Source organism: Papaver somniferum, chromosome 8 (assembly GCF_003573695.1).
Source record: "Papaver somniferum cultivar HN1 chromosome 8, ASM357369v1, whole genome shotgun sequence".
Lineage (NCBI taxonomy): Eukaryota > Viridiplantae > Streptophyta > Magnoliopsida > Ranunculales > Papaveraceae > Papaver > Papaver somniferum.
Window position 1 is genome coordinate 170,184,421 of NC_039365.1, and position 144,179 is coordinate 170,328,599.

General features: G+C 37.9%; 6 protein-coding genes, 3 long non-coding RNA genes and 1 pseudogene across 11 annotated transcripts; 5 read left to right on the forward strand and 5 right to left on the reverse strand.

Moving 5' to 3' along the window:
- Positions 1 to 6,688: 6,688 nt before the first annotated feature.
- LOC113301311 lies at positions 6,689 to 8,444 on the forward strand. Of its 2 annotated transcripts, XR_003336215.1 has the most exons (5): positions 6,689 to 7,200; positions 7,314 to 7,438; positions 7,678 to 7,846; positions 7,973 to 8,083; positions 8,365 to 8,444. It is a non-coding gene; the product is annotated as an uncharacterized LOC113301311 (long non-coding RNA). The 2 variants fall into 2 exon arrangements; XR_003336214.1 differs by having other exon boundaries at positions 6,689 to 7,438.
- Positions 8,445 to 9,246: 802 nt separating this feature from the next.
- LOC113301312 lies at positions 9,247 to 9,949 on the forward strand. The gene is made up of 3 exons (XR_003336216.1): positions 9,247 to 9,291; positions 9,462 to 9,562; positions 9,815 to 9,949. It is a non-coding gene; the product is annotated as an uncharacterized LOC113301312 (long non-coding RNA).
- Positions 9,950 to 15,310: 5,361 nt separating this feature from the next.
- LOC113303947 (peroxisomal fatty acid beta-oxidation multifunctional protein AIM1-like) lies at positions 15,311 to 22,016 on the forward strand. The gene is made up of 17 exons (XM_026553030.1): positions 15,311 to 15,579; positions 15,666 to 15,800; positions 15,878 to 15,928; positions 16,031 to 16,098; positions 16,229 to 16,310; positions 16,417 to 16,472; positions 16,591 to 16,893; positions 17,404 to 17,487; positions 18,212 to 18,386; positions 18,920 to 19,041; positions 19,404 to 19,567; positions 19,973 to 20,227; positions 20,306 to 20,427; positions 20,570 to 20,691; positions 20,994 to 21,142; positions 21,492 to 21,630; positions 21,735 to 22,016. The coding sequence occupies exons 1-17, from the start codon at positions 15,471 to 15,473 to the stop codon at positions 21,780 to 21,782; spliced, it is 2,184 nt and encodes a 727-aa protein (XP_026408815.1). The 5' UTR covers positions 15,311 to 15,470; the 3' UTR covers positions 21,783 to 22,016.
- A 666-nt stretch (positions 22,017 to 22,682) lies between these two features.
- LOC113306451 (BTB/POZ domain-containing protein At3g56230-like) lies at positions 22,683 to 59,302 on the reverse strand. The gene is made up of 3 exons (XM_026555386.1): positions 59,050 to 59,302; positions 23,254 to 23,336; positions 22,683 to 23,120 (listed from the first exon to the last, which is right to left on the reverse strand). The coding sequence occupies exons 1-3, from the start codon at positions 59,300 to 59,302 to the stop codon at positions 22,683 to 22,685; spliced, it is 774 nt and encodes a 257-aa protein (XP_026411171.1).
- Positions 59,303 to 63,881: 4,579 nt separating this feature from the next.
- LOC113306452 (BTB/POZ domain-containing protein At3g56230-like) lies at positions 63,882 to 64,373 on the reverse strand. Its single transcript, XM_026555387.1, has 2 exons — positions 64,212 to 64,373; positions 63,882 to 64,076 (listed from the first exon to the last, which is right to left on the reverse strand). The coding sequence occupies exons 1-2, from the start codon at positions 64,371 to 64,373 to the stop codon at positions 63,882 to 63,884; spliced, it is 357 nt and encodes a 118-aa protein (XP_026411172.1).
- A 5,813-nt stretch (positions 64,374 to 70,186) lies between these two features.
- On the forward strand, positions 70,187 to 78,909 carry LOC113306453 (annotated as a pseudogene).
- Positions 78,910 to 84,924: 6,015 nt separating this feature from the next.
- LOC113306454 lies at positions 84,925 to 87,519 on the reverse strand. Its single transcript, XM_026555388.1, has 6 exons — positions 87,164 to 87,519; positions 86,853 to 87,059; positions 85,957 to 86,604; positions 85,709 to 85,826; positions 85,307 to 85,458; positions 84,925 to 85,252 (listed from the first exon to the last, which is right to left on the reverse strand). Exons 1-6 carry the CDS (start codon positions 87,517 to 87,519, stop codon positions 84,925 to 84,927), a joined length of 1,809 nt encoding a protein of 602 aa, XP_026411173.1.
- A 1,568-nt stretch (positions 87,520 to 89,087) lies between these two features.
- Positions 89,088 to 90,455, reverse strand: LOC113302560 (BTB/POZ domain-containing protein At1g01640-like). Its single transcript, XM_026551488.1, has 3 exons — positions 90,256 to 90,455; positions 89,864 to 90,085; positions 89,088 to 89,731 (listed from the first exon to the last, which is right to left on the reverse strand). Exons 1-3 carry the CDS (start codon positions 90,424 to 90,426, stop codon positions 89,291 to 89,293), a joined length of 834 nt encoding a protein of 277 aa, XP_026407273.1. The 5' UTR covers positions 90,427 to 90,455; the 3' UTR covers positions 89,088 to 89,290.
- A 37,141-nt stretch (positions 90,456 to 127,596) lies between these two features.
- LOC113306541 lies at positions 127,597 to 131,005 on the reverse strand. 2 transcript variants are annotated; one of them, XR_003338678.1, is made up of 11 exons: positions 130,900 to 131,005; positions 130,382 to 130,447; positions 129,791 to 129,957; positions 129,500 to 129,666; positions 129,319 to 129,383; positions 128,620 to 128,675; positions 128,427 to 128,495; positions 128,295 to 128,330; positions 128,096 to 128,173; positions 127,912 to 128,005; positions 127,597 to 127,798 (listed from the first exon to the last, which is right to left on the reverse strand). It is a non-coding gene; the product is annotated as an uncharacterized LOC113306541 (long non-coding RNA). The 2 variants fall into 2 exon arrangements; XR_003338677.1 differs by having other exon boundaries at positions 128,620 to 129,383.
- A 3,138-nt stretch (positions 131,006 to 134,143) lies between these two features.
- LOC113303948 (peroxisomal fatty acid beta-oxidation multifunctional protein AIM1-like) lies at positions 134,144 to 140,910 on the forward strand. Its single transcript, XM_026553031.1, has 18 exons — positions 134,144 to 134,414; positions 134,612 to 134,683; positions 135,313 to 135,375; positions 135,483 to 135,539; positions 135,643 to 135,710; positions 135,823 to 135,904; positions 136,016 to 136,071; positions 136,186 to 136,488; positions 136,942 to 137,028; positions 137,331 to 137,505; positions 138,218 to 138,339; positions 138,657 to 138,820; positions 139,094 to 139,348; positions 139,511 to 139,632; positions 139,758 to 139,879; positions 140,015 to 140,163; positions 140,300 to 140,438; positions 140,543 to 140,910. The coding sequence occupies exons 1-18, from the start codon at positions 134,315 to 134,317 to the stop codon at positions 140,585 to 140,587; spliced, it is 2,181 nt and encodes a 726-aa protein (XP_026408816.1). The 5' UTR covers positions 134,144 to 134,314; the 3' UTR covers positions 140,588 to 140,910.
- Positions 140,911 to 144,179: the final 3,269 nt, after the last annotated feature.

Consider the following 144,179-nt stretch of genomic DNA (forward strand, 5'->3'; position numbering starts at 1 on the left):
ATGCCATGGCTCTAGGTGGTTCCAAGGGCCAATATAGAAGGTTAGACAATCCATATTCGGAAGTTTGGGTAACTAAGTTTACTTCCGATTATTGCAAGTTCAAAATTTGAAAAGTATCAGTTTTTCCCAAATTCTGATTTTTGGGCCATCGTACATTCGGGACTTTACAAAAAAAAAAATTTATCCTACGAATATTACGAGTTCAAAACAAACCATGCCATGGCTCTAGGTGGTTCCAAGGGCCAATATAGAAGGTTAGACAACCCATATTCGGAAGTTTGGGTAACTAAGTTTACTTCCGATTATTGCAAGTTCAAAATTTGAAAAGTATCAGTTTTTCCCAAATTCTGATTTTTGGGCCATCGTACATTCGGGACTTTACAAAAAAAAATATCCTCCGAATATTACAAGTTCAAAAAAACCATGCCATGGCTCTAGGTGGTTCCAAGGGCCAATATAGAAGGTTAGACAACCCATATTCGGAAGTTTGGGTAACTAAGTTTACTTCCGATTATTGCAAGTTCAAAATTTGAAAAGTATCAGTTTTTCCCAAATTCTGATTTTTGGGCCATCGTACATTCGGGACTTTACAAAAAAAATTATCCTCCGAATATTACAAGTTCAAAACAAACCATGCCATGGCTCTAGGTGGTTCCAAGGGCCAATATAGAAGGTTAGACAACCCATATTCGGAAGTTTGGGTAACTAAGTTTACTTCCGATTATTGCAAGTTCAAAATTTGAAAAGTATCAGTTTTTCCCAAATTTGATTTTGGGCCATCGTACATTCGGGACTTTACAAAAAAAATTATCCTCCGAATATTACAAGTTCAAAACAAACCATGCCATGGCTCTAGGTGGTTCCAAGGGCCAATATAGAAGGTTAGACAACCCATATTCGGAAGTTTGGGTAACTAAGTTACTTCCGATTATTGCAAGTTCAAAATTTGAAAAGTATCAGTTTTTCCCAAATTCTGATTTTTGGGCCATCGTACATTCGGGACTTTACAAAAAAAATTATCCTCCGAATATTACAAGTTCAAAACAAACCATGCCATGGCTCTAGGTGGTTCCAAGGGCCAATATAGAAGGTTAGACAACCCATATTCGGAAGTTTGGGTAACTAAGTTTACTTCCGATTATTGCAAGTTCAAAATTTGAAAAGTATCAGTTTTTCCCAAATTCTGATTTTTGGGCCATCGTACATTCGGGACTTTACAAAAAAAAATTATCCTCCGAATATTACAAGTTCAAAACAAACCATGCCATGGCTCTAGGTGGTTCCAAGGGCCAATATAGAAGGTTAGACAACCCATATTCGGAAGTTTGGGTAACTAAGTTTACTTCCGATTATTGCAAGTTCAAAATTTGAAAAGTATCAGTTTTTCCCAAATTCTGATTTTTGGGCCATCGTACATTCGGGACTTTACAAAAAAAAATTATCCTCCGAATATTACAAGTTCAAAACAAACCATGCCATGGCTCTAGGTGGTTCCAAGGGCCAATATAGAAGGTTAGACAACCCATATTCGGAAGTTTGGGTAACTAAGTTTACTTCGATTATTGCAAGTTCAAAATTTGAAAAGTATCAGTTTTTCCCAAATTCTGATTTTTGGGCCATCGTACATTCGGGACTTTACAAAAAAAATTATCCTCCGAATATTACAAGTTCAAAACAAACCATGCCATGGCTCTAGGTGGTTCCAAGGCCAATATAGAAGGTTAGACAACCCATATTCGGAAGTTTGGGTAACTAAGTTTACTTCCGATTATTGCAAGTTCAAAATTTGAAAAGTATCAGTTTTTCCCAAATTATGATTTTTGGGCCATCGTACATTCGGGACTTTACAAAAAAAAATATCCTCCGAATATTACAAGGTCAAAACAAACCATGCCATGGCTCTAGGTGGTTCCAAGGGCCAATATAGAAGGTTAGACAACCCATATTAGGAAGTTTGGGTAACTAAGTTTACTTCCGATTATTGCAAGTTCAAAATTTGAAAAGTATCAGTTTTTTCCAAATTCTGATTTTTGGGCCATCGTACATTAAGGATTTTACAAAAAAAAAATATCCTCCGAATATTACAAGTTCAAAACAAACCATGCCATGGCTCTAGGTGGTTCCAAGGGCCAATATAGAAGGTTAGACAACCCATATTCGGAAGTTTGGGTAACTAAGTTTACTTCCGATTATTGCAAGTTCAAAATTTGAAAAGTATCAGTTTTTCCCAAATTCTGATTTTTGGGCCATCGTACATTCAGGACTTTACAAAAAAAAATTATCCTCCGAATATTACAAGTTCAAAAAAACCATGCCATGGCTATAGGTGGTTCCAAGGGCCAATATAGAATGTTAGACAACCCATATTCGGAAGTTTGGGTAACTAAGTTTACTTCCGATTATTGCAAGTTCAAAATTTGAAAAGTATCAGTTTTTCCCAAATTCTGATTTTTGGGCCATCGTACATTCGGGACTTTACAAAAAAAATATTCTCTGAATATTACAAGTTCAAAACAAACCATGCCATGGCTCTAGGTGGTTCCAAGGGCCAATATAGAAGGTTAGACAACCCATATTCGGAAGTTTGGGTAACTAAGTTTACTTCCGTTATTGCAAGTTCAAAATTTGAAAAGTATCAGTTTTTCCCAATTTCTGATTTTTGGGCCATCGTACATTAGGGACTTTACAAAAAAAAATTATCCTCCGAATATTACAAGTTCAAAACAAACCATGCCATGGCTCTAGGTGGTTCCAAGGGCCAATATAGAAGGTTAGACAACCCATATTCGTAAGTTTGGGTAATTAAGTTTACTTCCGATTATTGCAAGTTCAAAATTTGAAAAGTATCAGTTTTTCCCAAATTCTGATTTTTGGGCCATCGTACATTCGGGACTTTACAAAAAAAAAAAAAATCCTCCGAATATTACAAGTTCAAAACAAACCATGCCATGGCTCTAGGTGGTTCCAAGGGCCAATATAGAAGGTTAGACAACCCATATTCGGAAGTTTGGGTAACTAAGTTTATTTCCGATTATTGCAAGTTCAAAATTTGAAAAGTATCAGTTTTTCCCAAATTCTGATTTTTGGGCAATATTTTGGCTTCCGATTGAAATCGGAGGATAAAAATGTTATCATATCCTCCGAATATATAAGAGTAGTTTTGCCATTACGAATTATGCGAGATAAGAGCTGGCTACATTTTCCCTTTGGGTGACCTTTTTTGTTTTATTGTTGGCCCCAAATCCTTTTGAATGGTCCCTAAAAACGCGAAGATAATTAAATGATTTGAAGAAAGAAACCTACACAGTATGGCTAAATATCTAAGAAGATTATTGGAATGTTTTTTATTACTTTTCCCTGTCATCTCATATCTTCCTTCTATTTTTTTTTTCTTTCTAATCAATCTTAATCAATTTTCAACAGTATATTTGAAAATCTTAGAAGATTAATTACCATTTTATTATTTTTCCTTGTTATCCCATCTTGGTTCTTTTCGACTGAAATTCTTATAAGATTAATGGATCATTTATTACTTTTCCTTGTTATCCCATCTTGGTTCTTTTTTTCTTTGTAATCATTTCTTATCAATTTTAACAGTATGGCTGAAAATCTAAGAATATTGGTGAACTATTTTATAACTTTTCCTTGTAATCTCATCTTGCTTCTTTTTTTTCTTTCTTTTCTCTATAATTTTTTTTAATCAATTTTCAACAGTTAGGCTGAAAAGCTAAGAAGATTATTGGAAGTGTTGGATGTGGAGAATCAATATACTCTTGTGAGGAATATATATATATTAAATATTACAGATTCAATGAAACATTTTCATTGGTTAAAGGATCGGCTTAAAAATGTTGAAGTTGATTAACCACAACTATAACAAAAACAGAAAGAAAAAGAACCCAACCAACAAAATGAGGCTACCACAAAAATGCTTCATGTTACTTTGGATCCTTAAGAAGTTCATATGGTAAATGTCAATATAAATTATTATTTTCATACCGACGGGTATTGAGACTTACTAAAGAAGACTATTCCACATTTAAGAAAAAATAGTTACACGATTTCAAAAACCATAATCAATACTTACTACATGATTGTATTATACTTTAAGTCTTTAATGTGTAAATAAATTTTCAAAAGACGAGGATCCCCAAATACACCATTATCTTTTAAATATCAACCTATAAGTACGGTATCTCAAGTGATCGTCTATGGAAAAAGTCGAGACGATACAACTTAAGTCCTATACCTTGTGTGATTATTTATAGACGAGGTCGAAGCAATACGACAACAAGATATTTACTTGACAATAGTTACAGTATTCACTATTATGATCAATGTCAAGTAATTCGGATTAAACTACGTGAGAAGGAGAGGGTACCCAAATATACCTCAAGCTAAAACTTTTCCTTCCTATAAGTCCTTTCTCCGAAAGTGATTGTATATGGACTGAGTCGAGACAATGCAACTAATCGTTTCACACTTCATGTGATTGTCTATGGATACGAGATCGAGACAATACAACAACGAAGTATGTTTACTTGATAAAAAGGTTCGGACTTAACCAAACACAATAGGATTGCTTATCAAGTAAATAGGAATTAATGTTTGTGTAATTTACTTTAATATTATAATAAAAAAATTATAATGCGGAAATATAAAGTAAATGACACAACAAGATTTTGTTAACGAGGAAACCACAAATGCAGAAAAACCCCGGGACCTTGTCCGGAATTGAATACTCTCAGGATTAAGCCGCTATACCAAAATAAACCAACTTCGTACAATTGATACCAAGCAACTAAACCTATAGTTCACCTAGGTTCGTTTGTATTCCCACGCCTCCAACTTATAAATAAGTCACATACTTGGAACAATTCCTTTGGTTCGCATTCCAAACAGTAAAGGAACAACAAATCTGTTTGGTATCAACTCTCTTCAACCAAGTGATATGAGTGGGACAAAGACTCTTCTGTTTATCTCAAATAAACTCCTTCGTCAGGTCCTTAGATCTATCTTATATTCAACTACCCAAGGTAATTGTAAGATTTTGCAATCAATACTTTTAATCACAAAGAACTGTATTGATGCCGATCTACAAAACTAATCAATCTAATATACCACAAGGATAAACCGATTATAGTTGGATCCTATTTTCACCGAAACAAGTATTGTGCACACCAAAGATTTATATAACCAAGTCAGAAATCTTATATCTCTTCTTTATCTTCAAATCTTCTTAGATCTTCAATAAACACATGCACACAACTACTTGAATCTCTTGTGATCAATCACGCACAGAATATAGTATGTTAACAATGGATTATCACAAGATCGTCTTTAGCACTAACAACAGTCTAAAGATCCATGTCGAAACTTCGAACTAGTTTGAGTGAATCTTATATCATAACAGAAGATTCTCAAGCATAAACAAACTAGGTGCAACCAAAGTTCAACCACCGTTAGTCAATAAAATCAATCGAAAACAAAAGATAAACCGAAATTATCTAGTTTCCCACCAACGTTACTAATAGAACTTCTCAATCCCAAAGAAGACTTTAAACTGAGCGGCCGTAAGAGATTTCGCCTAATTAGGTTACTCTCCTCTCCGAAAAGGTGGCTTCACCAGTAACAACACAACCGAGAAAGTTTGCTGTCACGAAGGATTAGTTTGCCCGAAATGCAAACTTCAAGTATTTATAGACAATGAAGTTTGAACACCAAGGAATTTCCAAAACTGAAAATATTCTCAAAATATGCAATAATAATTTCCAAATTTGGTTTTCTTAATTCCTGGAAATGCTCTGTTCAAAAATTGATCGAAAATCTCCTTGGAAAATCTTTAACTAGTAATGCACATTACTAATTCTTATTTTCCATATATATAATTAAAAACCTTAATTAAAAGATTCTTAACTTATTTAATTTCGATCCTGGGATTTTCTTCCTTCTAGCTGTTAAGGAATATCTTTGAACAATAAAAGATACGCATTACTGCACGTGTGCAAAGTGTGTCGACATCCTTACTTTGTAATTTCTCTTTCATACTTAGTCACTTGAAACCAATTATCCACGCTTGCAAACTAGTTTATAATTGGTTCATCTGACTTTTAAGAACTATGTGATTGATCAAGAACACTCAATCACAAATCATGGGTTTAACGGTTCTACCAAAACAAGTTTCGGTTCTACCTCCATGTGAGTACTGTGTATAGTCGCACTAGCTTTCCAAAATTCGGTTGAATAGGTATTAGGATCGGTTCCCCGCATGTATATGGTATCTAACTTATATGTGTTGCACATGTCCATAGGATCGGTTCCCCTTTGCCTAAAAACGTCACTACACCAAATTCTAAGATTAGTAACACAAATTCGTAACGCCTTACTGGCCGTTATGGAATATCTGTAACAGCCTTTATCCGTTTTGAATTTTCCAAAAATGCGTAACAAAAAGAAGCCGTTACGATTGTTTTTTATAGGCGTGCCAGCCACACGCTTGGTCACACCTGGGTCGTAATACCTGAGTTCTTCTCGGGCCCGCACTTTCTAACAATTCATCTACACCGTATATACCTAAACTAATATCTTTACCCTTTATTTTTTTCTCGAGATGTAATTTCTAACCAAAAACCCTAGATTATATTCCCTTCACAAAATTCACTTCACATCTCTATCTCCATTTCTCCGCCTCTTCGTCTTTTAGCCTCTTTCTCTCTGTTTCTCTCTCAATCTCTCTACCCAAACACACAGATTCACTTTCCTCTTCTTTTCTCCAAATCGAAAGCAAAAGGGAATGATTGATGAATAATTGTTGGTGGTAATACTAATTCGAGTGGTGGATTCAGAATCAGCCGAAAAGGTAACCTGAAGATTTAATTAGGGTTTCTTTGATTTGATAATTGATTCATAGAAAATGGAATAAGGAATTCACCTATTAAGGATTGGTCAATACCTGCTGCTAGTCCCGTTTGCTAAGTAATAAAGTTGGAGAAAACATTTTCATCCGCGCCGCAGTATAAACCCTAGAAAGAGAGCGAGACATTGAGAGTAGTAAGAGATGAACCCAATGGAGAAGATGGAAGAAGAAGGTGGATTTGCTGAAAAGAAATAAAAGGCAAGCGATATCAGATGTTTTTATTATAAATCCAAGAGAGATCTAAGAAATCTCTCATCGCATCTCATCTTCAAACTCACCACAAGGTTGTAAAGAAACTTTAGATTTGTTACTTTTAAGTTTTGATTGTTAGAAAAAGGACTTGAAGAAGAAAAACTCCTGAGCTTGTATATTTGTAATTTGTATTTGATGCATGAAGAGATTGAAATGAATGGAATCGACGAAAAAGAAGAGGAAAAATCAGATACTACTCATCAGGAGTGTGGTGCTAGTTTTCAAAAGCCAGCTCATTTGAAACAACATATGCTGAGCCATTCTCTTGAGGTATTATATAAAGCTCGATCTTGATTTGGTTTTATATTCAGCAACTTAACCTAATTCAGTGATTCACCATATTGTTTGTTAATTCTACTAGTATATGCAGAATTCTTAAGAATCACTACATCAATGATTATTCCGTGGTGTTTTTGTGATGGGAACTTTGTGATATAAAGCTTGGTTGGTCAGTGTGTATCTGTTGATATTTATGGTCTACAAGTGTTTTAAAAGAACTGATTTTGCAGGGCATAAATTTTTTAATGGTGAACATACTTGTTGATGAATATACGGTGTGAAGAATTGTGAGAAACTCCCGAATGCAATGAGAAGTTGAGTGGACTAGTAGCGGGTTGGGAGACCACCTGTGAAGCTCCATCAAGTGAGGCTCGGTTTCATGCTGCTTAATCTTTTGAGGTTTGAGGTCTTATTTTTGTTTTTTCATCGTAAAACCAAATTAACAATTGAAGTATGACCAAGTAGCATGACAATATATTGCCGCTGTGTGAAAATGTTAATGAAGTTTCTATGTTGCTTTATCAGCTGAAGGAATCGTCTATGCTAAAGCTGGATAAAATCTGTAGGAAGCCTGATGTTATGTAGGTGGTTGCACGCTCTTATGGCCTAACTGGCCTTGTGAGGATTAGTTTGAAGGTAATTTCCCTAGAGAGTACACTGGAGTTCCATCCTGTAGTCTCCTGGCCTTGATGTCATTTACATATTGATCACAAGATGTATTGTTGTAATTGCTCCTCCCATTTTCCATGACCGTTGTCTACGTCTTCACTATGTATTTGACTGTCCTCTTTTATCTTATGTTCTTATTCCTGGTTTGGTCTGACCATAAAGACAAATTACGTTTAAGTCAGCAACTTAGTATGGCATGAAAAAAAAGAGGCAAATGCTAACTCCTTGTGCGTGTGTGTTTGTGGCAGGAACACACAGTGATTGAATCGAAGCCTGGTCATTTCTTGGATGATCTCCGATTAAATAATGCATGGCCTGAACTCAAGCGGTACAATATCTTCACGTCATCCCTATCTAATTGATCTCCGATTAAGTACCACAAATCCTGTTGTCCATAAGCATATTCCATGTGTTATTATTCTTATTAGGGTTTGTTTTGTTTGATCTATAGTGTTATCCATCATGGTTAATGATTCTTGTATAAAAAAACAACACTGACATGATTTTGGTCGGGGTACCAAAAAGATTTTTTATTTACAATTGAGATTTGAAGATATTCAATAAAATACTATGTTTGCAGATTAAATCAATTAATAGTGGTGGTACGATGACATCAAAGAGAATTCAAAAGGAATTGAAAGACCTCGAAAGAGATCTACCCACTTCCTGCAGTGATGGTGAGTTTTACCGTCATTGTTTAGCTTTTTGGTTATATTTTTTGTGAAAAAAGGTTATTTTATCATGGTTATGGGTTGCGCAGCTTGCAAAGGTTTATAAGTTGAGGGTATGCGTAAATTGGTTCATTATGTGAGCTTAGGAGTCAACACTTGTTGTAGAAATCCTGGTTTTGAAGGCAGTAACTTTATTACTGTGTGAATTTTTGTTTGATTAGGTCTTGTAGCTGAGGATATGTTTCATTGGCAAGCCACCATAATGGGACTATCAGACAGCCCTTTTGATGGTGGTGTTTTTCTCATCACCATTCACTTTCCACCAGATTACCCTTTCAAGCCACCAAAGGTAATGTCGTTGTGAAAATTATGCTATTAATGGGTTAACCAATTTGGTATTAACCTGCATAACTGTTTAATTCATGTATCAGGTTTACAGAAGAGTGGGAAAATGCACATAATGGTTCTCTGCCTTCAACCTGAGAGGAGAAAAGAGACTTTAAGGTTAACCCATTAAAACTCTGTTTCAATTTGTAAACCCTCTTAAATCAGTTCCGTTTTCTGAATTATATACTTTCAACTCCCCTTCTGTACAACAATTTCTTCTTTAGAAAGCATTATGGATTTCAAATTAAGGTAGCTATCATTAACTGCCTATAAACTTACACCTTCAGAGTACGAGTGGGGGCGTTCCAACAAGGACTCTAAAAGCAATCCAATTTTGTATGAGAAGGTTCAAATGATCCTCAGTGATCGCTTCCAAGGTTTTTACATGGTAAGATTGATACACTTCTTGATGTTAATATGTTAATGTATAGTCTATATGTTTCCTTCTCTAGAACTTTCTCGATCCCTATAGAAAATGTTAATGTTAATATGTTAAGCTTTCTATGGTTGAAGATCTCTACTCTTATGAAAATATGACCCAAATGAACCAAAACTTTAAACTTAACATATTTGAAAGAATTGTCCTTGTGGTGTTTTATATATGATGAACTAGAGGCTAACTGGTGCTTTATATTTTTAGGTTCCGGATAATTGGCATCTGATTGTTGCTTTTAAATGTTGTAAGTTTTGTAAGTTACAATGTAGGAAACTTTTATGAACTCGGTAAGTTTTTTAACTTAGAATTTGATACTTACAAGAATTTTGGTACTTGGAAGAATTTATGTTCTTCTTTAATTGAAAGTTAAATGAATTGACTGAATGTGATGCAACTGTGATGAAATGAAAAGGGTAGGAAGGTTATTGGGATTCCGACATATTTCCGGCTGAAAATGAACTGCCAGTTAATTATTGACCTGGTCAAAATTGATCGTATTGAATGATTTTGACCAGGTCAATATTGACTGGCAGTAATTTTTTTGTTTTTACAAAAAAGTTCGTAATGGCTTAAAGGTGTTACAACCGCCAGGTTACAAAAATTTCGTAACGGCTCTTGCCTATTACAACTCGACACGTAGTAACGGCTTAAGCCTGTTACAAACGCCGTTACAACTCAAAATTCGTAACGGCCCCATTGCCTTCACAATTTTTTTTGGAATACTCCTTTTTGTAACAGGCAAGAGCCTTTACAACCTTTTTTTAACGGCTCAGTTATGTTTCTAATCCCAGAATTAGGTGTAGCGCGTGTTGCACATGTCCATATGATCAGTTCCCCTTTCTGCTATAAACCTTGATGCACCTCATACAAGGATAGATTCCCCTTTGTGATGTATTGCACCTCTTACTAGGATCGGTTCCCCTTTACACAGAGTTGATCTTACAAACACATAAACTCGATCATACCATCAGGTGATTACTTAAGATCGGTTTCACTAATAAAAGTCATACCAATACATAAGTCAGGCCTTATGTGAATAGTTTTACCAAGAACACAAACAAGTCATGAGCGGTTATACTAATCACACATATTGGTCGTTCATAAGATATGCAATGAATAACAATCCCAATAACGCCTGGCGATTTTTTTTTCGATTCACAAACCAATTTCATGAACTTACTTTCTTAAAACACATGTAAAACATTGTTTCCTAGGATGAAATCCTCACCTCATACCCATACATAATCACAATAGCAATAACATTCAAACGATTATGTCGATGTCTTATCTACAAAGTTTAATGGTTAAGCAATAAACCTCGTATTGTATTCCTTAATACCATGTCTATCTAGAGTGTTCATGCTTCGCAGTTTTGTTTTCAATATGCACGACTTGAAAGATACGTTAGCGAATGAAATAGTTCAAGTCAAATATCACTAACCTCAGGTGGAAGGATGATGTTGTGGTTGTAGCTCCTTACTTCTTCACTTCTTCAAATCTTCGCAATATGTGTAATGTTTCGTATCCTAATACTTTCAAGCTAACCTATACGAAGTTGACTCTAGTACATTAATCATTGCGACTGTTAAATGAGTTTTGGTTCACTAAAATATGACAACCAAACTTGACATACCAATGCTTGGTGGGTTCAACCGAGCTATGCTCTAACAATCTCCCCATTTTTCAATTTTAGTGACAAAACTCTTACATCATATGGATAAACAAATTACAAGAATTCATTACACATACGCTTGATTCCCGAATTCAACAGCACATAACCTGCATACATTCAATCCTTAAAAATGACGATGTTGACATTATAATAACAAAGCTAATGCTCCCCCTAAAGGTGAGATAGGTAGATTTTCAATCTTCACGTCTTTGTTATACCAATTAATATGATATGTTACTCCCCCTTAGTCTATGCTTTTCCTCTTTCGTTAGATAAACGTTCAAGCACCAATGTCCTCTTCCCTAGTGATACCAATCAATATAAAATCGATACCAGTATCACCTGTTTACTCCATATATTTCTCCCCCTTTTTTGTCATAAAATGACTAAAAAACGAAAAAATAAAGGTCAACACGAAAATGATCTTACAAATCTCAAAATAGACTTGCAACTTATAGAGTCAAGCATGAGGGTTCCACACACCATTTTTGATAACCAATATCAAAACCGAAACTACAAAGTAGTTATGTTTTGATATGTTATCATGGAAATAATTGCCAAAAGCAATTTTCCCAAATAGTTTAGCAAACCAAAAATCGACTAAGCACATTAGTTCCTTTGCTAAACCGATTGTACAAATACAATCGCTTCATTCGATAAGACCAAAATAAAGATAACTCTATTTTTCTCATCAGGTTCTAATTATCCATATAACTTAGACCTTTAGGTTTTAAACAAGCCAAATACTAGGTTGGTTAACTAGTATTTCTTGTTAAGGCATTCGATTAGACTTGAATACCCGAAACCTCCACTTTGATAAGTCTAACTAAAATCAGAATTAACTTAGTTTCTCTTATCCAGAATCAAATTGGACTAAACAATTCATCCCGTAAACGTTTTCTTTTGTTAAACCATAAATAATTCATACAAACCAGAAAAATCAACTTGCATAATTATTCTCCTCAACCGGAAGCAATTGAAACAACATAAACATTAAAGCACCGCAATTGCACCGAAATTTTGTAAGCCTAAACAATTGATACCACAAAGAAAAATAACAATAGTTTTTCTTAACCGAAACCAATTGAATCACACACACATCCATACACATATAATGGAATAAAATATCAATTGTACCGAAATTTTGTTAAGCAAAAGCAAAGAGATATATGCAATAAAATCAGGCTTTTCTTAAATAGGAAAACAATTAACTAACAAGATTGTTACCTCAATGTCGCATCCACTCCTCCAATATGATTGCATCTTCTTCTTCCAAGGAGAATTGATATCGAAATACCATTATGTTGTCATCCTTATGCAAAACAAAAGAATAACAACAACCAACCTTTACCAGAGAAAGGTTGAAAACCAGTTTTTAACTATTGCAAACAAAAGTTGAAAACCCTCGAAACACATATTCTTTTATGCTAAACCAAAACCGATTCAACATATTGTGACTTTTTCACATATTGTTTCTATCAGAACCCCTCATGATCCTTTGACAAAGCCTACCAACATGGTCTAGAACTTAATACCGCTAAATAAAAAAGTCACCCAAACCATAAGGTTCACAATATTATGAGATATAATAACAAGGTAATAAAACCAAAGTCAAACATCTCATAAACACACATAGAAATAAATAAAGCATTCAAGCAAAGGATATGTAAATCAAAAAACTATCACCAGAAAAATTATAAATCAAACAACTTTATTCATAATAGACTTATCACAATCAATGAAAGAAATCAAAAATTGATGTCTATTTTTCCAATTAATTTTTCAAAGATCATCTTCAATTTCCTCAAATTTTTCAGGATCTTCATCAACAGCATCTCGACTGATATCTCGGATTCTGCACACAGTACCTTGATTATGTTCACAAGCTAAAGCATTAACTTTTCGATTAATATTTCGAGCGTACTCCCTGTTACCGATTTCAAGTTTAATCAGCTTTCTTTGGTTACGGATAACAGTTCTTAGTAGTGCTGCTTGTCTATGATGAGTCTCTATGGTACTGAGGAGGACTTAAAGAAGATTCATAATATCAATCTTAGTATCCAAACCATTTTGGATAAGGAGATTAGTGACATCATCCTTTTCATTTTCTGTATCTTCACAACCAGATTTCTTGAAGGTATCATCAAGATGAACTGTTTCCTTAGAAGTCATTCCACTCAAGGCTTTTAGAAGTTTTGCTTGAGATCTGGTTTGAGAATACATCCTTTTGTATAAGTTTTAAGACATGCTGAGTACATATACTTGAAATACCAAATATAGATATCATCCTTAAATAAATAATTCTGATCATATTTGAAAAGATTTTCGCATCTAATGTGTTACACAATTTTCTCCAAAAAGAAAGAGATTATCTTCAAGATCGGTATCAAGAGATACTTCAGATAACTACGCAAATCCTTTTTACACGAGTTGTTGTAAGACAAGTTTTATACACATAAGGATAATAAGCATACTTAAGGTAGATTGTGTATTCTCTCTATGTTGAATAAGAGATATTCGAAGGATTCTGATGGCCTAGGAATATGTGCTTCCTTATATCCGAAGATTGGGGAAGAAAAGGATGCATAATCTAATGCGATTAAGCATTAGGATGAGGATCTACCTCATCAAGTACCTTTTGAAGAGATACTTCCTCCTTTTCTTTAGGAGTATCACCATATTCATTTTCTTTGGTTTTGAACCCATCCTCTTGATTAGGAAAATTGCGAGAGGCAATATCTTCAATTATATCCTGAGCCCAGGATGGAATGTTCTCTGAACTTGAACCAGTGTGATCAAGATTCACCATTCGACAAATTTCTAATGTCTCTTGTTCAAGACATTCTATATGTCCTCTTAAGGTTTCCATTCCTTGTTGGAAATAATATTCTAAACATTTGTCTAGATATACCTTTCGACATGTCCTTGTAAGGAGATCTTCAATAAGGATCTTATTCCTTATTTGTGAATGCTCCAGCAAATGAGTAAGAATTTCACACTCTGTAGTCTGCTGATGAACTTTGTTGCATAATCCCAATTTAAATACTATTCTTGTCCCTTGTAATGGCCACCGGTCAAGATGCAAGTCTGCCGTTTATCCAGGATAGTCTCAAGTAGATGGATAATATCGACTAATGTAACTAATCCCTAGCACTATTTGTCTTCTCACAGCACAACTAATCACATATTAGCTTGATCTCTTAAGTATGAGTAAATTATAGGGATTTTAGTGATTTTCCGTCTTAGAACCAATGTAGTAAATCTCGACCGAGATGGCCGAGATACCACCGATGATATAGGTTTCGGTGTTTCACCGAGATGCCGATATTTCCGGTATTGGTCGATATTGGCCGATATTTCACCGGTATTCACCGAAATATCGTGTCTCGGTACTCTACCGATATTCACCGAAATCCGATATTGACTACATTGCTTAGGACTCATGTGTTGTTGGCCAAATTGGTTGTAGGCGCAGTGATACTGAGGAAACTAGGTAACTAGGGTTAGTTTACTTGGCCTCAACTATATGAAGTTGGTAGTAGTCTTTGTATAGCGGATTAATTTTGAGAGTATTCAAAACTGAATTAGGTCCCGAAATTTTTCTGCATTTGTAGTTTTCTCGTTAACAAGTAGTTTTCTCGTTAACAAAACCTTGTTATGTGCTTTTACTCTACTTTCCACATTGTAATTGGAGATATTTTGTAAAAGGGTCGTATGTTTTGGTTTAATTAGGATCTGGATCGTAGAAGATGCAGTTGTTGCGTTTGGGTTGTGCACATGTTAAATTATGCTCCAGTATTTGAGCTAAGCGGAAGATCATAATAGTTGTCTTAGGATGTAATCAAGCTGTAGTTAAGGATTTTCTTTCTCTACCTCGTATCATTACAATCATGCGCAAAGCACATTGAAATGCACTATGGTGCGGTTTGGTGGTGGTAGGGCGGAGCCAACGTTCTCGTTCCCCACTTTCCATGCCTGTGGGGAGTGAAATTTGAACAATAAAATAATACCAATATTCCAATAATTGTAGTTCTGAGTCTTCTTACTTCACTTTATTAAACTATAATTTCCCACTGATATTATTTTAATAAAGGGGTACATTAATTATGGTTTAATAATTATTTTTTCCGATGGAATATAATAATTTCTGAAACTCTTTTTTTTCAACTAATTCGGGAAAAAATTGCAATGGCGAAGAAGAACATGAGCAGTAGTAGTGTTAGTATGGAAGTTGGAAGTGATGGTGTCGCTGTAATCAAGTTTACGAATCCTCCCGTTAATGCATTATCATACAAGAGTAAGTAATTTTCCATTTTCTACTTAAATTTGTATTGGTCCCGGTGCCAGAATTTGATAAATGGGGGAAAACTTAAATGTGTACAGTTATAGAAGAATTGAAGGAGAGATATGTTGAGGCAATGAATAGAAATGATGTTAAAGCTGTAGTTCTGACCGGTGAAGGTGGGAAATTTTGCGGTGGTTTCGATATCAATGCGTTTGCGAAGGAGAAAAAGACTGGTATGTGATTATATTCCTAGGATTTAAACAAGATTTACAGGTCTAGAGTGTAATTAATGTTTTGATTGGCTTTGAAGAGGATGATTCTGATAAACCTGATGAACAATCTTTGGTCAACACAGTTGAAGGTATGTTGTTGTTGTTGTTGTTGTTGTTGTATTCTTTGTATATGATTATCTGTTGATGCAAAAGGGGAAATTGGTTAACAGTCTTCAGTATATGTTGAGCAGAGGCCAAAAAGCCATCAGTTGCTGCTATTGAAGGGCTTGCACTTGGAGGTGGTTTAGAATTGGCAATGGTTTGTGATTTCTACTAAGTTACATTGTTGTCTCATTTGATTATTTGCAAATTTTATGTATTGAACCTCTGGTGAACTTGTAAATGCGGTACTAAGACTGAATTTTCTTTGTCGTTGTTGATTGTAACAGGGATGTCATGCACGAATTGCTACACCTAGAGTTCAGCTTGGCTTGCCAGAGCTCACACTTGGAATTATTCCGGGGATGGGAGGTACTCTTTGATTTCATTCAAATTGTAGAGGATTTCAATGAAGCCGCTTTACATATGCTGTAAGTGTCATCTGGTATTTACTCAATGACTGATTGATATCTTTTAGGAACTCAACGTCTTCCGAGGTTGGTAGGGACATCCAAAGCTATTGAAATGATGTTGGTAAGCCTGTGTTCGTTTGATTATGCTTGGTTGTATTGGTAATTATTTCGAATCTGATTGCTTATTGAATGCGTTTTTATCTGTAATGCTTATTAAGTGGCGCTGAAATTATCTGTAGACATCAAAGGCAATAATGTCTGAAGAAGGAAAGAAACTTGGTCTTATTGATGCTGTTGTATCTAAAGAGGAGTTGCTGAAAGTAGCAAGGCGCTGGGCTTTAGACATTGCTGAGAGGCGTAAACCATGGATATCGTCTCTCCAGAGGACGGATAAACTTGGTTCTTTGGCTGAAGCGTGTCAAGTAATACAAGCTGCCAGAGAACAATCTAGGAGGACTGCTCCTAATACGCCTCAGCACCAAGCTTGCCTTGATGCTGTCGAGGAGGGCGTTCTGTTTGGAGGATATTCTGGTCTTTTGAAGGTACTCTATTTTCTTGCTTGATGCAATTGTGATACACCATGTGAGAGTAGTGCCCTTTCAGTACAAGTGACATTCCTTTATTTTTGATACTTGCAAATGAAAATTCTATTTTATTACTAGTACTAGTTATTAGAAAAGGTATCCAAGTGAGACCTGTTGGGCGAATCACTGTCAACAGAAATGGAGTTCAAATTTAGAAATGGAAATATCAAAACTGGAAGTGAAAGACAAAGGTTCTGTTGATACGCGGTAGGAAGTAAGAAGATACTAAGATAGTATAGTTAAGTTATCTAGGAGAAATTATTTAGGAGTTGTCTAACTTAAAGTAAAAGTAAGAGGTCTCCCTTTGAAGCAGTGCATCTTCTTCTTTCTAAAAGAGCTACAGCAATAAGGTCTGCTGCAGGCTTAGTCCACGAATGATCACCACATTGTTCCACAAGACTGCCTTGTGATCTATTTTACATGATGTTTCAACTTTTCTCTGATCACACTGGGAATTGCTATTTGCAGGAGAAGGAACTAACTAATCCAAATGTTTTATACACTTCGAAAAGTCTAGTCCATTTCTTTTTTGCCCAGCGTGCAATATCCAAGGTACACTTCTTGAATTCATATGATTTTAAGCATACTGAAACTAGCTTGACTGTGCCTTGCATTTCATTCTTTTCTTGTTTTCCTTTGAAATTTAAAATAAAACCACAAGTTGAAAGTAAATAATGTTACTTGGCTTCGCCATATCAAACAGATTTGGTCTGGGGCGTAACACAGTGGCCCTTGTCCCTAAGCTTAGGCACAGTGATAACCGCCGTTAATTTGCTGTAACAGCAAGCCAGTAACGGTTCTCTACGGCTCTACCATTACGAATTTATGAGACCATTTAAAGCATTAATGTTCTACTCCATATAGAAGTAAGGTACAATTATGATGCAGGGGAGAAATCCTTCAAATTGTGTACATGGGTTCAAAGATTCTGGTGTGTAAGGCCTAATATGTCTGTAATCTGTAATTCTATGTAACAAAAAACTGGTAATTAGGGTTTCTGGGTCTATCTTTATTGTCAATGTCTTAAGGCAACTGATCACCTATACAGGGTTGTATCCAGTTATCTTCTTTACCCTTAAATGTTCGAAGGAGGGATGTGTGACTATCGGGTTGGTTTAGTATTGCTTAATTCAAGTTAAATGAGTGTCAAGTAAAGGCAAGAGTTAAGAATATTATTATGCACAGTTTGCAATGAGCTCCCAGAAATGTTTCATTATAGCTTTGCGTCATCCTTTTGTTATCCGTTACTCAAAAAACCCTTAATATATTTCTGCAGGTCTCTAATGTGACTGATGTTGGGCTCAAACCAAGGCAGATAAAGAAAGTCGCTGTTATTGGTGGGGGGTTGATGGGTTCAGGAATTGCCACCGCTCTTATCTTAAGCAATATATTTGTTGTTCTCAAGGAAATCAATACCGAGTACCTTCAGAAGGGAATAAAAGCAATAGAAGGTTCTCATTGCATTTCATTTCACAATGGTTCGAGAAAATTATATACCTCTGTTAGTAATAGTTAGTTTCTAATTGCTAGGATCAAGATCATACGTAGAGAACAAGATGAAAGATAAATTGTCAGCAACAACTTACTTAGCTGTATATTGAGGTTTAGTTTGTTTGACACTTGCATTCGTTGAGATCAATAATGAGTCATTGTATGGTAAATCTGCTGACCCAAAGATATCAAACTTTAAAATTCCCAGGTATTGGAAAGTAGATAACATGAACATGGTTAAGCGGCTCAAAACAAAAATATAACTTTATCATCAATGGTTCTATCCTCCCCGAAAATTTTCATGTCAACTGAAGTGGCTCAAATGAAAAACCTGTTGGGTGAATTATCCGGGCTGTGTGATAAAAGTGTTTTGAAAGATCAGCTGTTTTGAAGCCTTGGTAGAAGGGGTTCCATTTGTTGTATTCGAGTTAGATGTGGTAATTGTAGCATTATGATATTCTCTTTAGATACTCATGGTTAATATGTGTGCCAGCAAATCTCAGAGGTCTGCTTGCCAGGGGAAAAATAACAGAAGATATGGTGATGAACGCTCTCTCAATTCTTACTGGCGTGCTGGACTACTCAGAATTTAAACATGTTGATCTGGTGATAGAGGTAAGTGTCTTACTTGTTTGATTCTCTTCCAAATCACAATGATTCTTTTATGGCTTCTTTTATAGTGCCAGGCATTCTTGCATTTCTTTTTGATGCATGGTGAAAAGCTATGAAAATGATTCATGTTTTATGTGATAAAGCTTGGTCAGGTGGTGGGGCTCACAATATCTGCTCATAGTTGTATTCTTCACATGGAGGATTTTTAGCATGCATTCATTAAACGCATTATGAACTACTTCCGTTACTTTTGTACTTGTTACCTTCTATCTTTAGGATATATATATCTTGGAGGCCCTTGTTTTAGGATACTCTATGGGCAAATAGTTAGCTTATCTGTTAATGAAGTATTCTGGTATGTGCAGGCTGTTATTGAGAGTGTTCCACTGAAGCAATCAATATTTCATGAACTCGAGAAGGTCTGTTCTCAAAACTGCATATTGGCAACAAATACATCTACCATCGATCTTAATATAATTGGGGAAAAGACAACTTCTCAAGATCGCATTGTGGGGGCACATTTTTTCAGGTCATTTTAGTTTATCCTTTTTCCCTATAGTTTTTTTTCTCATCGAGCAGAGCTACGTAAGTTTGGATTTATGAATGCAAATAGACTGTTGAGAGCATGGGCTTAGGTTTGACTCTGTTGATCTGCTTGGTCGTAACTTGACCACTTTCAACTTGGCATTTAAATCTCTAATATCGTCTAAAAAACGATCAATGGAAAGGTATAGCCTGCAAGAAAAACATCGCCTTCTCAAATTCATATGGTGATCTGTTGAACATTGTAGTTGATGTCCTTCATCAAGCTAAATTAAATGAATTCCCCACTTTTGTTTTGTTTTGTTTTGTTTTGTTTCACTCCTTCTATATCAAATCTTTGATTTGTCAACAGTGTTTGTCATTTGGTTCTAATACACTATCTCATGAACAGTCCTGCTCATGTGATGCCTCTGTTGGAAATCGTTCGCACAGATAAGACTTCTGCCCAAGTAATTCTTGATCTCATGACAGTTGGAAAGGCCATAAAGAAAGTACCTGTAATAGTGGAGAACTGTACCGGCTTTGCAGTTAACCGTACTTTCTTCCCATATGGACAAGGGGCACATATTTTGGTACACCTGGGTGTGGATTTGTTCAGGATCGACAGATTGATCAGAGAATTCGGCATTCCCATTGGACCTTTCCAGTAATGTTCTTGCTCATTTTCTGGTGCTTCCTTGCTTGTGTAATATTCTGTGCTTAATAGTGTTCTATTTAATTCCAGACTTCAGGACGTAGCTGGATATGGAATAGGAATCGCCGCTGGTAAAGTGTTAGCCTCTGCCGTCGGAGATCGAATGTTCAAGAGTCCACTAACTGAACTTCTAATGAAAGACGGGAGAAATGGTACAAAGGAAGACTTTTCGTTTTTCTTTTTTATCCGAAACTTTTAACAATTACTCAGTGTAAGCTTTCAATTATGCTGTAACTTCTCTAGCCAATAGCTTTGATGCTTATATGGGTTTGTGCATTGTTTTTGATGTTTCAGGTAAACTAAATGGTAAAGGATACTATACATATGAAAAGGGAAGCAGGCCAAAACCCGATCCAACCGTACTTCCAATCATTGAGAAGTCTAGAAAGCTTGCTAATATTATGCCTGGTGGAAAGGTTTCACACATTCTCTCGGCCATTCTTAACTTAATATCTTCACTTGCATATATCAATATGTACTCGCCCCTAGGTTGAGGAATAATCAGTTCACTCATGCTAGGAAAATTTCAATGCTGCGAAAAAGCACAACCATGATCTCACTGTCAAACAAATGAAGAAGTTTTTATGTGTTTCTTCCCTTCTATTTCTATATAAGAAGGGTTTACATCATTTTTTGAACTTCTGTGACACATTAGTGCACATGATTTTCCCATACATAACAAAGAGTGCACTGACAATGGTACTGTACATGATTGCAGCCTGTATCTTTGAGTGATCAAGAGATTGTGGAGATGATAATGTTTCCTGTAGTGAACGAAGCATGTCGTGTTATGGAAGAAGGAATTGTGCTCCGAGCATTAGATCTTGATGTTGCATCTATCCTGGGAATGAATTTCCCTTCTTACCGGTGAGTGATCTTCCATACATACTATCCAAAATAGTCTTCGCTCTTTTGCTTTTTAACAAGGGCATCCTAAAGTAGCCGCACTACCATCCTTGAACTCTGTTCACTAACGTTGTGAAATAGAACATATTCGCTGATTACAGCTGCTTCTTTTCTTTCTTTCTTTCTTTCTTTCTTTCTTTCTTTCTTTCTTTCTTTCTTTCTTTCTTTCTTTCTTTCTTTCTTTCTTTCTTTCTTTCCATTTCTTGTTTAGTCATCTCCATGAGGTGGCTTGAATTACTAAGGCAATACAAATATTTGTATTTTCAACATGTTCCGAGGTTCTAACTAAAACTTTTTCTTGTTGCTGCAGTGGTGGTCTTATATTTTGGGCCGATTCAGTTGGAGCTACACATATATATTCAAGTCTCAAAAAATGGTCAGAAGCATATGGAAACTTCTTCAGACCATCAAAGTTTTTGGAAGAAAGAGCAAGAAAAGGAATTCCTTTGGTACAGTCTTTCTTTCTTTTACATTTTTGCCATAGCCTTCTTGAAAATCCTAGACATCATATCTGCAAACAAGCTGATATTCTTCTGTTTCCTCCCTAGCACAGAGTGTCTCGGCCTCAACATCTCAAACTGTCCCCAAGTCGCGTTTATAAGTGTAACTATTCCAACAACCTGCAAATCGCTAGTAACTTCAAAGGAGCTGCAGGACAGGAATGCCATCATAAGGTCTTGCTCTCTAGTCTAGAGGGTTTATTGTTTTTGTTTTATAATCATTATTTAAACGTTTTTAAGAGACAAGGACAGAAGAAAAAATATACTAATACAGGTAGGAAAAGACAAAAATAAAGAGGATCTTCCTGCGGTTTGACCTCGAGCCCCTTTCTTTACAGAGCTTGTTCAGAAATTTCTCAGTCCCAGTAGTTAATGATCATAACCTGGCATATTCTTAATGACCGGCACCTGCTCAACAAGTTTCTCAACAAAACTCTGAAAATAATTATCATATCCCATCCTGAATTTTCCACACTCTTCCGCACAAATATCATACTTTACTTCCCAGAGCAAACGTTAGACCCTTAAACATTTATTGGGATATTCCTCAGGTTTATCCCACCCTACAGACTAGTTTCGAAGTTCCAGGATGTCTTCTGGGAAATTGAGACTTGAGTCTGAATTATGCAACCTTTAACTACTTCTATTAAATGGAGTACCAAATTATAAAAGAAGATTGACAAAGAAATCAATTTCAAACAGACTCAAGTACTTGACATCAGAGAAACCTTGTCAACTTCCGGTCTCCACCGTACTGCAGTGCAGTAAATACCTTAACGAAGTGTTTTTTCCTCAAGCATGTAACTACAGGAGTCTGTAGATAACAATAACACCCCACTTAAGAGGGGTACCTCAACCCAATAAATACAAACGGGAACAAAAAAAAGTGAAGGCATTTCGAAAAACCCAAAATATCAAAAAAAAACACGCTTACAAAGGCCGGAATAAAGAGTCCCATAATACAATCACCATATTCCCCGCTTCATGTTTTCTATTTTTCACTAGGCTTGACTGCAACAGTACCTCATGATATGTAACATCAAATGTGGGTTTTTTATTGAAAATTCTTCAAAAGCAGGTGACCAAAGTATCTCCTCTTTGTGGTTCCGTATCAACTCCAAGGCAGCAACTTTTAATGTCTCATTTGAACAAGCTTCTGAGATCTCCAGCACTTTAAATGCATTTGACAAATCTACTAAGTTTAGTATACGATCTTCGCAGAACTTCTCCAAATATGGAATTGCATACTTATGAGATGCAAGTGCTAGAGAGTAATAATGCATCTCAAACTTTTCCTTGGCCAAATTTCCACAGTAAAGCAACTCCAAGAAGGTCTTAAGCTCGTCATGATCGAATTCAGGTAGACATACCGAGTCGATTTCTGCAGCTTTGCATGTATCTGAAGATAACATGTATTTGAAAACCTCAGATTTAGTTGCCTGCATTTCAACACAAGGAAAATTAAAAATCTACTTCAGGAAAGGAATACGGACTAGCTCACTACTTGGTCATCTCAAGGTAGAGTTGTTCGTATGCTGGGCACCAGAGAAAATTGCACATATATATACTAACCAGCAAACACTTATGTGCAGGTATAGACGGTCCATTGCTAGGCTTGACTTGAATATCCGAATGACTTTCCTCAATAAATGCATCTGTGTACACATATATCTCACTATCGGACACGTGGATACAGAAAGGTACGTGGAAAGCATGCAAGCCAAGACATCAAAACACGATGCGTCGCGAAGCACCAAATAAACCCCTAGGAGTTGCTTTATCTCATCCCCAGAAGAGGAGCTAAGATCAACGGTGGGGAGAAAGTCAGCTGACACGGACTGACAGGGGCAGAAGACACTTGTCTGACACGAGCAGACCCCTCAACCACCCGCATTAAACACTCTGAGCAGTGCACGTGTCGACCGACCTGTGGAACGAGCGAAGATGCCTCCGCGGGATCTAGGGGGAAACGCAGACCTCTGCGTGATGGACACAAGACACTAGAAGATAAGGTTCCAACGGTCTTCATGACCAATCGAAGGCAGGATACAACTGAAATCACTTCACCCATGAACGCTAATTCAGTTGCAATGGCGGCTCTCAGAGCAGCAACGATAAAATACGGGGAAGCCGCGGTAGTCCCGAAGGCCGCGTAGGCTAGCAATACCTTCGCCATGAGTCAACTTAACCAACCAAGGGAAAGGGTGGATGAATCCAGAACATTCCAACCCGCGCATCTGCTAACCTTTGGAATGCCGCTAACAAATAACCAGAACCAAACCATACCGACGGCTCGGGCACCGCAAAGGGGCGCTCACTCCAATTTGGAAACACCAGCAACAGAAGTTGAACCCCTGCCACCTTTGGTACAGACCATGGAGGAGGGTGGCGCCACGGCTGTAGCGGCACGTGCGGGGACTCCCAATCAGGGGTCCAACCAATCACACCAGCTAATGGCTGAGCTCGAGGAACTGAGAAGGAACCAACAGGTTTACGCAGAAGCTGTAGCACTTTTGGCCAGAGAAAATCAAGATTTAAAGGAGCGGATTGCTCTAAGCACAAAGACCAACCAACAACTTGATGAAGCAAGCTCCAAAGCACCAGAGCCAAACCAAGACTGCAGAGTCGTCCTAGCGACTAATGAAGACGCAACAAGGAGACATAGCGTATCCGACCCGGACTATGACGATGGAGAATCAAACGGAAATGATCTGAAGAACTTAGAACACCAACGCGCAATGGAGGAACTGCGAGATGAGATGATGGCAGAGATCAGGCAATTGAAAAATAAACAAGGAGGGGGAAGGTTAGAAGAGGTTATGAGAGAAGCTAACTCCACGCCCCTGACGCATCGCTTGGCCAACACCCCTATTCCCCTGAAATGCCCTGTCCCGACGTTCGAATGCTATGATGGGTCCAGCGACCCTGCTGCACATGTTCGGTACTACAACCGCGTCCTAGAAAGATGGGGACAGAACGACGCCGTACTCTGTAGATACTTCCCGTCAAGTTTGAAGGGATCGGCGTTATCATGGTTTGATAATCTGCCACCAAACTCCATACACTCATACGACCAACTGGCAGAGAAATTCTTAAGAACATACATGTACAACAAGACTGTAAACACTGGGATGGATAAGCTTTTCTCACTAGCAATCGGCTACAAGGAAACCACGAGAGAATACACAAACAGATGGCATAGGATCTGCCAAGCCATAGGAAGCGTGGACCCAGTGGTGAGCATCAATTGCTATAAGTGGGGCTTGGACCGAATGAGTCCCCTATTTGTTGAAATTCACGGGAGCGTGCCCAAGACAGAAGGCGATCTCCGAATAATTATCGAGAAGCACGCTCGACTTGAAGAAATTCAACGGGAAAACCCGAGGGCATATCCGCAGAGGTCTCACCGCACCAATTCAGCAGAACAAACCAATGGGGACAAAAGGGGTTCCTCAGATGAGAGACCTCACGAAGATAGAAAGGAACGGAGGGATGAACGAAGAACAGGCGACCGAAAATTCGAAGACCAAGTTTACACGAAACTCAACGCTAGCTATGCTCGTATCCTGCGGGAGATCAAAGGGAGGGAAAACTTAGAATGGCCATGGTCTAAGGGAAAGCAGCCCCCAAGATCCGAAAAGTCTAAAGATTACTGTGAGTATCACTGTTTCAACGGACACCAGACCGAAAAATGCAAGAACCTTAAAATAATGATTCAAAAATTAATTGATGCGGGAGAGCTCAAACATTACATACGGAAGGAGGTTACCGAGGACAGATCCAAACGAACCAAGCCAGTCCAACTTCCGGAAGAAAACCGAACAATCAACACCATCTCGTGTTCCGCAGCCATAGGACCCTCTCTCACAGCACAGATTGGAAAAAGGTTACGGAAGCAATTCGAAGATCGCTGCGAGTTATATAAGGTTGATGGGATAACAGTGGACGAACATGAAAAATGGATGGAATTACCCGTCATCTTCGATGCCGAGGATATCGAAGAAGATATGGAAGACCATAACGATCCCTTGGTCCTGACATTACCAATAGCGGGGTGTAACCTCAAAAAAATCCTCATAGACGGGGGAAGCTCTGTGAATGTCCTATTCTATGACGCATTCAAACGGATGAAGCTCCATGATGAACAGTTGATGACCTCTTATCACACCATCTATGGATTCAATGGAGCGGCCACGAAGCCCTTGGGAGACATTGTGTTACAGGTTAACGCAGGGCCCATGAAACTGGATACCCGATTCAGTGTGGTGGATACCCCTTCCCCCTACAACGCCATTATTGGACGACAGTGGGTACACAAGCTCAAAGGAGTGGCGGCAACATACCACCAGTACCTAAGATTTCCAACACCTGAGGGAATTATGGAGATCAAGGGAGATCGAATCGCTACACGAGAATGCCAGGCCACTCAGGATCATATCAACAACGAGCAAGAAGAACAGCGAAAAATCCGAAGAGTAAGAAATCAAGAAACCACGCAAGAGAAAGCCGTAGAACTATTCCTTAAGGAAACCACATGAAAAGGCTTGATGATACAGGGTAATGTCCGAGGCTCGGAAACAAGTACCTCAACAATCAACAAAGAGCAGAAACACGCCAAATAGCAATTAAAGAGCGCCCCAGTCCTCGGAAACCCAAGGCCTATGTTCACACCCGTGGAACCCACTAAGGAAATCAACATAGGAACGGAAGAAGACCCAAAGAGGGTCAAAATCGGGACCATCATGGGCGAAGGGAGAGAACATTCCTTAACCAAATTACTCAAGGAATATGCAGATGTGTTCGCCTGGAAGTTAGGAGATATGCCAGGGATCGACCCAAAAGTAATCCAACATGAACTACGCATCAAACAGGGCACACCCCCGTTCAGGCAGAAAATACGAAAAGTGGCTCCAGAATATCATGAGGCGGTAGAAACAGAACTTCGGAAGCTACTAGACGCAGGATTTATCAAGGAAGTCAAGTATCCTACCTGGATATCCAACATGGTCATTGTTCCTAAGAAAAATGGAGGGGTTAGAATATGCATCGACTTTACTAACCTCAACAAGGCGTGTCCAAAGGACAGCTATCCCCTGCCGAGCATAGATCAACTGGTTGAAGCAGTTGAAGGGTACGAGGAGCTGTCGTTTATGGACGGATACTCTGGCTACAACCAAGTAGCCCTGGCAGAAGAAGATCAGCAACACACAGCATTCTATACACCACATGGCCTTTATTGCTATACCAGAATGCCTTTCGGGCTCCGAAACGCGGGGGCAACATACCAAAGGATGGTCGATGCTATCTTCAAACCATGGATTGGAGGAACCCTAGAAGTCTACGTGGACGACATGCTCGTCAAAAGCAAGCTGCGTGAAAATCACCACCAGGACCTGAGGAATATTTTCAATGCAATGAGACAACATCACATGAAAGTAAATCCGGAGAAATGTACTTTCGGTGTCACCTCAGGGAAGTTCCTCGGTTATCTGGTGACGAAAAGGGGCATCGAGGTAGACCCAGCTAAGATTCAAGCCATAGTAGAGATGCCGTCACCAAAGAATCTAAAGGAAGTGCAGAAGCTCAATGGGTCCATAGCAGCGTTGGGCAGATTTATTGCACGATCTTCGGACAAGTGCAAACATTTCTTCAATATTCTTAAGAAAGGAAGCAGGTTCGAATGGACCGCCGATTGCGAGGAAACATTCCAAAAGATCAAAGAACATCTAGCTTCGATCCCTATCCTGCAGAAACCTGACCCTGATGAAGTTTTGGCACTGTACATAGCAGCAACGGAGGACGCAGTCAGCGCGGTATTAGTCAAAACCAATACAAAGATAGAACAGCCCATCTATTACGTCAGCAAGACACTCAATCCCGCGGAAAGAAATTATACTAAGATTGAACAACTCATCCTCGCACTGGTATGGGCTACCCAAAAACTAAGAACCTACTTCCTAACTCACTTCGTCAGGGTACCATGCAGAGCACCATTGGAAGCAGTCCTCAAAAGCACAGGAAAAGTGGGCCGAATAGCCAAATGGAACACCCATCTGGACCAATTCAACATCATTCATGAAATTCAGCATTCTCAGAAGTCCCAAGTTCTGGCAGATTTCTTAGCAGACCTCCCTCTAGACAACGACGAAGAGATCAAGGGAATACCAGAAGCCGAAGAAGCAATCAAGGATCCAATGGATATCCTCGAACCTGCGAGTCATAGACAATGGGAAGTCTTCGTCGACGGATCTAAAAATAAGGAAGGGGCAGGAATAGGTATTGTCATCATCACCCCAACTGGAGAAAGAATCATACAGGCACTTAGATTGGAATTCAAAGAGCATACCAATAACATTGTTGAATACGAAGCTGTCATACATGCCCTACGTATAATAATAGAGATGGGGATAACCGATGTAAGGCTGACAAGTGATTCGCAGCTGGTCATACGGCAAATCGCGCTCGAATATAATGTGTACGACGACACCCTTTCAGATTACATGGCATTGGTCCAAACATTGGCTTCACAAATCCCGAACATTAAGTTCCGGCACTTATGCAGAAGGGACCTCAGGCATGCGGATGCCCTAGCATACATATCATCCATGTTGAGGGATAAAAATGCCGAAGGTATTAAAATAGCAAGGGTATACGAGCCTTCGATTGCATCTCAATTCTCATTCGCTACCAATCAAGATACGATGGAAGAAGATATTGAAGACCAAGTAGGAGAAGACATCCATAACGACTTTGATGAAGAAGACATCTTGTCAAAACCAAATCAAGACGAAGATTTCAGCAATGAAGATGACTGGAGGGTGACAATACATGCTTTCCTCGACAAAGGAAGCCTACCTGCGGATCGGAAGCAAGCTAGAAAGACGCTCTCCAAAGTGGGAAGATACGATCTTCGGGACGGGGTCCTATATAGAAAATCTTTCCTCGGACCATTACTACGCTGCTTATCCCGAAAAGAAGGGCATCGAATTCTAAAGGATATCCATTATGGTGACGCAGGGAATCATAGCGGTATGAGATCACTAGCTGACAAGGCAAAAACGCAAGGATATTACTGGCCGACCATGATACAAGATGCTGCGAGGATGTCCCGACGATGCGAAGAATGCCAGCGCTTCGCGAAAAAAATCCACGCGCCGGCAACATTGCTAAACTCTGTCGATAGCCCGTGGCCATTTGCAAAATGGGGAGTAGACATCGTCGGGCCTTTCATCGAAGGATCCAGGAAGAGACGATTTTTGATAGTAGCCACGGACTACTTCAGTAAATGGGTGGAGGCTAAGGCCTTGGCCAGGATCAGAGACGCGGATGTGTTCACTTTCATATTCCAGAACATCATTTGCAGATTTGGTATACCTGCTGAAATTGTGTCTGATAACGACAAGCAATTACAGGGAAAAAATATAGACATGCTCTTCGACACCTTTAAAATAAGAAAGAACAAGTCCACTCCCTTATACCCTCAAAGCAACGGACAAGCGGAAGCTACCAACAAGACCCTCGCCCTTATACTCAAAAAACAATTAGACGAGCATAAGGGAAGATGGTGCGAACAACTGCACAATGTCTTGTGGGCATACAGGACAACACGAAGGTCCGCTACCGGAGAATCCCCGTTTCTTCTTACTTATGGAGCTGAAGCAGTCATACCTACAGAAATCCTCATGCCAACCACGAAGACTGAAGCCTGGGAGAAAAACCTAACAACAGATATGATGTTAGAAAGGTTGGACGACTTGGAGGGAAGGAGGGAAGTAGCATTGCAAAAGATGGAAAATTATCAACGAAGACTAGCAAGGGAGTACAACAAAAAGGTAAAGCTACGAAATTTTGTAGAGGGACAGTATGTGTTGAGAACAATCCCACGATATCAGCAAGAAAAGAAATGGGGAAAGTTAGCACCTACATGGGGAGGACCGTTTATGATCCACGACATTGCGGGTAATGGTTCTTACTACCTCCGTAATCTAAAAGGTGAGGTTCTCCGGCATCCTTGGAATGCTAAATGGCTCAAACCATACTTCCCATAGAAGCAACGCAGATTTGAATCTGCTGGGAATATACCAGAAGAAGAAAGGAGCCTCCCCGCCCAACATGTTTCTATCTCTGGAAGAGGAATTGCAAACCTCAACTTATCAATTAAACAAGCTTTCAAATTATCAAGTCTGAGGAATCTACCTACAATATTGGGGAAAGTAGTTAATCTACAATCTCTCAGGGCTCCCCCATCAGTGTCCATAAGTGTAGGACCAGGGGGAAGGCACCCAGCAGAAAGAGATACCCAACCAATCTTAAGGCAACGGGTCGACAGAATGGGTGCGTACATATTTTACGCCCCATATCCTAGAACGTTGCCCAGGCCCCCACCGTCTGGGAATCCTCTGGCCCAGGATTTGCCAGCGGGGTGACAGGTCTCAAGACGATCACGGAGGTACCTTCCTTTCGTATCGCACTCAAAAACACTTAACTTTTGTTTTGATTTTTCACAAACTTAAAATACAAAAACATTGTAGGTCTATCAAGAAGAGAATTCATTTCATAAAGGGTGATTACAAGAAGTGAACGGCCAAGGCCAAGGATACACAATCAAAAAACATTCCTTTTACATCGTTACAAAAAGCACAATTATGCCGCGGACCCTACAGAACGCTGCCAGCTCTACCTAGGTGGCGATCCCGTCATCCGGATTCTTCCGCAGACTTGATGGGACGCTCCCACCAGAAGAGGGGCCCGAGGAGCTGGGCAATGCAGCAGGAACGGGACGACGAGGGTAGTTCTTCACGAGACCATGTTCATTCCTTAGTCCAAGCTCAATCCTCTCCAGCATCCTGTTCGTCTCCTCAGCCAATTGACAACGAGCCTTATGTTTAATAACTGTTGTCCGCTGTTGGGCTTGGGATAATAACGAGGATAGCCGGTTCACTTCTCTGGAAGCAGCACCAACGGCCTCCTCGCGGGTGGCTGCTAAATTCTTGAAGTGATTGGTTTGTTCCTTTTGCTGTGCTAAGGAAGATTGAGCCTTTTCAAGTTCTTCATTTGTGACGCGAAGCCGTTCCTCGAGCCCTGAAAAAGACAACACCACGGAGTTAGAGTAGAAAACAAACAAGATCACACTCGATGAATTGGGATTATACCTTCGACACAAGCCGAAGCCTCTTCATATTCATTAACAACCGCATCTCGCGCTTCATCAAGATGATCATATTCCGCGGATAATTTCTTATAGTCTAGTTGAAGGTTGGTGAGAGTAAATTGACAGGCATCTAACTCTACCTGCTTCATCGAGTCCATATGACGAAGGTGGTCGACCTCTTTATTTATCTCTGAGACCCCTTTGCTGAGTCTATACATGCACACTTCAAGATTCCTCTCAGACTCAGCAAGACGGGCTACATCGGCACGAGACGCGGAAAGAGCATTGCTGAGAGCATAGACTTCAGCACGAGCATCATCTCGTTCCCTGGCAAGACCAAGCATATTATCTTGGACCCCCGAAAGAAGAATGGACCGCGCCGTCTGTAATTCTTCTTCCAATAGCTGAATCCTAGATTCCAACAAGGAAGTACGCTCGCGGGATTCCCGCAGATTATCACTGGTCCACAGCAGTGTGCCATCAAATAAAGCACGATCATGGTTGTACAGATTTTGCATGTCGACCATCTGAACATGCCGCGCGCGCCATACTTCAGCCCGAGCATCCCATTTCCTAGCCTCACTCTTAATCTTCTCAACCAAATCTCTAATACGAGATTTTTGCCGAGCTCTTTCGTTTCGAAGCCATACCAGCTCGGGGATGCCACCCACTGGACATAGGGTGGGGAGACTCAGACAAAACAACTAAGAGAAAAGAATGATGATAAACGGCGAAGGAAAAGAACCAAACCTGTGAAAGTGGAAACTTGGCTACGAGTTTGCTCTAACTCAGCGCGCACTGCAATAAGTTCTGAACGAAGATCAGCCTCTGCTTCACCCAGTCTTTCTTTTTCCTTAAGGCTTTTCTTCAGCTCTTCTATTTCCACCTCCGCCGCAGATAATTCCTTTTCCCGATGACGAAGCTTAGCCTCGAGCTTCAGAGATTTTGCTTTAAAGAACTGATATAGCACGTGGTTGCAATGCTCGCTCCTCATCATCTACACATCAAAATGACAAAACATTATTCAACCAAAGCGTCCTATTCTCACAAACAAGAATGTACGAAAATTTACCTCCAGCACGCGCTGTTGCGGGAAGCCATATTGATACCCGTCGGCAACAGCCATCATATCGGCAACAGAAGTAGGAGGCTCCGGCACGAGGGTAGCTTCGGGAACGGTCAACCTTGTTCCCCAGGCTTCAGACACCTGCGCCTTCGAAGACATCTCCATCATACGACGGGTATACGCGGTTGATTCCTTTTCCCCAACAACCACAGGAGCAGGATGAGAGACAAACAGAAGATTCTTCTCCTTGAACCAACTCATGATGGCATCCTCACCCTCAGACATTGGCGACTGGGGAAGACTATCGGCGGGCGCGTCCACAACAGATTTTCCTTTGACCGAATCGACCCCCTCAGCACGAACGTTGGCATGTTCTCCCGCGCCTACATGCACAACAGGCTCCTCCGCACCAACACCTTCTACAGCAGCATCACCATTACCATCACCACCAAGAACATCCCAATTGTCATTAGGGGAAAGTAAAGAGAAGTCCTCGGGAAAATCGAGGGCTTCGTCAAAGAACTCTCCCGTGGAATACATCCGATCGAAAGAAAATTCTTGAGAAGTAGGGAGGGTATCCATAACATCACCCGCAGGGACGGAAACATCCTCGATGACAACATCATCCGCCACTACACCCTTGTTCCTTCCTCCATCACCGGTGGGACCAGCAAAGACCTCTTCTTCGGCATTGATAGGGGAGGTACCAGTACGTTCCTCCCCATCTGTAATCTCGTCCTCGGCAAACTCTTCGTTCACAGGACTAGTAACTTCTTCTTGGACCTCAACCTCACCCACCACCATAGTAGAAGACTGCTTCGGCCTAATCTTTGTCTTCTTCAATACCTGAAACCGACACCACAAAGGAATTATTCTTCCCGTCCGATGGAAGTTATAAAAACGAAACACAACTAGAATCTGCGTACCTGAGCAGCTGAGACATTCTTCGAGGGGAGTATAGCACCGGAACCATCCTCCTCGTCTCCCTCTACGACATCCAGGGCATAAGGAAAATTCATGCCCGCAAAATTCAGACGCCAGGGGCAGAAATCTCCATAGCGAGCGGGAGGAGATTCGCGCGGCTTACTATTCTCGGTTGGCCGCCATCCGCGGGAACCGGGAATCCAACCATAAGCCCACGGACCTACTATCTCAATTACAGTGGCGTGCCACTCGTAGTCATGATCACGCTTGATCCTTTCTCGCGCGGGGAAGAGTTTCCGACGATTGGACGCCTCCGTGCCAGGAACATACTTCAGCTTGGCATCGCTGACCTCATTTAACAGACGAATCTCGCCTCGAGGAGCAGGAAGATTCCGAAGGCTGACACTCCACGGCTTGCGATTCCTGCTATTGACGTAATCACCGAAGGAGTTATTAAAATTCTCAGGAGTGTACCATTCCTTCTCCAAGGGATTGGGGACGTAGCAAGTCATCGACGTTTCCCCCTTACTCCGCAGATAGCATTCCTTCAGAGCGCGGAGATAATTCCCCGATAATTGGGATACGGAACGGCTATGAGTATTTGTGGAAGAACCCTCACGACTAGCAAGCACGTCGTAATAGAAGGAATCACCCGATTTGTACAACGGCAGCATCAGACCAGCCTCGAAGGCCCCAACCGTCGTTAACAAGTGAAATTCATCGAATTCGTACTTAAAGATCAGCTCATACGTAATATCATCCTCGGGGGCATAAAAACGAACCCCGAAGGCTTGGAGCTCATGTTTCTCCTTGAATATTTCAAGATCGATATGCTTGAAGGTTACTTTTCTCCTGCTCACAGAAACACTGCGTATCAAGGGAGCAGCCTCTTCCTCCTCGGCGGGACCGGATGAACTAACAAACGCTTCAGACGCTTTTCTCTTCACGGGGGGATTCTTTGAAGATCCAGCCGCAGGAGCTACGCCCTTTGTATTCTTCCCTTTCAAAGTTGGAGAAGACCGTGGATGATGCTCGGGCACTAACGAACGTAAAGGAGGAACGTCAAAAGCAACAGCGCGGGGAGGAGCCTGCGTACTCCGAGTCTCTTCACGAGGACGCACCATTGACTGATTAAATATTCTCCGTGAGCCAGACGGAATTATTGGAGGAATCTCTTCCCGAGAAGACGAGGCTCTCGCTCCGGAAGACACTCGACTCCGACGAACATCATCCTGAGACTCTCGACGCTGAGGAGATCTCGACAACCTAGAATCAGGAGTCTCATAGGTAGCCCGTGGACGGTCAGACATGGCTGCGGAAAGAATAAAATCGAGAACAGGTTACACACAATAACCAAAAATCAAAAATCACATTCATAGCAATACAACCACGACAACAAAGAAACCCTAAAATTAGGATACAATCTCAATACTCCACCCTCGAAGTAATGGCTGCCTTAATTTAAGATGAAGAACAGGGGCAAACTAGTATGCAAGCATCAGAAAGAGTTCTTCATCACAAACAAGGAACAACAAATAGCAGAAAATTCACAATTCAACACGGCATAAAACAGTGAAATCAAGAAAAGAAAAACTCACCGGCAAAAAACAGCAAGTAGAAGAAACGAACAGGGGAAGATCCCAGGTGCAATAAAGACTGACAGAAGATAAGATCACAGGTGCAATGAAGACTGACAAAGAATTTAAGGTCACAGGTTTAATGAAGGCAGGTAGGAAACTTAAAGGAAGAATGAACTGAGAGAGTGTTTAGGAAGAATGAAATTAAATTTCCTCTCCATCCTTAAAATACCCGAAAGAAAAGAGGAAATTAAGGGAGAAATAGGAAAACGTGCCCGTTACATAAGCAGTTAATGCACGAATAAAAGACGTGCCCAAGTATCTAGGAGAAGTTATTAGGAGTGAGAAGGATATGCGACGATAGTTTTTCTTCAAGGCACCCCTTAGTCAGTTAAGCCTGAAGAAAAGGTGTGTACACATATATCTCACTATCGGACACGTGGATACAGAAAGGTACGTGGAAAGCATGCAAGCCAAGACATCAAAACACGATGCGTCGCGAAGCACCAAATAAACCCCTAGGAGTTGCTTTATCTCATCCCCAGAAGAGGAGCTAAGATCAACGGTGGGGAGAAAGTCAGCTGACACGTACTGACATGGGCAGAAGACACTTGTCTGACACGAGCAGACCCCTCAACCACCCGCATTAAACACTCTGAGCAGTGCACGTGTCGACCGACCTGTGGAACGAGCGAAGATGCCTCCGCGGGATCTAGGGGGAAACGCAGACCTCTGCGTGATGGACACAAGACACTAGAAGATAAGGTTCCAACGGTCTTCAGAGATGGGTCCCACATTCCTACCTTATAAATACCCAATCTCCACAAAGGGGGAGGGGGATCGAAAAAACATCAGAGGAGAGAGAGAGAGAGAGAGAATAGCAAAGGTAAGGAATCCCATAGTGGAGAGAAATATGTAAACCCCAAGTCATTCAAACTATTCGTGTAACCGTGAATAATATAGCAGAACAACAAACCCCGTGGACGTAGGCCTTAGTGCTGAACCACGTAAACCTTGGTCTTATTTACATTTCAGCACTTTGCATTTATTTAGTTCCGCATGCATTTGCTTATATATGTTGTTTTCCTTTTATATTTGTACCCCATGCATAATCGCTACGCATGGGGAAGTTGGAGGAGGCCATGATAAACCCGTGGGTTTTGAGCCAATGAACCCACATCCGGGTATCATCATCGTAATCTCTTTAGACTTTAACAATTGATTGCGGGCATTCGGACCCCGCGTAGTTCGTGTGTCCACAGCATCAGCTAAAAGATAACAAATCCACTCTTCTTCTCTTTGTTTGATTTCCTCTTTCACTTGTTTTATTTCTTCCTCAATTGCTCGTTGTGTTGCTACTTTTGCTTGTTTTATTCCCTCCTCTATTGCTCGTTCTGCTTCCGCTTTCACATTTGCTTCCGCTTTCACTTGCTCCACTTCGACTTTTGCTTGTTCTACAACCGCTTTCGTTTCCTTGATCCACCGTGTAGCAATGTCCGTACCCTAAAGATAACCCAACATGGCAACAAGTTATAAGGAACTGATTAACGAAACATAATTACACGGTTTCACAAATGAAAATGCAAACTCAAGTTAAACTCTTTCCTCTCAATCAGTGACTAAAGGCTCAGTGCTTACCCAATTGTCTTGTTCATCATGATGTGGAATTCCCCGCAACAAGGATTGCATACTGCAACACCATTGTCGGGCTCTAGTCAATGTTTGCTATTAAATGAAACTTTACGCTTTCTACAAATAGAACAATCCATTCTGTCTCCTCAAACTTGCTTGATGTGAGTTTATGGAAGATGAAGAGAAGAAGTCGAAACGGGAAGATCTTTGATCAAGTCGAAGGTGGTAACTTAATCAGCCAGGATTTTTATACAGGGACTAAAAAATTTACAATGAAAAACTAATAGTAACCAACTGCAAAATTTTTTTTGGAAGGAATCGCATAGTTTGTGAGCAAGTGTCGGCCTATGTCCCTATATCAAATGAACAATAACCAAACAATAACCACATGTTCAGAATTGTAAAAAATAGAGGTCATCATCAAGTGAACAAAACCAACGGTCATAAAGAATAGCGAATAAAACGACACCATTATTGGATTAGTTGGAGATGAGAGAACTTGGAGCGCGAACCAAATAAAATACTCACCGGACAAGTTCTGGTGACAGAATGCTAAACAAAAGTACTTACAAAAGTGGGTGGGTAACTAGGGAAGGTGCATAGGAACATCATACCTTTTATTTGCGGACTAAACTAATGGAGATGGACTAAACAAGTGAAAATGGTGGGATGAATTGCAAAGGAACCACCAAAAGATTTTGGAAAGTGGATTGATGGATACGTATTTGGTTTTTGGTGGACTATTATTTTGACACGGTGGACTAACTTAATGGTCTTGGTGGGCTAACTGATGAATTTTATTTTCCTTAAGGGGTAAATTACTAACTTCTTAAGTTTGTGAGAAAAAAGGGAGGCTATAGCCAGGTTAGCCCCTCTTTGGTTCCACCACTGAACTTAATTATCTTTCTATGCAAAAACATGCTATATAAGGGATTGATCGAGCCTCGAGGGAGGGCATTGTGAATATCAGTTCCATTCAAATTAATGAGTTTGATCTTTGTTTCCTTTCTCCCTTTTATTTTGCTTTATTTCTTGCCTTCCAATTCTTTCTTTCTTTGAACGCCCAATTGGAGATATGGAAACTAATTGGGATGGAGATATGAATTACTTTCCCTAATCAAAGATGTCTGCTAAGGAATGTTTTTTGGGTCGAAAATACTAAAACACCGTTTGATTAATTAAAAACCATTATGAAAACACTGTTATACTCTTCCCACAAAATAAAAAAACTTAAAATCAAAACCAATAAACCAAAATCAGTATCCCCCATTTGAGTGCCGGCATACTCGTGTGTTAGGGTTAGGTTTTGAAAAAAAAATTATTTCATCTTCTTCTCCTCTTCTTCATCGTTCTTCGTACTCTACGATTAATCGTTAAATCAAAAATTTCTTCGTCAATTAAAACCAACCCATAAGAATGCCTCCACAAAAGAAATCAGATGCCCAATCGAAATTAAAATCGATTGCTCAACAGAAATTAGAGAAAAGGCTTGCTTTGATTGCTCAATAGCAAGAACACGAAGAACAAGAGTTATCGGACGATCAACTACTCAGAAATATGGCTTCTGTGAGAAGGTAAGTCATTTAAAACTGTTTAATTAGTGCTTCAATCGATTTTTCTGCTATGGTTTTAGGTCAAAATCGCGAAACCCTAACTGGAACAGTTGAGTTTCAGTAATTCCGGCACTCAATTTCGTATGAATACCACACCGGAAATCAGTACCGGTATTCAATCTAGGATGAAGACCACACCGGTACTCAGTTCCGGCATCTAATTTAGGTTGAAGACTGCACCGGAACTTAGTTTCAGCATTGTATTTAGGATGAACACCATTTCTGAACCTAGTACCGGCATTGATTTGAACTTTTACGAGTACCCCGGTAGTAAGCTTCTAATAAACAGAAAACCCTAGGATTTTGTTATTTGTACCTGCGTACATTTTAGGTTAGATTCCATGCCGGTACTTGAGTTTTGGTATTCAGAAACTTTAGAACTACTACTGGCATCCTCGACAATTTTTTTCAATGCCGGTACTGTGTTCCGGCATTTGTTTTTATTTTACGTAGCTGCCGGTACTGGTGTTTTCTTATCCAGGAATTTCCTATAGTGTACCGGCATCCTAGAAATTTATTTGTCAATGCCGGTAGTTACTCCCGACATGTAATCGTTTGAATTTACCATGCCGGTATTAGCTCCCGGCATGTTCGAGACTTTTTTTCAGTATGCCGGTAGTGATGATTCTATGCCGGTATTAGAAATGAAAGTTAGTTGTCTTATATTTATTTCGTGCTTCTTTTGTAATAGATCTAAAGCAAAGGAGGCTAACAAAGGAAAAGCTAGAGATGTTGTCACTAAGAAAAGAAGGAAGGATGGTCTTTATACTCCTCAGTCTTTGCCTCCTCGAGGGAAAAACAAAAAGCGTTTGGGTGCTGATATAAGAGGGGCAATCTGGGAGAGTGGTCGTGATCGTAGTAAAATCTTAATCCTTGAATCTACCGGAGCTGTTGAGGAGGAAGATGAGCAAGATGAGAAAAATGAAGAGGAAAGTGAGGAGGAAGATAATGAGATTGATCCAACTCAATTAGCAAACCAAAGCCAAGGAGTAGTGGAACAAGGTGGTCCAAGTCAACAACCCACACAAGGAAAGGGGAAAGGCAAAGGCAAAGGCAAAGTAAAAGTTAAAGGTTTGCACCTTCCTCATGTTGATGACATGATATCCAAACTTGATCGTGGTAGAATTTAGGGCGCATCTTCTTTTGATCCGGGGTATCTATTTCGATACAAGGACTCGTGGGCTCGTACTATATATCAGACCTATGTAAGAATTTCTATCTCGTGCATATGTATTGTTTTGTATTTATGCAAAATCTCTTAATCGTATTATCTCCTAATTGTAAGATCATAAGAAGGTTGTGCGTGTTTGCCGAAACCAAGCCGCGGCTCATTGGGATTTGTCTAAGGAGCATGAAGAGGTCCAAGCAATAGTAAAGGATTCTGGTCTATATCCTTTGGTTGAAAATTATGTGAAGCTAGATATGGTGACAGTCAATTGCTTCGTCGAAAGGTATCATGGTGAAACTGATACCATGCACTTCCCGTTTGGAGAGATGACCTTGATCCCTGATGATGCTCAGAACATTCTTGGCTTGGATGTTATCGGCAAATCAATTGCAGAACGAGACGATCATTCTTTTGAGCTAGAATGGACAAAGTTGCACGAGCTTACTAACAAGTTGCTTGGTTGGGACTAAAAAATTTCTACGTGAAGATTCTATGTATCAAGGTTAGTAGGAAAAAGACCATCAAGCTGACCTTGCTTAAGGAGAAGTTTAAAAATACAAAGGAAAGAAGTTTGAAGGATGGATGGGACCCCTCACAAATTCGTCATACAGTCGTTGCGTACCTGTTATTCATCTTGGGCACTAGGGTATTCCCTGACACTAGTAGAAACATGGTTAGTGCAAACTACCTTCAGTACTTGGATCCGTTGGAAGAGGTCTTTACCTATTCATGGGGCACTGTGGCAATGGCACATTTGATGACGGAGATGAGAATGTCCTCTAAGGCGGTTGCAAACCAATTTGTTGAGAATTTCACTCTACTCCAGGTATTTTTATTTTTAAACTTATGTTCTTATTTATATTGTTCACATGTACCCTTATCATGAATTTAGAAACAAAATTTACTGATTTTTATATGTATCATTTCACATTTGTATAGGTGTGGAATTATGAACATTTCCCAACATTGTTCAAGGACAACCCCTTCTTGAAGTTTATTTCCGTTGATGACCCCGAGGAGCCTAGAGCCAAGAGATACGAGTTCAATAGCCATCCGAAGCCTGGTAACAATCATTGACTGGCAGAAATGAGATTGGCTCTGGACGCGATGACTACCAAAGATGTTGTGTTCGATCCTTACAAGGAGGCTAGAGAGAACTGCCAATACAAGTGGTTTTATAACGTTGCACTTTACCAAGGGCCTTTGTTCCACCCAAAGGGATACGTTATGGATGATCCTCGACGTGTGATGCGGCAACTTGGATACAAGCAATTACCTAGATGCATGACAGCCTCTCATGAAAGGTACATTCTTGATTTTTCTCAGTGCATGACAAGTTCCACAAAGTTGAGGGTAGAGTATGATCCAACTCCAGAACCAACACATTGGAGGGATATGGAACCACGCTGTTTGGTAGATGCTACTAATTGGGAGCCTGTGAATAACGATGATGAAGCCGACCCAACCTACATTGATGATTACTTAGAATAGTCACATCCTTTTGTCGTGCATCTGGGTTGTATCCCGCGGTAGAAAATTATGTGGCCACTGATCAAGTGGCGGCGAATTGCTTCTTGGAGAGGTTTTTTGCTTCAACTGATACCATGCATTTTCCTTTTGGCGAGATGACCATTATCCCTGAAGATGTCCAAAGAATATTAGGTCTACAGATCCTTGGAAAAGCCATTAATAAAGAAGATGGCGGTAAGACCCTAGAATGGTCCAAGATCTATGAGCTGACTAAAAAGTTGTTTGGTCGGAACGAGGCAACGACAAAAGAAAATATGTACGTGCCAAAGAATACCATGACAAAGACTATTAAAGTCGTCAAGCTTAGAGAGTTGTTTGGGAATACGATGGTGTTGATGGTGGTTTTTAGCTTAGGGTTAAAATCGCAAAACTACACAATTGACATGACGTCACTATGACCATTAGCACATTTATTGAATCGATCAGTATACCTATGTAATAATTACCAGGGTACCTTTTTTTATGTGTCATGTTCCACGGCAGAACCCTTAACATTGACCGACATTATCTATGCCAAACCCTAATTCTCATGCTACCACGCCAAGGAATGCCAATCATGCCACGCGCACCACTATGCCAATGGAAAACCATGTCAGCCACATCTCCGCGCCAAGGCATGCCAACCATGCCGGCCGCACCACTGTGCCAATGGCGAACCATGCCAACCACATCTCCGCGCCAAGGCATTCCAACCATGCCAGCCACACCACTATGCCAATGGAAAACCATGCCAGACACATCTCCGCGCCAAGGCATGCCAACCATGCCAGCCGCACCACTGTGCCAATGGAAAACCATGCCATCCACGTCTACCGCGCCAAGGCATGCCAACCATGCTAGCCGCACCATACGCCAATGGCATGCCAAACCCTTGGCCCCACCATGCCAAGCCAACCGCACCTTACCTTGGCCCCAACCATGCTAGCCGCACCATGCGCCAATGGCATGTCAAACCCTTTGCCCCACCATGCCAATCCAACCGCACCTGGACTTGGCCCCACCATGTCAAGTCGTCCATACCAAACCCTTGACCCCACTATGCCAAGCCATCCGCGCTATTTTCCTTGGCCCCACCATGCCGGCCTTCCCCATGCGCTACCAAAAAGAAAGCGTGCGACGATCAACGACCACCCTTTCATCCTAAATGCAAATTCTATCCATCCAAGGTCGCCAAACAACGCATGGTAACCTTTGGCCCAAAACCCTAGTTTTGGCCACGCCAAACCGCGCCAAGGCATCCCATGCCACATGTGCCAATGGCATGCCAACCACCTTGCCGCGCCATACCATGCTGGCCTTCCCCATGCGGCTACCAAAACGAAGGCATGCGACGATCAACGACCACCCTTCCATTCTAGATGCAAATCCTAGCCGTCCAAGGTCGCCAAAGAACGCATGGTAACCTTTGGCCCAAAACCTTAGTTTTGGCCACGCCAAACCGCGCCAAGGCATGCCATCCCACATGTGCCAATGGCATGCCAACCACCTTGTCGCCCCATACCATGTCGGCCTTCCCCATGCGTCTACCAAAACGAAGGCGTGCGACGATCAATGACCACCCTTCCATCCTAGATGCAAATCCTAGCCGTCCAAGGTGGCCAAACAACGCATGGTAACCTTTGGCCCAAAACCGTAGTTTTGGCCACGCCAAACCGCGCCTAGGCATACCATGCCACATGTGCCAATGGCATGCCAACCACCTTGCCGCGCCATACCATGCCGGCCTTCCCCATGCGTCTACCAAAACGAAGGCATGCTATGATCAACGACCACCCTTTCATCCTAGATGAAAATCCTAGCCGTCCAAGGTCTCCAAACAATTCCTGGTAACCTTTGGCCCAAAACCCTAGTTTTGGCCACGCCAAACCGCGCCAAGGCATGTTATGCCACATGTGCCAATGGCATGCCAACCACCTTGCCGCGCCATACCATGTCGGCCTTCCCCGTGTGGCTACCAAAACGAATGAGTGCCACGATCAACGACCACCCTTCCATCCTAGATGCAAATCCTAGCCGTCCAAGGTCGCCAAACAACGCATGGACCTTTGCCCAAAACCCTAATTTTGGCCATTTATTAGTTCAAAACAGGATTCAATCCCCACGCCAAACCGCGCCAAGGCATGCCATGCCTCATGTGCCAATGGCATGCCAACCACCTTGTCGCGCCATACCTTGTCGTCCTTCCCTATGCGGCTACCAAAACGAAGGCTTGTAACAATCAACAACCACTTTTCATCTAAGATGCAGATCTTAGCCGTCCAAGGTTACCAGCTAACACATGGCAACCTTTTTCCCTAGTTTGGTAGCGCCTAAACAAAGCCAAAACCCTAACTTTTGGCCGCGCCTAAACTGGGCCATATTAAAGCCATACTGATCATACTTTCATGCCACTGGCTACCAAACGAAAGGTTTCAATAATCAATGGCTACCTTCCTCTTAAGATGCAAAATCTCGACCATTGAAGGTCACCACCGAGCCGACAAGTCGTGAAACAACTACTCTTCCAGAATCAACTACTCTTCCAGAATCAACTATTCTGGTCTCAACACTTTCTTCGCTTCCCTCCCCAAAACCAACCATTCTCCTTCACTTTGTGACCGAAGCAAGTCTGGAACGGCCATTTATTGTTTTAGGCCGTATTTGTACAGATTGATCTCTCGAATCTAAAGTAATCCCTTGCAGTACATTGTTTAGGGTTTAAATTTATTTCTCACCCACACACCCGAAATTTCCAAAATCATCAGAAACCGTTTTCACCCTCAAATAATTGGCGACAACAGTGGGAGATCAATCTCTCGGTTCCTATACCAATTTCAGAACACGTTTATCTAACTCAGGAAGATGGTCAGTTTTAGCGCTGAATCCGTGTCTTCAAGTTCCAGTCAGGCGAACGACAATGTTTCCTCCCCCAACGCAACGCCCAACAACGCAATCGACGAAGGAATTTCAAGGATGACTGACTTGGTGCGGATTCAGGAGATCCATACCAAGAACATGGGTCTAATGAAAGATGTGATTAATATGATACTGGATTTCCTCATCAACTTAACGGTAGAATCGAACGATTCACTTGCCCAGCAAACTCCAGGACAGGGGACTAACATCCCAAAAGATTACTCCCAAGTCAACAGCTTCACTACTAACCAAAAACCAGTAGGCCAGGAAGCGGCCTCTCTAGTGGAGAATCTATGTGAACTCTTACATCTTTCAAAAGATCAACGGATGAAGACGTTCACCGCTATCAATCGAATAACATTAAACGCGTCCTTGATTCCTTCACGCTTGGAAATGTCAAGAACACCAGAGATGTCCATCAACAATATCACGTTTATCGACGACGACATGATGGCAGAGGAATGACATAACCGGGACCTACACGTCACAACCCGTATCAAGGATATGGAATTCAAAAGGGCTCTCATCGACACGGGAGCATCTTCCAACATTGTTACCCTCAGGATGCTCAGAACGTCCAGGGTACGGCCGAACGAAGTTTTGCGACAGTCCACTACAATGACCGATTTCGAAAGCAACCAAACCAGCACGTATGGGTACGTCAACCTGAATTTATCAGTAGGACCCGTCCAGTCAAAAGTAAGGTTCGAGGTAATCGAAAAGGAGCCAGATTACCACATGATACTAGGAAGACCATGGATCCACAACAACAGAATCATTCCTTCGACGTATCACTAGTGCTTGAAAACCATGTTAAACGGAGAAGCCGTTCGCATCGCCGCATCATTATCTCCCTATGAGCCGATCTGCGGCATAGAGATTTTTGAGCCAAAAAAGGGCCCGCAGGCCACGACCAACAAGGCTCACCACACTCCACTGACAAAGTGGACGTCCATTGAAGAAAGCGATGGTCCTGCTCCGCTTCACGGAGGAACCTGCCAAACCGGAGTGCGGCTTGCACCCATACCAAGCGAGGACGGGCGTTTATCATGGGTCATGATGAAAAAGGGAAAACCGTATATCAGCGCCGCTGTTAGGAATTAAAAGGAGAGACTACCGCACAGTCTCTCCGCCCAATAGAACGCAAATGTAGTAACGAGCCGCAATAGGAAGTACCTGATGCACCACGACGACTACAAGATGGGACCAACTCTACCATGGACGAACTTGAGGTTGTTAATGTCGGGAGTGAAGAATCTCCTCGACCCATCTCGATCAGATCAACTATGTGGGCGGACGAAAGCGTAAAGATGGTAGACCTTCTCAAGGAATATCAAGACGTATTCACATGGACATACGATAAATGCCTGGCTTGGACGAGAAGCTATTCACTCATCATTTACACGTGATACCCGAGCCCAAATCGGTCAAGCAAACCCCGAGAAAATTTCGGCACGATGTGGAAGAACAGATTAAGGTAGAGATTCAAAAGCTACTAACGGATGGTTTCATCAAACCGATTCACCACCCCACTTGGTTGACCAACGTAGTTCTAGTAAAAAAGAAGAATGGCCAGATCCGGTGCTGTGTCGATTTTAGGGATTTGAACAAATGTTTCCCTAAAGATGACTTTCCGCTCCCCAACATTGACACGCTAGTAGACGCCACCAGTGGACATGGCATGTTCTCTTTCATAGATGGATACATCGTCTACAAGCAAATAAAGATGTACGAACACGACGCTAGTAAGACGGCTTTTCGAAATCCTCTTGGAAACTTTTACTACACTGTGATTCCCTTCGGTTTGAAAAACGCTGGCGCGACATACCAACGCGCCATGACCATGATTTTTCACCATATGATGCATAAGAAAGTCGAAGATTATGTAGATGACATAGTGGTTAAGTCAAAAACTCGGGCAGCCTATACAAGAATTCTGCGGCAGGTATTCGAAAAATGTCGCGAGTACAAACTGAGGATGAATCTTTTGAAGTGTGCTTTTGGTGTCTCTTCGGGCAAGTTCCTAGGTTTCCAGGTGACTGCCGAGGGAATTAAGGTGCAAATGGCAGAACCCTTAACATTGACCGACATTATCTATGCCAAACCCTAATTCTCATGCTACCACGCCAAGGCATGCCAACCATGCCAGCCGCACCACTGTGCCAATGGAAAACCATGCCAGCCACATCTCTGCGCCAAGACATGCCAATAATGCCAGCCGCACCACTGTGCCAATGGCAAACCATGCAAGCCATATCTCCGCGCCAAGACATGCCAACCATGCCAGCCGCACCACTGTGCCAATGGAAAACCATGCCAGCCACATCTCCGCGCCAAGGCATGCCAACCATGCCAGCCACACCACTATGCCAATGGCAAACCATGCCAGCCACATCTCCGCGCCAAGGCATGCCAACCATGCCAGTCGCACCACTGTGCCAATGGCATGCCAAAAAATTGGCCCCACCATGCCAAGACAACCGCACCGTGCCTTGTCCCCAACCATGCTAGCCGCACCATGCGCCATTGGCATGCCAAACCCTTGGCCCCACCATGCCAAGCCGACCGCACCTTGCCTTGGCCCCACCATGCCAAGCTGTCCGTACCAAACCCTTGGCCCCACTATGCCAAGCCATCCGCGCCATTGGCCTTAGCCCTAACATGCCGTCCTTCCCCATGCGTCTACCAAAACGAAGGCGTGCGACGATCAACGACCACCCTTCCATCCTAGATGCAAATCCTAGTCGTCCAAGGTCGCCAAACAACGCATGGTAACCTTTGGCCCAAAACCCTAGTTTTGGCCACGCCAAACCGCGCCAAGGCATGCCATGCCACATGTGCCAATGGCATGCCAACCACCTTGTCGTGCCATACCATGCCGGCCTTCCCCATGCGGCTACCAAAATGAAGTCGTGCGACGATCAACGGCCACCCTTCCATCCTAGATGCAAATCCTAGCCGTCCATGGTCGCCTAACAACGCATGGTAACCTTCGTCCCAAAACCCTAGTTTTGGCCACGCCAAACCGCGCCAAGGCATGCCATGCCACATGTGCCAGTGGTATGCCAAACACCTTGCCGCACCATACCCTGCTGTCCTTCCCCATGCGGCTACCAAAACGAAGGCGTGCGACGATCAACAGCCACCCTTTAATCCTAGATGCAAATCCTATCCGTCCAAGGTCACCAAACAATGCATGGTAACCTTTGGTCCAAAACCCTAGTTTTGGCCACGCCAAACCGCGCCAAGGCATGCCATGCCACATGTGACAATGGCATGCCAACCACCTTGCTGTGCCATACCATGCCGGCCTTCCCCATGCGGCTACCAAAACGAAGGCGTGCGACGATCAACGGCCACCCTTCCATCATAGATGCAAATCCTAGCCTTCCAAGGTCGCCAAACAATGCATGGTAACCTTTGGCCCAAAACCCTAGTTTTGACCATGCCAAACCGCATCAAGGCATGCCATGCCACATGTGCCAATGGCATGCCAACCACCTTGTCGCGCCATACCATTCCGGCCTTCCCTACGCGGCTACCAAAACGAAGGCCTGCAACACTCAACGACCACTTTTTCATCTAAGATGCAGATCTTAGCCGTCCAAGGTTACCAGCTAACACATGGCAATCTTTTTCCCTAGTTTGGTAGCGCCTAAACAAAGCCAAAACCCTAACTTTTGGCCGCGCCTAAACTGGGCCATATTAAAGCCATACTGATCATACTTTCATGCCACTGGCTACCAAACGAAAGGTTTCAATAATCAATGGCTACCTTCCTCTTAATATGCAAAATCTCGACCATTGAAGGTCACCACCGAGCCGACAAGTCGTGAAACAACTACTCTTCCAGAATCAACTACTCTTCCAGAATCAACTATTCTGGTCTCAACACTTTCTTCGCTTCCCTCCCCAAAACCAACCATTCTCCTTCACTTTGTGACCGAAGCAAGTCTGGAACGGCCATTTATTGTTTTAGGCCGTATTTGTACAGATTGATCTCTCGAATCTAAAGTAATCCCTTGCAGTACATTGTTTAGGGTTTAAATTCATTTCTCACCCACACACCCGAAATTACCAAAATCATCAGAAACCGTTTTCACCCTCAAATAAATGGCGACAACAGTGGGAGATCAATCTCTCGGTTCCTATACCAATTTCAGAACACGTTTCTCTAACTCAGGAAGATGGTCGGTTTTAGGGCTGAATCTCTCGGTTCCTATACCAACAGTGGCTACCTTCCTCTTAAGATGCAAAATCTCGACCGTTGAAGGTCACCACCGAGCCGGAAAGTCTCCCAAGCTCAACTTGCCAGACAACAACAACATGCTACATGTTTTCCACGAAAACACTCGAGACATCAACACATGTCATAAACTGGGGGATGCTCATTGGGTATTGGTTTGGCGGTTTACAGCGTGCGGCGTACACTACGCTCGTTATAAGAAAGTGTCATAAGGATGAGGCGGTTAGTAAATACAGGGAGTAATGGTGAAACACTTTCTTTTATGGAACATCAATTCCAAGCGTTACCGGATACCACCTCCTCCCATTTACTCACCCTTTTTCCATTTCTTAATGAGACCAGAGTACGTTTCACTTCGACTTGTATAAATACGCATTACCTATTTTCACCGAACGACAAGTTCAGGTCAGGAGGATACAACACTCAAAAAACATTTGCTAGCTTTCCATCTATTAGCTTCCCACTTTCTGACACAAGTCGTGAAACAATTACTCTTCCAGAATCAACTATTCTGGTCTCAACACTTTCTTCTCATCCCTCCCCAAAAACAACCCTTCTCCTTCACTTTATGACTGAAGCAAGTCTGGAACGGCCATTTCTTGGTTTAGGACGGATTTGTACAGATTGATCTCTCGAATCTAAAGTACTCCCTTGCAGTACATTGTTTAGGGTTTAAATTCGTTTCTCACCCACACACCCGAAATTACCAAAATCAGCAGAGACCGTTTTCACCCTCAAAAAGATGGGCAAGGAATTGAATGTCGAACAAATTCAGCAAACTATCGCTGCTTGATGAGTGCCAAATATTGTATATATTTATCCCTTTTTATTGGCATTTAACTCATCTTTTGATCATTAATTCTACATTTTATCCCATATTCTGTATTTTCATTGTTTTCAAGAATAAATATTTTTCTTACTTAATTTTGCATTTTTAGGTAATAAATAAAGTCTGGATGACTTGCGGAGCGAAAAAGAGCAGAAAAGTAGTGAAAAGCCGGGAGAAATCACGCAAGGAAGCCGCGAAGAACGGTGCGCACAACCTCATTTTCTACACACAAAAACGCCTCCGTTCTCAGCCATCAGATCAGTTCTCAGAAGCATCCGATGGTCGCTCCTTCATAGAGCATCAAAATCTGAAGTCTCTGCCAAGCACCACAGCGCTGAAATTCCAAGCCTTCAGATTAGATGGTAGTTGAATCCAACGGTCGCTCCCTTGCTGTTCATTAAAGTTTGATATCTCCGCCTTACACTACAGCACCTAACCCCATCTGGATCCGTCTATTTAGTTGTACCAAAATAATCCTACGGTCGCTTCCATCCCCTTCCTTAAAGCCGTTCGATTCCATCTGAACTTAATGATCCGATGGCCCAGCTAGTGAAACATCATCTCTTGATGAACCCGACTCACACCAGAACATCCCATACCCTAAAACTATCGAACCAACCTCATTCTTCCTCTTCCCTTCTCTTTCTTTTCCTTCTCCTTCACCCGACAGTTGCAGAGCTCTGCAACCCGAGCTCCTGCCTCTCTTCCTTGTCGCAACAGACACCACTCCACACCGTACATCACCACCCCATCCCAAGTTTCTCCCTTGTCTCGTTTTTAGCATCGAATTAGGTGCTACAAGCTAGAACAGTGAGAAGCTAGGGTTACACAATCGAAAGAGGGGACAAAACTTGAAGAGACAGGAGCAGAAGAAGAAGATAAAGCGTGGGTTAGACGCAAATCAACAGAAATCAGTGAGTAATTTTGGGAATTTGAGAAAACCCTAATTTCAATTTAGGGTTTCGAAAATTTAGGGTTTGTTGTAAACTATAAATATGGATGTTGTTGCTACTGTTAGGGGTGTTCTTGGACTAGCCAAGTTTCCACCCAATTTGGGTTAGGTTAATTTAATTCCAATTTTAATTGCACTGTTAATTTTTAGGGTTCTTGTACTGTTAATTTTGGTTCAATGTGTGATGTTCCTGTTAATGTTAAATGTTGTTTTCATATCCTGTTAATGTTCCTGTTAAATGTGCATAACCCTGTTAGTATCCTGTTTAGGTTTAATTCCATGTTAGTTCACTGTTAATGTTAGTTTAAATGCTCACTGTTAGGATTAATTCACTGTCATGTAATGTTAGTTTGATGGAATGCTAGGCTAGAAGCCTTTGAAGCACTGAATTGATTGAGCAATGGAAGAAATCAGTGCTCATAGCAAGCTGATTATCTTGCCATTCCATTTGTGTTTGCCTGTATTCTTGCCTTAGCCTTGCTCTGTTAGTTTCACTATCATCCTTGCCCCTGGCCTTAGGCCTTGGTTCATCTTGCATTGTTCTTTGCTTTTGCCCTGTGTTGCTTTTGTTTGCTATTTTCTCCTGCTGTGCATTTTCTTCACTGCCTTGTGCTGCTGCTACTTGTTATTCCTTGCTACTGCTTCCCCTACTGCTGCTTTCTTTGCACTGCTGCTGCTGTTGCTGCAGCTGCCTTTTCCTCCCTTCTCCTGCATCTGAGTTTCTGCAGCTGTTGCTGCCACTCCACTTCCCTTGCAGCTGCCCTGCTACCACTGCTGCTGCTGCTTCCTCTGCAAAGCCCAGTTTCAAATATAATCCATTAAAGCCCAATGTAATTTAATTCAAGACAAAAGCCCATTGTAAATTGATTGAAAGACCACAGGCCCAGCTCAAACCAAAGCCCAAACCATTCAACTGTGGGCTTAACCCAAAAGCCTAACTCAAAAGACTAAGGCCAGTTCATTCTTAGGAATAAGGCCAAAGCCAACTTCAATCACAAGCCCATTTACACTTCAAAGACCAACTGAGCCCAAGCTCAGTTCAACCCATTTCAAAAATATTCAAAGCCCAATAGCAATTCTAGAGCCCAAAATAGCTAGAACACTTCAAACACACCCAGTCTCTGTGGATCGACCCGTACTTGCACGAGCTACAACCGACGACCGTGCACTTGCGGTATTACTGTAGGCCCGCGTTTTCATTGCGCTTAATTTTTAGACCTTTTAGAAGCCTACCAAGTTTTTGGCGCCGCTGCCGGGGATTGGTGCTGTGTTTTTCTTGTTGTTTCATTAGCTATTTTTGCATTTCACTGCATAGCATTTGCATCTGCATCTGCTTCACTTCATTTGCTGTTGGACCTGCTGTTCTGAACCTGTTTTTCCTCTGCTGGGACGCCACCAAGGAAAAGAACCAAAACCCAACTGGGTTTTTGCAACAATATCAGAGCAGCTGGGCTGTGCTTAAAAGGTAACCCATTTAAGAGAACCCAAATTGTGGGCTTCCAATTTTCTAATTGTGGGCATGTAATATTAAAGCCAATTTTTGGGCTTCTCTTATTTTCTGTTGGGTTTGTAATAATTTATTTGTGGGCTTGTTTGTTTAATTTGTGGGCTTGTATTTAATTTTTGTGAGCTTGTTTAATTTGGACTTGTAATTTGTATTCTGGGTTTTTAAACCCAGCTGAGCTTGTAACCGATCACGCTAGTTGAACTCGTTAGTGGGCCGAGTACCCAAATTCTAGGCCGAGATTTTGGACTCAGTTCCACCAAAAGTTTTCAACCAAGCGGAGCCAAAGCAAACGCAAAACAAACAGTGGGCTTGCTCCCATTCAAAAACCAAATTTTATTTTCTTTTTAAAAAAAAAAAAAAAAAAAAAAAAAAAAAAAAAAAACCAAATTTTACTTGCTCCCATTTTAAACCAAATTTTATTTTACTCCCATTTCAAAACCAAATTTTCTTTTCTTTCCCATCAAAACCAAATTTTCCCATAAAAACCAAATTTTTAAAACCCATTAAAACCAAATAGTGGGCTTTGTGTCATTTCAAAATGGGCCAACCTCGTGCTCTCCATGAATACATGTATCCGTCAATAAAAATTCCATTATCATGTATTGTATTACCTCAAACCAATAACCCTTTTAAAATAAATGCAAGCATGATACAAATACTTCCTATATTTCGAGGGTTCGATTCTGAGAACCCCTATACTCATGTAAGAGAGTTTGAACAAATTTGTCGGACTATGCAACCTGATCATATGTCCGAAGACTCTCTGAAATTGCGTTTGTTTACATTTTCTTTAAAGGAAAGGGCCAAAACATGGTTTTACGGTTTGAGACCACAATCAATCAACTTGGGACAACTCACAATCATTTTTCCAAAATTTTTCCACATCATAGGACCATCGCTATTCGTCAAAGTATCAATTGTTTTGTCCAATTGGATGAGGAAACTGTTTTTCACTATTTTGAACGTTTTAATGATTTGTTGAGTGAATGTCCGCACCATGGAATTGAGAAGTGGAGACTTGTCGTCATCCTCTATGAGGGACTAGACTTTAAATCTCGAACCATGGTTGAGTCTATGTGTAATGGTGAGTTTATTGATAAATCTGTGGATGATGCATGGAATTTTTTAGCCGAGATTGCAGAGAAAACCCATCAATGGGAATCCGTTAGGGAAACAGGAACAACACCACATGATATGAGTCACCCCATGAATTAGAGTTTTATTCTTGTAATAGCTCCGACCTTAGGATTGAAAATTATCCTAGATTGCAAAATCCCTATCATGATGATGATGATTATGATGTTATGTTAGAAGAACATGTCTATACTGAAAATGTTATGGAACCTTTGGGTTCAAATACATTAGGCTTCTCTGCCCCGACCTTAATGCATGATATTTCTTCTAGTATTCCATGTGATGTTTCCCCTGATGTGCCGATACACGAAATAAATCTGTTGATGATGTTGATAATTCTGATTGTGATCTTGCCAATTTGATTGATGATTGTGAGCATGATGTGACATGTGTAGATGAGTTAGAAGATTTTGATTTGATTGATAATGATATGCCTATTCTTCTACCTAAGTCACAATCTGATGGCCTTCCACCCAACCTAGATTTGGTTTGTACCCATATTGTAAAACCAATTTTTCTGAAAATTCCTAACTAGGTTTGGAACTGTGTGCTTCCCAAGTCCTCTTGGACTATTTTGCTTCAAAATATAACACTTTTCAAGAGCCACAGTTGGAATGCATTTCTTTGCCCATCCCGAAAACAGTCCATTATGAGTTAGACCTTTTGAATCCTGAATCCCTAAAATTAAAAGATTTTGTGCTTAAAAGTAAACCTGTTGAAAATTTTGGTTTAGGGGTGATTCATTCGGTTTTTCACTCTCACTCCCATTTAAGTCCAATTTTAGTGTTTTGAAGCTTTCTTGTCTCTACACTTTCTTTTGGGTTGATCCTCAACTCTTTAGATTGTTAGTGTATGGTGAATTTTTTGTATATAATCCAGTAGATAAAATTTCTTAAAAACCCTTTTGTTCCTTTTGTATATATTTTGCTAATCCAATATGATCTCGGCTGAAATATGTTGGATTTTTGCCTTGAATAACGGAGTTTTAATTCTGCTTTCGCCGAAATCGGGTATTCTCTCTCCTTTTACTCTACTCAGCATGTCCCTTTCCATATGTTGCATTTTAATTCTTTCCATATTTTGAAACATTGAGGACAATGTTTAGTTTAGGTTTGGGGGTATAGAGTAGATACCATGATATGCCATAATTGAAAACGAACTCCTTCTTTTTTTGAAAAAATTGAAAAATTCCAAAAAAATTAAAAATCAAAATTGAAAAAAAAAAAAAAATGAAAAAAATAAAAATGGAGCTCATTTACCTTGAAATGTTGACTCTTGTGCAAATATGTATTTTTATTAGGAGTCTTAGTCTAGATATTTAGGCACCCTGATTCTAGCACAATTCACATAGTGATAAGAAATTTGCACGCGCACGATCTACCAATACATGTATGGCCTCGATCTTCAAGGTGTTTGATAGGAAGTTACGATTGCCAATCACTTTAGAATACTGAACGAAACTTGACTAGCTTGTTCTTTGGTTGGTTGGGATAGAAGGTGGAGGTTACATTAAGAAAGACAACCATCGAATTTAACTGGGTGCATCAAAAAGGGCTACCTCTTGCAAAGTGTCATGTAATATTTTGTTTCCTTTTGTATATGTATCAAAAGTGTTTCCTTTGTTAAAAAAAAAAAAAAAAAAAAAACGATGTATATATTCAGAAAAAAAAAAAAAAAAAAAAAAAAAAAAAAAAAAAAAAAATCAAGTATTTATCAATTCCATCATCTCTTGTTCCAAAAATAAAAAGAGAATAGTCAATGTAAATAAGAGTCATGTAAATAGTCATTTTGTTGTTTCATTGTAATAAGCAAGGAGGGTGTATGCCATTGATGTACAACGCGAGTAATTGTGAAATACCTCCAACTCATTCACAATTCTCGTAAATTCCGGACAGCTAGCTAGATTTCGACCTTGGTTCTTAGCCTGAGAAACTATCTCTTGGTGATTAGTAGTCATAACTTCAGATCTTTCTTTACACATGTGTAGATACACTTTACACTCTTATCACATGTCTTTTTTTGTTATCAGTGCTAGGATTGTGCCTTCGATAGCTAGATTGACATCTCCATTTTGCTGTGAGCTTAACTGTTTTGCACATGTCACATTTGATGGAATCTGAGCTCATATTTTGTCCTTAGGTTTTGTAGGCACACCTCTGGTAAACCTTCACGAGAATTCAACTCGTCCACTAGGGATACTTAGTGGTTTAAAAGGCTTAGTGCATACGCTAAATGCATTCGAGAGACCAGCGACAGTGGTATAGGTAGGATTTCCTTAGTTTTGTTTTACTTGAGGACAAGTAAAATTCAGGTTTGGGGGTATTTGATGAGTGCCAAATATTGTATATATTTATCCCTTTTTATTGGCATTTAACTCATCTTTTGATCATTAATTCTACATTTTATCCCATATTCTGTATTTTCATTGTTTTCAAGAATAAATATTTTTCTTACTTAATTTTGCATTTTTAGGTAATAAATAAAGTCTGGATGACTTGCGGAGCGAAAAAGAGCAGAAAAGTAGTGAAAAGCCGGGAGAAATCACGCAAGGAAGCCGCGAAGAACGGTGCGCACAACCTCATTTTCTACACACAAAAACGCCTCCGTTCTCAGCCATCAGATCAGTTCTCAGAAGCATCCGATGGTCGCTCCTTCATAGAGCATCAAAATCTGAAGTCTCTGCCAAGCACCACAGCGCTGAAATTCCAAGCCTTCAGATTAGATGGTAGTTGAATCCAACGGTCGCTCCCTTGCTGTTCATTAAAGTTTGATATCTCCGCCTTACACTACAGCACCTAACCCCATCTGGATCCGTCTATTTAGTTGTACCAAAATAATCCTACGGTCGCTTCCATCCCCTTCCTTAAAGCCGTTCGATTCCATCTGAACTTAATGATCCGATGGCCCAGCTAGTGAAACATCATCTCTTGATGAACCCGACTCACACCAGATCATCCCATACCCTAAAACTATCGAACCAACCTCATTCTTCCTCTTCCCTTCTCTTTCTTTTCCTTCTCCTTCACCCGACAGTTGCAGAGCTCTGCAACCCGAGCTCCTGCCTCTCTTCCTTGTCGCAACAGACACCACTCCACACCGTACATCACCACCCCATCCCAAGTTTCTCCCTTGTCTCGTTTTTAGCATCGAACTAGGTGCTACAAGCTAGAACAGTGAGAAGCTAGGGTTACACAATCGAAAGAGGGGACAAAACTTGAAGAGACAGGAGCAGAAGAAGAAGATAAAGCGTGGGTTAGACGCAAATCAACAGAAATCAGTGAGTAATTTTGGGAATTTGAGAAAACCCTAATTTCAATTTAGGGTTTCGAAAATTTAGGGTTTGTTGTAAACTATAAATATGGATGTTGTTGCTACTGTTAGGGGTGTTCTTGGACTAGCCAAGTTTCCACCCAATTTGGGTTAGGTTAATTTAATTCCAATTTTAATTGCACTGTTAATTTTTAGGGTTCTTGTACTGTTAATTTTGGTTCAATGTGTGATGTTCCTGTTAATGTTAAATGTTGTTTTCATATCCTGTTAATGTTCCTGTTAAATGTGCATAACCCTGTTAGTATCCTGTTTAGGTTTAATTCCATGTTAGTTCACTGTTAATGTTAGTTTAAATGCTCACTGTTAGGATTAATTCACTGTCATGTAATGTTAGTTTGATGGAATGCTAGGCTAGAAGCCTTTGAAGCACTGAATTGATTGAGTAATGGAAGAAATCAGTGCTCATAGCAAGCTGATTATCTTGCCATTCCATTTTTGTATGCTTAGGATGCAATGTGCTGATTGAGCAATGGAAGAAATCAGTGCTCATAGCAAGCTGATTATCTTGCCATTCCATTTGTGTTTGCCTGTATTCTTGCCTTAGCCTTGCTCTGTTAGTTTCACTATCATCCTTGCCCCTGGCCTTAGGCCTTGGTTCATCTTGCATTGTTCTTTGCTTTTGCCCTGTGTTGCTTTTGTTTGCTATTTTCTCCTGTCGTGCATTTTCTTCACTGCCTTGTGCTGCTGCTACTTGTTATTCCTTGCTACTGCTTCCCCTACTGCTGCTTTCTTTGCACTGCTGCTGCTGTTGCTGCAGCTGCCTTTTCCTCCCTTCTCCTGCATCTGAGTTTCTGCAGCTGTTGCTGCCACTCCACTTCCCTTGCAGCTGCCCTGCTACCACTGCTGCTGCTGCTTCCTCTGCAAAGCCCAGTTTCAAATATAATCCATTAAAGCCCAATGTAATTTAATTCAAGACAAAAGCCCATTGTAAATTGATTGAAAGACCACAGGCCCAGCTCAAACCAAAGCCCAAACCATTCAACTGTGGGCTTAACCCAAAAGCCTAACTCAAAAGACTAAGGCCAGTTCATTCTTAGGAATAAGGCCAAAGCCAACTTCAATCACAAGCCCATTTACACTTCAAAGACCAACTGAGCCCAAGCTCAGTTCAACCCATTTCAAAAATATTCAAAGCCCAATAGCAATTCTAGAGCCCAAAATAGCTAGAACACTTCAAACACACCCAGTCTCTGTGGATCGACCCGTACTTCCACGAGCTACAACCGACGACCGTGCACTTGCGGTATTACTGTAGGCCCGCGTTTTCATTACTGTAAATTTAATGGAAATTTCATTATATTACAGGTAATGTGAACTAGTTATTTTTTTTCCGATTATTTCTTTTCTTATACGTTTCATTGGAACGATCTTTCATTGGCGTAGGTGTGGGCTTATGAACACTTCCCAACATTGTTCAAGGAGTACAAATATTTGGATTCGTCAACGTATGGTTTGGCACCACACATTCCTGTAGCTAAGAAATACTTTTTCGATAATAAACCGAAGCCCAATAACAGAACTGGTTACTCGCCATGAGAGAGCTTTGGAATCTATCGCATGTCGAAGATGTAGTGTTTGACCCATATAAGAACGGAAGAGGAGTTCACTTTGCAAGTCATGACCATGTAGCATTTTACAACGGAACATTATTTTATCCAAAAGGATTTGTTATGCATAACCCTCACCGTGTGATGCGCCAACTTGGGTACAAACAGAAAAAACTTACGGGTGACTCTGATGCCAAATTCTCTCATGACTTTCCTCAATGTCTATCAGATGAACAACATATGCTGGTAGTTTACAAACCAAATCCTCTACTTGTACATTGGAGTAAATGGAAGAACAAAAACTAATGCTGGATAGGGTTGGTTGGGAATTGGAGGAAAACGGTTACGAGTCGGAACCAAGCTTCCTCAGAGGTCATTTGAGGTACTCCCATCCTTATATTGTACGCCCGGCCATCGAAACAGTGCGTCCACAAGAAGAACCTCCCTCCACAACTGCTGAAAAACTGCTGTACCCGTACTTCTAAAGACCCTCACGTTGGTGGTACGTAATTTTTATTCACTTCATATTATTAGAATGTATATCTATAAACATATAAAAGTTAGCATATTAATGGAATAATATGACAACAGCGTTCGCAGCTAAGAAAATTGGGAAACTGGTTTAAATGCAAGAACAAGGAAGAAGAGGTGCTGACCCCGGCAGAAATGAAGACAGTCTAGGAAAAGATAGACAAAGTTGAAAATCCAGATGCAAAGGACTTGTGGAACGAAACAAAAAAGAGGGTTCACAAGAAGCCAAGGACCGAGTGATCTAAGATGTTTGTTAATGTTTCTTTTATAGTATTAGTTATGTCTTTGAACAATCTACTGTCGGTTTATGTTTTTTGTGTGTTTTTTGTTTCATTTGTTTTCGGTTTAGAACATCTTAACTTTATGTATGGTTTGTTAAACAATCTAGTCTTTGATTATGTTATTTTGTGTGTCTTGCTAAACTTTGGAAATGTTGATTTCATTTGTTTTTTTCTTAGAACATATTATATTGGTAAATATATGTCAAACATTGAAATTTTTATGTTTTTTTTCAGAACCGGCATGGTCGAAATTGTAAGAACAATGCCGGTATACTGATTTCTTTTCCGTAGCAAAGGAATTTAGAATTCCGGCGTTGATACGCTTTTCTCGACAATGCCGGTACTCTTTCTTTCCTCACACATAAGTGATCTGTGTAGAATTCCGGCATTATTAGGAAGTTAATTTCAACGTTGGCACTAAACCTGATATCTATGTGTACTTATGGTGTTTACATAAAAGAAAAAAGGCTTTCTAAGCCGAGATCATTTCCCGGTATTGTAAAGTTTGAACTAAATCATGCCGGCATGTCATAGCATATGGTTTAATGATTACAATTCAAACTTCCAAAAAAACAAAAGGTTGCATAGCAGTGAAACACACATTTCCAAATTACTCTTCATCACTTTCTAATTTATGAATAGGAATTTCTCCCTTCTCCGGGTTAATTGATAGCTTCAACGGATCCCACAATTGGTGGTTATCCTCATACAATTTCATCCATTCCTCCGAGTGATTGGGGACTATATCCTTGTTTTAGTCAACAGACAAACCGGTGGCAATGGACAATTTTCCTTGAGCATCAGAATAATGAAATGATTCCCGTTCACGAACTCCAAGACAACTCTTCTTAAGAGATCCTTCGCACTTTTGCCACTTTGGCGTATAAGTTGTTTGTTCGGTGGGGGAAAAATAATGAACAACACAGCTAAATGTATCCGCCACAAGATGCCCACAAACCGACATTTTCATCCAATATTCAGTAGGAAGGAACTTCATCTCGTGCTCTGTCCCTAACACCCGAGCATGCAAACTATCAAACCCTTCGTCATCATCTACCAATTGTTCGTAACATCTCTTCTTTTTCATAAGTTACTCGGCCATCCTCTTTCTAGCGTATCGGCATTGTGTCATCCCTTTACGAATAGCCGTCTCAAATATTCCTAAATGTTCGGCCATGGCATGATATCCACAATTTTCATCTCCATCGACATCATCCGTATATAAAATATACTCGCGAATAAACTCGGGAAGTTGGTCTACATAACCTTCTATTTTGGTATGGTCATGTCTACAAGTCTTACCTGTTTTGGAATCCTTATACATCTTCATATTACCAAATTGCAGCTTAATTATATCCATTTAGGATAGTCCGTACTTCCTTGGCCTACCCCTTCGCTTTTTAAAAGGGACTACTTCACCATCGTGTTGTTGATGACTAGGCATTGGTCGCTTACCTTTGCTATCACTTATCTTTGGCATGACTTCGGAATTTTCAGCTTGATGTACTTGACTTGATGTAGGTTCCTTATTCGGCCTTTCGTTTTTGATATGCAAAGCCTCCCCTTCGACTATGGGTGTGACTTCGGAATGCTCTCCTTGTTTAATCATTGTTGGTACCTTCCTAGGCCTACCCCTTTTCTTTGTAACCTCCGCTACATCGAATCTAGGTGTGGCATCCGCTTCCTTGGCTTGTTGTTCTTGTTCCATCGATGCGAGTACCTTCGTCGGCCTACCCTTTTTCTTTGGAACCGACACTTCATAGGCTTGTGGTGTTGATACGAAATCCTTCATTTGTTTTTGAATTGATAGCGGTAACTTCTTCGGCCTACCCTTTTTCTTTGGAACCGGCACTTCATCGACTTGTGGGGTGGATACAGAATTCCCTGTTTATTGTTGACTTGATGGTGGTTCCTTCCTCGGCCTACCTCTTTTCTTTTGAACCAGTGCTTCCGCGAACCTTGATTCCGAGATATCACATCCGGTTGGGTCTCGTTTCTTACTTGCCTCTTCTTCACATTCGTGTTGACTCATTGCTTTCAATTCTTTCCTTTCTTTTCTCCATGTCGTTTAAATTTGTGGTCTACCGGGCGGATCTCCCTTTGTTGGCTCTTCACTTTGTGCTACCCATGGGCGTGTAATTAGCCTTAGTTGGCTCAACAATACTTGTTGGATAGTCCAGTTTCCACGTGAGTAAGCTTCATAGAATTCCTTTGCTTCGGGAGTATCCCGTGGTGATTGTCCGGGAGCTTCCGTAGGGGGTGGGTCGAAAGATAATTGCTTCCAAAACGGATCAATAACCTTAGTATCACTTCTTCATACTTCACAACCATATGACGACACGGAAGACCCAATGAAGACATGTCGGGACAAATACACACATCACCCGGTCTGTCGTAGTTTCTCTCCTTTTCTATTTCTTTAATCATATGATTTATTGCCCATTGCGAGACGTTGAATTCTATTCCTTGGAGCAAATTACGACATCGAAGATGTGATGTCATCCTTTCCATTGAGATTTTATCAAAGGCCTTCTTGATCATATCGATATATGACTTAAAGTATTGCTCAAAAGCCTCGGTGACCGTAACCACGTTTCCTTAGACGGACTGGATGAGATCTTTAAATATTCCATGAGCGGACTCCGCAATGCTAGTTGCTTCATTCCCGTAGTGTCTATATCGATTTTTCCATGCACGCATAAATCGTTCCTTGAACTTAGCCAACACTTTATTCCGAGAGTATGAGACGACACTTGGATACACTTCGTTATATTTGGCACTAAACATGTTCAATATGTTTTCATACATATCCTCGGTAAGAGACCAATAAATTTTCTCCCGATCCTTTAGAAATTCCAACCACTTTTTATGATTTTCGTCATGTTTATTGTCCACTCGCTCTTTTATCTTTCCTCTTTCATCTTCTTCTTATTCGGAAGATATTTTCTTCTTGAGAACATCTTCCTCTAGTTGAGCAATCATTCTTTTCTTAATATCCGCCTTAGAGGGTTCAAACAAAGCATGAAAATCACATTTTGACCTATATGATACGTACATAGGAAATTTTATACATCCAGAAATACGTCGGATATAACATTCATTAGTGCGTCATCTTGATCGTTTATGATGACCCTCGGAAATTGATTTTTCGGGAACAATAATTTCAATTGTCGTAATTCCCAATGATAATTGTAATCCCTCTCGTTTTCCATTAAACACCAAGACAATGTGAATGATACCTTGTCCGATGTTTGCTCCACGATGTTGAACAACGGAATGTTGTATTTTTTCTGTCTTGTAGGTGCAATCCATCATAAGAACACCACGACATGTATGAGCTAATTGTGAAACCAAAGGATACGCAATGAATATTTGAAGTGGCTTGTTGTCCGGTCCTCTTTTAATGATACGAGTGTAGTTGTGATCCCAAGCTATCTTCTCAAATTTTTGCATAACGGTCCTCCCTTCCCATTCCATGCACCCTTCTAATGGTTTCTTGCGCGCTATAGACTGTACTTAGAGAAGAAACGTTCGTCTTATCCTTTTCCTTGAAGCCTCTGAGAATCACTCGTGGTTTGATACATGCTTTGGTCATTCTCTTTACATCACCGAATTCATGAGGTTTTAGCTTCGCAACTAGGGAGTGACCAACAAAATCTTTCGGATCCCGGTGGTTATGAGGGCCAAACCACGTCGTACAACCACATTCCTTTTCATTGGTTTCATTGTCTCTTAAATAGAATACAAGCTTAAAGGGGCAATCATCCTTCCCCGTACGAGTCTTGTATACCCTATTAGTCTTCTTTGGATATACACAACCCTTTCTCTTATGGCTATCCTTCTTATTGTATTTCCCACTTCTCTCGCAAACCATCTCAAAACGATAATCTGAACGTTGGGTATTCGTCACCAACACACATATGTATTTAAGTGTCGTCTCTTTTGCCCAAGCAATTGCTTCCTCTGGATATTTTATTCCCTACATGAGGACAACAATGGAAGATTATAAGGTTCATTACAAGCAATCTCCACATAAAGTTTTAAAGACTAGGTGAAAAGTATTATTTAGTAACATACCAGAGGTATTTTATAGTATTTGGACGTATCCGACCAAGCGGTTTGGAATTTGTTGGATCAATGTAGGAAACAATCTAAGGAATGAATGAAAAGAAAATTGAATTAGTTCACAAAAAAATTAAATTACTATACTAGTTCTGGCATGCTCGACGACAGTTCCGCCAAAATAACCAAAGCCGGAAACAAGTGCCGACCTTCAAGAATAATGTTCCGGCATTTCGTTAATAAACTTGAAAAAGAGGACCTAATTTTAAAAACTACCGACATTGTATTTTCATGAATATTAATTCCGGAAAAGATAATATCGGCATGCACGATCCACAAGTATTGAAGCCGGAACATGCCGCCGGCATGCTCGATAAATCTAACACCAATCCGGAAAACTACTACCAAAGTGACTAATTTCTGGATGTTTTTTTAGTGGTACCGACATTCTTGAATATGTCAGGTCCCAAGCCAATAGCCGTTTCCGGCATGGTACTTAATTTTCAAACCATGCCGGGATTTAGTGTCGGCGTGCTCGATAACTTTTATACCACGCCGGTACCTATGTTCAAAATTCAATTAACTCCTGGATGTTTTTCTTGTGGTACCGGCATGGAAAGTTAGGAGAGAACCATGCCGGTTTGAATATTCCATGGAATATTCGGTGGTAGGTAAAAAGTTAACTGCGTGCCTGCATGGTTTTTTTGGTTGAAGACAACGCCAGAAATTGTTTCAAAATGGGGGATAACAGGCGCCGACATGCAAATAGTATGAATACCATGCCGGTTTTGGTAGTTCCGGCGTAGTATTCATACTACGTGTATGCCGGCACCAAGCTTTTTCAGAGAAAAAATGGTGGTTTCAAAAAAAAAAAATCAAATTTTCGACCTCTTAGCAGCATTACCTGTGTGTTGGGGTTACTTGTATGTTGAACATGTTTACTTTCTTGGGTTGGTTTTTCAAAAATCACTTCATGCTCACGAAAATCATGATCCAAAGGTGTTGGTTCATCATATAACTCCAATTGTGAGTTGTTATCATTAACCGAAGATTGAAGATATGATTGTGGTTGTAGTTGAGCTAAAGATTCAGCAGCTGCAATTCTCTCCTCACAATCATCTTCCATTTTCACAAAAAAAATTCCACCTAAAAATAATTTTCCCTCCTTCTACTCTCACCTCACTCACACAAATTCAAATAAAATATACACTAATCTATCCTCCCAAATACTTAAGATTTTACTAATTATTATTAACCACTAAACCTGATTAGTGAGAGCTAGATTAGGAATTAAAAAAATAATTACATAAGGGGTGACCCAGATTTGATATTAAGATCCCTATTTTATCATGTAGCTATATTCCCCAATTAGATTCCATATCTCCCAATTGTGGGTTCCTTTCTTTTGCATGCATCTGGTCAAATATATTCCTGCTGCCATGCATAGTTATGGTTAAATATAGTTAAAATCGGGAAAGTGGCCTTTTTGAGAAAAGTAGACATCTAATCTAATGTGTCGGAAAAAAAAAAAGACATTTAATCTAATCTTGCATATCAAAACATCCCTGTTTGCACACTCGTAGGGCCGGCGCTATTTGCAGATCTTTTTTCTGTTACCCCAAAATTGCAAAAATAAAATAAAAATCATGTTTAGCTTAAAGAATATTGCAACATATTCTCAGACTGGTGTCAAGTCACATTATAAGTGAAACTATTCCAAGAACACGAAATCACCAGCATAATAATCAAAGATCCTATAGCAAACTATTTCTATGTCACTGTCCAATAGATATTTGGATAAAACCCACGTAACTTGCAATAATGAAGAAAAAGAGAGAAAGAAAAACAAAGTAGACAAACAATCATCTAGCTCTATTGGCTTAATTTCTGAAAATAAAAAAAACTACTACTTAACACCGGAGAAACCTTGTCAAAACTAGAATTAATAATATCTCAACGGAGGAATCCATCGATCCTTAAAACTAGAATTGAGTGCAAAAGTAGCTTGTGATATGTACCACCAAATGTGGGTTTTCTGTTACAAATTCCTCAAAACTAGGTGCACAAATTATCTCTTTTTTATGGTCGATAATCATCTGCAAAGCAGAAACTCTTAATGTCTCATTTGAACAAATTTCTGAGATCTCCAGCACTTTGAGCGCATTTGATGAATCTATCAACTTTAGTATGTTTTCTTCGCAAAACTTCTCCAAATGTGGAATTGCCTACTTATGAGATGCAAGTGCTAGACGGTAATAATGCATCTCAAACTTCTCTTTGGCCAAATTTCCACAGTAAAGCAACTCCAAGAAAGTCTGAAGCTGTTCATGATTGAACTCAGGTAGACATACGGAGTCAATTTGCGCAGACTTGCATGTATCTGATGATAACATATGTTTGAAAACTTCAGACCTAATTGCCTGCATTTTTTTAGCATAAAGAAATGAAAATCGACATCACACATATATGTCACGAAAGGAATATATATATCTACTGATACCCTTATATGGTATATGGCATGCATGCCTAACAGATAAAGGTGTACATATACTAACCAACAAAAATTTATGTGCAGGTATAGAAGGTCCATCGCCAGGCTTGACTTGAATATCCGAATGACTTTCATCTGTAAATGCAACAGCTAATCCACCAAGATAATTTATCCACCTTTCTTCTCTCGTTTTCATTTCTTCTTTTGTTTGTTTTGTTACTTCCATGATCCACCGATTAGCACTGTCCTTACCCTAGGGACACGGCAACAAGCTAACTCAACATGGCAACATATTTAAGTTATGAGTAGTCGATTAATATCATCTCAATTCTCAACAACCCTTCGGACCGGATATACATAGTCCCATACTTATAAATGTATTATGAGGTGCTTTTTCACCAAATCCAAAGGTTTCTGTTGAAAACACTAAAACTTGCTTAAGTAAAATGTTACGCTAAACAAGAGGATAAAGAAAAAGCTAGTAGTAGTATATGATCAGGTAATTAGGTATTCCCCACAAATGAAAATGCAAACTCAAGTTAAACTGGTTCCTCTCAAACGTTGACCAAAAGATTAAGTGCTTACCCAATTGGCTAAATAGCTAGTGCTTTCTGAATCGTTGGGTTTGTTCATCAAGTTCATCATGGTGTTGAATTCCCCATAACAAGAATTGCATACTACAACTTCATTGCTGAGCGGATAGCCACGATTACTATGTAGTGTAACGTAAGAAGTTTTACAAACAGAACAATTCATTGTTGACTTCTTGGCTCCTCAAAGTTCTTGAATTTGTTTTTGGAAGATGAAGAAGAACCGAAGTCTAATACGGTACTCAAGGAAGATTTATATAGTGAAGCTTGGTCATGGTTATTAATTACGTAAATCCATCTTTGACTCCGCATTGCCGTTCCAATATCCTTAGAAAATTCTAGATAGTAGATACTGAAAGATCTTAAAGTAAAGCTACTCATATGTGTCTCTTATCCAAATTAATCACCTATAATAGTCGGATTATTTTTTCCTTTTTTTGATTTGCCGTTCCAAATTGAAGGAGATATATGCCGAGGCAATAAATGATGTTAAAGCTGTAGTTCTGAACGGTGATGCCGGAGATTTAGATATCAATGGGTTTGGGAAGGTACAAAAGACTGGTAGTATATAATCATATTCCTAGGTGTTTAGTTTAGACGAGAGATTTTTATTCTAGAGTCTAATTAGTGTTTTGATTTGGCTTGGCAGGGGATAATTGTAAACAGTTCTTGGTGAGCAAATTATTATCTGGCGATGTGAAAGCTGAAAGCGGTTAAAACAGTCTTCACATATATGTTGAGCAGAGGCCAAAAATCCAACAGGTGCTGCTATGAGAGGATTCGCACTTTGTGTACACATAATCTCACTTTCAGCCACGTGGAAGGAAGAATGCACGTGGCATCACGTTAAAGGATCACACCATCATCTTCCACCACGTCGATATCATCAAACATCCAACGTAACAACATCGCGGACCACCTGATGAACGAGGAGCTGAGAAGCACTATAACAGATCCGAAAGTATACTTTCCCCATCCCAAGGCAGATAGGAAATGGACGAATGCGGACTGACCCCAACTGCCACATTTAATGCTACAAACATAGATCACGTGTCAAGCACCCCGTAGAAGATAGATTTATGCTTTTACTACCAAAAATCCGTAGACCTGCTCTTTTCACCGATGTGTTTATGTTTTTGCAACCAAAACCCCGTAGATCTACGCTCTTTATTGATGAATTTATACTTTTATTCGCCAAAATCCTATGTGCATGTGCCTTCATTATCTGAGATTTTTGGATTTGCATTTTTTTTATTTGCCTAAAATCTTCGGATTTGTATGTTTATTGCTCCAAATCTTCACTTTCATTGTTAAAAACTCGAAGTATTCAATAAAAATCTGTTTTCCTCTAATCTCATAAAACCATATTTTATTTCAATTTACGGTATCAACTGGCTTGTTTTACGTACATTCACAGATTTGAACCTTATTTGGGAATTCGAGTGTATGCCAATACTCTTCTTATTTTACTTCATCATGATGTCATCGCGCTAACCACCAAGGTATCACGGATACTCTTTTCCCGCCTATTTTCTCAGTTTTGCAGGACATCGAAGCAAGGCTCACTCCAGTGATGACACGAAGCAAGCAGAAAGGTGAGAAGCTCAAGGTTGCGAGCAAAGACCCGGATGCAGTAGAAAACATCAATCTCACTGAAGCAGAATCGATAGCAGCGACGGACACTAAAGCAGCAACACTGAAAGCGGCGGCTTCCAAATCTAATGAAGCAAAAGCGAACGCAGCCAAATTAGCAGCTAAAGATAAAGGCAGCGGAGCAACAAGAGGACCTAACAGACTCCATGATACAACAACCACTCTACGTAATGTCGCAGACCGATGACCAGAATCAACCGCTGCTAGTGCCAAACACAAGGCGTCAATTTCCAACTGGAGTTAATCAACCAATAATAATGCATGGACCAGCTGAGGATCCACCTGAGCCGCTAATCCAAACTATAGATGATGATCAAGAATCTGCAGTGGTCCTAGGATAAACATGGACTCCAAACCAGGGATCAAACCCACCAGTTCAGCTAGTAGCGGAGCTGGAAGAGATGAAGCGGAACCAGAAAGCTTATCAAGATGCCTTAAAACTACTAGTACGGGAGAACCAACAGTTGAAGGAAAGAATGGCCCAAGATGCAAGATCAGCGACAACACATGAAACACAAGACAAATCTATATATCTCCAAAGCCTCGGAGCCTAATCAAGAACGAAGGATGGTTCTAGCCAATCCTCAGAATCCCGAACCACTAAACCGGCGGGCCACTCGAGGAGGTGATCGGTCAGACCTTGACTATGTGCCAAGAGCTTCGGATTATTACGATGGCCGTACACAGAAAACGCAAAAAGGAGGCCTTTGGGACGAGCATTTATTTGCTATGGAAAATCTCAGAAGCGAGATGATGGCGGAAATCAAGCAACTAAAAGCTAATCAAGGAGGAGGTAGACTCGAAGAGGTGATGAGAGAATCTGTTACAACACCTTTGACTCCATACCTGGCACGAGCCCTCATTGCTATAAAATTACCGATCCCATCCTTTGAGTGTTATGACGGCTCAAATGATCCAGCGGCACACCTACGTTATTAGAGGTGTGTTCATCCATCTGTACAGGAATAAGGCCGAAGCCAAGGAGAAAACCATCGATCTGTACCTTGACGAAATCTCAAAAGGCCCAATAAAAGGCATCAGAGTCATGAACAATGAAGACAGCGGCTCAGGAACGAAGAATGACGAAGATCCCACCAAATAGCAATCAAAGAACGTTCCTCTCCTAGGGGAACCAAAACCGACGTTTAACAGTTGAACCCACTCAATAAATCAACATTGGAACGGTCGAATATCCGAATATAATCAAAATAGGAACGTTTATGGACAAAGATCGGGAGATGGCCCTTATCCAGTTACTCAAGGAATACATCGACATTTTTTCATGGAAGCTAGGAGATATGCCAGGCATCGATCCCAAGATTATACAACAGGAGCTTCAGATAGAGCCAAGAACCGTTCCCATAAGACAGAAATTGCGCAAGGTAGAACAAGAATATCACCATGTTGTAGAACAACAGCTTAATAAACTCATGGAAGTAGGATTCATTAAAGAGGGTATCCTACCTGGATCTCGAACATGGTCATCGTTCCCAACAAAAACGGCTGAGTGAGGATATGCATTGACTTCACCAACCTCAATAAGGCATGCCCGAAGGATAGCTACCCACTCCCAAGCATCGACCAACTAGTGGACGCCGTGGAAGGATACAAAGAACTATCTTTTATGGACGAATATTCTGGATATAATCAGATAGCATTGGCAGAAGAGGATCAACAACACACGGTATTTTTCACCCCACACGGACTCTACTGCTACACATGCATGCCTTTTGGACTGAGAAATGCAGGGGAAACATACCAAAGGATGGTGGATGCAATATTCAAACCTTGGATCGGAAAGATATTGGAAGTCTACGTCGACGACATGTTGGTTAAAAGCAAGTTGCGCAAAGATCATCTACAATACTTGAGAGACATTTTCGATGCAATGAGGAAATACAACATGAAGGTGAACCCAGACAAATGCACTTTTGGAGTCACATCCGGAAAATTCCTTGGATACTTAGTGACGAAGAGGGTCATCGAGGTTGATCCTGAAAAGATCCAGGCCATCGTGGAAATTCCATCTCCCAGAAATCTAAAAGAAGTCCAGAAACTCAACGGATCTATAGCAGCATTAGGAAGGTTCATTGCCATATCCTCAGATAAGTGCAAGCACTTCTCCAACATTTTAAAGAAAAATACCAAGTTTGCCTAGACCTAAGAGTGTTAGGAGGCCTTCCAAAAAATCAAAGAATATCTTGCAACAATCCCTATCCTCCAAAAGCCCGATCCTAATGAAGTATTAGCATGCTACCTGGCGGTGACCTAAGATGTTGTGAGCACTGTGTTGGCTAGGACGAACACCAAGGTGGAGCAACCAATATATTACGTTAGCAAGACTCTCAATACGGAAGAAAGGAACTACACCAAGATCGAACAATTGCTACTGGCGCTAGTATGGGCTACTCAGAAGTTACAAACCTACTTGTTGACTCATTATGTCCGGGTCCCATGCAAGGCTCCGATGGAATCTGTCCTCAAGAATGCAGGGAAAGTAGGGAGAATAGAAAAATGGAATACACAGCTGTAACAGTTCAACATCATACATGAGATCCAACAATCACAAAAGTCACAAGTCTTGGATGACTTTTTGGCAGATCTACCTCTGGACAACGATGAGGAAGTGAAGGACCCGTTTGGGGCAAATGATGAAGGAAAGGACTCGACCGACGTAGTTGAACCCTCTAACCAACGAAGGTGGGAAGTCTTTGTAGACGGATCCAAGAACAAAGACGGTGCAGGCTGTTTGAGGGTGAAAACGGTTTCTGCTGATTTCGGTAATTTCGGGTGTGTGGGTGAGAAACGAGTCTAAACTCTAAACAATGTACTGGAAGGGAGTACTTTAGATTCAAGAGATAAAATTTAAGAAATTTGATTGTCACGCACTCAAATTTAAGAAATTCTGAGCTGGTTGTTTCAAAATTCATTTGAGAAAGCCTGAATATGATTCGAGACAGAACAATAGGTCAAATCGATCAATTTTGTAAGCACATAAGTCAGATTAATAGTAAAACCCTAGACTAGAAAATCACCAACTAAACCCCAAAATAAAAAAAAAAATTCACCATCAAATATCTAAATGAAACTTCAAATCATGATGAATCAAAGATACAAACGCATAACAAGATTATGTTTCTTCCTCTTACGATTAGACTAAACCAGGAATAAAAATTGAATCTAATAATCAAATTGAAACTTAAAACTCACCCGTTTGAACGTATGAGAATATATTAACTTAAACTTCGTCTTCACCTTCGTTCATCAACATCTCAGATCCGGAAGGAAAAAAAAGAGGTAAAAATCAAAGCTTCGTCGACTATTTATGAAAGTTTCTGACAAGATGGAGTTTCAAAATCAATTTTCTTATGAACAACTTTGTTTACGGGTTATTTTAGGTAAACTGTATTTTTTTATTCCTGGACAGATTGCCCAAATTGATTAATAGAACATTATATTTTTCAATCCCGTCCATCTAAACAGTATCAAAATTTAGATGTCTTTTTTACCCAGGAATCATGGTTTTTGTTCTACTTAACCAATTTTGTGGAGAAAAATGGGACGAAAGGTGAGGGTATGGAGCAACTTCGACTTTAACTCAAGTGCCACATTGACCGGGCCAGGTTGAAAAATGAATTTGACTCATGTATGGGATGGCCGTTTACACGTGCCATGGCATGATTTGCACGAGTCAGCGTTCACCTCGAACTAACAAATCGGACGGGCCAACAAAGACTGCCTCCATTTATCTAACCTCCCCCCACCAAGACTGAAAAATATTCAAACCGTTCGAGGAGAAAAAAGAGAATTGCGATGGCGAAGAACAATCTGAGAGTTAGTATGGAGGTCGCAATTGAATTTTTAAGAATGTGTAGTTTTGTTCGGAATTTTAGGTTAACTAGTTTTCGTTTCGTTTAGTATTTGATTATTAATTTTGGAAAGGGAATTTTGATTTCTTGATTTGATGAAAGAGAGACTGATGAGTTGTTGTTGTGTGTGTTTTGAATTTGCAGTTTTAGCAGGATTGAAGGAGAAATATGCAGAAGCTATGAGAAGAAATGATGTTAAAGCTGTAGTTCTTTCTGGTGAGTGTTTTTAGAATTTAGAGATGTTTGATTTTTTTGTTTTATGGTTTATTGATTTGTATATGATTTTTGGTACAGTTAGTAGAATGATGAGGCATAATATGATAGAATTTCAACAGTTTTGGGGATTTTTAAGGGAAAGTTGGATGGAATGTGATTGATTGAATAAGTAGTCTATTGGATAGGATGTGATTGATTAAGTAAGACTATAAGAGTCTCTTCTTTGAGTGAGTTGAAACAAATGTGAACAATGAATTGTTTTACTTGCTCTTTCATTTTTCTTTTTTTTTTTATTCTTTAGTTTCTCTACATACTTGGCTATTTGATGTTATCTTAAACTACTTGATTGTTGATTTTACCCTTGGCTCATCCATATCTTTTGGTTTGGATCATGGAAAATGAGGGAAAGTTATCCCTCGAAGATATTACATTGTTGATCTATGAGAGGTTTACTGTGTTATTGTGCCATTAATTTTCATTTCACTTGAATGTCATACTATTCCTTTTACACTGGGCTGTTCTTTATGTGTTTTTAATTGATATTGCTATTGTCAGTTTCTTCTCTAATATATTTCCTGCTTATTCCTTAAAGAGTGAGCGCGGAAGATTTTCTGGTGGTTTCGACATTAGTGTTTTTGGGCTTGTTCATCAGACTAATATATCCTCATGAATAGCTTCCTCTACTTGGCATCACATTATAATCAGATTTCTACACTGAAACTCATCGGTCAGTTTCTTATTAGCTTTTTTGTTTTGCCTGGCAGAGGATCTCTCTAAGCTCCCCGACGTATCTGTTGACTTTGTATGCAACACAATTGAAGGTTTTATCTAACTCATAATTATTTATGTGACCAAAAACAAAACCCCTGGTCTTCTTAAAAAGTCTTCGTGCGATTAAGTTGTGAAATTGGTTGGACCAGATGCCAAAAAGCCATCAGTTGCTGCTATTGAAGGACATGCACTTGGAGGTGGTTTGGAATTGACAATGGTTAGTGATTTCTACTAATTATGGCTGTATGATTTCATCCCTCTTAAGTTCTAACTGCCAACAAATATAGTGCTGGGTTTACTTGTTAACTCCGTCCTGCTTGACTGTAATAGGGACGCCATGGACGTATTGCAGCACCAAAAGTTCAGCTTGGCTTGCGAGAGCTCACACTTGGTGTTATTCCTGGGTTAGGAGGTAATTGATTTATTTGAGATTTTGTATATAAAGGCAGCAGTTTAGAATTGCAGTCAAGCCATTTCATTTCATAGGCTTCTCTCTGTACTCACCAAAGAAACTCATTGATTTGTAAGGAACTGAAAGACTTCTAAGGCTGGTAGGGTCATCAAAGGCTATTGAAATGTTGGTAAGTCCTTGTTCTATAGACTATGGTCCATTGCTTCATTTTCGAGAATCTCGATGTTTTTGAACATTGTTAGTTCGATGCCTAAAAGAAAGATTAATTTTCTTGTCATCACAGCTGGGAAATTCTTGATCTGGTTATTGTTACTTGGTTCTCTTTTTATTGGATAGCAAATGTATTTTCTCTTAAAATGCTGATTAAGTAGTATTAAAATCGTGGAGGTCAAAGTTTATCATGTCCGAAGAAGGGATCAAGCTTGGTCTTATTGACGCCATTGTATCTGAAGAGGAGTTGCTGACAGTAGCATGGCGCTGAGAGACGTAAACCTTGGATATTTTCTCTTCAAAGGACTGGTAAGCTTTGGTTCTTTGGCTGAATCACGTAAAGTACTTCAAGTTGCAAGAGAACAGGCTAAGAGGACTGCTCATTGATGCTGTCAAGGAGGGAATTGTTTCTGGAGGATATTCCGGTGTCCTAAAGGTATTCATTTTTCTTGCTTTGCACCGTTTTGAATTTTCGAAATTGATGAGAGATTCAAAGGGGTACAGATGTTATTCACATAGAAATTTCTTAAATGCTCAGAAAAAAGTATACAGAATTATTCATAGAAAATACTTTGTGAGCAAGAGTCTTCTTGTTTCTTCTATTTGAGTATGAGGCTTCTTGTTACTGAAAAGACCATGCCAATAGCGTCGCTTGCATAATTCATGAATTGCACCCTATTATTCCAGAAGAGTTGCATGAGTGGATCTAGTCTATATTTTGAATGATTTTCCATCTATCACTAATCATACTAAAAATGCTATTCGCAGGAAGTAAAACTATTCAATGAGCTGACCTTATCAGATACTTCAAGAGGAAGTCTTGGCTTTCTTCTTTGCCCAGTGTGATCAAAGGTATAGTTTTTAATGAACATGATATTGGGCTTTCTTTAATTAAATAGTAACATGATTTTGTCCTGTCTTTTTTTATTAAACACTTCGTGTAAAATATAACTTTCAAGCTGCCAGTAAACCATGTGATGTTAGTTTCAAAGTAAAATATAAGTAAATTATTTTCAAGTAACACCTCGCATTAACAGAACTTTCAAATTGACAGTAGGTTTATGCTTTTCCGAAAATTATATGTGCAGATTACATAGCCTTATCCTTCTTTTTCCTTTCTTCACAAAGCCCTTAACTGTACTTCTCTGCAGGTACCTAATGTTACTGATATCGGACTCAGACCTAGGCCTATAAAAAAAGTTGCTGTCATTGGTGGAGGTTTGATGGGTTCCAGAATCGCCAAGGCTCTTACTCTAAGCAATGTATCTGTTGTCCTCAAAGAAATTGCTTACCTGCATAAGGGAATTAAAACTGTAGAAGGTTGGTTTCTAATCCACAATTTTTATTGCAATTTGTCTATTTCCCGGGATTATTAGGTACACAGATGTGAGGCAGGTTTGACTTTTGAGAGACCACCTGGCTTCCTTTGCTTAGGTTTAGTCTCACAAAGTGTAGTGAAGAAGTAGATACAGGGTAATTCCTTTTCGATTGAATTCAAGATGTTGCAGAAGGTAGGGCCTGTAGGGCCTTCTGTAGAAAAACATTTATACTTACAATTGTTAGGAAATTTTTGAATATATAATAACCGGATCATAAATCTACCACAGAGAGTTTGTGTACTACAGAAAAAGCTTGGTCGCCTTCTTTTTCGAATAATCCAGGTTGTATGCTCTATTTTGGAATTATGATCAAGTTGGGATTTAGCTAAAAGTTACAATCTCATAGCTGCGATGAAAGTTTCATGAAGATGTTAAAATATTATGCCTTCCCGAAGCTGGTTGACATGGATATGGTATCATATCTCACTAGTCAATACTAAAATCAAAAGTGAAAAATTAGTAGTCTCAAGCCCAAAAATTTCACGCAAATTGCATGTGCAACAGCCTTGGCAACTCAAAAGAGAAGCATTTCATGTGAAATTTGGTCATTTACTTTTTCTTGCAAAGTTTTACTGCTATCGCAATCCTTGTCAAAGAGGGCGATATGGTTATGGTACAACAATGAATCTTCGTGTTTTAGTTGCCAGGGGAAAAATGACAGAAAATAAAGCGAAGAAAGCCCTCTCAATTCTTACAGGCGTATAGGAATACTCAGAGTTTAAGCAAGCATGTAGATATGGTGATAGAGTTACATTTTTTATTCCATTTTGTTCTTTTCTTGTTTGTTACACCGGTCATCATTCTTTCTGGCATTAGTGAGATGTAATGAGCCGATTTTTAGCAAAAACCTGCTAATATTATTTACCTTGTTTAGATTTCATATGCTGTTTCAGATGAATCGAATAAACTTTTCGATTCGAGCACATGAGTTCTTGGCTATTTGTCAAATCTCTTGTGTTGGGCTCAATAGCTCATGTTTCTTTATCTTTAGGTCCCCAGGTCCTATGTTGAGGACACCTTGTGTGCAAAGGGGTCGATATTCTGCTAAAGGGGCTTTCTAGTATTTGCAGGCTGTTATTAAGAGTATTCCACTAAAGCAGTCAACATTTAGTGAACTTGAGAAGGTCCAGTCTCCAAACTGCATTATGGCGTTGAATACATCTCAATGTTATTGGCGAAAAGACGAGTTTTCAAGATTGCTTATAGGAGCGCATTTTCTGGTGATTATAATTTTTTTCTTTTCTTTTCATCTTAGCATGGCCACACAGATAATAGAAACATGAAACATGTCGAAAATCCTGCGTTCTCCATATATGAACCATTGACTTTTCCATTATTCTCTTGATAGTGAGAAAGAAATCAATATTAATATCACACTTAATCTCTGGAAATACACTTAACATTTATGCGTTCAGTTTTTTTGTGCGTGCATGTGGTTTACTGGTTTAGTTCTAACCTCACCATTTTTCAACAGTCCTGCTTATGTGATGCCATCTCCTGGAGATTGTTCGAACTGATAAGACCTATACCCAAGTAATTCTTGATTTCATGACAGTTGGCAAGACCATAAAGAAAGTTTGTGTGGTAGTAGGAAACTAGACAGGCTTTGCAGTCAATGGTACCTTGTTTTTTTACACGCAAGGGGCACACATTTTGGCAAACTTGGGTGTGGATGTGTTTAGGATTGAAAGATTGATCAGCAGTTTTGGCGTGCCGAGGGCCCTTATCAGGCTTGCGCTTTTACTCTCAGAGTTTTTCACTGCCTTCCGGGATCGGTCTTTTAAGTCTCCACTGGTTGAGCTGCTGCTCATAGATGGGAGAAATGGTCTGTATGGAGATCTGAAATCTTGCACTGGCACATTATAACTCCTCTGAGATATTAACACACTCTTGTTAATTCCTATAATGCTAATCCTACTTTTGTTTCATGCAATCTTTTAAATTTCAGGTAAAATAATTGCGAAGGGATACTACGAATACGAAAAGGGAAGCAAACCAAAACCCGATCTTACTGTGCTTCCAATCATTAAGGAGTTGATTAAGCTTACTAATCTTATGCCTGGTGGAAAGGTTTCACTCCTCACCCTGTTCTCAGTATTATAAAACTGACATCTTCATATATATTATAAGTTGTGTTAGAGCAATCCATCTTTTAAATTGTGCAACTGTAATGTCAAAATACTGCACTGACTTTCTAGTGGAATATTGCGTCGTCGCTCCTTTATGGTCACGAAATTTTAGAGTCGTAACTTCTATCTTTCCAATACTGGCTATATCTTTTCTCATTTTGACACCCATCACAATACTTTTTTTTTACTTTATCTCTCTCTTGATCCACCACCAAGACTGAAAATATTCAAACATTTCGAGAATTGCGATAGCAGCGAATAATCTGATAGTTAGTTAGGAAGTTTGAAATGGAGTTGCTATCATCAGGATTTTGAATCCACCTGTTAAAGCAGTAGCTCCTCCAAGTAATTAATCCATCAGGATTTCTTAATTTTTAGTTTCTATACATGGCTATTTGATGTTATTTTAAAATACTTGATTGTTGATTATACCTTTGGCGTTTATATTCATCCATGTCTTTTGGTTTGGATTTGGAGAATGAGGGAGAGTTATCCCTCGAAGATATTACATTATTTTTCTGTAAGATGTCAGCTCACGAATGTGTAATCTACATAATAGAAGAATTAATTAATCTCGATAGCATCTGAAGAGGTTTACTGTCTTATTGTGCCATTAATTTTCATTTTACTTTAGTGACATACTATTACTTTTAACTTGGGTTACTCTTTATGATTTTTTTAATGGTTATTGCTCTTCTCAGTTTCGTAACATTTTTCATCTCTAATATACTGCCTGCTTATTCCTGACAAGTGAAGGCGCGAGATTTTCTTGTGGTTTCGACATCAGTGTTTTTGGGCTTGTTCATCAGACTGGTATATGCTTCCTCTACTTGGGCTTGTTTATCAGATTTCTACTGTGAAACTCAACGGTCAGTTTCTTATTAACTTTTTTGTTTTGCCTAGCAGGGGATCTATTTAAGCTCCCTGACATATTTGTTGAATTTGTATGCAACACAATTGAAGGTTTTATCCAACTTTGAACTATTTATTTAACCAAAAACAAAACCCTTTTTGATTTTTATCAAAAATCTTCATGCAATTAAATTGTGATTTTGGTTGGACCAGAATGCCAAAAAGCCATCAGTTGCTGCTATTGAAGGACTTGCACTTGGAGGTGGTTTAGAATTGAAGATGGTTAGTGATTTCTACTAACAACGGCTGTACTCATCTCTCTTCAGTTCTCTAGCTGTCAACAAATATAGCGCTGGGTTTACTTGTTAACCCTGTCCCGCTTGATTGCAATAGGGGTGCTGGTATGATCGATTGCTAATTGCAATAGGGGTGCCATGCACGTATTGCAACACCAAAAGTTCAGCTTGGCTTGCGAGAGCTTACACTTAGTGTTATTCCTGGATTTGGAGGTAATTGATGTATTTGGACTTTGAATATAAAGCTAGCAGTTTGGAATTACAGTCAAGCCATTGGCATCGCTCTGTATTCACCAAGGATACTCATTGATATTTATAAGGAACTCAACGACTTCCAGGGATGGTAGGGACATCAAAGGCTGTTGAAATGATGTTGGTAAGTCCACGCTCTGATGAATTTGCTTAACATTTGCTTTTCCTTGTTTTGTAGTCCATTGCTCCATTTTTTAGGAATAGTCTAGCATATTTTTCACTGGGATAACTTGATCTGTTTTTCTTAGTTGGTTCTTTTCTTGATTGCTTAGAAAAGACATATGCTTGTAAAATGCTGAATAACTGGTATTAAAGTTGTAGACATCAAAGTTTATTATGTCCAAAGAGGAGTTGCGGACAGTAGCGAGGCGCTGGGCTTTAGACATTGCTGAGAGGCGTAAACCTTGGATATCTTCTCTTCTCTGGTTGAGTCACATAAAGTAATTCAAGCTGCAAGGCAACAGGTTATGAGGACTGCTCCAACTTGATCCCTCTCCACATACAGTTACAGAAGAACTGAAGGAGAGATATGTTGAGTCGATGAATAGAAATGATGATGTTAAAGCTGTAGTTCTGACCGGTGATTGCGGGAGATTTTGATATCAATGTGTTTGGGAAGGTACAGAAGACTGGTATATAATCACATTCCTAAGTGTTTACAGGAGAGATTTTTATTCTAGCGTCTAATTAGTGTTTTGATTTGGCTTGGCTGGAGATAATTGTAACCTTCCTGAGGAACAGTTATTGGTCAACACAATTGAAGGTATGTTATATACTTCGTAAATTATTATCTGGCGATGTGAAAGCGGCTAAAATAGTCTTCAATGTATGTTTAGCAGAGGCCAAAAACAGTTGCTGCTGCTATGGGAGGATTTGCACTCGGAGGTGCTTATAATTGGAAATGGTTAGTGATTTCTTCTGAATTACATTGTTGTACTATTTGATTTGTTGCAGCTTTTATGTTGTAACTTCTTGTGAACTTGTAATTATGATAGTAACAGCGACTTGTCTTTGTCTTGGTTGAATGTAACAGGGATGCCATGTACGAATTGCAACACCAGAAGTTCAGCTTGGATGGCTAGAGTTGACACTTAGAGTTATTCCTGGGATGAGAGGTACTCTCGATTTAACCTGAATTGGCAATGGTTTGTTATTACCGCGAAGTTGCGTTGTTATACTTTTTGATTTCTTGCAATTTTCATGTTATAAATTCTAGTGAACTTATAATAAATATGATAGTAAGAGTTACTTGTCCCTTTCTTGGTTGATTATAATAGGGATGTCATGCATGAATTGCAACACCCATACGTGGTAGAGAGTGTACTGAAAATGGTATTGATGAACATGATTGCAGCCTGTAGATCAAGAGATTAGTCCCAGTTGCTTTACCCATACGTGGCAAAGAGTGCACTGAAAATGGTATTGAACATGATTGCAGCCTGTAGATCAAGAGATTGTGGAGATGATAATGTTTCGTGTAGTGAATGAAGCATGCCGTGTTATGGAAGAAGGAAAAGTTCTTCGAGCATTGAATCTTGATGTTCCATCTATGCGGGGAATGAATTTCCCTTACTGGTGAGTGATTTTTGATACATACAGTCCAAACAGTCCTTTTCTATTTTGCTTTATAACAAGGGCCTCCTGAAGTAACCACAGTACCATTCTTGAACTCTGTTCACTGACATTGTGATATGGAGCATATTCGCTGCTCGCGGCTGCTTTTCAATCTTTTATTCCTTTTCTCGTTTAGTCATCTCCATGAGGTGGCCTTACATAAGACGTACTAGAAACCATTGCAAATACAACTGTTCTGAGGTTCTTATACAAAGTTTTTTCTTGTTGCAGTGGTAGATTTATATTTTGAGCTGATTCAGTTGGAGCTACACTTATATATATTATAGTCTCAAAAAGTGGTCGGAAGCATATGGAAACTTCTTCAGAGCATCAAAGTTTTTGGAACAAAGAGCAACGAAAGGAATTCCTTTGGTACACTCTTACTTCTCGGCAAATTTTGGTTCTTTTGCTTTTTTGCTGTTGCCTTGTTTAAATCCAGCCACAGATGACATTGTTGAATCAGTTTTTTCTATACGCACTAATGCCGTCTTGAATATCAAATAAAATTGTTTTCTGGGATGGTTGCTCCGAATGAGCCACAATGAAGCAGATAGCATCACCTTTTGTGATGCTAAAGGTATGAGCATTATGGAAAATCGATAATATATGTGAATGAGGAAACTGTCGGTATATCTACATTTTTAAAGTCTTTGCCATGTCAATTGCACAATTTCAATTGCAGTGCCAACTCTTGTCTAGTTAAAGTCTTTGCCATGGTAATTTACACAACCATCTTATTTTCTTAGGACGTTGAATGAAGTTTTCATGGTTGGTGGCTCCGCAACTTCTCATCAATGAGATGGAGTCATTTGTTTAGACCTTCATAGAAGACTCGATTGGGTCGGCATTATACAACTTTTAACTACTTCTACTAAATAAAAGAAGATTGACAAAGAAAATGATGCTTGTAAGTTTCTATGTCACTATGTTCACCAAACAATCATCCGACCCCATTTGCTTAATTTCAGATAAAAGACTTTAGGGAAAAAAATGGTTCAGTCCAAAACTGCACAAAAAAGAACAGATTAGTCCACTCTGATTCAACTAGGAACAAATTAGTCCAAAAAATGTATGAAGACGCTGCTATCCTTCGCACGCTTTTAATAAAGCACACGTGCAGTGAATGGATACAGTTTTGTAACTGACACCATAAACGTAGTTGTGACACGTAGCTTGAAAAAAAACTGAATTAAAAACTGAATTAAACGGCCAAACGGACGAATCATTTATTCCTTCTTTTTCTTTTGAAGATTGAAAAGCAGAAGAAAAAATTCAAAACTACTCATACCTCAACATTTTGAACCCTAGAAAATTTTCAATTCACAGAAACTTTCAATCAAAAACCCTAACATCTTACTAATCAAAAGAACTAGATGGTTGAACAATTTGTAACATCATGTTGAAAGGAAAAAAAGTAGCTTCAAAGAAAAACGCACCACCAACAGTGGAAGATTCAATATCAACTGAAGAAGAAATTCCATCAGTTGCGGTAGAAGAAATTCAAAAATCAACATCACCAAGAACGAGATCAAAGTCAGCATTAAAAGATTCAAGACCAATTTCATCCCCAACTCCATCAGTTGCTGCAGAAGAGATTCGGAAATCAACAGGACCAAAAACGAGATTGAAGAGATCATTAGAAGATTCAACATCAATTTCAGTACCAGAAACTTCAAAAACATCACCAGCTAAGAAGAAATCAAAGCCTTCAAATCCTCCAAAGCCTCCAAAGTCTTCAAAGCCTTCAACATCTGTTATCTCAAAAAAAGGTAACAATTCAAGTCATGTTCTGTCTATTTTTGAGCAATTTTTATTCAATTTCTTGTACATGTGTACAGATCTGTACACCGCCATGTTGTTGCAGTGATTCATGTTTAGTTCTATCTTGTTTTTGAGCAATTTTTGTGGGAATTGTTGTTGGTGTGTACAGATCTGTACACCGCCATGTTGTTGCAGTGATTCATGTCCAGTTCTATCTGTTTTTTAGCAATTTTTATTGGAATTGTTGCTGGTGTGTACATACTAGTACACCACATTGCTGTTGCAGTGATTCATGTCATGTTCTGTTTGTTTTAAAGATGTTTATGTAGCAGTGTACTGGTTTGTACACCAGCATGCTATTTCTAATTCATATGGACTAATGTGTGTGTTGTTCCATCACTTGTGTTAACCGGTGTACACACCTTTGCACCAGCATGCTATTTAACCTTCATATGGCATGTTGTGTGTGTTTTCAACCTGTTGTGCCGTCACTTGTGTTTACTGGTGTACATATCTTTGCACCAGCATGCTATTTCATCTTCATATGGACTAATGTATATGTTCTCAACATATTATCCCATCGTTTTTGGTGCTGGTGTACACATCTTTGCACCAGCATGCTATTTCACCTTTATTTTTCATGTTGTTTGTGTTTTAAAGCTGTTTTTGATAAATTTCTGTATGAGTGTAAAGATTTGTACACGCACATTGATTTATGGCATGTTGTGTGGGAACAAATGTTGCTTTAGTTAGTTTTCTGTAGGAGTGCACACAGCTAAACACCTGTATAATATGGTCCTATTTATGCGTACAGTGATATGATTTGTACTTATATGAGTATAATGAATGTATTGTTCTTCTTGGTTCATTTTCGTAGATACCAACAAACCATATAGGTCAAGTTTCCATGCCTTCAGTGACTTTGTGAATAGAAACCTTGAGGAGGATGAAACAAAAAGAGGAGAAAAAGTATGGTTCACCAATTATCAACTAGAGAAGAAAAAAGAAGGATCATTCTAGCCTGTTGTACATATCTTTGTCCACAAAAAAAGCAGACCGGGAAGATGAAAAAGATACAATGAAAAAGAGAGATGATATATGGACTAAGAACCCAAACTCAATTCTGAAAATTGTGAGACAGTACTGCCATGAAATTTGTGACTCAGGGGGACATTATTTCATGTTTGATACTACCAAGAAGAACAAGCAAGTGGAAGTAAAGAGTGAACCTGAGGATTTGTTTCTATTTTATAGGATTAAGATGGTGCCAATGGAAGTTGAAAAAGGGGAAGATGTAAAAACTGCATCTGAAAAAAAAATACGGTCCGCTGATAAACAGATTGACTCTTAAGAAACGAACTGAGCTGGGAAAAAAATATGTGGAGGAGGAAATCGTACGTATCATGAAGCTAAAACCAAATTCGAAAATGGATATTGAAAGAAATGCTGAAGACTTAGTGGTGATGTTTACTATGTACTTGTGTATCACAGTCTTTTTTACCTAGGCAAACGGAAATATGATTAGCAAGAACCAGTTTGCACACTTTTTCGAGTCTTTGGATAGGATGAAGAGAACTTGCTGGCCAGTTCATATACCATGATTATCTCATGGCGAGCATTAAGAAACATCAGGATTCACCACTTAAAGTTAATGGTTGTGTGCTTTATCTATTGGTGAGTTCACAGTTGTACACCTGATATATCCATTCACCATTTTAAATAATTATGTTCATTATGTTTGTTCCTTTCTCTTACATTTCTAACTATTCACCTATTTGTTAATGCAACATCGGTTTGCTGAACACAAAAAAATCATGAAGCCAAGCAATGAGGAAGGTGTGCCAAGGCTTCTTAGGTGGATCATCAGCGACGTCAGTAATACAATCGAGAAAGACCTGAATGATGCCATGAAAAAGGTATCTCAAAAAACTTTCTTAGAATAGTATATGTACATTGATATACACATTTAATAAGGTATACAGGATTGTACATTGTTAATATATTTTAAGAAATTTATCTTGTGTACAACAATGTACACTCTTACAACATGTGTCAAAAATTGTACACCTGTGATCAATGTTGATACTTTGGCATGTTTTCATATGCAACCAGGATGGGTGAAGGATTATACTGATGAAGAGCGATTGCTCTTGGATGAGTGCCGGAGGCAGAAACAAGAAAATATCATAGATGTTGTGAAAAAAAGATGCGCATTTCAGATATGCGAAGAAAGGAGTTAGATGAGGAGATTAGTGAAGTTTTGGATAGGCAAGAAAGGCTTCTTAGTTTCATTGAATAGAAAAGACTAAAAGTTAATGAAGTTGGTCTAATGAGCTTGACAGAAATAGAAGTTAATGATTTCCGTAATTACACTTTGGATGAAATCTTTAAATGTGCAAAGGAAATACGGCTTGAAACTGAGGAGGAGGAGGAGGAGGAGATTGAGGAGGAGGAGGAGGAGGAGGATGAGGTGGATGGGGAGGAACACAAGGAAGATGATGAGATTGAGGAGGAGGAGGATGAGGAGGAGGAGGATGGCAAGGTTGAGGAGGAGCACAAGGAAGATGATGATGGTAGTGATGACAATGACAAGGAGGTGCACAATGAAGATGGTGATATGCATGATCATAATGATGATGATGATGGTGATGAGAATGACAAGGAGGGTAGAAAGTGTGGTAATATGCATGATCATGACAATGACAAAGAGGGTAGCAAAGGTGGTGATGACGAGCATGGAACTGAATCTGAAATGAATGAAGTTCCGTCTGAAACTCCTGAAAGGCAAAGCTACAACATCACTTTTTTTAAATTTGCAAGTCATTTCTTTTTTTTTATGTGTGTACATAGTCGTACACCAGTGTGTGAAAGCTAATACCTTTTCTCAAAACTTGAATCTTTTTAGCACTCCTTCACCAAAGACCAATGAGGCAAATGAAAAAGAGGATGTCAAGGATGGAACAAGCCAAGGAGTTGAGTCTGAAACGGTAACTAGCCGAGGTGTATGTGTAGCTCGCATTTCTTCTCGTTTTCTATATATGTGTACCAAGATGTACACCTTAGTGATAGCATTCGTCATCCAGATGACAAAAAGTACATGAGCTGTGAAATTATGAGTCCTACTGCATGTGTAAGTTTCTCAAAACAAATAAGAAATGTCATATATAGTTACTTTAATATTGTGTACATAGTTGTACACCTAATTGACATGGCGTGTTCTATGTTTTTTTAGATTTCTTTAGCTGTGTACATTGATATACACCAATATGCATATATGATTTACACATGGTATGTTAAGTGTTGATTGTTAGATTTATTTAGCTATGTACATAGATGTACACCAATATGCATCTATGATTGACACATGGTCTGCGAATTCTTGATTGTTAGATTTATATAGGTGTGTACATAGGTGTACACCTGTATATCATACATGGATATACGGTCTGTTTTCAGGCCTACAATGTTTGATTTGTTAGTTTTCTCTAGTAGTGTACATGCTTGTTAGTTTTCAGATTAAGGTGAGCCTAATTAATTTTGTTTTCTAACAAATTATGAATTGCAGTACTATGTCAAGTATAATGTCACCAGCGAGGTGCAAAAGCTTGTGGTTGATTTCATACGGGACATGCCTGAGAATCTGGAAGTTCTTGTAATCCCTATCAATCACTCTACAGATCGAACGAGGATGGGATTGCACTGGTCGCTTTTGAATTTTGATTTCGAAGCTAAGGAATGGAAATGGTATAACTCGTTACACTCAGAAAATGAGCAGTCATATCAAGACGATGCAAAGCAACTAGCAGATGTGGTACAAGTGGAACTCAACAAGAAGAGATCATTAAATGGTTACCCACCTATAGAAGAGCACGAATTAAACATCATGTCATGCCCTTCACAAGGAATCAACCCGGACTGTCTAATATATACTTGTTACTTTATGAAACGAAGTTTGAAGACAACAAAAGGTATGGAAAAAGGTCAGCAGAGAGCCGAAGACATTTGTTAGCAAATGAGATCAAAATTGGTGGCCAAGATGTTGACAAAAGTCAGATGGTATGAAAAGGTGTGGGATATAGCGAAGGACGAGGAGCATAATCAGTGGCGCAAGACTACAGGAAAGCAACCATTGGAGAGGAAGAAGAGTTTTTAATCTTCATTCAAGATCACTTTCTGAATTTCTTCTAAACATTTTCAATCTTCAGACAAATATTTAAATTTCAGTTTTCAACTTTCTGTTTAAGACTTATCACTATTATAAAGACCTTGAATTAATGTTTCTTATTAGTTTCAATATTGATGTTTTGAAAATAGACTTGTGTCAGTACTAAGGTATGTATGACATGTTAGGAAATATTAAGGTGTACATGATTGTGCACAATTTATGACAGAGTAGAAAATCTGACAGGAAATGCTACAGGAAGGTACACATAATGGTACACATGTACTAACAGAAACATAAAATAGAACGAGTAATAACCTAGTATCAATCATTGAACACCAAAAATAAAAACTAATTACTGGCATTAGGACTGAAAAGATAGAATATTACTAAACAAAATAAACTAGTAGCATCCATTGTACATCAAGGTGTACATAATGCTACACATGTAAAAAGACAGGTAAGAAATGTGAAGTGCACATGAAGGTGTACATAATGGTACACAGATGCTGACATTAATTATCCATGAATAGAAAAATGAAAAAACATTACCAAAAGTAAAAACCAAAAAACATAGAATCTTTCAAACAAATTAAACATAATAAAAAGCATCATGGCATGGGGAAGGTAGCTCTGTCGTGGTGACCAAGAGTGAAGCACTTTGTGCACATCATAGGCCTCTTTTGATTCTCCCAAGCCTTCTTGAAATGTTGTTCTCTTCGTCTACCGGGTGGAGGCACAGGAATAGGAACAATAATCCTATCACAAGGATCATAAGACTGCGACTTGCCATAATTGTGGATTGGCAAGATGATCTCTTGGTATGTCCTGTTATACCATTCAGTGGTGAAGTATGGCTCAAAAAATGAATTGATGTCCTCTCTTGTAGATTGAATGGCAGCACAAGCATGTGCGCAGGGAAAACCATTTACTTGCCACCTGTGACACGTACAAGTTCTCCCCAACAGATTTACAGAATGAGTGCGGGGAGACCTGACTTCATACAATCTTTCCATAGACTCAATAACAGTCCAAGTACGACCAATGTTGATGTTCTCGTTTAGTAAATCCTCGTATACGGGAGTGAGCCTAGTGTTAAAATTTTCAAGACCTTCTACCCTTCTCTTAGAATTTATCTGCATAACCTTCAAACAATAAAAACACACATAAAATTAAAACATGATATAGAAGAAATACAGATAAAACATGTGTACAACAATATACGCATTAAGGAAATCCATGTGTACAACAATGTACACACAATTGTAGAATCACAGATATAACATGTATACAAGTATGTACACATCAACCAAATCCATGTGTACGACAGTAAAAAATAAATGAATGAAACACTAAACATAAAACTCACTGTATCGCATCGAGAAGAGCAAAAACATGCAGCTTTTTGAACTCAAGAATCCAGTTATTGAATGACTCGGCAATAGATGAAGAGTGAGCAACATATCTGCATACAGGTAAAAATGCATTTTCCCATTTCTCCTTTGGAATGGTCCTGAGATAATTAGCAACACGTCCACAACCAATTGCATGCATGCCCCGCAAAGCTTCTTCAAAGTTCGATGTTGTTTAAGAGTAAGCAGCTTTGTAAAACAAATCAATAACGGCATTGTAATTCGCATCACCTTTTCCAATAGGGAGATTGCACTTGATAGCTGTGATATGAACCAGGAAATTCTCTTGGAATTCCCTGCTGAAGTCCTTCGTGACGATCACTAAGGAAAACAATAGAACGATCATCGACCACTTGTTGAAGATTATCCAGAAACCAAAACCAATTGTCTTTGTTTTCAGATAAAACAATAGAAAAGGCATATGGGTAAAAACCATCATTTCCATTGACACATGTTGCATCCATCAAAGTACCCCTGAATCTACCATTGAGGAAAGTAGCGTCCAAGTAAATCATGGGCTTGAGATACCTATAGCTATGCTTGCAAACACCGAAACAGATAAAAATCCACTTAAATCTTCCACTTTCTTCATCAACTTCAAGTTTCACAAAGCTATCAGGATTAGTTTGCTTAATCGCTTTCACATACCAATTTAAATCGTTATACGACTTCTCGTCCTCACCATATTGATCTTCAAATACAGCTTCTTTACCTCTACGGGCATGATGATACTTAATATTGGACCCATAAGTCTTCTTAAAGAGTGACATGATCTGTTTGGGTTTTAAAGTGGGATCACCCTGTATACTGTCAGCGATCAAATGCTTAACTAACTTGGTTGTCACCACTGGACTCTTCAACCTCATACCAACACCACAGCTACAAAAAAAAAAATCTGGAATAAGTAATGTGCACCACATTTTACACCTAATAAAATCTCAAAAACAACAACACACATGCAAAAAGAAAGCACATACCAAGCAAGAATATGAAATTTACACCACAATGTGCCACCTAAAAAGCCTACAACAAGTAATGTGCACCACAATGTACACCTAAAACAAGTCTGCATATTAAAACCTAAAAATCAATAACATGGATCAAAAAAACAAGTGAACACCACTAACCTATGAATAACGTTAGAATATTTCAGCACAAACCGTGAAATGTCAGCATTCACAAGCCCAAAGTGAATCCTCCAACCACAACCATCTTCTTCGCACTTCGCAGTAAAATGAGTCTTGTCGTTTTTAAGAATAAGAATCTTGTAACCAGTACACATCTTGTACTGATCAACAACAATCCTTACATCTTTAGCACCATCCACAAATTCTCTACCAATATTGTCAAAAACATAACGCCATTCATCGATAATGAGAGCCTTGGCCTTGTCCGCGTCATGATCAACCACCCTTACAAGCTTAGGACTTTCACTTACACAGAGTTTGAAGTACTAGCACTAGAACTACTGCTACAACCAGAATTAGAACGAGACAAACACCTTGAACTAGTGCGACAACCAGTATGCTTCGGAATCACATCAACATTCAAATAAAAATCTTCATTGTTCATCTGAATAACAAGAGCAACTAAACCTTGAAGTTGTATATCACCTTGTATAAAAACTACTTGATTAGTATCCATATAGGAAAAACGTATACTCCAAGGGGACAAATACCTCCACTGCTTATAGGCAAAATGCTTCAATTCATCAACGGTTATAAAAGTATTAACACGAAGCGCAACAGAATGCTCACCATGATTCAAAACATCATGAACAAACTTCTCAGACATATTTGATACACTTAAATATAACAAAAGATATAATAATAGTTTCAGATTCGCATAACCTAAAACTTGAAGAGTGTATAGGAAAGTACACATTTAGTCGAAGGAAAAAATCAAATAATAGTAAACTTAAAATCAAAACTACTCTATCGATTAATCGAAGATATAAGCTTCAGAATCTTACTAGAACACAAAACCAAAAGTATATGATCTAATATCAGTTCGATTTCATATCATGCATCACAACACCAAACACCAAAAAAACAATAATCAAAATCATTTAACGAAAATCAAAAGCTAAAATATAACAAAAATCAAATCAATAACATACAAATAATAAGATGTAACAGATTGAATTCATATCATCAACTGATAAAATCAAAAAAACTAAATATCAGAAAAGAGATTCAACGATGAAGCAAAAACAGAACAAACCCGAAGTTGAATTCCGTTAAATATCAAAAACGATGAAATCCAACCTAACCTCTATGAATCTGTCTGAAACTGTTAAGTCGCTGAAACTGAAGTTGAATTCTGGATCGATCTATCTCTGAAATCTGTCGTGAATTCAAATCTGAGATCAAAAATAATCCCGTAACTACACTTTACCAGTAACCTGAAGTTGAATCGCAACCAAATTTCTCTCTAAACTGTTAAATCGCCTACGAATTTCTTCTCTGCTCGGCTCCCTGTTCTGAATTCATGTTTGAGATCTGAAATTTTCAATTTCAAATCCTCATTTTATGTATGGAATCGTCTCAAGCGCAGTTACGGGATATTGGAAATACAGGAAAATCGGGATCGGTCACAATTTTGGACTAACTCGTCCATATTTGGATTAAATTGTTTGAGACGGGGCTTTTCTGGACTAGAGAGTACTAGGCCTGAGATGAGTGCACTAAAGCGTCCCAAGCCCAGTAACTTTGGGACTAAACGTCAATTTCTACTATTTTAGGTCCCATTGGGGTGCCATACATAAACCAAGATAAATGATGATCGAATGATATCATAAGGTTAACTAGTCATTCTCAAATCATGCCTTAAGAATTACCAGTCGAATTATATCAATGATCTGCTGGGAAATCAAGTCTCCCAACTTTGGTCATACGAGGAATATTTCTCTTCGTTGCAGTGATGGTCTTATATTTTTAAGCTGATTCAGTTTTAGCTACACATATATATATTCAAGTCTCAAAAAGTGGTCGGAAGCATATGGAAACTTCTCCAGACCATCAAAGTATTTGTAACAAAGAGCAACAGAAAGGATTCCTTTGTTACACTCTTTCTTCTTGGGAAATTTTTGGTTCTTTTACTTTTTGCTCTAGCCTTATTTTTGAAAACTAGACAACTATGTTAAATCAGTATAATTCTATGCACCCGATAAGGCTTCTTGCATATCAAAAGATCCTTGTTTGCACACTCAAGTGGACGTTATTTGCCAATGCATATCTTTTTTTTTCTGTTGCCAGTAAGTTGCATAAATGAAGAAAAAATCATCTTTAGATTGATACTACAACATATTTCTTTGGACCTTCAAAGAAGACCCGGAGTCTGAATTACGCTGCCTTTAACTATTTCAATGAAAGTCAGTAAACTAGAAACCAAGATTGATACATGGGTCAATGTTCATAAAATTGTCTGAATTGAAGAACCTTTAACAATATTCTAGAGTAGGCTAATTGGAAAACAAACCAAGATGATCCGGAGACATTACTTGATGATGGAGAAACCTTACTGCAGTTATTACCTTAAAGCAAGAGTCAGGATATCCTCAAAGCTAGTAGAATTGACTGCAAGAGTACCTTGTAATATGTACCATCAAATGTGGGTTCTGTATTGCGAATTCCTCAAAACTAGGTGAGCAGATTATCTCCTTTCTGTGGTTGAATATGGACTTTAAGGAAGCAACTCTTAATGTCTCATTTGAACAAATTTCTGAGATCTCCAACACTTTGAGTGCATTTGACGAATCTAATAATTTTAATATATTTTCTTCGCAGAATTTCTGTAAATGTGGAATTGCATACTTATGAGATGCAAGTGCAAGAAGGTAATAATGCATCTCAAACTTTTTTTTGCACAAATTTCCACAGTAAAGTAGCTTCAGGAAGGCTTGAAGTTCTTCATGGTTGAACTCAGGTAGACATACAAAGTCAATTTGGGCAGCTTTGCATGTATCTGATGATAACATATGTTTGAAAACTGCAGATCTAGTTGCCTGCATATTTTTAGCACAAGGAAAAATGAAAATCAACATATGTTTCATGGAAAGTAGTCATCTCAAGTTGGGAGATCTGTTTATACATCTATAGTAGTTGGCATGCCAGATATGAGTTGTACATATACTAACCAGCAAAAATTTATGCGCAGGTATAGAAGGTCCATTGCCAGGCTTGACTTGAATATACGAATGACTTTCCTCCGTAAATGCAGCAGCTAATCCACCTAGATAATCAATCCACTTTTCCTCTCTCTTTTTCATTTCCACTTTCATCACTCGTTCTACTTCCAATTTCACTCGTTCCACTTCCTCTTTCGCTTCCCTATTCCACCGTGTAGCATGGTCCGTACCCTAAAGAAAACCCAGCATCGCAACAAGTTATAAGGAATTTAACTCATTGGTAAAGTTACTGTATGTTACGCTAAAAAAGAAGGATAAATCATGGAAAGCGCTACAAATAAAGATGCAAACTCAAGTTAAACAGTTTCCTCTCGATCATCGAATAAAGATTCAGTTCTTACCCAGTTGGCTGGATAGTGTGTGAATGCTGACCAAATGTTTCTGTTCATCAAGCTCATCATCATGTTGAATTCTCGATTACAAGTGTTGCATACTACAACTCCATTGCTGAGCGAATAGTCAAAATTATTATGTACCGTAACCCTAACGCTTTTACAAATGCCGCACTCCATTCTTGACTTCTTGTCTTCTCAAAGTTGCTTGAGTTTTGCACGAAGACGAAGAAGAAGAAGTCGACAAGGGTTCTCAAGGAAGATATATACTGAGGTTTAGTCGTGGTTATTAATTACTTAATAAATCTATTTTATCTGCGGGTGCTGCCGTAGTACGGTGCTGCTGTAGTACGGTGGCGAAGTCATTGGATATGATATCAGTGGCAGGAAATGAGGATTTTGAAGATTGATTACTCCCATATCTTTTGGATGTCTTGTTTGGAGCTTAGGTTTGAATTTTTTGTTTGAGAGTGGGTTAAGTTTGCTCATTCGTGGGCGTTGTTTTACCTTTTACCTTTTTTATTTTTTTTTCTTGCAAGTTTGGTGTCACTTTTGGTGACATTGTTGTTTTTTTAATTAAATTTGTTCTTTTCTCGTCAAAAGAGATTAAACGACGGTAAAATTTATTATCGAGTCATATTTTGACTGGACTCCACACCACATACTCTAGCAGGCTGCCGTTCTAGCTTCTACTCCTAAACGTAATTAGGACCAACAGCGAGTATCTCTAGAAAATATTAACATAGTGGCTCCTGAAAAGTCTTTTAGGGATTCGATATATACTCCGTCCATACCTATTATATAGGCGGAGAAGTAGTATTCTCTTAAAATAAGAAAATGTTTAGTTTTCATAAATTTTCTTTTACTTTCTAAATTTATCTTTATCTTGTTCCAATACAAATATTATTTTATATATCTCTATTTCACATCTAAAATTAGATCATATGATATCCATGCATCATTAATAGGTATGCACGTGGAAAAAACAATTTTGGAAGTGGAGCAACGCCTATCTAATAATACTACAAAAAATTTAAAATTCGTCTATATAATAGGTACCGAGGGTAACCTCGATGGTTTGAGTCGATTTGACGCTTCCTGACTAACAGTGGATACTGAAAAGCCTTTGAAAAAAATGAATGTACCAAACAACACATCAGTGGATGCATTGGGACTAATTAAAATAATAGTGGTCTATTAGTATTTTCAACGCAAATTTAAGTTATTTTTATTTTTATTTTTTTGGGAAGCGGAAACAAAAGAAAAACAACTATAAAGAAGATGGAGCAGAACAACTGGAATCGGAGAGAGAGCGAGTTTGTGGGCACATGAGTTGGTCTCTCGCTTAACCTGATGGAAACCGACTGCAGGTAAAGGTCCTTGATCTGCTGCAGGAAAAGACCACAAATGTTGACAAGAACTTTGGCCTTCTTCCCCAAGATGTTAATGATGGCGTGGTTGTCAAATTTAATAACGTACTTGGATTTTTCCAATTTATTACTAATAGCTAGCTACCAGACAATAGACTCTAGCGAGTGATGATAACATGATGTACTTGTATTTGTGCAGTTACCGGAGAACCGAAGGAAAAATAGGCTGAGGCAATAAAGCTGTAGTTTTGACGGGTGATGGCTGAATATTTTGGTTTCGAAGTGTTTGGGAAGGTATATGATATCTTTGCGGTTTATTACTCTTTTTCTTCGCAATCTATTTGTAATTGATGTCTTTATTTGTATTAGGATCTTGATTATCTCTTATTTTGATGTTTTTGTTATTCTTATAAGCGAATATATAATCTCTATTTTGATTTGAAATATTGTCCAAAAAAAACTGGTATATAATCACTATTTGATTTTAGGTTAAGTGTGTTTTTTTTATCAATCGAATATATTCCTAGGTGTGTACTTAGCCTAGCAACTTGCAAGAGAGATTTTTATTCTAGCGTCTAATCAGTGTTTTGATTTGATGTCCCTACCAGAAGCTTAACCAACACAACCAGCTAAACAACTGCGTCTAATGACTTATTGCTAAACCAAGCCTAGATGTCAATAAAGAACTGCATAAGTGTTTGATTTTAGCTTAAAAAACGTTGCAACATAATTTTCTTCTGTTTGTTTTTTTTTTTTTGTTTTTTTTTTGATGCTAAGGCATAGGTCCGTCCTGCCCCCTGACAGGATAGCCACCGGCTTACCCCCACTGAGTAAACTCGGCTCTTCTAGAACCTATGTTAAAGTTAGTATTATTTATACTTGAACGGAGACTCGAATCGCTGACCTTCTATTTGAGAGTCAGGTTCCTGACCAACTGAGCTAACCCCTGATGGTTATTTTCAAACTGGCCCCAAGTGACGTTTTAAGCAAAAGTATTCCAAGAACCCGTAAATCACTAGCATCATCGAAGCTGTAGGAAATGTGCTTATATTGAAGTTTTTTAATCCTCCGAAGGTTAAAAAATTATAATGGTATCATACTGTCACTATCAGGTTACTGCATCAATTGCCATTTGCTTTCAAATTGGTGGAAAGAAAATATAACTGTATTCTGGGATGGCTGCCCCGAATGAGCCACAGTGAAGCAGATAGCATCATGTTTTGTGATGCTAAAGGCATGATCTTCATGGGAAACCGGTGTAGTATATGCGAATGAGGAAACTATTAGTATATCTACATTTTTTTAGTCTTTACCATGTCAATTGCACAATTTGAATTGCAGTGCCAACTCTTATCCAGTTAAAGTCTTTGCCATGGTAATTAGGGGCCACTAACTTATCCAGTTAAAGTCTTGATAGCCGGATCTTTAAGCATATTTGGGGACTGCCATATCCTTCTAAAATTGCTTTTTTCATTTGGTGTGTTCTTCAAAATAAAATTCTAACGAAGGGTTTTTTTAGGCGCAGAGGTATGCAAATTGATAGTGGCTTTGTGTTTAGTGGTGAAATCGAAACTATGGATCATTTATTTATTTACTGTGTTTTTGTTCAAGGGTTGTGGAACCATTTTAGGAGCGAACTTCAATTTTCTTTTGTCCTCCCTCTCTCGACGAAGACTCTTCTGTGCACCTGGCATGCCAAGGATTTGACGAAGTTGCAGAAAAGGTTGTGGGCTATGATACCTGTTATGGTAACCTGGTCAATTTGGTTGGAAAGAAACGCTGGAGTCTTCTCGCAGAAGAAAATTGAACTTCCAGGAGTTATTTCTAAAGCAAAATACTGGTTTTTCACATGGGCATTATGTTTTACCGAGTTTCAGCAGGTTTCTTTTGAAACTGTTATTGAGAATTGGAAATTGACATACTTTCAATTTCCTTAGGTGAAGCTATTTTAGTTTGCTTTCTCTGTATTTTTCTTGTTTCTTCTCCTCTCTTGTTCTTTCTTTTCCTCTTCTCTTTGTACTCGCTTTAGGTGGTACAATTCTTTTGTACTCCTTTTTTTGATCAATGGAAAATTTTACTTTGCTGATCAAAAAAAAAAAAAAAATCTTACCACTGAACTAATCCAAGAAAGAAAAAAAAAAAAAAATCTTTGCCATGGTAATTTACATAACCATCTTATTTTCTTAGGACGTTGAAGTAAGTTTTCATGGTTGGTGGCTGCGCAACTTCTCATCGATGGGATGGGAGTCTTTGTTCGATTGGGTCTGAAATATAAATTTTAACTTCCATGAAATAAGTAAAATTGACAAAGAAATTAATGCTCCTAACCTTTCTAGGTCACTATCCAACATATATTTGGATATAAGCGGGGATATATATATATATATATACCTATATTAACTAAACAATCATCAGAATATCCATTTGCTTAATTTCAAACAAATAAAAGACTTTACTACTCGATACCGGAGAAACCTTGTCATCTTCGGCTCCAGCGTCCACGTTAATGTCGGGTGCAATAATTAAAAACACGGAAAAATTAAATAAGCAAAAGTTATTGATACCTAGCTCATTTATAATGAAAGTGATCGATTTGATAAAACGGACGAGCTCCCCATATCTCCGCAACAGCAATAAGGCAAAATTTTGCAAAAACAGAGTGAGTCACGTGTTCAACACGTTGCCCTTAAGATATTAGCGCCCGGCTACACTCAAGAGTGATGCTATAGACCTCACAGGACGGATATCTCCAGGATAAAACACCCTAATACAGCTACTACTAGCATATGTAGTAGATGCTCAACTTGAGCTTGGCAACTCCAAAAAAATCATAAAGAAAAATCTCGAACGCTTGAGAAAACAATATAAAATATTTTTTCCCTTGGGGGTCCCTCTAAATATAGAGCAACCCCTTTCCCATAGATTTTACAAAAGTAGTGAATTTATTTACATAATTGACAAATACAACTTAAGAAGAAAAACTCCCCTATGTGGGACTAAAAGGTTTATATAATTTCTTGAAACTATGAAGAATTGGAAACTCCACAACGTGGGACTAATAAGTTTCATTCACAAAAGAAAACAATAAATTATAATTTTTATTAAAACTTTAAAAAATTATTTTTTTTATTAACCGTTTTCCAACAATCCTCCACATGAATGAAAACTCAATAAAACATGAAAACACAGATAGATCTTGGTAAATCAACTTCCCAATCTCACGACCCAAACAGACTGATCGTGCAAGTGTTGAAATCATACTAGTCATTTCTACGTCCTCTCCCTCACACAAAAGTGTGTCGACCCTAGGGTCATACTATTATATATGGATTGCACAAATCATAATAGCATAGAGAGCTTTCATCTATAGTTCGCACATGGTGAGACTAAAGGTATCTTTCACCAAAGTGAAAAAGCATGAACTAGTGAACCCTTAGTAACCCTTAGGTCCTAAGTTCTAGTAATACCAAAACCATAAAAAACGAAAATCATATAAAAAAGCGCAGGAAATACCATTTTAGGCAGAGGTGTCCATTAGGTCTTGAACCTTTCCTTAGTGAGATAATACCGGAATTACTTGCTAGAGACAGTGAACTATGTCTTGAACTGCTAGCGTTTGATGTAATTCGCGATAACAACCACGGATGATATCTCCAAGGGTGCTGCCAAGCTCGTGCCGTTTTTTCCAATTTGGCCCTGGACATATCGTGTTTCTCATAATTCTCTAGAGAATCAAAGCTCATATTCTCATAGGAAGCGGCCCCACTTCCTCATTCAGATAGGGTGAGTTTCCATAAAGAGTGTTACTGCTACACCCCACTTCAATCTTAAATTGAAACTATAGAACTCATTAAGACTTCTTAAAAGTCATCCTTCACATGCAGTCACACTATAACGTCTACACCATAGGGAAGGAACAGAGAATGAAATTCTCTGATAGTGTTTACCTTTACCCGCCACAAATTAGTTGTCTCATTCAAAACCTTGATTTTGGGATCTCCAGTCAGCAAGGTTGAGTATCCTTCATGGAAAGTTTAATTTATGAGCTTAAGCCCCTTCCCCCTCGATGCATTTCCAACTATCTCTTTGGATAAACCTTTCGTCAAAGGTTGCGCGATATTCTCCTTGGACTTTATCCAATCAATGGAAATAACGCCGATTGAGATTAGTTATTTTCAGCTTTAGATATTATAGCTTGGCTAACACAATGTAGATATAGCTAGCACATGCCTATGCCAGAGAGGAATATCTTCTAAAAAGCATCTTAGGCACTCGACCCCCTCTCGTGCTTTATCTAACTCAATACTCTCAGATTCCATAATGAATTGAACAATATATGTTTGTTTGGAAATCTTCCAAAAACAAACCCTCATGCTAGAGTGAAAACATATCCACTCATAGACTTAGACTCATCTGAGTCAATTATCCAGTTTGCATCACAAAGTCCCTCAAGGACAACAAGATACCTTTCATAAATCAAATAAAAGGTAATAGAGTATTTTAGGTACCATAATACTCTACTCAATGCATCTGAATGCTATTGCTCTGGACTACAATTATATCCACTTAACTTACTCACAATATAGGCAATGTCTGGACTCTTACAGTTCATTAAATTCATCAGACATCTTATAACTCTTGAGTATTCAAGTTAAGATATTCCACTACCCTTATTTCTCTCGAGTCCACAAGAAGAATCTTATGGAGTACATGCAGGCTTACAATCAGACTGATTGTATCTCATAAGCACAAATTCAACATAATGAAAATGACTAAGACTATAAATGTTTGATTATCTTATAATCCTCATCCCTAAGATTACATCGAAAGGGCCTAAGTATTTCAAGTCAACGTTCTCATTCAGTACATGTTTTTAGTGGAATTAATCACATCTATGTTTGTATCAAGTATAAGCATATCATCAACATACAAGCATACAATCACACATGCATCCTTAACAAGTTACTTGTAAATATACTTGTCAGATTTATTAACTTAAATCCACTACACATTATCACATAATCAAATTTTCCATGTCACTGTTTACGTGCTTATTTTATAAACCATACAAAGACTTATTCAACTTACAAACTTTGTCTTCATAACCTTTCACTACAAAGTCCTCAGGTTGGTCTACGTAAATTTCTTTATCTAATTTACAGCTTTAGAAAAGCTGTCTTAACATCCATCTGATGTATCTCTAATTTGTTTATGACAACAATAAAAATTAGCATCTCAACGGAGGTAAATCTCGTCACAGGTGAATAAGAATCAAGGAAATATACACCTTCTTTTAGTTTATAGCCTTTAGCTACCAAATTAGCCTAATATTTTTCCACAGTTCCATATAACTAACGTTTCCTCTTAAAGACTCTTTTACATCTCATGGTCTTACTCCCTGGAGGTAAACTAGCAAGCTCCCAAGTCAGGTTCTGACGGACTGAGTCCATTTCACTAAATGAAGCTTCTTACCAGAACGGGGTTTCAGTAGATATCAATGCTTCTTTACAAGTCCGGGGCTTAGACTAAGCTATGCATGTTATGAAGTCAGCTTCATCAGAAGTCTCAAGTATAATTGTTTTACTTCTCTTAGGCTCAACCTTAACTTCATCTTCCTTTAAGATAAGTTCTGGACTATTTGAAAATAAATCTAGGGGATCAACAACACATCTCTAATGAGGTACATGTTTAAGAATAAACATGTTCAAAGAACTCAGCGTCCCTATATTATGTAATAGTATTCACAACAAAGTCATAAAAATCACACCAAAGTATGAAAAATCAGGACACACAACCAAAAATCTATATGTAGAAGTATACTCAGCATACCCTATATGAAGACACAATCAACATTTTTGGTTTCTATCTAGTTCTTTTAGGAAGAGGAATGACAATCTTAGTCAAACACCCCCACACTTTGACGCATTCATAAGAAGGTCATCTACCTTCCCATAAATCATACATATGGAGTTTCATCTGATCATTAAAAGGTTACTAGTTAAGAAGACTGCCTCCTCCCACAAGACCGCAAGTAATCCTGAACTAATCAACATATAAATTATTATCTCCTGAAGGATACAATTATTATGTTCAAGGATTCTAATTGGTTTTCAATTTCAAGTTTATACATCTTAAGGCTTCTAAGGCATCATCCTTATCCCTAAGCAAGTATACAAGATAGTACCTCGTACAATCATCTACGGAAGTTATAAACCATCTTTTACCACAATGGTTTTGGGTTGAACTCATGTCAACTAGGCCTAACTGAATTAATTCTAAGGGCTTAGAATTTCTCTGAACATATGTGCTAAAAGATTTTATAGCATATTGATTTCACTTTTGTGTTCAAAATCGAAACTAAATTTGGGTATGCAGCCTATGCTGAGCAGTTTATGCATTGACTTATAACTTTACAGTTCCAAGTATACCATGCAAAACATTCAAATACACACAAAAGAAAACACAAGAATCAACTATGTTCACTTCATCAGACTTTCCTTTAAGCTTATACAAACCCTAAGTCCTATAATTGTTGCCTAAAAAATCATTTCCCTTAGTTATAACAATTTTTCCACATTTAATTAAGATCTTCAATCTTTTACCATCTTCAAGAGAACAAGATACAATATTCTTGCATATTCTCGGAACACGAAAAATTCATTTATGCTCGACCTTTCCCTTTTATGCAACTTCTGTCGCAGATGAGTTACTCATATAGAGTTTCTCGACATCCCTTATCATCTGATAAAAAGTGAACATGTCTATGTTTCAACAAACATACTTAGTGGATCCAGAGTCCACCCACTAGTCTCTCACATTGGTTATTAAAATAACTTCCGACATCATGTCAATGAACTCGTTCTAATTTGTTTCAACTAAATTAGCATTAACTATATACTTATTAAGGTTTTATGTTGTCTACACTTTACTGCCGTATGGCCAGGAATTTTACAAACATAACAATCACCCTTAATTAAAGTAATGCCGGATTCAGTTTTACGAAACATACCTTTCTTATGAAGACTACGCTTATAGTTGTGTTTGATGTTCTCGCCTTAGTCATCTTTGGAAGACTTGTGTTCATCCACATGTGCCTGGTAGCCATGTTCCTTTTCAATTTCTTGTCACAATCTTCGTTTATACTCTGACCACGGACACGGTAATTTCCCAATCACCTAATACACCACATCTCACAAACCTTAGTTCCGATTCGGAAAATAAAATATGAGTTTTGAAGATAACTTCTAGATCTACAAACTTTGTTTGAATCACCATATCAAAAAACTCATGGTTACCCCATAAAAACTACTTTAGTTAACAACAAATTTCTGCTCGTCGGAATTTTTCAGTAACGTTTCTCTGTTTTGTCAAATATCAAAAAAAATACTTTTACAATTCCAAAATTTCCGAAATTTTATGTGGGTGACTATAAAGTTGTCTACTACATTAGGTGAAAAGGGTTCATCGAAATTCCTTCTAGGTTAGGAGATAAATTCGAAACTCTACAGCTGACCAAAATTCGTTTTTTTTTATTTTTCACTTCACAATTAACATCCATGATTATTACAAATTCTAATGTCTTAAGATTGTTGGGTGCAATAATCAAAAACAAGGAAAAATCAAATAAGCAAAAGTTATTGATACTTAGCTCCTTTATAATGGAAGTGATCGATTTGATGAAACGGACGAGCTCCCCATATCTTCGCAACATCAATAAGGCAAAACTTTGGAAAAACAGAGTGAGTCACGTGTTCAACACGTTTCCCTTTAAGACATTAGCACCCGACTACACTCAAGAGTGATGATATAGCCCTCACAGGACGGATATCTCCAGGATAAAACAACCTAATACACCTACTACTAGCATGCAACTCCGAAAAAACCATAAAAGAAAATCTCGAACGCTTGAAAAAACAATATAAAATATTTTTTCCCTTGAGGGTCCCTCTAAATATAGAGCAACCCCTTTCCCGTAGATTTTACAAAAATAGTGAATTTGTTTATATAATTGACAAATACAACTTAAGAAGGAAAACTCCCCGATATGGGACTAAAAGGTTTATATAATTTCTTAAAACTATTAAGAATTGGAAACTCCACAACGTGGGACTAAAAAAATTTCATTTACAAAAGAAAACAATAAATTATAATTTTTATTAAAACTTTAAATAATCATTTTTTTTATTAACTGTTTTCCAACACTTAATGCAGTAATTTAAAGAAAGGGATCTTGCCTCAAGCATGTAAAAGTTGGGTCCCCAGATCCAAACACTTACAACCCATTTCATATTTTCTGCTTTTTCGACTGGTGACTACAACAGTGCCGTGCCATCTGCACCAACAAATGCGGGTTCCGTGTCACGAATTCCGAAAAACTAGGTGAACTAGTGATCTCCGTAAGGCGGTAGAATATGGACTCCACGGCAGCAACTCTTAATGTCTCATTTGAACATTCTTTTGAGATCTCCCACACTTTGAGTGCATTTGACACATCTAAAAATTTCAATATACGTTCTTCGTAAAACTTTTGTAAATGTGGAATTTTATATTTATGACATGCAAGTGCTAGACAGTAGTAATGCATCACAAACTTTTCCTTGGCCAAATTTCCACAATAAACTAACTCCAAAATGGCTGCAAGCTCTTCATGATTTAATTCGCATATGGAGTCAATTGGTACACCTTCGCAGGTATTTTTTGATAACTCGTCTTTGAAAACTTCAGATCTAGTTGCCTGCATCTTAACACAAGGAAAAGCAAAAATCAACATCACATGTCAGGAAAGGAATAAAAACTACCTAGTCATCTTAAGTTGGGAAATTTGCTAATTAATGATACCCTGTAGCAGTCATGGCATGCTGCCAGATTAAGTTCCGCATATACTAACCAGCAAAAGTTTATGTGCAGGTATAGAAGGCCCATTTCCAGGCTTAACTTGAATATCCGAATGACTTTCCGCCTTAAATGCAGAAGCTAATCCACCAAAATATTCAATCCACAGTTCTTTCTTTTTCATTTCCTCTTTCACCTTTTCCACTTCCTCTTTCACCCATTTCACTTCCTCGATCCACCGTTTAGCACTTCCGTACCCTAAGGAAATTACAGGGGCAGCAACTTATTATAAGGAATCGAAATCAATCAAGGTTACATATTAAAATTATCATTAGCTAAAATCATCTTGATTCTCAACATCCCACTTGATATAAATAGTCCCATATTTATGCATGCACGTAGTGCTTTTTCCTCCACAGGAACATATCCTTAATCAATCCACTCTTTTGTTTACAGTTTACGCAAAGAAAGAGAGTAAAACTTGCTCAAGTAAAAGTGTATAAATTCATTGCTTGTTGCTGAGAAATCTAGGATTTCATGATAATCAAGATACAGAGAATTGTAAGCAAAGAAGATGAAGAAAAATACTTTGTATTACAGACATAATGAATACATTGAAAGACACACAATTCAGACATATTTATTACAAAGATTTGAATGTGTCTGAATCAGACATATTACTCCGATAGAAAACTTATTCTGATTCAAAGCTAACTGACTCAAAGAACTAAGTCAAGTGAAAAGGATTTGACTTGATTTGACTTCCTATTAGCCCCCCTCAAACTGATAATGAGAAAGAATCAGTTTGAAAAACAGTAACAATGTTTAAGGGACAAGAAAAGATACATTTTTAGGAACAGTCATACAGTAATTTGCATCAGAAAAACCATTATCTGCTGAAGAAATAGAACCCCTAACTGCTGAAGAAGTACCCTGACCAGTAGTGGTAGAATCAAGCTGTAAAGAAATAGGAGATCCCAGTAATTGCTGAAGTAGAGAATGAAACACTGGAGCACATAAGCCTTTAGTGAAAAGGTCTGCTAGCTGATTTTCTGAAGATATGTGATAAACACTAAGAAATCCACTATGAATCAGCTCTCTAACCACATGATATTGAATTTTTATATGCTTGATCCTGTAATGAGAAACGGGATTAGCAGATAAGTAAATAGCACTTGTATTATCACAATATAGTGAAATTGGCATTTTAACATTAACATGTAACTCAGACAGCAAAGAAGAAAGCCACTCCAAATCAGCTGTAGCCACAGACAAGCACTTATATTCTGCTTTTGTTGTTGATCTTGCAACTGTGGGCTGCTTTTTACTAGACTAAGAAACTAAAGAATCACCAAGAAAAACAGCATATCCACAAGTTGATCTAGCAGTTTCAAGACAACTTCCTCAGTCTGAATCTGTATAAGCTGTCAATTTTTCAATATCACATTTTCTCAAAGTAATACCATATCCAATAATGCCTTTTAAGTATCTAAGAATCCTATTGACCAACAATAGATGAACATCTGTAGGGGCATGCATAAATTGACTTACATAATTAACCCCAAAGCATATATCAGGTCTAGTTAAGCATAAGTACTATAACATGCCAACTAAAGTTCTGTAAGTTGTTGCATCTGACAATAACTTTCCTTCATGAACTGAAACTCTAGGACCCTTAGCTACTGGTGTTGAGCAGAAATTACACTCTGTCATGCCTGCTTTCACTAATAACTCAAGAGTGTACTTTTTATGTGTCAATAAAATTTCATGATGTGTTCTTGTAGCCTTTATGCCTAAGAAGTAATGCAAATCTCCCAATTGCTTCGTTGCAAACACAGAACTTAAATATTGCACAAGATGATCAAGCAAAGTGTTGGAAGAACCAGTAAGAATAATGTCATCTACATGCAACAATAGTACCATCATGTCTGAACCAACAAAAAAGACAAACATAGAGAAATCTGAAATTGTTCTAACAAAACCATATGAAAACAATACTGAGCTGAACTTCTGAAACCAAGCTCGTGGCGCTTGTTTTAAGCCATATAAACTTTTCTTAAGATGACATACTCTATTTGGAAACTCTGAACTGACAAACCCTGGTGGTTGCTTCATGTAGACATTTTCTGTTAAGTCACCATGCAAAAAAGCGTTTGAAACATCTAATTGCCTTATAGGCCAATTTCTAGTAACAGCTAAGCAAATGACAACTCTAACTGTGGTAGACTTAACTACATGACTAAAAGTTTCCCCATAATCAATACCATCTTGTTGATTATATCCTTGAGCAACTAGTCTTGATTATAGCTTATCAACGATTCCATCTGACTTCAGTTTAACCCTATAAACCCATTTACAGCCTAAGATATTCATGTGAGGCTCAGGATCAACTAAGTCCCAAGTTCCATTATTCAGTAGTGCAGTATTCTCTTCTGTTATGGAAACAAGCCATTTAGGATCTTGCATTGCCAGTTTGAAGTTTTTCGGCTCATAAGGAGTTTGAAGAATAAAAGTAAGAGCAGAAGAATGCTCAATAGAAAAATTCATGACATGATCAGGAAATGTTCTTGGCTTAGTAATACCCCTTTGAGATCTAGTTATAATAGAAGTAACAGATGAAGGAGCAGAAATAGATGACACATTTTCTAAAACAGGAGAAACAGGGGATGGAGCAGAGTAATAAAACTCATTTTCAGAGAAGATAACATGTCTAGATATGTAAAGCTTTTTAATTACAGGATTAAAACACTTTTAACCCTTATGGAGAGTGTTATAGCCAACAAAAATACATTTAATAGTTTTTGGAGATAACTTGTCAACTCTTGAATGTCCTAAGAAAGGATAACATATGCATCCAAAAACGCGTAAAAACGAATAATTCGGCAGCTCATTGTAAAGAACTTGAAAAGGGGATTTATTATGAAGAATAGGAGTAGGAGTTCGATTAATAAGATAAGTAGCAGCTAAAAAGGCATCAAACCAGTACTCTTGGGGACAAAAAGCATTAAAAAGTAATGTATTTTTCCATTTCAACAATATGCCTATGCTTTCTTTCATCAAGGCCATTTTGCTCAGGTGTTTTCGGATAAGATATTCGTAAAAAAAATACCAGAATTGTCTAAAAAAGTTTTAAAAACTCCTTTTACTAGCTCACTAGCACCATCTGTTTGAAAAGCAAGAATTTTAGCATGAATTTTTTTTCAGTAAGAGTCTTAAAGTGCTGAAAAAATTGCAAAGCTTCTGATTTTACTTGCATTGGATTAAATCCAATGAAATATACTAAAATCATCAATAAAAAGAATATAATATCTATGCCCTGCTATGGAAGGAACAGGAGAATGTCCCCACTCATCACAATGAACAAGTGCAGGTGGAGATGAAGCATGAGAAGAAGAAAGATGAAAAGGAAGACTCTTACTTTTTGCTAATTGACAGGGAAGACAAAAAGAATGAGAATTAACTTCCTTGACTATAATATTCTTGTCACTATGAAGTTGCTGAACAATATTTGAAGAAGGATGACCTAATCTATTGTGCCAAATATCAGAAGAAGCAACAAGAGAAGAAAAAGAAAATTACAGCTCAATAGAAGTAATAGGATACAAATTATTTATCATTTTACCATGTGCAAGCAAAACATGATCATGTAAGCTTCTTATCTCATATCCATATGGATCAAAAGTAATATAGCATGAATTGTCTTTTGTAAATCTAGCAATGGATAGAAAGTTGTGTTTCATATCAGGTACATACAACATATTGTCTAGTCTAAAACTGGTTTTTGGTGTAACAAGATTTGCACAACCAGTAAAAGAGATGGATAAGCTCTTACCATTTCCAAGCATAACATGATCCTTTCCCTTATAAGTAGAAGTATTATGAAGTAAATTCCTATCTCCAGTCATGTGAGTAGTGGCACCACTATCAGAAATCCAAACTGTTTTTGATAAAGAAGGATCATCATTGACTGCAGCATCATTAACATTTAAACTGGTGAAAGCATGTTGTGAAGTACCAGCAGAATTAATTGAAGTTGAATGATCCATTGAAGCATCAGAAGCAACAAAATTAGCTTCAACTTTCTGAACAATTGAAGTACCAGATGGTGGATGATATCTAAAGAAACACCTTGTTGCAGTATGCCCAGTTTTCTTGTAAATTTGGCAGAACAATTTTGAATAATCCATATAAGGACTTCTGTCACTGTTTGAGCTAGACCCATTTTGATAATTGCTAGTAGAATTATTAGAAGTAGAACCATGTTGATATTGACTATTCTTGTAATTTCCACCACCATTATACCCATTATTCCTATTATGTCCACCATTTCTTCTGTTATTATTATAAGCATTAGAACCATTCCTTGAATAAAAATTTGTGGCACTTTGATCATCATATAAAGTTGCACTTTGATGTTTTCTTTCTGCTAAGAATTGCTCATGAGAAAGTAGCTTAGATTTCACTTCTCTAAAAGTATAAGGTGTCTCTCTGCTTTGTGAAGATATAACAAAAATATCATATTAACTACCCAAACCATTCATAACAAACATCATAAGATCTGTATCACTGACTTTCTCACCAATGACAGCCAATGAATCTGTAATACTCTTAATTTTCTGAAGATATTGCACAATAGACATATTACCCTTTTTAATACTATGTAATTGATTTCTTAGCATACTTTTCCTAGCAAGAAATTGAGTTCTAAAACTCATTTGAAGGAAATCCCAAATTTCTTTTGTAGTAGATAATCCAAGAACATCACCACTAACAGTTGGAGTAAAAGTAGCTTTAAGACAAGTAGAAACAAATCTATCTAATCTCCTCCAATAAACCCATTCTGGGTTAACATTCTCATTACCATCAACCATTACTTTTTGAGGTGGTTCAGCAATTTCTCCACTAACATAACCATATAAATCACAAGAGAATAACACACCCTCAAACTGATCTTTCCAGAGAAGATAATTTGAATGATCTAATTTCATGGAGATAAAATTTGATATATTTGTAACAGGAAGGGAAGTTGAATTACCAGTGGAAGACAATGTATTTTGATGTTGAGTGTTCTGTGAAATTTCTAGATCCAAAATTGAAGAACGACTGAAATCTCGATTTGTATTTTTGTTGCTGTAATCAGTTGATCGTGTTGCTACCATAAAATCTTCCAAGAACCCTACAAATTGATTTGTGGGAAAAATTTCTTGAATATGATATTACCCAAATTGAAGCTTTAAAAATTGTTGATAAAATTGTTATAAGCTAATTGAAAGAACCTTAAGAACGTAACCTATCTGATACCATGAGAAATCTAGGATTTCATGATAATCAAGATACAGAAAATTGTAAGCAAAGAAGATGAAGAAAAATACTTTGTATTACAGACAAAATGAATACATTGAAAGACACACAATTCAGACATATTTATTAAAAAGATTTTAATGTGTCTGAATCAGACATATTACTCAGACAGAAAACTTATTCTGATTCAAAGCTAACTGACTCAAAGAACTAAGTCAAGTCAAAAGGATTTTACTTGATTTGACTTCCTATTAGTTGCATGCAGGTATATCTACGACCTTGGTTTAATACTTGTTTGCAGCCTGATCCTATACTGACAAGAAGTATGGATAAAAAGCTAGTATATGAGTTAATATGAACTGCAGGCAGTGAGTTTGACGATTTTTACGAATATATACACAACCTAGAGAATGGATGCTTACCCAATTGGCTAAATAGCGCGTGCTTTCTGAAATATTGTGTTTGTTCATCAAGTTCATCATTCTGTTGAATTCCAAATAGCAAGGATTGCATACTGCAACTCCATTAAATTTTTAATAATAGCTTTAGCAGTTTTACAGATAGAAAAATCCATTCTAGAGTCTTGACTGATTCCTGACTCCTCAAAGATAATGCTGATGCTTGAGTTTCTGGAGGATGAGGAAGAAGTCGAAAAGGGTTTTCAAAGAAGATATATATTACCTAAGGAAATCAATGAGTTGTTGTGTTTTGATCATTTTCCACGTTAAGAAATCCTAATCAAGTTAGGAGTAGTTTGTAAGTTTCCTAATCAAGTTTGTGTTAATATTTGTGGACTTTTTTGTTAGGGCTTTGTGTGCTTCACTTTCTACAACTTAACATAAATATGGTGATGGAGTGAACCTTTAGTTCGGATGGGACGGAGCCAGGACTTGTCCTATGGGGTCGAACAAAATTTATTCTAACATTCACAATTTTTTTATTTACATCAAGGATTCAAGATAGATGTTAACATGGTATAAAGCTTACCATTTTCGCCATAACACGATAAAATCATTCTTTTTTTCTTTCTTTTTTTTTGATCGATCAAGAGAATATATTCAAAAGCACATAAGCCATGTGCACGCGCATACAACTAGAAGAGAGCAAAAAGGTCTAGAAAAAGCAACAAAACAATGGTAAAGCTAAAGCAAGAGAAAATCAAAGTAAACAAAGAGTATCGACAACATCTGACACAACTCAATGTACTTGAAAATCAAACCGCAATTTTCGAAACACAAAGGAAACTACTACTCACTTTCATTTAGCTAGCCAGCATCCCCTGTGTAGGATCGATCAAGAGAGAGGAGAGCACAACGCGGAAGCAATAAAACGATTACATTGATAATCAGTTTGGTGTACAATTATTATGGATCGATAGACTACTTATAGTCTCACAAACTTGACGATCATTCAAAGTATTTTCCTAATAAAAACAAAACTATAAACAAAGACACTTTCCTAACATAAATCAAACTCTAAATAAAACTCTTCTAGAACTCTCTAGAACTCAAACATCTTGCTTCTAAAGTAAACTCGACTTCCATAATATCGCACAGTGTGTCAACAACGTATGTTGATCCACCCTTACTGTGTCAACAACCATAGTTGATCCACAAACCAAATCACCATATCTTGGTTTAACTTCCAACATCCTCCCTTAAACCAAGATATCATTCAACGTGAATTCCGTAAACCTCTTCTTCCATTGATAAACGTTTGCACGTCCTTGTCTTTTATCATTTTCTATCCTCTTCTTCCATTGATAAATGTTAACACGCTCTTGTCTTTTCTTATACCAGAATTTCGTCATCATTATCAAACTCAATTCACAAACCGCAGCTCAAACTGTAACTCGGCTAACAAATCAATCTTCTTCATTTGCTTAACAACAATCATCAAACACTCACTTCGTGCTGTTTTTATACCATAGCAATAATCACAAACTTCTTTCACGTTCTTCTTCATCGCAGCGGAACACAATTCTTGAAAAATCCTTAACAAGCTAGAAACACCTCGTTGTGCTCTATACAACTTGCTAACCAAACAAAAAAAAACTCATCAAACTCATCACCGAGCATTGTAGCTCAGCTTCATACTTTTGTTTACTCTTTATCACTACTGCAATGATCCAGCTCACCTCATATTTCAATATTTACAGGTATCATTTCAGTTATTGTAATGATCTAGCTCACCTCATTTTTCGATATTTACAGGTATCATTTCATTTTACAACTCATGGGATTTTAACCCACTATTGTTGTCTTCACTTCTTAAATTCCACAATGGAATTTCTCCACAACTCTAGCCAAATCCCCACTGGGATTGCTTCACACAACTCTAGCCAAATACCCACTTGGATTGTTTCACACAACTCACAATCACAACCTTGGGTCACTGGCCATCCACCGGGAGTTTCGGGTGACGTCTCATCTCTTCAATCTCTCATTACCACATGGTGATTACTTTTGTTTCTTCATAACATTGTTGTTGTTTCTTCTTCTCTTGTTCCAGTCACGCTATTGTTGCGAAACCTTCACACTTCTTTGTTCTTCAAGATTCTCTCACCATCTTTCTTTTGTTACGCTTCTGCCACAAGCAATAACTAACACAAAATCTGCCACACTTAGTAAGACTTCCAAGTTTCTGCCACAAACTCTTCAATTACCATGTTTGAGCTTAACATGATACCATCCTCCCTTAAGCTCAAACATAACCACCCAACATACCTTGTCATTCTAAGTTTTTGAATTCTAGTCAACTTAATCAAACCGTACCAGTCCTTTTTTAATGAAATACCTTTGATCTGCCATCAAACTGTACCAATCCTTCTTGACTGCAATACAAGATTTGATCCTCCATCCTCATTGATTTCGAATTCATGACTTAACCCTTTGAATCAACCAGTCACCCAATAACTTCTTTACCTTCTAAAATCAAACAATGCTCTGTCACAACAACCCTTGTTCTTAACCATCACCAATAATCACATCATACTATTACCTTTCACAAAAATGCTTTCAGCCACGCCTGTTAAGACTGACACCTTTTGTTCAATCTATCATCACACTTACTGTCACGAACTGTGAGCTTTTCTTCTGTTAATTCTGTAATTGTTCAACTGCAACAGTTCTCCTCCAACTGTGAACCTAACCTTTGTAACACCCAAATTGTTACAGACTTTCAATAACCCTTCTGTTAAGTGTGACAATTATTCAATCAATCGAATCCTCAGGTTGTAAAACCCTAACTGCTTCTCTGTCCATCATCTCAAACGAACAACTAAACAACCAATTCTTTCTTTCTTAACTGGATTTCATCGAATCAGTTCTCCCTTCACAACAGCGGCAACAACTCTCCGCTTCTCACCAATTTGGTATCTGCTAAACTTCATGACATCAACGTCCAGACCTCTAGGACTCGCTAATTTCCTGGCATCAGCTCACCTGAATTATCTCCTTTAATCACAAAACACATCTTCGTCTTCGTATGCTTACTGTGGAATCAACTACTTTCCTGAATAACACAACGAACTCGAACCACTTCTCTTCCTTTCCTTGTCTTCTCAGCAACACGCAACCACTGGGAACAACAATTCTTCTTGGCAGCATCAACTAACAACGAGAATCACCAAGCTCGTCATTCTTCCCTGTAACTTTTAACCCCTTTTTTTTAAACCGAGTTTCTCCGTGACTTCCATAAATTATTCTTTCCTTTTTGAAACACACAGCTCCAACTCCAACAACAATTTCTCTTTTCTTCCATGGAATTTCATCACCAGCACGAGCTCTTTCTCAGTCACCATCACGATCATCACCAGCAATACTTTCGAGTTCTCCATCTGTTACTAACCATCACCCATCTTCATCGTTAGAACATAACAGCATCTAATGTCGAAACTGTTAATAGCAGCAGCAGCGAAACCTTTTGGAAGCGATCAACCAAATATTCATCATCCACCATTAATGGCAGCAATCTTACAGCGTTCTCACTTCTGCTAGTCCAGCTTTGACCTAGCACAATGTGCATTTCTGTAGTGGTGAAATCTAATATGAACCACACACATTCAACACGTACCATTGTTCCTCTTAATAACTCTCCTGACACAATTCTCAATACTTTCTCGAGCCATTGTTCCTTCCTTGACTTCGACAGTTCAACCAAACGAACTGAACCACCCTAGGTTTAGCCTTAATTACGTATTTTCTCCAGCAAAACCAAAAACGTCAGTTAATCAGAACTTTGCGCAACTTTTTTTTTGACGCCTTCACGAACAAACTCTAAACAGCTCCATCTTGACCTTTATCCACCTTGGCTCTGTACTCTTCTCAGTTGATTTTTAGGTCATCTTGAAACCCTAATAACTAGCAACGTCACACCATAACTCATGACCAGTTCCCGTGTTGTTCTTAACTCACGACTCTGCGTTTTTTACTCAGCAACAATACCAGTACTACAAACTTCTAAAAGAAACTCACCTCCTAGCCTTTGCAGATGAGCATCGATCATGAACACCATCAACAATTCTCTTCTTTCATATACCACCGAAAAAATTTGTGAATTTTCTCGAACTCTATCTCCTCTCCTCCCTCTTCCTCTCATCTTGCTCTGATACCATATATAGGATCGAGCAAGAGAGAGGTGTTGGGAATATATCTTTAAAACATAAATTGAATTCCCAATAAAATATGTTTTCAATAGCAATTAAGTTTTTCATAAAAGAAAAATTAATTTTGTTATCATTAAATTTTAACCATTACATATTTGTGGTTTTTAATGGTGTTAACTCCACCATAATAACATTTTCAAGAACATTCAATTATTTTGAAACTCTTGACTATAAATCAGAATTTTGGTTGGAAAAAAAAGGAGAGAGTTTATGTTTTGGTGTTAAAAAGAATTTGGAGAGTTGTTGAAATATCTTTTGTAGTGAGAGAGTTTTTTCTTTTTTATGACTTGAGTTTACAAAAGAAAAGATTTTTATAGAAAGAAAAATAAGTGTGTGAACATTTCCTATTTTTCTAAATGAGTTTCTGAGCAAGAATGAAGTGTAAAAGTTTCACATCCTCTCACCGTGCAAGAGTGATTGTGTAAGAGATTGATCTCGGCTGTCTAATCCTGGGGACGACGCGCCCACTACACTAAATCTAGGTTTTTGTAACAATGACTTTCCTAACTAGTTTTATTTTGCTAACTCAAATGATCCATTATGATTCTAGTAACCGTTATAAGGAGTTAACAAATTAGGAAATAGTTACCATAAGTAGGAATTAATTCATAAAAACTAAATAACTATTCATGGTGTTATATTATTAGTTATTCATTTCTAACACACTTTTAATTAAATTACTATTACAACTATTTCTACCCAAAATTGGATGTATACTAAAATGAACCCCAAGTTTATAACTCTTTATCATTTTTAATTGTAACACACTTTGACATACCTAACACAATGATTTATTTTCAAAATTAGAAAATGTAGAATAGAGTTTTAAGATTTATAAATCTTTTGTTTGGAACCAATTTAAGTTGTAGAATCTTAGAATAACTTAAATCCCGGAACCAAGATGATATGGGAACCGAATTTTTACTTAGCTATTCTTCCCAAAGGACCCGGCCGACAGAAGCAAATTCATTATCTATATCTCTTCTCCAATCAAAAACCTGAGAACAAAATTCTGAAATTGAACTCAAAGAACCCAGATCCATTATCGTTCTTATTGATTGTTTATGATTGATTAAATACCCATCGTCATTCTTATGATTAATTTCTATTTCTATTCAACTCATTAGTTTCAGAGGAACTTGAAGAGAAATAATAACTGATCGAATTTGTTTTCTTCAACTCATTCAGTTGCTGGTATGATTTCTCTTATTTTTCTTCGATTACTTTTGTTACAATTTTTCAATTATCAACCTAGGGTTTGAACGGGATTTTTAAAATTCGTTTTAATTTGGGGGTTTTTGAACCTAGGGGTTTTTAAAATTTGCCTTAAATTAATTTGTGAGTCTTATTTGGTTTCCTATTTCTACAAATCTGTTTATGAATCTAAGAGTTCATTTGTTGTGTATGATTTCATATTTTAATAGTTTGGATTGACAGCTTTTGATTCAGTGGGAGATGTAGTTGTTCTCTTGGAAGTTAATAGGGGTGATTCTATTCGTCACGATTTTGAATCCATCCAGAGTAATTTCTTATCTCTAACTTGTATTACAATTAATGGTGAAAGTATCTATTAAGTTATGTTTTTTATTTCAATTTGCCGTAATCTTTGTTTCACATTGAATTCGGATTGGTTTAATGTTCTCATCAATGTTGCCAGTGCTTGGTAGTTTAGTGGTGTGTTATTTCTGCATTTGGATTCGGTTAAGCATATATTGAGTTTTGATGATTGAATGCATGTTGCTAAAAATAGTCTATAAGATGAAGGGCGAAGGCCTCATTGCAACCTTAGTCATTTTAGGAAGGTGTAGATTATATCTACCTATTCTGGTGTATGGATTGAGTTTAATTTTTTTGTTGTTGATGATGTTATTGTGAACTGGTTTTAAGAACTTACTATCACGGTTGCATATTTTGAGGATCATAAGAGAAACAACACGATTGTATTGCTGTTTTATGAGTGCATAACTCTGAGTTTAATACTTATTGTTTTTCTAGAGTGATGCAGGACTTTGGGATATATAAGTTCATGAGTTTGTTGGACTATCCATGCCCAAAAAACTAACCTACTCTTATAAGCAGAATGACATTTTAAGGCAACTACATTGTGGTCAATTTCTTTGCATCTAAACAATAGTATGTGTCAAATGGGTTCTGACACTCTAAAGACCCTCTAATACTGATTGGACTATCATTTGGCGTATGCATTTAATCGATATACATCATTTGAATGAGTAAATTTTAGCGCATCTTGATTTTGGTTTGTTGTTCCTGTGCTTGAAACAAGGATTTCCATTCTAAGTACTATTTCTTTTATAGGGAAAAGCTTCAAGTCAGCAAAGGTTCATAGTGCATTGTCTTCGAGTTGGTCTTCAAAATCATTTCAGTCGAGAGAGCAGAGATGATATTGAATCACATGACCCAAATGAGCCGTGCAAACCTGGTGCCTACTGCATCACACTTGAAAAGATCAATGCTGAGGAGGAGAAGCTCTATAAAGAAATTAAGGTAATAAAAGATAAAATGCTGAGGAGGAGAAACTCGGCGGATGTCTTCTGCTTAAGCTGCGCCACGTAGCAGGTACATGCATATGCAGGGGTGAACCTGTGGCTTGAAGTGGATGGTAGAGTGACTTCTAAAAATGTTTTATTGCAGGCTGCAATTATGAAATTCTGATGTATTTCTTTTGTTATTAGATATTAATGGATTTCCTGAATAACTTAATGGTATGGAGTTATCTTTGGCAGGTCAGTCGATCATCAGGGGCATCTGAGTGGTGTTTACTTCTTAGCTCTTTATCCCATTGATGTTGTACTTACTGGAGGAAGGGACTCTGTTTTTCGGGTATGAAATATGAATTGACCCTTTAATATGATTTCTTATCAAGTGCTGCAATCCCTTAATTGACTTCTGCAGATTTGTTCAATGAAAGATGGAGGTCTTAATTTGAGATTTTTGACATCACAAGCTGGTTGTTATATGCAAAAGAAGTCTTATTTGTTGCACATAAATTTATTTTCTTTCTTTTAGGCTCCATAGGTGTGGGATATCCGTCCGAAGATGCTTGCCTATGCTCTCTCTGGACATGAGAATACAGTTTGTTCAGTTTTTACTCGGCCTACGGTAAGAACTGAGCTTGTACTTGACCATGACATGTTATCTTTTTGTTACTTCTTGGACAAAAAATAGGTTGTCATTAGAAATTCGAGGGAGATTAGTCTCTGAACTTTTTAGTTGACACTGAAATAAAGTATCCATATTAACTTAATCAAAATGCTGGAACCAGTGGGAGTTTAATTTCCTTACGTATAATCTTAATTTTCATTATCTCTTAATCAACTACTAGTAGTAGCATACTGCCCTCCGCTGTTTCTTCTTGTTTTCTTTGCCCCCATCTTTGATTTTTGTTTTATTTGAGCCAAACTTTATTCTTTCATCATAGTTGTTATGTGTGGTGGTCGACCACGCTGAAACCTGTATGCTTGAGCTTTGTCTCTAATATCTTTATTTATCCATAGAGTGTCATCTACTGTATTGTCAATCTTTGGGACCATAAGATGGATCTTTATTTGTTCTTAAAGGCACTTGAGAAGGTGGTCATACGAGTACTATCATCCGTGTTCTGTATTAAGGGTTCTTGAGAAAGAGATGCGCATATAATTCAATACAGCACCACCAAATGGGTATAATTAAGATCCTTTAATTTAGAACTTACCTCTCGTATTACTTGTCGACAAACTGAAACAGCTATGTGCACCAGCAATTTGTGAAAAATTTAGTCGGATGTGCACACCACCAATGTCTGAAGATGTGACAGCCACAATTCCACCAATTTGCAAATCATGTTTCTTGATCCCTTAAAATCTCCTGGAAACCAAAGCTAGCTTTGGTCAGATGTCACTGGAATTGATTGTTCACCCATTGCTAAGACATTGGTGTTCAGCAAAGTTCCTGAGACGGTAATGTAAAAATTATGAATGTGTATATATACCGTTTCTTCATCACATGCATTCAGATTTTTAATGCACTTTGTTAACCTATGATGCCGTAACTTCTTAAAAAATTTATTGTAATTCTGCTTATCAGTTTTCTATGTTTTCTGCACAGATACATTTCTATAGTTGGGAATGATCAAAAATGGCTAAGGCCTCTAAGACGCACCATTTGAATTGTTAGAGACTGTGTAAGGGATTTCTATTTTCTCAATGGTTAATAATCTGTAAATGGGTTTAGTTTTGAAGCTGCAAAGGCATATAGAGATTACTGATTAGGTTGGTTGTATCCTTGAAGAGGTGAGGCTTCTTTTGAATGAGCATTTAATAGTTCATCCACTGACCAAACTTAGAAAATGTTAAGAAAATGTGGTTCACCTTTGGATGAGAAATTATATATTGATCTCGTAGGGTCAAAATTATAATCTTCATATGAGCGTTCAATCTATATAATGTCAGTCTTGTTCGTTATCGATTCATTTTTGTAAACTCGATTTTATTCGGCAAAATTCACATAAGTCCGAAATCTAAACTTGCAAATTTAAATTGATTCCCAGACCACATTCTTAAGAATTAATCCCAAGTCAAAAGTCGATAATTGTATAACCAACATAAACTTTAGTTTGGAAGGAAACAAATATTTACCAAGGTGAAGAATGAGATTTTTCGAGTCTTCAGTTCATTGTAGGTCAAAAATACGTTTTATGTCTAGTGTCCAAATTCTAATATTAGAATGTTGTTCATTGTCAATTCATTTTCGGGAAATCGACCTTTAGTACAATCGGCAGTTCGATGTAGGTCAATAATACTATTCATATTATCCTTAAGGACTTCTTTCACTAAGTTGGAATCTTCGTCGGATCTCTAAACCTACAAATGTTTCTCATATCATCCTTAATGACCTCTTCCAAGTCAAATTCTTCACAAGAGCCTCTTGGAGATTCTTGGTTCATAGTTTGTATGCTGTTATACCATATTTAGAGTCTGAATTGACATTGAGCTTCATGTTTATCGATTTCGATGATGTATCCTGCTAAGTTTGAAGTCAGAACCCTCCTGGATCTTCTTGGTTCACGGTTTTTAAGATTTCATACCATATTTGAAGTTGAAATCGAATCTTAGCTTCATATTTATCGATTTCGATGATGTATCATGCTAAGTTTGAAATCAGAACCCTCCCGGAGCTTCGTAGTTCATAGTTTGTTTGCCTTGATGCCATATTTGAAGTTCGAATCGATACTTAGCTACATATTTATCGATTTCGATGATGTTTCTTGTTAAGTTTGAAGTTAGTTGCCTCCCGGAGATTTGTGGTTTATAGTTTATTTGTTGTTATACCACATTTGAAGTTCGAATCGACACTCAGCTGCATATTCATCGATTTCGATGACATATCATGGTATGTTTGAATTCAGAACCCTCGCGTAGTTTCTCTTTTAACCAAGTCAAATGTCGACTCCCTGGGTATTCATATCGTCCTGTATCCATATTCATGATTCTCTTTTAACCGATTCGAAACATTCCCAAATGACATCAATGACGAATGTCTTTACTCGGTCTATACTCGAATGATCAATCTTAAATCATTACATAGTTCATAAACAATAAGTTGTTCTTAACTAAATTCATAAAGTGTGTGAATGACTGTTGCTTGGGATCATATTTCGAGATATTCATCAATACAAGCTTGACTCGTAGAAAATAGTTTGAATGTATCTGAAAATATTCGACAGGGATGGTGTGCTTACCGGTATGCTTACCAACCCAATTCGTGAACTCAAACTACCAAGTTATACGTGTACCTCAAGGAAGTATTTATCGATTTCGATGATGTATCATGCTAAGTTTGAAGTCAGAACCCTTTTGGAGCTTCGTGGTTCATAGTTTGTTTGCCGTTATACCACATTTGAAGTTCGAATCGACGCCGAGCTAATTATTTATCGATTTCGATGATGTATCCTGCTAAGTTTGAAGTTAGAACCTTCCCGGAGCTACATGAATATGAACCGAGCTTCTTGGTTCATATATAGTTTGTTTGTCGTTATACTGAATTTGAAGTTTGAATCGACCTTGAGCTTCGTATTTATCGATTTCGGAAATGTAACATGCTTATTTTGAAGTCAGAACCCTCCCGAAGCTTCAGATTTATCAATTTCGATGACGTATCACACAGTAAAACTACTTCATGACATGTATGACTAGTCGAAATTACTTCATGACCTATGTGACTAGTCGAAATTCCAACCAGAAGCACAAAGAGAAAGCACAAAAGCACAAAGAAAACACACTTTCCATGATCCGTATGACAGTCTTAAATGAAATCTCTACCGTCCAAAATATCCCTAATCCGTATGACCACCCTTTATCAAACCGGAAGCACAAATAGAAAGCACAAAAGCACAAAGAAAACACAAATAAATTGATAAACGAAACGAAACCTGAAATTATGACTAATTTTGAACCATCAAATATGCGATGCGTATGAAGAAAATAACTTCATTTTTAACCCTCTATCTCATTGGATCCTTATGAGCGAAACAAAAGGGATATTGACCATCGATTATGGGTAATAAAAATAAACGGTGATCAAATTGTTAACGTGGCTAAAGTTTCAACCACATCTGTGCCTTCACCTCGTTCATAACGTAAAAAGTTGGAGAAAAAGCAAGATCTCCAATTTCCCCCTCTTCTCTTTTCTTCTCCCGCTCCAAAAATTCACCAAATTTCTTCTCCCGCTTCAATTTTAGAATGGTTTCAAAAATTCACGAAATTTCCCTCCTTCTCTTTTATCTTTTCTATATAATCTGGTCTCCAAACCAGGTTCTAAATTTTTTCTGGAAACTTAGGGGTTGTTTATCTGTCTATCTTTCACATCTATTGCTCACAGTGGCTGCATCTCTTAATCTGGTCAGTTTCAGTTTAATTTTAATTTCGAATATCAGTTTCAATGTTTCATATTATCAATTTCACGTACTAGGGTTTCATGAAAAATGGTTTTGGGTTTTTATTTTAAGGTTTCATACTAAGATTTTGGTACTGATTTTTCTCTAATTCTCCTTTTTTTCAGGGTTAGTTTGGAAGTCCATTTGGAGGAGTCGCTGTGTTCAAAGGTTTGTGAATCTACCTCTGAATCTCTTGCTAGTTTTTGATTTTGTGATTTTTGAACTTTCTTTTCCTTTTTAATACAACTTGTTTTCTGTGTGATTTGCACTAGGATATTTGAATCTTCTATGCTTTTTGTGTAATTTTTGAGGAATTTTTTTTAAGGGTTTCTGTTTGTCTGAAAAATAGGTTATTGGGTTTTAATCTCTGTTTAGGGGTTCTTGTTTTGTTTTTGAAAAGGGGATTTATACTTTTTGACCTTGGTTAGAGTGATAGTCTATCCTTCTATAGTTAACTAGCACTTCATAAATAGTACTGATATGGGTTTTGTTGTGTTTTGTATGTTTGAAGTTTGCTTAAATTTTCATTCAGGGGTTAGTCTGGATTTGTTTTTTTGTTCTTTTTTGTGGGATTTAGAAACATGGTGTTTGCTTAGAATACATATTTTATTGGATATAATGCTTGTTCTTCAACATGGTGTATCCTATATGAATGTGTGTTCAGCCATGCTCTCATTCTTTACACTCATGTTAGAGCTAATTCAAATATGTATTCACCTTATTTGCTTCAATTCGTTTACTTGTATGTTTTTTTTAGCGTTCTGTATTTTGACATTAAAGTTCTGTCTATTGTATACATTTCATCTTAAATGGACAGAGGTAGAATACATATGATTTAGTCCGCTTTCGTATACTGATAACCATTGTATGATGCTTAGAGTTTGAGAAATTGAATTGTTACCCTGTTGTCCGTATGTAAACACTTGCTTCAGTTTTTTTTTTTGGGTTTCTTAGTATTACATACAATTTATATAACAGTTCCAAAAAATGGCTAATTTCTTAAATATGGTTCAAAAAGTTGGTCACTTTATTAAAAACAAAAAAAATTCAATTTTGTAGATCCAATTTCAATTTTTCTTCTTTACTTTTGTAATTTGATTTCTTGGGTTCAATTTAATTGGGATTTTTGTAGGTCAGAGAAGAAGAAAATTGGCAGTGCATCAACAAGTGAGGCATTAGTGAATAAATTGGCGGGACTTGCAGCAAGTAATTTATGGATTGTATCTTACCATTGTCTGAGAGCTTTGAGGCTGTAAACCATGTCCTAATAGAGGTGGCTCTTACTAGTTCACCATGATGCAAAGCAAAAAGCATTACCCAGCAGATATTTAGCTCAAAGCTGTAGGGAAGAGTCAGTTAAGTTCTCCCTTTTAGATTACTTACTTTCAATAGGACCAAGTGCTTGCAATTCTTAAAAGGCTGGAAATTATTTGAGAAGGTGGTCATAAGAAGAAGCAAATGTGTAAGAACTAGGTCTTGCAATCTTTCCCTGTTATTTATACCCTTGAAGTAATGTATGTGTAGTTTTTAATTTCTAGTTTGTCCCACATGTTATTTCAGAAACCTGTGTTTCATGTTACAAAACAAGTAGCAGTTAAGAAGGAAAAACCAGAATCTTGCTACTCTGAATCGGATTTGATAGTGATTCCGAGAAAGTGAGTACCTTTTCTTTTTGTGGGTTTGTTTATTTTGCATTTAAAAGATGTTATGTTTGAGAAAAGTTTGTCTCTTAGCTGCTGCTACATCTAAAAAGGTTGCAGCTCCTTTAACTAAGAATGGAAATTTCAAGAAGAAAACGAATCAAGTACTGATGATAGTTCAGATGATTCAAGCTCTGAGGATGTGAGTTTTTCTGGACCATTTGTAATATATAATAAGTTCAGTTTTCATTAGAACTATAGTCATTTGAAAGTGTTCTATTTTTCTTATTGGTTTTATTGGGTTGGTTGATTTATTGATAAAAATAAAATCCATTGATGCAGCAGCCAGTTGCAAAGAAAGCTGCTCCTTGCACCAGCAACAAAGAAGCAAGAATCCAGTGATGATGACAATTCAGATAACTCATAAGGGTTACATAGTAAGTAGCTGGTGTAGTAATTTGAAAGTATCATGAGTTTTTGTATGCTGGGTTACGTATTTTGTATGCTAATACATATCAATACTTATTGTAATGTAGGCACAGATGAGGGAACAAGCTGGGTACTTAGATGAGAATAGTAAGCAACAGTCCATTACTCATGAAATCTATGTGATTGTATTACCTACATGCCGACATTAACTTGTAAGAACTATAGGAAATAGTCATTGACATGTGTTCTAGTTTCGTGTGAATGCATTATGAGAATGTATGTGTTGATTGACAACACTGAGAAGAGTCTAATGTATTTATATCCATCTTCATGTGTATGTTGTATCAGATAAGGATAAGACTACACCTAACTTCTTAAAACAACTGTGCAGGTACTAGAAACATCATCACCTAGTGCTATTCTGATGCCCATACATGATCAAGCTTTGAATCCTTGCGTTATTACAACTCCAGCAAGAGGAACTAGTTCACAATGTCAATGAAGAAGTCTTCTTGCAAGTACAATTGAAACACCAGCACTGAGCACATATTTAAGCTAGGGGTAGAGGTAATTTCGACTGATGATGTTGGAATACCAGTAGATATAAAGCAGTATAGCATCTGTCTAGTATATGGCACATGAACTAAATCATTTTTTTAACACCTGAATGTCTTATATGTGTTTCATCCATTCAATTTGGTGAATGATTACACTGTAAATTGTTCCTGAATGTATTGTAGTTTCAGAAATAAGAATGGTTACAGTAAGTTGCAGTGTCAAAATTTGAATTTGAAAATATGGATGGCCTGAAATTCCCAGGTGACCGGAACTGGCATTCTCAGGTGACCGGCTTCAGGCGAGGATCACCTGAAAGTGCCAGAAATTTTTTATCTAACGTAGAAAATGAGTTAGACTATTTTGAAAAACAATACACATGTCATCTCTTTATTAGTCACTTGAACTGTTATACAGAGGGTTAGCAAACATTATAACACAATCTTTACATTACAAGTAATTATGAAGTATAAAATGTCAATAGTTAGGAAAAAAATTGTAATGAAATGCATGTGTTAGCCTATTTAAGTTTCCTAATGAACTAAAAGCGTTAGATAAAATACCAACACATTATATAACTGGCTATGGGTAACCGTTTTTCTTAGTTAGGGAAATTAGCTCTAATTTTTTTGTAACACTTTTCTTCTATAAGGAAATCCTTGATTTGGTGTAGTGGCCGCTGAAGAACTGCTTGCACAATCTTGGGCAGAGCCGCGAAACGTCTTAAAGAAAGCGACCTAGTCCGTGACTCAGCCATAACATTTGTTTCATGTTTAGTTTTTATTTTTTGTGAAGGCATAATTCAGCAATAATTCTAACAATTTTAAGACGTTTTATTCTTCCGTGGATATCAAAAAGAAAACAAGTGTTTAAACGCGAGAAGTATCATGTTTTATTTCGTTTTATAGAATTATAATCTCTATAATTTTTCTTTGACAATTGAAAATGATGCTTGGAATTTTAGGTAACCTGATACCTAGAGTTAAATTTTATGTCTGATTTTGATGGATTAGGATTGTAACATGGATACTATTTTTATCATGAATATCTAACATAAAAAAATATTGTTGATGTGAAACGAATTTTTTTAACATGTTGTAGAGATGTATTTTTATATCCTATATGGAAATGAATTGGATCTAGAAATTTTAACCTGATATATTAGACATCATGAGGGTCGTCCATGTCAAATTTCATAATTTTTGGAGTCCTAAAAATATTTTAAAATATTTTAGAGGACTGCACAACGTTGCTGAAAATTTCTGACGAGCAGAAATTTAGTCCTTGTTGAATTCGTTTTTATGATCTTTGTGTTGATATTTTGGATTTGTGTATAATATGAAACTTGTAGATAAGGAACTTATCTTCAAAAACCATTTTGAAATTTTTCATTTGGATATTTAGTTTGAGAGATGTAGTGATTTTAAATCGTTGTGTATGTTTTTCCAAAATATAAGACATATTACTTTAAAAATCATGTTTTTATTCTAGTATTTCGTACTCTTATTTTGGTAATGAAAAGGAAGATTATTGTTAGCAATCAAACTAGTGCACCACATATGTTTGATAAAATGCTTGATGGAGAGTTATAAATATATGATGTTATAACTATATAATTTTGAATCTTTATTCGACACTCAAGAGAAACTTGGAGTACTATATTTTATTTGATTTTTCAAGTAATTGTGTACATGCATACCTTACTTATTTTCAGTTACAAATGCTCACATCTAAATGATTGTGACAGGTGAAAATTCACTTACTTGAGCAAATTTTTATTTTCCAATGAAATAAAATTGCGGGAGATTAATCGATGTGTGGAGCAATGGGGTTGCTGATTTCTTTGTTGGTATGCAAAGAGTGGACAATGGTTTATAAGCAATTGAGGTATGGTTGATGAACTATTTGTAATTATTATAGTGATCAAATAGTGGCATTCTAAATTGAATAAATTGATTGTTCAAACTTAGAATAAAATTTTGGAAAACAAGATATTGAGAATTATTGTGTATGACAATAAACATGTGACTCATATAAGTTTGGAATCTATGAGATAGAATTTGATATGAAACCAAAACCGAAAGAATTAGAAACCTAGTCAAAACAAAATGTGAATATCAACTCTCACCAAGAAATGAACATACTATTGTTTATGAAGTTATTTTCTATTCTTGCACAACATTGCAAGGATATCAAATGCTATTAGCAACACTTTTCAAGCTAAGTTAATGTGAATTATAGATACGGTGAGAGGTTGGTATATATTGGTTTATACCATATTTGTTTTGATAGGTTATGGTTCAAAGTTTGAACCAAATTGTTTGAAAGAAAGTGGTGGTGAGCTCTACTCACATCACTAGGATTTTTGGTCTTGGTATGATCTCAAAGTTTACTTTGGGTAGAACAATCTTGTTAAATATTTCATACTTCCGAAATGAGCGAGTATTTAGTTTCCGCATATCTTGTTATAAACAAGATTGATATTAGAATTTGTTGAATTTGATCACTGCACTACTACAAATAATATGTGATGGATAAAATGTTTGAATATTATATTACAATTTTATCATAACATGAATTGAATTTTGAATATGAGATTTTGTCATGATTTTAAGAAACCAATGAGTTAGTAACGAATGTGAGCATGTTATATTTTCTTATAAACTTGGTGAATTTTTTGAGTAACATGTATGTAATCTTACCTAACTCATAAAAGCATGTACACTTTCAAATCTTACGCAACTTGCAATGATATTGGATGAAATAAAATATTTGAGAATTTTATAAAGATGCCTCGAGTAAATTTTCTTGGTATCAAGTATGATCTTTTGAGTAGTGAATTAGGCGATGTTGTTTTCACAAAAATTGTTTGAATTTTTATTCACTATATTGTGCAAAACGTGTTGGGTTTAAATCATTGGTTCATTAGTTTTTCACAATTTTTGGAGTCTTTTGATATTGTTTTATAATTCTTGTTTGAGTCAAAAAATAGTGGGGGTTCCATATCCTATTTTTTAACATATTTGATTTGAATTAGAGGAACTAGAGAAATGAAGGTGACAAGTAATTCACTAAGAATAAACCTAGAAAAGCATATATAGTGAGACTAAATTTTATTCATGAATATTTTGTTGCTTATAATCTGAAAGATAACTTCTAATAGAAAGTAAATTTGTTCTTTAAAAATTTAATCTTTGGAAAAATAAATTCGTGAACCTATTATCTTTAGACAAGAAAACAGAAAATTGTTGACACTTGCATTAATGTCTCTAAATTAACTTACATGCTTGTTTTGTTGTTGTTGTTGTTTCTACGATATATGATTTGTTATAGTCATAAGTAGAAATATATACTTTAATGTAAGTCAAAGATGAGAACATATGTAAATCAAGCATGGAAAACTATGTAGCTTCTACCATAAAAGAAAGCATATAAGTTATATAATTTATCATTTATATTCTGAAAGCAACTTTAAAACAATTTAAAAGAAATAAATTGTTCACTTGATTCATTCGGATGATTTCAGAATTGATGAAAGTGAAATGCACAATACTCTTTGTTTTATATGCACAGGTGATTTGTTGAATTTTTATTCTAACTTATAGGATGAAAATGAAATTGAGAACATGCTTAGTTTACTATTTGACATGAAAGATTTGAATGAAGATGGTGTATGTTGTTAAAAATAAATTTTTTCTTTGGATCTATTTCATTTCAATGAAAATAGAATTTTAAAACAGATAGAAATATATATAGCATGACTGTAAACTAGTTTTCACTCAATTGGTTTAGTGCTAATGCTTTTGAGATTGTGTGTGATTGCACTAGACATGAGTATGGTAGCTCAGTATGTTTCTTTGCTACGTGATTGACTATATATAAGTATTTTTTGTAGTGGGGGTTTATTACATTACCTCTGTAGTGGGGGTTTTATATTCAGATTTATCAATCCCGGTATGGAAAATTGGTAAAATTTTGAGAAGGTTATGAGGTGTTTCAAACACACCTTACACCTAGAAACACACTATCTAAATGGTTACCGCAATCCTTTAAGGATATTGCGAAGCTGATTGGACATCCTTTCAGTTGAATCCTTTAAGGGATGGAGTGATTCGATACTCTATAGTGGGTAGAGGAACAGACATATTAATCCACTGTGATAGTACCGCGGCTATTGCAAGAGTTGAGAACATAATGACAACTACAAGAGTTGATGTTATGAGAATGGATTATATAATTTATGTAAAGAGCTTCCATTAGTCCTTTGACGAAAGGATTGATAAGAAGATGTGAATACATCTTAGGGATGAGGTTGATGCCCATTGAGATTGAGTCATCTATGATGGATACCCAACCTAGAAATAGGTTCAAAGGGACTAGACGAAGTCATAAATGATATGAAGATGCGAGAATCATGCTTTTGAAGAATTCATCCCATGACATGACATCCTGAAGTGAGTAAAAGGTTGAGTTTAATTTTAGTTTTAAAATTTTAAACTCTTAATGATGTTTATATCTCTATTTAGAGTGGGGTACTTTCAGGAGTACTCTTGATAAACTCACCTATATGAATGTGAAAGTGTGGCCGCTTTCTATGAGAATATGGGCAGTTCTCTAGATCATTCATTAAACTGGGATACAGGCACATGGCCATAATGTGCTGGCTTTAGACTTTACACTAGTATAGTCGTGTGTGTTAAGCAATCTTCTTATCTCCTGGAGTTCAAGACTTATGTTCACTCTATGGTCGGTTTTAAGATAGCCTACAAACACTATGTAAAGGTTCAAGTCGCAAGACGCCTTTGCTTATGCACAACAGTACTATGCAGTTCTTGCTTAATGTTTTAAAATTATAAGTGGGGGATTGTTGGGAATATATCTTTAAAACATAAATTGAATTCCCAATAAAATATGTTTTCAATAGCAATTAAGTTTTTCATAAAAGAAAAATTAATTTTGTCATCATTAAATTTTAACCGTTACATATTTGTAGTTTTTAATGGTGTTAACTCCACCATAATAACATTTTCAAGAACATTTAATTATTTTGAAACTCTTGACTATAAATCAGAATTTTGGTTGGAAAAAAAAAAGAGAGTTTATGTTTTGGTGTTAAAATTTTTTTGGAGAGTTGTTGAAGTATCTTTTGTAGTGAGAGAGTTTTTTCTTTTTTATGACTTGAGTTTACAAAAGAAAATATTTTTATAGAAAGAAAAATAAGTGTGTGAACATTTCTTATTTTTCTAAATGAGTTTCTGAGCAAGAATGAAGTGTAGAAGTTTCACATCCTCTCAACGTGCAAGAGTGATTGTGTAAGAGATTGATCTCGGCTGTTTTATCCTGGGGACGACGCGCCGCTGAAGAACTTCTTTCACAATCTTGGGAAGAGCCGCGAAACGTCTTAAAGAAAGCGACCTAGTCCGCGACTCAGCCATAACATTTGTTTCATGTTTGGTTTTTATTTTTTGTGCAGGCATAATTCAGCAATAATTCTAACAAGAGGAGAGCACAAGGAAGAAGCAATAAAAAGATTATATTGATAATCAGTTTGGTGTGCAATTCTTATGGCTTAATAGCCTACTTATAGTCTCACAAACTTGACGATCACTCAAAGTATTTTCCTAATAAAAACAAAACTCTAAACAAAGACACTTTCCTAACATAAAGCAAACTCTAAATAGAACTCTAAATAGAACTCTTCTAGAACTCTCTAGAACTCAAACATCTTGCTTCTCAAGTAAGCTCGACTTCCATAATACCGCACAATGTGTCAACAACGTATGTTGATCCACCCTGACTGTGTCAACAACCATAGTTGATCCACAAACCAAATCACCATATCTTGGTTTAACTTCCAACACCCTGTAACTAAACCATCGTGATTTTTCATGAGATTCATAAACATTTCTTCACGGTGACTCTTTAAAGGGGGAAATTCTAAACCCCATAAAGAACCGTGATCCAATAGTTTATCTTTTGAGATCTTTTCATGAGCTTTAGATTCTGGGATTTTATTTTTCTTTTTTGTACGTAGAGAACCATTTGGAAACATACCTGTTGCTTTGGTTTTTGAAGTTAACTTCTTACTAGAACCGAACAATGGCTCGGAAGATGACGGCTTCATAATGCTTATCTCCGAGTTTTCCAAGACTAATTGAGATGTCGCTATCTCCTCTTCTTCTTTCTCCTTTTCTTAGATTCCACGAAATCTATTATGGATTTCAAATCCATATGGAACGGAGGGATCATTGGATGATGAGCTTGCACCTTCCACTACCGGTGGAACATTTGTAACTGCATCCACCTTCATACCCTATTGAATCTCTTCAACTGAAAGTGTTTCCTTGTTTCTAGACCTCTTCTTTTTTCTTCTTAATAGTCTCACAAAGAGCAACAATATCCTCAGTGACTTTAGTATCTTCTTTATCCTTTGCTCTACATTGAGAGACCAAATGACCCACAAGTTTACAATGTGAGCAAAATTTAGGGACTTTCGGCAAATCTGCTCATTTCCAAAAGCCATTTTCAATATTAGCATCACCTTCACCTACCCATACTCGATCGGAATCTTCATGGCGAAATCGACTTCTACTAGTACACTAGCAAAAAATCCAAATTCCATTGCAAGAGTAGTGTTATCTACCTGAATAGGTTTACCAAAGGCCTTGGCCATTTTCAGCAAGTTCTCCTCTGTCCAATACTCCTCCAAACTTAGACCTGGAAATTTAATCCAAACCTTGGCCAACGATATTCTTTGGATTTCCGGATTGAATCTCGGCTCCCAATCTCTAACTTGCAAAACTTGATTATTTACCTTCCATGAATCTTCTGACCATATCCTAATCTTGTCTTTCTCGTTGTCTAGCTTGATTACAAAAAAAAAAACCTCCCAATGGGAATGAGCTTAACTTCACCAGCAGGATTCCATTGTGATACCAATTGCTCCCTGACAGTTTCCATCTTAATCTTGTTTGGATCAGGTCTTCCAATAAGACTGTATTTCCAATTGTTTAGACCCTTCGTGTACATACTCTCAGTAAGCTTAATAGCAGGAAAATCTCCTTTTAGATAAGGAAAGGGTAGAGAGTTCAATACCGCAGAAGAAACCGGAAGAGTTTCCAGGTAGAAAGATTCAATACGATAAATTCATTCTAAATACATCAAACTAGACAAAAGATTAAAGAATTGTGCACCAAAAGAGTTTCCAGGTAGAAAAGAATAAAGAAGATTTAGGTAATCAGTTTTACCCATCAGTTTTTACACTCGCTCGAAAATTTTCAATTTTGCTGGTATTCACTACACCAAATTTGGTGATTAGCAACAGTAGTACCAGTTGCAAAGTGGGGTCGCAACAGTTCAGCTCTGTCATGAAAGTCGATGTTGCAGTTTCTCGCAACGGCTAGGTTGTCGTTGAAAACTTTCGGTCGCAACAGTTTTAACTGTTGCAACGTCAAAAGTTCGCAACTGTTTGACACAGTTGCGAAATTAGATGGTCGCAACTTCTTTTCGCAGTTGCGATTTTTTTTGCAAAAACAAAAAGATAGTGGTTTTGACTAGGTCAAAACCGATCAAGTCGTGGTGAATTATTTACTGTATTCATATTCACAATTTACAGAGATTAATGTATTCCACCGAATATTCATTCTATTCATAAATTCAGTTCAAGAATGATAAAAAAATACTTGAATATCGAATTGACACCAATACAAGTGCTAATAAGTTCAATAACAACACACCAAATCCAAACTCTTGAAGTTTATACCTTATCCATTTTTGGTACAAGCTCTTGATGTTTCCTTATCAGATCACTGAATCTTGTTCTTCCAACCTGATCCAAAATAAAAACACAATCATAAAGTTTAACTAGTTATTCACTGTTTAAGAACAAAAAAGTACTAGATTGGGAGAAAACAAAGAGTGAATGAATGAAATGAAGCATACTCTTTCTGCAATACTACGAGGATGTTTTTCAAATCCACGCTTAGCTCGAACTCTACAAGAAAGTGAATCTTCAAATAGCTCTGTTTGCTGATTCCTAATTCACACCAACAACAAGAGACAACAGAACTTAGTCTACTACCAAAAGACAAAATCATAAAGCAGGGAATGAAGTGGAGGAACTTACTAGAATCTTCAATTAGTTTGATGACTTCAGACTTCTTGCTTGACATTTCTGTAGCTGCAGCTCTATGCATCAAGAAATCTTCATAAAACAAAGTGAAGAGAAAGCATTAGAAATACTACACAAATTATCAACCAGAAATTACTTCCAGAAAGTGACAGTAATCGTTATTCTGTAAAGATAACAAGAGGCAGCATAAAACCTTTGTGTTTGCTTCAGTGAGAGAGTTCTCATGCAACTGACAGCAGAAGATAAAAAACCATTATAAAGATCGGTAGAGTTATTCTAAATTTATGCTTATGCTACCAATACTGAAATAAATTAGGATATAAACCTCAGAGTAGCACGTTTCTGAATCAGTCATTGGAGCTGGCATACTTTCCACTTTATGAAAAAACCAAATCTGCCACAAAAACAGCAAAGATATATTTATGAATTGGAAAAAAAAAGCTCTGTAGTAAAAAGTTGCATATACTGTGCTCAACTGTATTGAGCATCAAATAAGGAAACTAGATTCCAAGGCTTACCAAACAACGATGAGTATAGGGGTATCCGCGTCCAATCTAAGGAGATGCTTTACCGCCTGAAATATATACCAAATAACTAGGAAGAAAATACAGCGTGCAACTCTTGAATGCACAAGAGATACAGTAAATCGGCCTGTAGCTCAATGGAATCAGCTCAAGCTTGTGACCATGGGAACGGTAGTTCGAACCCCCTCTACGTATATTATTACTTTTAAATTATTATTATTTTTTGACTTAGCAAAAAAAAAAAAAAAAAAGCACAAGAGATACAGTATTTGAAGGAATAAAGATAAAAAGAAACCAGAGAAGAAACTAAATTCTAAATTCAACATTTGGATACTGCGATACACCCTGGACATTCAAGCTTTTGGTCTGATTTATAATTAAAAAAATCCCAAGTGTTCGGGAAGTAATCCATAGTTGCAGCAACCTCAAAATGCATATTGACATGTTTTAAATGTTAAAGAACAAATAAACCGACTCAACTCTCAGAGAAGAAAGCATAGTTTCTTATCCAACATAAATAACTTGAAAACACTATTAAAACCAAGATGAATCCTTTGTGTAAAAAATCCTACAAGATAGAATTTACACAATATAAGTACGAAAAAGGAACGAATGACAAAAAGGAAAAAAAAAACTACAACTACAACTAGGAGGGTGTAAATAACAGAAATTTTCTTAGCTGGCATCACTAACCTCCCGCCAGGGTGGAAACGGACATCACACCCACCAGTAACTTCAGCAGCAATCATACTAGCTAACTGCAATAAATATATTTATAGAAAAAAAAAACAATTCCATCATTCAATGGATAAACAATTGACAACAAAATTTTAACAAATAACAAAAACACAACTGCATGTGATATGTTTATTACCTGACAGAAATTATCATAACTAATTGAATGGGATTGCTTCTTGATAGGTTCCAAAAGCCTGACTGGAATGTCAAGACCATTGTTGTCTCCATGAGCGAGCTCATCCTTGAGTTTGATTGTTCTGAATGGATATCCGGTCTTAATTTTCACATCGTAGGTTCCAACAACTGATCAATAACAACAACAGAATTAAGTATAACAGAAACTCCATCATTTTCTCATTCATCCATTCATCTTCTAAAACAAGTCAACAACAAAACATTTCGATACAATTTCAAAATTACATCCTACCAGATCCATCGAGGTTCTGGCATTTAGAGAGACAAGGGAATCCTCGGCATTAGCGATGACCAAAACTGGCAAGTCTTCTATCGATTTAAATAATGCTTCTGCATTTTGGGATGAAAGAACTGTTTCAAATGACCACCTACAGATTATGTTGAGTGCTTCATCCCACCCTTCAATGCAAAAAGGCGCCCAATACAAGTAAAAAATCATTGTGAAACATCAAAAAATATAATCCCATAAATGAAGTACTAGAATAAATATGCCAATGGAGAAGAGTTTATGTAAGTTAACTTTGCTTTACATAATTAATAACCAAATATTCCTATGGAACAAACTAATACTGGATGATTCCTATTGATTATATAACAATTTCTCGTGAAAATACAGATTTAACTCCATAATGAAGAATCTGAAATAACCGTGTAGAAGCACTCTCTAACTTCATGTTAAGAGAACTGTCAACTCAAAAGATGCAGGTAAAATTATTATGATTTCACAGCACTTTTTATCGCCCATTTTTATATAGAGAGCAATGGGGACAATAAATAAGTTCACAGTTTCCTATTTCCAGTGAGGTGAATAGTATCAAATTACCTTGTAGAGATTCAAAATCTCTGTTGTTAGCTTGGTGAAATCATACCACGCTCGCAGGTTAAGATACTGCATATTGAAGTTCTAAAATATTATTTCACCAAATTAGGAATTCTAAGTAACAAAAGATCATTCAACATTAGTAAACTAAACACAAATCGACCAAGACCTGTAAACTAAACCAAACCATAGTTTCTGGAAACACGAATTAAACATCAAACAAACAAAATTACATAAAAAATCCAAGCGCATCAGCAAATCACATAAATCTGAATAAAAAACCCTAGATCAGAAACCCAAATCTCATAATCGATTGGATAAGAAACCCTAAATCAATTAACATATTTTGAAACCCTAAGACAAATAGCTAAATCTGGCTGAAAATAGGTAGCTGAGCATGATTCTGAACTAAGATTAGAGACCAGGTTAAAGATTTAGAGTGAAAAAAACAAAAGGAGAAAAAAAAATATCTGAATCTTAGTTTAATTTGTGGATAGTTCATGTGCTGGTAGTGACGATACCTTTCTTTCTCGATGACGGTTTTGATGTTGATGATAATGGTTGTGGTAGTAGAAACGGGGGAAAATCACAGGGATAACAAGAGAGACAGAAGAGAAGAGAAAGGAAAGGAAAATAAATTAAAATGAAATAATGAGAGGCTGATCGATAATAAAAAAGAACCGAGTCAGCTTTCCCGATAATCTGAAAAGGCTGAATTATGAGTCAGTGAAAGTGTAGGCAGCCACACACACTTTTCGCATGCGTAAAACTCAAGACAGTTGCGAATCGTAATAGAAGCCAACAGTTCTGTTGCGAAATTTTGCAACAAAAATTAGCATTTGAAAATTCGCAACATCTCCTAAGCTGTTGCTAATCTGAGTTGCTAAACCCCATATTTGGTGTAGTGATTTTGCACCCACAAGGCCACAAGGACAAACCCCATGCCCTTTATTGAAACCCAAAATTTGGTTATTTTGGCTGCTCTAAGTGAGCCACGCGATAGCAGATAACATCACCTTTTGTGATGCTACAAATATGAGTACTGTCTCGGGGAAATCATAAATTTGTGAATACGAAAATTTGCACTTTATACAACTGCCAAAGAGGCAATTTAGAAATCTACAATTCCAATATTCCAGTCTCAGTCTTTGCCCGAAGAAACGGTGGAGCTGCACAAGACCCGCCCAACTTACCCGAACACGTCCTTACCCGTTAAATTCGTGGGTTTTTAATCCGAACCCGCCCGTTATGAATGCAGGATTGGTTATGAAAATAAAAACCCGTTGTTTGTGAGTGCAGGATTGGTATTAGCTAAACCCGCCCAAACCCACCCGAAAAAACCCGTTAAATATACACCATTGATAAAACTAATTTAAAACCCTAGTGGTACCAGTAGATTATAGATAAGATACATAACTCTCAGTTTCTCTGTTCTTCTTCTTCCTAGTTCCTCAGTTCTCTTCACCTACTACAACACGGCTGAATACAAGTACTGGGAGTCCATACGAGAATCATCAATTGCTCATGACAATCTCAATTCTGATTCTACTTATCTTACATTTCTTGCCTGTCACAATAAAATTCATTCGGTTGATGCTTCTATCTTTTGTTGTGGCTATCTTCCCATCTCTCTGTCTTCCTCACTCGTGTTACTGGATGTCTTATCCTATCTGTGCTATTCTTGGTTATTACAATGGCTATTTGTTGTCCTCGGTAACATCTACCTCACCATTGTCATTTTTTTGAGAGTGTGATGTTTGGATTCATTCCAAAGCGCTCCTTTTAATTAGAGGTAGGGTCGAAGATGATGAGAATGAGCCCAACAACAGTAACAACGTCAGGTTACCTGTATAGTACCTAGGGGTGTGCAACGGACGGACGGTTGCGGATTAGGGTCATCCGCAACCAAACCGTCAAAATTGCGGATTTGAAAAATGGAACCGTGACCAATCCAATCACCCGCGGATTTAACCTCTGCGGATCAACGGATTATAAGGGCCGGTTGCGGATTAACCGCGGATTTGTTAGGCCAAGCCCACTAACTTTAGAGCAGAAAATGTTCCATTTCGATGTAGTGGTTGAAACGAACACAAACAATCGTCCAACTGATGATGATGCATGCCACATTGTTACCTCAACGGGACAACTATCAGTTTAGCTTTTGGATGTGAACTATGAAACTAGTTGACGGTCCTAGCCCATTACGAGCTCAGTTCAGTCTATAACTTCATAATTCATACTAGTTCTGTAACTTGTTTCTCTTGTTTATATTATATGTGCAGGGAATGGTTCTGTTATGCGTAACAGCGTCCATACGCTCTCTTAGGCCTGCACAGTGTGTGAACTGTGATTCTGTGAACGGATCACTGACAACATCAACTTGCCAAACACCATCTACCATTCAGTATTCAGTTAGTTAACTTAGTTTTGATTCTATTTGTTGGGCCTAAATTCAGTTAGTGTTTTAAGGACTTTACTTCTATCTCTTTGGGCCTAAATTCATTTAGTTAACTAAGTGATCAAAGAACTTCACTTCTTTCTCTTTGGGCCTAGGTTCATACTTTAAGAAAACTTTGCTTCTTTCTACGGTTGCGGTAATCCGCGGTTTTCAAATGACAACCGCAACCGCATCCGCACCGCATGCGGATTTGAGAATCCCACCCGTGTCCGGCCCATACGTCTTGCGGTTTGGGTGAAATCCGCAATTTTGCGGACGGATACGGGTTAAATCCGCGGTTCCGGTTTTTATGCTCACCCCTAGTACCTCAAGTTAGTGATATCTTGCCATATGAATCTTAGCATCGTATCCAGGATCTTAAACTGCACCACTGGATTAGAGTCGTGTTTGCTATTCGAAGATGAAAATATTGAACTATAATCTGAAACGAGTTTAAACCCAAACTACGGGTCGGGTCAAAAATCCGCCCGCTGTTTGTAGATGCGGGATTGGTTATGAAATAAAAATCCGTTGTTTGTGAGTGCGGGGTTGGTATTAGCTAAAATCGGACCCATGTGCAACTCTAAAACGGTGACATCGCTAAGGAATTTACATATCCATCTTATTTTCTTAGAACGTTGAAGTAAGTCTTCATGGGTTGGTGGCTCCGCGACTTCTCATCAGTGAGATGGAGTCATTTGTTTAGACCTTTATACAAGACTTGGAATCACGAATTACGCAATATAGCAGTCAATGTTCATACCATATTCCCAAATGCATTTTCAAAATCTGTTTCTTGAACTTATCGGTCAGAAAAGTTCGAGTCTAAACCCCAGTCAGACGTTATACTACGAGACACTTTCTATCCTCCATAACTTACTCTTATATACCAAACTCACTGGCAGTTTCAGTCACTACCTTTTCACTGACTGGGCCAGGTTGATGAACGAACCTGACTCGGTAAACGTCCATTTTTGCCAAAATATTCCGACTCAGCGAACAACTAATCCCGATACTTTTACTTTATCAATTTGGCTATTATTACGCACAAATGAAAATGCGAAAAATATCAGTTTTCTTAAAATATCAGTTTTTTCATGAAACAAAGTACCGTGAAGTCCTGTAGTATCGTTCTATTCGATCAAAATACCGTTTACACCTCTCGTGATTTGAGTCAGCCGAGCCAGTCAGTTTGAGTCAGATAACACACCGGCCTCCCTAGGAAAAAAACAAATGAAACACGCGGAAATATCTTCTTACCTCGAACTAACAAATCGGATAGACATCCTCATAATTGCGTCTTTCGCCACTTGATGACATTTAATGAACACGACGTTGGAGTCGTAACCTGTACTTCGTCATTCCCACACGGTTCAACATTTATATTCTATTTATTTATTCTCGTTTTCACATCACAATAGTACTCGAAATTTTCTACCTTCTCCTTCTTCTCTTGATCCACCGATAGTGAAAAGAATTCAAACGCTTCGAGAATTGCGATGGCGAAGAACAATCTAAGAGTTAGTATGGAAGTTGGAAACGATGGAGTTGCTGTAATCAAGATTTTGAATCCACCTGTTAATGCATTAGCTCCTCCAAGTAATTTTTCTTGTGTCAAATTGAATTTTTAAGAATTTTTTTTTGTTTTTGTTTGGAGATCTAGTGGAATTTTAGGTCTACTAGAATTGATTGATTTGGTAATTGATTGTTAATTTTGGGAAGGGAGTTTTGATTTCCTGATTTGATCAAGAGACTGATGAGTTTTTGTTGTTGTTGTTTGTGTTTTGAATTTGCAGTTTTAGCAGGATTGAAGGAGAAATATGCAGAAGCTATGAGAAGAAATGATGTTAAAGCTATAGTTCTTACTGGTGAGTACTGAGTGGTGTGTCAATTTTGTGAGTTTTATGTAATTTTTAGAATTTAGAGATATTTTGATTATTTGTTTTAAGGTGGTTTTGTATGAGATTTTTGGTACAGTTAGTAGAATGATGAGTAGTATGATAGATCTTTTAGGTTATTTCAGTGGTCTGGGGGTTTTTAGGGGAAATTTGGATAGAATATGATTGATTGAATAAGACTATAAGAGTCTCTTCTTTGAGTGAGCTGAAACAAATGTGAACAACGAATTGTTTTACTTGCTCTTTGATTTTCTTTTCCTTTAGTTTGTTTTATACTTCTTTGATTGTTGATTACCTTTGGCGCTGGTATTCATCCATATCTTTTGGTTTGGATCATGGGGAATTAGGGAGAGTTGTCCCTCGAAGATATTACATTGTTTTTCTCTAAGATGTCAGCTCAGAAATGTGTAACCTACATGATAGAAGCACTAATTGATCTCGATAACATCTGAAGAATTTCATATATTTTGTTGATCCATGAGAGGTTTACTATGTTATTGTGCCATTAATTTTCTTTTTAGATTGGCGTGTTCTTTCTCAGTTTCTTTACATTTTTACATCTTTCATCTCTAATATACTGCCTGCTTATTCCTTAAAAGGTGAGGGCGGGAGATTTTCTGGTGGTTTCGACATCAGTGTTTTTGGGCTTGTTCATCAAACTGGTATATGTGCATGGTTAACTTGCTCTACTTGGTATCACATTACAATCAAATTTCTACCCTGAAACCCAATTGTCAGTTTCTTATCAGTTTTTTGTTTTGCCTGGCAGGGGATCTTTCTAAGCTCCCTGACGTATCTGTTGAACTTGTGTGCAACACAATTGAAGGTTAAATCTGATTCATAATTATTTATTTGACCAAAAACAGAACCCTCTGTTGATCTTCATATAAAATCTTCGTGCGATTAAATTGTGTTTTTTGTTGGACCAGATGCCAAAAAGCCATCAGTGGCTGCTATTGAAGGACTTGCACTTGGAGGTGGTTTAGAATTGACAATGGTGAGTAATTTCTACTTAGTATGGCTGTATGGATTCTCCCTCGTAAGTTTTAACTTCCAACAAATATAGTGCTAGATTCACTTGTTAACTCTGTCCTGTTTGATTGTAATAGGGATGCCATGCGCGTATTGCAACACCCAAAGTTCAGCTTGGCTTGCCAGAGCTTACACTTGGTGTTATCCCTGGATTTGGAGGTAGTTGATCTATTTCAGATTTTGAATATAAAGCCAGCTGTTTTGAATTAAGTCAGGCCATTTCGTCTCATCTCTCTGTACTCACCAAAGAAACTAATTGATATTTGTTAGGAACTCAACGACTTCCAAGGCTGGTAGGGACACCAAAGGCTATTGAAATGATGTTGGTAAGTGTATGTTCTGATGAATTTGCTTGACATATACTGATCGTCCTTGTTCTATAGTCCATTTGCTTCATTTTTGAGTATCTCGATGCTGATTAAGTGGTATTGAAATTGTAGACATCAAAGTTTATCATGTCTGAAGAAGGGAACAAGCTTGGTCTCATTGACGCCATTGTATCTAAAGACGAGTTGCTGAGAGTAGCAAGGCGCTGGGCTTTGGACATTGCTGAGAGACGTAAACCTTGGATATCTTCTCTTCAAAGGACTGATAAGCTTGGTTCTTTGTCTGAATCACGTACAGTAATTCAAGCTGCAAGAGAACAGGCTAAAAGGACTGCTCCAAATATGCCTCAGCACCAAGCGTGCCTTGATGCTGTTGAGGAGGGAATTGTTTTTGGAGGATATTCTGGTGTCCTGAAGGTATTTGTTTTTCTTACTTTGCACAGTTGCAGTAGGTAAATACTGCGGTTTCGATACACAGATGATATTCACATATAAATTCCTTAAATGCTCAGAAAAATATACCGAACTATTCATAAAGTATACTTTAGGGGTATCTGAGTGAGACCTTCAAAAGAATATTTATCTTGCTGACTAGGAGCATTAGAATGGCAGACGTTTTTCAAAGATAAATGAGCAAGTTAAGTACACTAGGAGAACTTAATAGATTTTTCCTCCATCAATTAAAAGTAAGAGGCTTCAGTTTAAATCTTAGGGTCTTCTTGTTATTGAAAGGACTGTGCCAATACCGCCGCTTGCATAATTCTTGAAATTCCACCCTATTATTCCAGTAGAGTTGCATGCGGGGATCTAGACTATATTTTGAATGATTCTTCATCTATCACTAATTATAGTGGAAAATGTTATTCGCAGGAAGTGAAACTATTCAATGAACTGGTTTTATCAGATACCTCAAGAGGTCTTGTCCATTTCTTTTTTTCCCAGCGTGCAATTTCAAAGGTATACTTTCTAATGAACATGATATTTGGCTTCCTTTTTTATTAAGTATTACATGATTTTGTTCTGTCTTTTTTTCTTAATGATGCTTTGTTTAAAATAGAACTTTCAAGTTGACAGTAAACTATGTTATGTTGCTTGGCCATATAACTAAATGGTTTTTAAGTAACACCTCAGGTTAACAAAATTTTCAAGTCGACTGTAGGTTCACGTTCTCCCCAAAAATTATATTTACAAACTACTTAGCCATATCCTTCTTTTTTTTCTTTCTTCACAAAGCCCATTTTAACTATACTTCTCCACAGGTACCTAATGTTACTGATATTGGACTCAGACCTAGGCCTATAAAGAAAGTCGCTGTCATTGGTGGAGGTTTGATGGGTTCCGGAATCGCCACAGCTCTTATCCTAAGCAATGTATCTGTTGTCCTTAAAGAAATCAACCCTGAGTACCTGCAGAAGGGAATTAAAACAGTAGAAGGTTGGTTTCTAATCCATGATTCCTTATTGCAATTTGTCTACTTGGTCCACATATGTGAGGCAGGTTTAAGAGACCACCAAACTTCCTTTTCTTAATTTTGTCTGGTGAAGTCTAGTTAAGAAGTAGATAGAGGGTGGTGCCTTTTCGATTGAATTCTAGATGCTGCAGAAGGTAGGGCATTCTGGAGAAAAATATTTAATCTGACGACTGTTAAGATTTTTCGAATATATAATACCTGGATCATAAGTCTGCCACCAAGAAATTGCCTAATACAGAAAAAGCTTGGTCACCTTCTTTTTCGAATAATCCATGTCGTATGCTTTATTTAGGAATTATCCTTAAGTTGGGATTTAATTATAAATTACAATCTCATAGTTGCGATGTAAGTTTCATGCTGATGCTAAAATATTATGCCTTCCATAAGCTGGTTGACATGGATATGGTATCATTTCTCAATAGTCGATACTGAAATCAAGAGTGAAATTGGCAGTACCACAGCCCAAGTTCAGGCAAATTGCTTGTGCAACTGATGTAGCAGCTGAAAGAGAAGCATTTCCTGTGAAATATTTTGGGTAGTTTCTGTTCGTGCAAAAATTTACTGTTATTGTAAGCCTTGTCAAAGAGGGTGATCATCTTTTGCTTTGTATGCTTGGTAATTATAGTGTTTAGCTGTGACCGTTTTTGGAGCTCATGATCCAACAATGTGGTGCAGGAAATCTTCGAAGTTTAGTGGCAAGAGGAAAACTAACAGAAGATAAGGCGAAGAAAGCCCTCTCAATTCTTACAGGCGTGTTGGACTATTCAGAATTTAAGCATGTGGATATGGTGATAGAGGTACATTTTCAGATTTTCTACTCCATTTTGTTCTTTTCTTGTCGGTTAGCCCAACCATAATTCTATCTGGCGTTAGTGAGATGTAATAGGCTGATTTTAGCAAAATCCTGTGTATCAGTTACCTTGTTTAGATTTGATATGTTGTCGTCGATGAGTCGAATAAACTTTTGGACTCGAGCACCTGAGTTCTCGGCTACTTGTCAAATCTCGTGTTGGGCTCAGAAGCTCATATTTCTTTATCTTGAGGTCCTCATGTTGGGGACACCTTGAGTGCAAATGGCTTGATATTCTGCTCAAGGGGCTTTCTTTATTTGCAGGCTGTTATCGAGAGTATTCCACTGAAGCAGTCAATATTTAATGAACTTGAGAAGTTCTGCTCTCCAAACTGCATTTTGGCATCAAATACATCTACTATTGATCTCAATGTTATTGGAGAAAAGACGAGCTCTCAAAATCGTATTATAGGTGCACATTTTTTCAGGTGATTATACATTTTCTTTTGTTCTTTTTAATGTTATTTCAGCATGGCCACACAGATGACAGAGACATGAAACATGTCGAAAACCCAGCAGTATCTATATAAGAATCATTAACTTTTCCATTGTTCTCTTGACAAGGACAAAAAAATCAAAATTGATATCACACTTGATCTCTGGAACTACCCTTAACATTTTCTCCTTCAGTTATTTATTTATTTTTTGTGTGTGTGCATGTGGTTTACTGGTTTAGTTCTAATGTGACCCTTCTTCTACAGTCCTGCACATGTGATGCCTCTCCTGGAGATTGTTCGAACTGATAAGACCTCTGCCCAAGTAATTCTTGATCTCATGACAGTTGGCAAGGCCATAAAGAAAGTTTGTGTGGTAGTAGGAAACTGCACAGGCTTTGCAGTCAACCGTACCTTCTTTCCTTACACACAGGGGGCACACATTTTGGCAAACTTGGGTGTGGATGTGTTCAAGATTGACAGATTGATCAGCAGTTTTGGCATGCCGATGGGCCCCTTTCAGTAATCTTCTTGCTCTTTTTGCGCTCATGTGAATTTTGAATTGATTGATGTCCCCTGTTATTGATGCTTGCTTTATCTCTCTTCTTTATAAGTCTCTCTCCTTAAAAACAAGAAATATAATGCGCTGTATGTTTCTGATGAGATCATTTTTTCTTAATGAAGGCTTCAGGATTTAGCTGGATATGGAGTAGCAATGGCAGTAGGCAAAGAGTTTTCCACTGCTTTCCCAGATCGGACTTTCAAGTCTCCACTGGTTGAGCTGCTGCTCAAAGATGGGCGAAATGGTCTGGATAAAAACCTGAAATCTTACACTGGCACATTTTAACTCCCCTGAGATATAAACACACTCTTGTTAATTTTCCTATAATGCTAATCCTTCTTTTGTTTCGTGCAATCTTCTAAATTTCAGGTAAAAATAATGGAAAAGGATATTATAAATATGTAAAGGGAAGCAAACCAAAACCCGATCTTACTGTTCTTCCTATCATTAAGGAGTCTATTAAACTTACTAATCTTATGCCTGGTGGAAAGGTTTTCACTCCTCTCCCTGTTCTCAATATTGTGAAACTGACATTTTCATTTGATACATATACTATAAGTTGAGTTAGATTAATCCATCTCCCAAAATGTGCAACTATCACTGACTTTCTAATGGATGTAATGCAGCCCTTATCTTTGAGTGATCAAGAAATAGTGGAGATGATAATGTTCCCAGTGGTGAATGAAGCATGTCGTGTTTTGGATGAAGGAGTTGTTGTCCGAGCATCAGATCTTGATGTTGCATCTATCCATGGAATGAGTTTCCCTTCCTACCGGTAACTATCCTTGATACTCTCTTAGTTTGATTGGTATTCATGGACGTTCGCTTAGAAAACATTTCTATTCCAGCATCTCGTTGTTTGAAAATGTGAGGCTGTTCTCATTATGTTGAACTTCTCCTCTGTATTATAGCGGTGGTCTTGTATTTTGGGCTGATACTGTTGGAGCTAAACATATATACTCAAGTCTCAAGAAGTGGTCAGAAATGTACGGCAACTTCTTCAGACCATCAAAGTTCTTAGAAGACAGAGCAATGAAAGGAATTCCATTGGTGTGTTTTCAGTAATCAAATTTGTTCACAGAGAACTCTTTTCTTCTTTTTTTATTTAGGTATATTGTTTCACAAGTACATTATTTTGTTTCTATTTCCTGCAGAGTGCACCTGCGTCAACATCTCAAGCTGCAAAATCACGCCTATAAGTGGAAGTTATTGTGCGGGAAACAAATGTGGAAACCAGAATTTTGTTTTTTATGAAGAAAAATCCTTGCCTATATCATAATGAGTTTATATTCCCCAAAGGCCCGCTTCTCCAGAGGGCAACACACTCCTTAGTTCGTGTCTGGGTTTATTGTATTCACAAAACAATATAACATTAGAAACCAATAAATGTACAATTTAGAATCTGGGGATAAAAGAATGTTTCAAGAACTATTGCTTTCTTCTTTTTTTCTTCAAATAATCTGTAGCTTATTATTATTACTGTTCACTTTTGGCTCTTCCTAAAAACCTACAGATTTTGTCATGTTGCCTTGGCTTTTACCTTTTTATTCATCATATCCAGCAGCGCCAGATTCTCTAAAATCAAGCTATACAAATGGGGCCGCAACAATCATGAGAGCCGTGACAGAGAGTGCTAGAGTGGCCAAGCCAATCGAACATTGGTTCGTACTACAAATATAAAGTTCTATTTATTTTTATTTGAAGAAAAAAAAAAACATGGCTAACAAAGCTAAGAAAACATAATAAAAGAAGAAGGAACTAAAAGGAAAAGATACGGCTTGAACTGCACCTCCGTAAAGAAGCTTTGATGATCTTGCAACCTAACGTGGAGTAGTTTTCAAGTTTATGTACTTTGATACTTCAACTCCACCACTGCATAAATTCTAAACGTAAGCAATGCTGTTCACATGCCATTTGCCGTCCGTCTTTGAGTCAAGTACTAACTCAATCTTATTCAACTCAACGTCACAAGAGTAGTACTTGAAGCTTGGAACTTCCTCCTCCCCATCGTCTTCACGAGACCCATACCACATGAATATGATTTTGAGTTTAGGATTTGTGACAATTTCGATAAATTGACAGTGGTGCTTGAAATCATCATAGGGTAGTACCCTAACAGAATTCTGAAAGCTCCTCTCCTCTCCAGTTCAATGTTCCCTTTTCTCACCCATTCGCACTGATTATCAGTGTTGTTCCATAGCTTTAGTTGTTTGCATACGTGATTCCACTCATAATAGCATACCAATCCTCCCATCTCCACCAGATTACATCTTAATGCGTCACTTGGGGCTTTAGTAATGTATACAAAGTTTCTGTACTAATATTAATATTATATATTATTAGAATACGGACATCCAACTCAAAACCAATTGGCAACGAGTGAAGAGGTCCAAAAGATTATAAAGCGTAGGATCTTAGATTTCCCAGATAATATGGGACTAATAATCTCAACACGCCCCCTCACGTGTAGCCTCGTTCGGTCTAACACGTGGACAATAAATCGGATGACGCGGAGTAGAGGTGCGGTCAAATGACTCGACACAAATAGCCTGCTCTGATACCATATTAGAATACGGGCATCCAACTCAAAACCAATTGATACTTTGCGTACCAACTTCTCTACCAGAAAACGAAAAAACTTCTTTAACTTTCTCTAACCAAACGCAGCTTCAAGACTAATTCTTTCTATCTTTCTCCTCTCCCTTCCTCTCACCTTACTCTGATACCAAATGTAGGATCGAGCAAGAGAGAGGAGAGCACAAACGAAAGCAAATAAAAGACTACATTGATAATCAATTTTTGTGTACATTCTCTCATGGCCTAACAGCCCATTTATAGTCTCACAAACTTGACAATCACTCAAAGTACTTTCCTAATAAAATCAAATTCAAAATAAAGCACACTTCTAGAAACACAAAGAAATTGTAAACATAGTAAAACTCTAAAACAAGCAACCGACACAACTTGCTCTTCTAGTTAACTCCAACTTCCAAATATCGCACAATGTGTCAACAGCATATGTTGATCCAACTTGACTGTGTCAACTGCGGCAGTTGATCCACTTCCGACTGGATCAACATCATATGTTGATCCACGAACCAAATCACCATATCTTGGTTTAACTTCCAACATTTTTCTTTTGTTCTTAGCAAAATCGAATAATGATAAATAACATTTACGAGTATTTTTGTCAAACTTATGTTCAATGATACCTGGTTTGGATGAGTACATGGAGATCTTTTGATGACGATTAGCAAATCTCTTGTCATTTAAGAGGTGAACTGCACCACAGACTCAAGAGGAACTCTTGTGAGTATATCGTCCATGATGAGGAAGAACTTGCTTATCTTTAATGGATTCGGAACCATTGTTATTCATTTTGATGCAGGGTTTGAAGTAATACTAGGGTTTGGTGGTTTGATAACGGTGAATTTGAAAATAAACCCGAATATGAAGTATATATACTCCCTATCTCTTTTCGCTGTTTGCAAAAAATTTAAGGAAAAGAACCAAAAAAATTGATTTTTAGCTTTTCTTTTTTTCATTTATGCCCGGTATAAGAAAGCTTAGAATCGACATGTTTCCCAAATTAAAGATCGAAAATTAGTAAATATATGAAGAAAATTTTATGAGTATAAAAAAATATATATTACTGCCAAATTATAAACATTGACTAGGATAAATCTAACAATACAAGTAATTACATAAGATTGAGATTAAAAAGAAATAATATCTTGAAGGGAGTATTATGCACGAACCGTTTGTGCAATTACTTTATATATCCACTAAGACTAAGGCCTTGTCCAATCCTTAATGTACGCTAACAAAAATGGCTCATTATGTAATGGCAACTGCAAGATGAAACTTAGCTTATATAAAGACAACTCTCTTTACTGATGTTTAGAAAATCTCTCAAAACTAAACACAAGCTCTAATCTTGCTCATATGATCAACCACAACTTTGGTGATCATATATATATAGAACTATAAATTCCTTTTCCTAGTCCTATTACCTTATTACATGTCTTTCCTTTTCTTAGAACTAGATGACTTCTAATTCCCTTAGGATTACATCAATTTCCTAATCTTGTCCTAACCAACTTGTTAGTGACTTCTATGTTGAAGTTTAACCAACATTCTCCCCGTTAAGTTTCAACCTTACCCGTGACATATCTTGTACTCCAATCAATTGTCTCATTTTTTCAAACTTGATCCGAGCTAATGCCTTTGTCAATATATCTGCTTTCTGCTCAGTTCCTGGTATGTGTTCAACGTTAATGACCTCCTTCTCGATGCATTCTCGTATGAAATGATACCTTTTGTGAATGTGTTTCGTCTTCCCATGAAACACTGGATTTTTAGTGAGTGCAATTGCAGACTTATTATCAATCTTGATGAGAACTTTTCCAGGTTCTCTTCCTTTGATTTCACCGAACAGTTCTTGAAGCCATATTGATTGTTTAGCTGCTTCTGTTGCAGCCATAAACTCAGCTTCACAGGATGAGAGGGCTACAGTGTCTTGCTTCTGTGAACACCATGTAATAGGTGCTTCTCCTAGATAAAATATATGACCAGTTGTACTTTTTCCATCATCTTGGTCAATATTATGACTGTTGTCACTATACCCAACAATTCCTTTTGATCCTCCTCGACCATACTTCAATCCTTAGCTGATTGTTCCTCTTAGATATCTCAATATCTGCTTTATTACATCACCATGAGACTTGCGTGGACTCTGCATATAACGGCTTGCTACTCCCACAGAGAAAGCCAAGTCTGGTCTTGTGTGTA

Coding starts and splice junctions, on each gene's coding strand:
- LOC113303948 (XM_026553031.1), top strand. CDS start 134,315: ATGGCGAAGAACAATCTAAGAGTTAGTATGGAAGTTGGAAACGATGGA. Junction 134,415..134,611: donor TAATGCATTAGCTCCTCCAA/GTAATTTTTCTT, acceptor TTGAATTTGCAG/TTTTAGCAGGATTGAAGGAG. Junction 140,164..140,299: donor ATGAGTTTCCCTTCCTACCG/GTAACTATCCTT, acceptor TCTGTATTATAG/CGGTGGTCTTGTATTTTGGG.
- LOC113306451 (XM_026555386.1), bottom strand. CDS start 59,302: ATGGAACAAGAACAACAAGCCAAGGAAGCGGATGCCACACCTAGATTC. Junction 23,337..59,049: donor AAAGATAAGTGATAGCAAAG/GTAAGCGACCAA, acceptor ATGTGTACACAG/ATGCATTTATTGAGGAAAGT. Junction 23,121..23,253: donor CTGCACATAAGTGTTTGCTG/GTTAGTATATAT, acceptor GTTGAAATGCAG/GCAACTAAATCTGAGGTTTT.
- LOC113303947 (XM_026553030.1), top strand. CDS start 15,471: ATGGCGAAGAAGAACATGAGCAGTAGTAGTGTTAGTATGGAAGTTGGA. Junction 15,580..15,665: donor TAATGCATTATCATACAAGA/GTAAGTAATTTT, acceptor AAATGTGTACAG/TTATAGAAGAATTGAAGGAG. Junction 20,228..20,305: donor ATTCCCATTGGACCTTTCCA/GTAATGTTCTTG, acceptor ATTTAATTCCAG/ACTTCAGGACGTAGCTGGAT.
- LOC113306452 (XM_026555387.1), bottom strand. CDS start 64,373: ATGGAAGTAACAAAACAAACAAAAGAAGAAATGAAAACGAGAGAAGAA. Junction 64,077..64,211: donor CTGCACATAAATTTTTGTTG/GTTAGTATATGT, acceptor AAAAAAATGCAG/GCAATTAGGTCTGAAGTTTT.
- LOC113306454 (XM_026555388.1), bottom strand. CDS start 87,519: ATGTCTGAGAAGTTTGTTCATGATGTTTTGAATCATGGTGAGCATTCT. Junction 86,605..86,852: donor TATTCTAACGTTATTCATAG/GTTAGTGGTGTT, acceptor TTTTTTTTGTAG/CTGTGGTGTTGGTATGAGGT. Junction 85,827..85,956: donor CAATCTCCCTATTGGAAAAG/GTGATGCGAATT, acceptor TAATTATCTCAG/GACCATTCCAAAGGAGAAAT.
- LOC113302560 (XM_026551488.1), bottom strand. CDS start 90,426: ATGGAGTGCGGCATTTGTAAAAGCGTTAGGGTTACGGTACATAATAAT. Junction 90,086..90,255: donor CACACTATCCAGCCAACTGG/GTAAGAACTGAA, acceptor GGTTTTCTTTAG/GGTACGGACCATGCTACACG. Junction 89,732..89,863: donor CTGCGCATAAATTTTTGCTG/GTTAGTATATGT, acceptor AAAAATATGCAG/GCAACTAGATCTGCAGTTTT.